This window comes from Syngnathus typhle, linkage group LG9 (assembly GCF_033458585.1).
Source record: "Syngnathus typhle isolate RoL2023-S1 ecotype Sweden linkage group LG9, RoL_Styp_1.0, whole genome shotgun sequence".
NCBI classification, from domain to species: Eukaryota; Metazoa; Chordata; class Actinopteri; order Syngnathiformes; family Syngnathidae; genus Syngnathus; species Syngnathus typhle.
In genome coordinates, this window is record NC_083746.1 from 11,901,871 (window position 1) to 12,046,049 (window position 144,179).

General features: G+C 43.3%; 4 protein-coding genes across 5 annotated transcripts; all 4 read right to left on the reverse strand.

Annotated features, from left to right (window-relative positions):
* Positions 1–15,709: 15,709 nt before the first annotated feature.
* LOC133159528 (inhibin beta B chain-like) lies at positions 15,710–26,557 on the reverse strand. Its single transcript, XM_061286590.1, has 2 exons — positions 25,455–26,557; positions 15,710–18,066 (listed from the first exon to the last, which is right to left on the reverse strand). Exons 1-2 carry the CDS (start codon positions 25,828–25,830, stop codon positions 17,252–17,254), a joined length of 1,191 nt encoding a protein of 396 aa, XP_061142574.1. The 5' UTR covers positions 25,831–26,557; the 3' UTR covers positions 15,710–17,251.
* A 4,553-nt stretch (positions 26,558–31,110) lies between these two features.
* On the reverse strand, positions 31,111–74,212 carry si:dkey-3d4.3 (leucine-zipper-like transcriptional regulator 1). Of its 2 annotated transcripts, XM_061286589.1 has the most exons (9): positions 74,053–74,212; positions 66,384–66,575; positions 65,802–65,884; positions 65,605–65,683; positions 61,166–61,212; positions 58,795–58,915; positions 49,762–49,951; positions 46,291–46,559; positions 31,111–32,755 (listed from the first exon to the last, which is right to left on the reverse strand). In XM_061286589.1, exons 2-9 carry the CDS (start codon positions 66,541–66,543, stop codon positions 32,637–32,639), a joined length of 1,068 nt encoding a protein of 355 aa, XP_061142573.1. In that variant the 5' UTR covers positions 66,544–66,575; positions 74,053–74,212; the 3' UTR covers positions 31,111–32,636. The 2 variants fall into 2 exon arrangements, with proteins under 2 accessions (XP_061142573.1, XP_061142572.1); XM_061286588.1 differs by lacking the exon at positions 31,111–32,755 and having other exon boundaries at positions 45,712–46,559.
* A 9,550-nt stretch (positions 74,213–83,762) lies between these two features.
* On the reverse strand, positions 83,763–95,287 carry slc10a2 (solute carrier family 10 member 2). Its single transcript, XM_061287660.1, has 6 exons — positions 89,134–95,287; positions 88,814–88,932; positions 88,041–88,129; positions 87,787–87,962; positions 87,443–87,600; positions 83,763–84,543 (listed from the first exon to the last, which is right to left on the reverse strand). Exons 1-6 carry the CDS (start codon positions 89,529–89,531, stop codon positions 84,350–84,352), a joined length of 1,134 nt encoding a protein of 377 aa, XP_061143644.1. The 5' UTR covers positions 89,532–95,287; the 3' UTR covers positions 83,763–84,349.
* Positions 95,288–95,429: 142 nt separating this feature from the next.
* Positions 95,430–113,069, reverse strand: gtpbp8 (GTP binding protein 8 (putative)). The gene is made up of 8 exons (XM_061287661.1): positions 112,924–113,069; positions 112,461–112,649; positions 112,224–112,377; positions 110,404–110,502; positions 109,716–109,846; positions 106,709–106,808; positions 99,419–99,537; positions 95,430–95,763 (listed from the first exon to the last, which is right to left on the reverse strand). Exons 2-8 carry the CDS (start codon positions 112,628–112,630, stop codon positions 95,673–95,675), a joined length of 864 nt encoding a protein of 287 aa, XP_061143645.1. The 5' UTR covers positions 112,631–112,649; positions 112,924–113,069; the 3' UTR covers positions 95,430–95,672.
* Between the last annotated feature and the right edge of the window lie 31,110 nt (positions 113,070–144,179).

A 144,179-nucleotide genomic window follows, 5' to 3' on the forward strand; every position in this document is an offset into this window, starting at 1 on the left:
GCACAGAAAGACCCCATTCCTTTTATGGTCATATTTCATGGTCAATGCATGAATACACTTTAATTAATGCAGGGTTAGTACAGAATATAGAATTGTAAAACAACAAATGTAATGGTAACTTTAAACCATTAAAATGTTAGATGTGTCTACAAATATATGAATAAAATGTATCCTTTCCAGAAAGCACACTTTAGAATAAGATGAGAGTGAAAATAATTTAAGCTATTAAGTTGAATATACTTAAAAGTCGTGGTGAATAAATCTATTGAAAGATGATAAACCCACTTATTGAGATAAAATAAAGTTCTCAACTCTTTTGACATTATGTCTTAACATTAACTAGTGTCAACTTGTTAAAATAGAACTCAAGCTCTTGGAACACCTGACTTTAAACCCACTGAATCTAATCACGGCTTGTTGCTCAAGGACCAGGCCAATGTATCCGTACCTCAGCTGATATGTATATAGTCAAGAAAAGGAACTGGCTGAGATAACTGAGGCATTTCTCGGTTGGACAGGCGTGAGGTAAGGCACCAGGAATCTCTCCCAATGCATTACCTCAGTCTGCAGGCCTACAAATGGTTGCGGTGACAGTCTAAAAAAGAGAACATGCTAACTCCCTGAAGGTGCTACCTATTTTAGGCACTTGGCTCTGGTTTGTCGTCATTATGATTATCTGCTGCGGTTGGAGAAAACACTGTGAGTCATGATTCAACTTTATGAGGTTGGATAACTTGGCATATAATTAAAGGCTGTGTCTGCTCTTGTTGAAACAAAGAGCTTGTCAATTGGCAGTCTTACAAGGCTAAAAAGGATTTGTTTGGGGAGGTGTGTTGCCAGCTAACAGCCATTCTATTCAACATCAGCAGTAACTTGTGTATCCTTGGCAAGGCTACATGGAATGTCCAAAATTCATCTGAAAAGTCAACAACAGTATTTACAAGATATTAAAGTCCATTTCGTAATTGCCACATTTGGGGTCCATTCTTTGAGCTCCGAGCAATGGTTCAGCAGCAGTACAGATCCTGTCCCCCCATATGTAAAAAGTGTTGGTGGAAGAAAGACTTGAGTGGGTGGAGTAGCTTCGAATCGTATCTCAGCTTGTGCTTCATTTGAGCCATTAGGGACAATTAAAAACCATGGGTGGCACATTCACTTGTCCTAAGCCAAGGGTGGCAAGGATTAATTTTGATCTTTGCGATAAACACAAAACCTCGTCACTCCAAAAAGCCTGTTGAATCCACTGATGTCAATCTTATAATGCTTTTTGTGCCCAACGCTGTATCTCAGTTACATGTTACTAAAATGAAAAGGATTGTGGTTATATCACTCCATTCCTTAAATGCCCTGTGCATGCAGATCTACATGAAATTGGCCTATGTGGCAGCCAACACATGTTAGTATTTCACCCTACCTGTTCATCACCCTGACATACAAGGTATTTGCTTTGTTTGTTTTGCTTTTGCTTTTTTAAAAATATTTCTTGGCAGATACACCTAAATCTTCATTTTATGCGGACTTTGCAGTCAATAATTAGGGAATGGCGTTAACCCCAAAAGTGCGTCGTGGAAAGTCTTGTTTTTTTTTTTAGAATGGCATGTTTTAGGCAGCCGAAGGGGTCCTTTATTACATTAATTTAGGTCTGCCATGTTGTTGGGGGACCGAGGGGGTCTGTTTGCTCCACACACATCGAATTCAACAGGCTGGAGGTTGACCTTCTGACCACGTGGTGCAGGGACAACAACCTCCTGCTAAACGTCGACAAGACCAAGGAGGTTGTTGTTGACTTCCGGAAGGGTCACACCCAACACCTGCCACTGACCATCGACGGTGCTGTGGTGGAGAGAGTGAGCAGCGCCAGGTTCCTGGGGGTGCACATCAGTGAGGATCTCTCCTGGTCCACCAACACCGCATCACTGGCGAAGAAGGCCCAGCGCTGCCTGTACTTCCTGCGGAAAGTCAGGCGAGCAAGCGCTCCTCCGGCCGTCATGACTGCATTTTACCGTGGCACCATTGAGAGCGTCCTCTCCAGCTGTATTGCTGTTTGGGGTGGCGGCTGCACTGACTACAACTTGAAGGCCCTGCAGCGCATAGTGAACACGGCTGGTAAGATTATTGGTGCTTCGATCCCCTCCTTGAAAGACATTTACATCTCAAATCTCACCCGCAAGGCGACCACGATTGTGAGTGATGTGAGTCACCCCGCTCACTCTTTGTTTGAGCTTCTGCCCTCTGGGAAGAGGTATAGGAGCCTGCGCTCCCGTACCACCAGACTCAACAACAGCTTCATACTCCAGGCTGTTAGGATCCTGAACTCGCTTCCCCTTTCTGCGTAGCGTCCTGTACTTTAGCGCTACGCTTACCGTCTGCTGTATGCACACTGGCTCCGTTTTGCTCCTCTTATTTATTGTGTTATCTGTTTATTTATTATTTATTCATCATTCTTATTATTTATTGTTTGTGCCTTCTTGTTTTTATATTGTGTCGTTTACTTGTATGTCTATCGTGTAATATGTCTCGTCACCGTGGGATAGAGAAAACGTAATTTCGATCTCTTTGTGTGTCTCGGCATGTGAAGAAGTTGACAATAAAGCAGACTTTGACTTTGACTTTGACTTAAATTCTTGTCAAAAATGGGTATAGGGGTGTTAGTTGCCTGGGATAGAGAAAACGTAATTTCGGTTTCTTTGTGTGTCGTGAAGAGATTGACAATAAAGCTGATTTTGACTTTGACTTTGATTCTGTTTACGTTTTACAAAAAGAGAAGCAATACGCAAATGACAATATCAGGCAGACTGGGTAACTCATTTTGATGGTATGTGAATTGGATGGAAGAAAGAATAAAGCAGCCACTTATGCTACGACTGTGTCTGGCCATGCTCTCTGACTTGTGAGTGACTTTGTGGATGAGGTGCTTCTGCAAACTTTCTGAATCAAAAACAATCGTAGCTATTTGTAACACTGTCATAAAGCAATCATAAAGATCAAACAAACTTATTATCTAACGCCTTTAAATTGGTCATGAAATTCATCGAATCATGGCGCTAAGGCAGTGGTGTCCAAACTACGGCCCGCGGGCCAACTGCGGCCCGCGGGCCAGTTTTTATTGGCCCGCAGCAAATTTTGAAAACATAATTGAATATGGCCCACACAAGAAGCTTGAGCTCAACTCTGTTGCACGTCTCAGTTTCAACACTAGATGGAGCCCGCCACACAAATGAAATCAAGCGAAGAAAAACTTTTACCGCGAGTCCCCAGAAATGGCTGCACCGAAGAAACGCAAGTGAGATTAGAATACTTCAAACACGTTGGGAAAATGAGTATTTCTTCAAAGAAATCAACAGAAAGTGTGTCTGTTTGATTTGTAATGAAGATGTTGCTGTGATGAAAGAGTATAATGTCTGCACATTTACTCCCGGGAGCCGTGTCAGAAAGCTCGGTGCACACTCACAAGTGCGCGTGCGTACTCAGTAGTACGCAGTAATTTCATCTATCAGTGCCGAATTTCGAGTGTCGGCTGTGATGTCAATATTCTCGTAATTCGCGTGTTGAGTTTTCAGATACAGTTTTACGCTAATGCCACCCACAAACCTTCCCCTGGAATCCTTCCATTAAAATGAGTGGCCCGAAGAAAAGAAAGGTGCACACTGAGTGCCAAATCTTAAAAAAGAGTGGACAATTTGGCTCGACCTACGTGTGTGAGAAGACGTTCAGCCACATGAACGTCAACAAAGCCCGTCACAGATCTAGGTTAACGGACCGACACCTCGGCGGCTCTATCCTAAGAATTACCACAACAAATTTTACTCCAGACTATGAGGCACTAGCAAAAAACGGAAACCAACAATACTATATACTTTATTTAGATGTATTCTTTCACTGATTCTTCAAGATGATGAATTTGGTCAGAATGTTTGCCGTTGGATGTGATTTTGCCTCATTAGATAAACATATTTCATAAATCTGACCTGTAGGCGCTGAAGTGATGGAAAATGATATTCATCATAACAGTGTCGTATTTAATAAGAATCACTGATAGTAGTTTTTTGGTGATTTTATTATTTTAATGCTGTTAATGAATGCATTTGTTTTCAAAAAGTTTTTTTTGAGTATCCATGCTTTACTAATAATAATTATAATAATTCATTAAATTTGTATAGCGCTTTTCAAAAACCCAAAGACGCTTAGACTACCTACTAAAAGTACAAACCTTTTATGCAATGGCCTTTACATGTCATTTCTATTACTTCACACAAACACTACATCCATCTGCTCCTGGATCGGCCCCCCGGTCTAAATTTAGAGCCAAATTCTGCAGTTTTTTGGTAAAATATTTTTTTAATGCTGTTAATAAATGCATTTGTTTTCAAAAAGCTTTTTTTTAATATCCATGCTTTAGTACAGGGGTCACCAACCCGGCACATCAGTCGCCTGCAGCGACCACATCAGTCGGTCATAGGCCAGTTCTAAAAATAGTTTACAGTACACTGGTGAAGAGCATGCAATGCCAGGCTTCCCACTAACAATAATGTTCAGTGTCTTCACATAGAATATCATTAATAAAAATATAAAATTAAAGGTACACTGTGTAACTTTGTTATTTCAGAAATGTATTATCAAAGTGGTCGCCCTTTGCATTATTCGGTGCCTTTGAAGTAGCTCCCAACTTCAAAAAGGTTGGTGACCCCTGCTTTAGTATCTACTAAAAGTACCGTTTTTTTTCGTGTATAATGCGCCCCCATGTATAATACGCACCCTAAAAATGGCATGTTGATGCTGGAAAAAAGCCTGTACCCATGTATAATACGCACCCAATTTAAAAAAAAAAAAAAAAGAATTTTTTTTTGTTTGTTTTTTAAGTCCCAATGATCGTCACACGCGCAGGGAGGCAATGGGTCCCATTTTTATAGTCTTTGGTATGGTCTTAACTAGGCTGGATGTAATTTTTTTTGTTGGCGTTGATTTCTCCGACTGCCCGTAAAGGCACCACCGCGGTCAGTGCGGACATGTGAAAAAGGCGTGCGGACGTGGAAAAGGCGGCTCTGTATGGGAGAGACGTTGAAGAGGAATAAAAACACCCTTGGAAACCAAAACTTGCCCCTCGTCGTGACTCGGAGCCGCAACAAATGTTTCGGATTTGTGTAGGGTACATTGTGACAGCAAACGAGCAGGTGATCGAGCAAGCGTCTGATACGAGAGCATTGTGGTCGTATGGAGCGTGTTTGAAGTGAACAGCAGAGATGAAAGGAACAAGGCAAAGTGTTGTGAAATAAAATATTACCTGTAATACGCATTTTGTTATTTGCTGATTGAAACTGCTAATTAAACTGTGAATTGAAACTAATAGGAAGAAAACAACACTCGCTCTTTATATAGCTGACGTGTCTTGCGCATCCGTTCTGCGCATCGGACCCATAGTGCGCATGCGCAGTCATACTGCCTCGGTATGACGTCCGGTCCGCGATGGAGATTAAAAAACAAACAATATTTGACAATAACACACCATCAAGGATTGCACCATCGCATCAAACGATGTGTCGTCAATTATGAATTTTACTGACTAAGTGTGTTGGGCATAGGGGTGTAACGATTCATCGACACACATCGAGTAATCGATAAAATGCTCTACGATTTATTGGCATCGATGCTAAACGTAAACAGCGATTTATTTATTTATTTATTTACCGTGTTTGACCTCGGACATTAGACGCGGCTTTATTTTGAAATCCAGTTCATTGTTGCTTGCTTCCTCTTTCCGGGAGCAGTGCGCGCGGCGTTGTTGTGTTGTGAGCAGGCACGTGAAAGGGGAGTCGACAACTAGTACGCGGCTCCTGGGCTGGTGCTATGGCTAGTGTCCAAGAAGACGAGGAAATTTGCTCTCTTTCGGCTTCAAGTCATTCGTTTGGAAGCACTTTGGATTCCAAAGAAAAGATGGCTCAACGGACAAGACACGTGCAGTTTGTAAATCCTGCCATGCGGTGATCAAATATTCAGGGAGCACAAATCTCGCCGCACATTTAAAGAAAAAACACGACATCAAAGTTCAGTGTTAAAATAAGCACTTTGCATACTACAATACTCTTGTAATTTCCTAAATAAAGAGTTTGCAGTACCTTGTTGATTTTGCGTATGAATTGTTATAAATCAGGATATTGTTCTATATTTTTTATTAAAAATATATATATATCGATCGTAGAGCACTATATCGCGATATATCGCGAATGAATCGCAGCAGGCTTTAAGATATCGGCAAATATCGTATCGTAGTTCTTTGTATCGATATGATATCGTATCGTGACAAAACCCGCGATTTACACCCCTAGTTGGGCAGGATGGCTGAATGCGATGCGCGATTGACAACAAACAAGAAGAAAGGTGATTTCAAGTTTTATTTCGAGGGAGATTTGTCATGTCTCGTCCCCAATTTTGCTATGTTGCCATAGTATCTGTTCGCGTCGCCCCTCCCTTCCTGTGTCACCTCAATCAATGTAACGTGTTTTGTATTTAAGTCCTGTCTGCCCCTCGCTCACCGTCGGATCATTGCATGTGTTAGTGTCATAATGTCTGTTTGGTTTCTGTTCCTGTCTTTGGTAATGTCACCCTGTCTTTTTGTTCCACGTCTTTGTCGGTCAGTTCTGTTGCTGGTTTTGTTGTACCATGATTTTCTTAAAAATAAATAAATAAATAAAATTTAAAAATTGTACCCATGTATAATGCGCACCCCAGATTTTAGGACAATAAATTTGTTAAATTCCGTGCATTATACACGGAATAAAACGGTAAAAACCTTTTATGCAATGACCTTTACATGTCATTTATATTACTTCACACAAACACTACATCCATCTGCTCCTGGATCGGCCCCCCGGTCAAAATTTAGAACCCAATTCGGCCCGCAAGCCAAAAAATTTGGCCACCCCTGCGCTAAGGTTAACGCGCTAGTCATTTAGCTTCGTACGGTCCTTATATCATCCATTCAAAATTCTACTTGAAAATGTCGAGATTTAGGTGTAATTCCATGCACGTCTGGATGAGTGACACATTTTGGTAGACAGGCATCCCTGTGCCCGGTGTAAAAACTGTCACAAATTAATTCTTGTACCGAACCAAGTGTAGTTTACTGTGTTTGGCAATTTGGGAAAGCGGCTTCCGCCCATTTGGGCGTTGTGGCGATCAGAGATGCCACCCTGAACAATTTGGTGACAGAGAGTAGACTGCGCTCTGCATAAAAAGGGACGCATGGTAATTTTTAGTGCGGGGCACGTCCAGTTTACGTGTTTGTGATTTCGGCGTTCTGGCGTATTGTAGGATGCAACTAAAAATCTCATGGCCAAAAGTAGACAAATTTTGGACTTCTGAAAAGCAGGTTTTTTTGGCAGTGCAGATGGCCTAATGCAATTTTGGTGTATTTGATTGAGGCTCGGATTTGATGTGCTGCGAATGTGTGTAGTGGATGTTGTGATATTTCATCCATAGATGTGACACCAGCATGGACAGTCACTTTGAATCATTGTAAAAACCATTAACGTCTTAAAAATATATTCAACTTAAACTTCTTTATTTAACGAGCTGCCCCTGTGCCTCTCCGCCGACAGCGTGAGGAGGGCGCTTGCCGCTATCAACATCCGTAAGGCGGCGGGCCCTGACAACATCCCGGGTCGAGCGCTGAAGTACTGCGCTGGTGAGCTGACGGATGTCTTCACAGACATCTTTAACACTTCCCTGCAGCAGGCCATCGTCCCATCGTGTTTCAAAGCTGCCACCATCGTACCTGTGCCGAAGAAACCCGCTCCGTCCTGCTTCAATGACTACCGCCCCGTGGCACTTACGCCCATCATCATGAAGTGCTTTGAGCGGCTTGTCATGGAGCACATCCGATCCGTTCTCCCCCCCACCTTTGACCCCTTCCAGTTTGCGTACCGAGCCAAACGGTCATCTGAGGATGCCATCTGCTCTGCCCTCCACTCGGCCCTCACCCACCTGGAGAGAAGGGACTCGTATGTGAGATTGCTGTTTGTGGACTTCAGTTCTGCCTTCAACACCATTGTGCAGCATCAGCAAACTTGACATGCTGGGCCTCAGTACCTACCTCTGCAACTGGCTACTGGACTTCCTCTGTCAGAGGCCACAGGTGGTACGTGTTGGCGACAAAATCTCCGCCAGCATCACGCTGAGCACGGGGGCCCCCCAAGGCTGCGTGCTCAGTCCGCTGCTCTTCACCCTCCTGACGCACGACTGCACTGCAACCTACAGCGACAACCGCATAGTGAAGTTTGCTGACGACACGACTCTGGTGGGTCTCATCACCAAGGGAGACGAGACTCAATACAGGCTGGAGGTTGACCTTCTGACCACGTGGTGCAGGGACAACAACCTCCTGCTGAACGTCGACAAGACCAAGGAGATTGTTGTGGACTTCCGGAAGGGTCACACCCAACACCTGCCGCTGACCATAGACGGTGCTGTGGTGGAGAAAGTGAGCAGCGCCAAGTTCCTGGGGGTACACATCAGTGAGGATCTCTCATGGTCCACCAACACCGCATCACTGGCAAAGAAAGCCCAGCGCCGCCTGTACTTCTTGCGGACACGCGAGCGAGCGCTCCTCCGGCCGTCATGACTACATTTTACCGCGGCACCATTGAGAGCGTACTCTCCAGCTGTATTGCTGTTTGGGGTGGCGGCTGCACTGACTATAATTTGAAGGCCCTGCAGCGCATAGTGAACACGGCTGGTAAGATTATTGGTGCTTCGCTCCCCTCCTTGAGGGACATTTACACCTCCCATCTCACCCGCAAGGCGACCACGATTGTGAGTGATGTGAGTCACCCCGCTCACTCTTTGTTTGAGCTTCTGCCCTCTGGGAAGAGGTACAGGAGCCTGCGCTCCCGCACCACCAGACTCTCAAACAGCTTCATACTCCAGGCTGTTAGGATCCTGAACTCGCTTCCCCGTTCTGCGTAGCGTCCTGTACTTTTGCGCTATGCTTACTGTCTGCTGTATGCACACTGGCTCCGTTTTGCTCCTCTTATTTGTTGTGTTATCTGTTTATTTATTATTTATTATCACTCTTATTATTTATTGTTTGTGCCTTCTTGTTTTTATATTGTGTCGTTTACTTATATGTCTATCGTGTAATATGTCTCGTCACCGTGGGATAGAGAAAACGTAATTTCGATCTCTTTGTGTGTCTCGGCATGTGAAGAAGTTGACAATAAAGCAGACTTTGACTTTGACTTAAATTCTTGTCAAAAATGGGTATAGGGGTGTTAGTTGCCTGAAAACACCATCCAGAACTCAATGACCTTAAAAGGGGAATACTATCAAAGTGACTCAGTAAAAAGAAAAAAATAACTCTGTGCCAATTATGGAATGTGCTACATCTATCATGTTTCAATTTACCCTTTCGTCAGCCTCATTTGTGGACCATAAAATTTTGTAAAACATTGTTTAGGTCCGATATTTCTCTCTTCATTTTTTTTAGAATTACTTTATAGTATATCGTGGTATATGTGATCACTCAAACCAAATATTTACCTTAACATCACTCCTGTTCAAATTCACCTCAGCAGTCTATCAAAACAAAAGTTCTGCTTTGATGCCACAGATCTTTTTTGTTTTTCCACTTTGACTAAGATGACTACCACTACCCCTCCTATTCTTGTCCCTGCATATTTCTGTGTTGTGTTTTTGGTATGCTCATGAAAAGACCCGCAAAGAAGGGACAATAGGGCACCTGCCGGAATAATAAACCCTCAGAGAGAATTGCAGCTGGGGCTGAGAGTCATAGAGGAACACTGATGATGGCCTTGCTTTAAAGTGGTAGCCCCCCTCCCCCCCTTTTTGGAATTTCCCGTGATACAAATTATTTTACACATTCACACATAGGGACACAAAGCATGCTCACATTTATTCAAACACCTCCCTCCACAAATTGGCATCCCTATAGAACAGGGGTGGGCAAACTTTTTGACTCGCGGGCCGAACTGGGTTCTAAATTTGCACCGGAGGGCCGAACCAGGAGCAGATGGACGTAGTGTTTGTGTGAAGTAATATAAGCGACCTGTAAAGGTCATTGCATAAAAGATTTAGAGCCTGCAGACATTTTCTTGGCCCTCGGTGTCGCTAAAAGAGACGGAACATAAGGAACAACTAGGTCGACGGGATATGAAGGCGCTAAGCCATGCAGTGATTTATAGGTTAATAGAAGAACCTTGAAGTCACATCTTAAATGGACCAGGAGCCAATGTAAGATGGCTAGTATTGGGGTAATGTGATCAAATTTTCTTGCCCGAGAGAGCAGCCTTGCAGCAGCATTTTGTACTAACTGTAGACTTTTGATACGGAACTTTTGATGGGACTCGATCTGTGACGGGTTGATGTGTATGTGGCTGAACGTCACGTCGCGTACGTCGAGCCAAATTGGCCACTCTTCTTTAAACACTCGGCACTGTGTCCACCTTGCTTTTCCTTGGGTGACTCATTTTAATAGAAGGATTCCAGGGGAAGGTTTGTGGGTGGCTTTAGCGTAAAACTGTATCTGAAAGCTCTGCGGGCGAATTACAAGAATGCTGTCGTCACAGCCCACGCTCTAAATTTGGGACTGATACAAATAGAGCGCGAGTGCGCCATGTCCGTACTACTGAGTACGTACACGCACTTGGGAGTGTGCACTGAGCTTTCTGACACGGCTTCCGGTAGTAAATGCGCAGGCGAGCGGTTCTCCATCTACTGGGGAAACACAGTCATTGCATGCAAAATGACCCAAAAAAAAGTTTAATATTACAATTTTTACAGGGTTGGCGGGCCGGATTAAACGGTCCCGTGGGCCGGATGTGGGCCGCGCACCGTAGTTTGCCCACCCCTGCTATAGAAGAAGGCAGTTTTTGATTTTCTCATTGCATTTGCCCATGAAAGTGCAGGACTCCTCTTGAATCTAGACAGAAACTATGTGGACAGAAACAAAGGCCACACTGTTTACATACTGTCTCTGCATTTAAGTGCTGTGAGCGCATGGAGCGTTAGTCACCAGAATTCCTTTCCCTTTTACAGATTGTTTAAAAATCTCTCATCAGTCCCAAATACCATTAGTGAACTAAATTTAGCTGGTCTTCAGGATATGCTGGAGAGAAAAACAGCATGTCTAAAGACATGCATAATTTGGAGAAGGGGTGCCGAGCATGGATTAAATGATGGGGTTGCTGATAGTTAGGCCACATGCTGTGGTTGACCCACACCAGTTTCAGGTATTGTGCATTTGATGAAAATAGTGTTATTATTCATCTGTGATTATTGATTCAATTTATGAAATATATAAATGCGCGTGGTGATGGCTTTGTCTCTGTGTGGGTGTTATTGCTTCTGTACCAAAGCGCAGGTCTGTGGTAAACAACAGCCACAAACAACATTATGTAGTCCCTGCTAAGCAATTACTGCTTTGCGGTGAGGCAAATTGGTTGAAAGATGCAACAAGTTGAGAGCTGAGAAAAAACATGCACCAATATGACCTCTGACCCAAGCTACTTAAAGCCACTTGTCTGGGAAATCACCAGTAAGACTCTTGCTACGACAAAAAGAAATAATCCAGGAACATAATCCATGAATTTTCCTTTTATTTTATATCTTGAAAAATATCATTGAGTCAAAAGAAGCCATGCGACATGCGACCTCATCTACCTTGGTAAAATTGATAAGATTGTTAGTACCGTATTTTTCGCACCAAAAGGCGCACTGGATTCATAAGGCGCACCCTCATTGAATTTTTTATTTTAGAAATTATTTCATATATAGGGCGCACCGGATTAAAAGGCGCATAAAATAGAAGCTATACTGCAACAAACTGAGGTTGACTAGGGTTGCGGTATGGATCCACTAGCCAATAACCAATGAGCCCTCTGTGAACAATCGCGTTTCTCAAACAATCTCCTATAAAATGATCAGAACTGACTAAAGTTTGATCTAACACTGGTACTGCTTACCTATGTTTCCCTTCCATATCAATCCGTAAATCTACTCGAAACATTAACGGAGCAGCCTATTTTGAAATGAAATAGCCTCGCGGGTACAACAGCCATTCGGTGACGCCCCCTGACGACAGTTGCTGTAATGTTGGGAAGCGATGCGACCTTGTGATTTACTAGTCGTACTAAAACGTACCGAAACATTTTGGCAGAGCACTGTGTACTACCAGTATGGATCAACAATTTCATCAATTGATCCATATATAAGGCGCTCTGTATTATAAGGCGCACTGTTTTTTTGAGTAAGATGTACGTTTTTAAGTGCGCCTAATAGTGCGGAAAATACGGTATATATTTTCAAGACAAGTGTCAACTGACAGAACCGTGAACAGAAGTGCATAGTGGATCAGATTCGTTTAATCTAAATTTAGGTTTTTAAAATGGTTCTGATTACCAAAATTATCCTTGGAATTCTGATTGGGAGATTTATCTAAAGTAGCGTCGATTCAAAAAATAGAATCTCCTATGAGACCTCGGCTATTTTATGAGCATCAGTCACAATCTTCTGTCGGTGATATGTCCACATACAAAGAAACCAGATGATAGAAACCTACTGTATTTTTTAAACAAAGCAAAGTTGCATACAGCCAGGTTCTTGCTTTTAGATGCGAGTTATTTTCCAATGGTGGGGTTGTAACTCAAATTTGTATGGATGTCAGAACACAGCATAGTGTATCACTAACTTTAGCAATAGTGAGTCATAATTGTAGTAAATAATTGCATGAAAAATTCTATAAATAGATGAATAATCAATTGAAAAACGCTAACTACGGCAGTAATTATAGCATGCCTTCTTGTGCCGCATTATGTTGTAATTTTATCATACTTTGTAGACTAGCAAACTTGGCACCCTTTACAAATTTGAAATCACATACATACATATTGGGAATAAGGATGCCCCTGAATAGCAACTCAGCGACTAAATTTGTGTGTCCAAACAATACTAAGCAGCGATGAAATGGTAACCCGCAATTGCCACAAGGATATGATAATTGTGATGTTGATATTTAAATTTGGACCCAGTAATCACAAAAACTAAAGTAACAACATAGGTCAGTGAAAAAGAAAATCAATGAGAGAGGAGGGTCTCTGTCCTTGATTACATCCATCCAGTGTAGGTACCCTGTATTATGCATTGCAATGCTCAATTCACTGCCTGGATGTGAAGCAATTCTCGGGCCAGCATTAGCCACCATAGACAAATGAGAGCTTTGTGCACTCTGGAAGGAGTCAAGAGGTCACTATGGTGGAAGGTGGGGTGAGGAGGTGAGGTTTAGGGGTTGACAGGGAGACATAGTTTTTGGGGGGTGGTGACAAGGTTTCAGTTGTTTTGCTAAATTGGGAAGGAACAACCCCGACATTATGACATGTGGACTCACAAAAATACACTTACACATCACGCACTGTGCCACTGTGACCCTGCCACCTCTTTCACTGCAGCATTCATGAGGGTGAAAGTTAAACAGAGCTACAAATCTGATGAAAACGTTTAGAGGCAGCGCTAATGGTTCACCCCCCGCACACACACACACACACACACACAACTTCCACAGCACCCTTGTTGGCCACGCGTGACCAGTCAAGTGTTGCTTTTGTTGTCAACCTGAATGTCTTTCAGCCCATAGTATTCATCCAACATGCACATGCTTCCCCAAATGTATATGAACTGACAATGATGTGCATGCGTAACATTGAAAACAAAACTTCTGGTACAAAGTATCTTGCTGAAAACACATTAGAGAGATGGTTTACCAGTTTCAGGAAATGAGGTTTAACTGAAATGTTAGTTTTTTTACAAGGCTGTTGGCTTTATTAACGTGAGAAAGAAGAGGAACAGAGAATAAAATGCAGGGATAAAATTCAAAAATAATTGATTTGATGAAGTTTTTTGCTCATTAATGTTCGCAAATATGCTTTCATGTTGCAAAGCCATTTTACTCCTCCAGTAATCCGTCTGTGAGAGAGCTTACAAAGACCACAGTCCACGTTTCTTCAAAGGTCAAAATGTCACTTTGGGTTGCAGGGAGAAGTAAACAGGAGAGGAATAAGCCTCCTGTCTTAGGGGGCCCTGCACCATAAATCCTTAGAATAAGAGTGCCTCGACATGATCTCTAAAAAGCTGAAACATGAGGTCATGCTTAAATTGTGAGTAATAGAAAGCCCGTTGTATTAGTTCACTGAACTCGTTTGTTATCAAAGTGCTAATATGTTGTTAAAAAATGTTTTCCACGCATTGGTCTTGTATGTTTAAGGAAATAAAATATGTAGGTCTATATTTACATTGCTTTTTATTGATTTTAGTATTATAACTATCGGGAAAGAAGATGATCATCTCATTTAGCGCATTTTTCCACGTCACTCGGTGAAACAGTAATGTGATGCAGAGGAATGCTGAACCCCAGGCAATGAATAGTCATAAATTCATTAGTGAGTACGTAACAGGCTGGATTGAAAGAATGAAAGCTATTGCAGTGATAAACCAGTTGACCCCGTCAACTTGGCAGCTGTCATGACCTCAACCTGTGGCGGTATTAGAGGAGGGAGGGCAGAAGGATAATATTTGTTCAAGCTGATACCTATGGGTTGGATAGGTTGTGTGCCTGTGTGCGTGTGTGCATGTGCTTGTGTGAGTGCCCACAATATTGGTGTTGTGTCATGTTTAGAAAACAGATTTTGTCTATGTGAATGACTTTGGGACACTATACAGGGTCTATTGTTTGAGTAATTTGGCATTAAAGGATGTGAAGTGATGAACCCAAAAAGTCATTTCTGTACAGGTTACGTGCGTGTTTGCATTTGGAGAATCACACGACTATAACAGGATTTTGGATGTGTGGTGTCGATTTATTGTCATGGACTGCAGCTTCTATCCCTGACGGTGCAGTTGTTGCCATGCAAGTTGACAGCTACAAACCAGCTGCAGAGTATTGCTTTAGAAAGTATAAATTCTTTCAGACCTTTATTGTTTTATGTTCTTTCGCTTCTTCTGGTGAGTCATGTTGCCTTCCAGGTACAGTTATTGAGTTACACTGATCCCTCCCTTATGCGCTATTTGCCCCGCAGCCAAACAAATCTCTCATCAGCAGATCCTGATAGATCTATTTTAAGCATTTATCATATGATTGGGATTCGCGTTCGTTTAGATGTAATCAAAACATTTTACATAATCTAGCTGTTGTTAGGTGTTGGCACAAACAGATGATGACACATGAAACCTGGCGTCGTTGCAATGGTGAACCTACCTTGTGAAACAAAAGCACGGCTTGCAGCAAATCCATTGCAGGAATTTGACCAGGCCACCTCAGTGAAATACATCATATTGGCATTGTGTGCACACTGTAGACAAATTGGAATCGGTCAGGTATGTGAATCTGCGTGCTGGCTGATAATATACTTGACACTGAAACCCTTAATCATAGGTGTAATTACTGCTCTGGCTAATGGGAGGTAATCAGTCCTGACAGATGGTGGCCAGTCATATGTTGCAAGCAGTATAGACTCAAGCTGAAGTGTGAAGCATGTGTTTTTCTTGTTGTTTTCCAAATCCTTCAGCCACACCTTTTCAGTTGGGGAGATAGGATAAGGCCAAAACACCTTTCCTCAGAAAGGTATTTGGGACTCTGACAGAGCAACAACAACCTTGAGACTAACCCATTTTCCTGAGGAACAAAAAACAAGACACGTAGAGTGAGTTTTACAGTTACAAAATAGTTTAAGAAAACATTTTATTTTACATAAACTGTACAGACATCATTTATTTGGCTAAATAATTCCTACACAGAAACTAAAATAATGTTTTATTAAATAGAAAACTGAAACAAAAAAAAACAGAACTAAAGATGAAAAATGTCGCCTATTGACTAAGAGAATCATTTATTGTACCCTGATACAAGTAGGCCTTTTGCAGATGATCAAAACAGTATCATACACTCAATGACCATGCCCTCTTGGTACAATGGCTAATATCATGGCCTCTTTGGTTCCATTTGTTATGTAAAATACCTCTGACACGAAATTCAGTTTCTTTACTTACTATAAAAATAACTTTTCAATGGCAGTTTTTGTTTTACTAATCCTGCAACTTTTCAGTGCAAACATCACAACAATCATTCGCCTTAGAAAGGATGCGAAAGATTACATTTCAAGTATTAAGAGTTGAGGACTGAAAAGGAAAAGGATGAGAAAGCAAACACAAAATACACAGAAATTTTCAGAGAAAGAGCATTCAGTCTAACAGGGCATGTTGTAGTATGGGTATAGTTTACTATACATTGCATAGCTCATGTGGCACTTATTTAGTGATATGACAGGACACTCAGTATCCCTTGGAAGGCAATTCTTTATACAAGTGCTAATCAGGCTGTGCATTTCAGTTTCTCCAAGTGCTGCACTGCACTGTGGTGACCCAACAAAACTAATGTCTCTGTGTCCGCGTGTCCACTTCCACAAAGCATTATTGGGGAGAAGGAATGAGTTCTGTCCCGGTGCGCAAGTGAAGTGCATTTCTCAGATCTGTCTAGTCCGGGTCATCACATGGTTACAGGACCTGCAGCGCTCTTGATAGGCAGGAAGCTGAGGTTCGAGGCCTGTAATTAAGGGTGAAAATAACGACAGCAGCTCTGTGGAGGTGCAATGCGGAGGGAATAATCCTGTGAGGCATTAAGCGCTGCTGGTCTAATTCCACCAGAGGACAGTCAGACTGTGTCTGTCGGCATTCTAGTGAAGTGCTTTTGTTCTGAATTGTGTGAGCTGATGAATTGTCAGTGCTTTAAAAAAAAAAAAAAAGTCTGACATGTGCGTAAAGTACTTAGGGGCCTGAGGAACGGGTTGAGAAGTCTGGGGACAAAGCCAATAATGTCACTGGCTGATCATGTCACTTTCCTTAAATAATTCTTATTTTCTTATAAGTGTTGCTAGGCCAATATATTTTATTTAAAATGGCAAAGTAGCGCAAAAGTACCATTTGGTGATCTTCATTCCCTTCTCCTCCCAATGCCGTCTAATTCAAACTCAGACAGCAAGGATATCACTCAGTCTGATAAATACATACACTCATATAGAACAGGTGCAACCAAGCCTCGCACATTTTGATACTAGATTACACTACAGTGTGTCTCACCTGCACGTACAGTAGCAATAGATTTCTTGTACTGTATATGTATACTGTACAACGTCACCTGTTTGTACAAAAGGCCTTGCTGACATTTCAGAGACAATTAAGGGCCAAAATGGACTCATGCACAGCCACACTCCTCCACAATCATGTTGGGCACATCTCTCTTAACAATGTTGTACTCATCATCAAAGTAGAGCATAGACATAGTACTCAGTTTGGTGGGGATGCAGCAGGAATTGACCGAACCTGGGTTAATTCCTCTCATCCGGTACTGGTTTACCACTGCTGTGTGGAAGGATGCAGCCGATCCTGGCATGTAAGCTGGGCAACTTCCTTCACAGTAGTTGCCATAATAGCCTGCAGGTGCAATGATCCAGTCGTTCCAGCCGATGAGACGGAAATCAATATAGAACTGCTGCCGGCAGCATAGACCCCCGCTCGTGCCGTCACATTCCAGCCCACGCTTGCGAATGCGGTGTTTCCCGTCCACTTGTCTTGCACGGACCACCAGGAATGGCCGGTGGGACGGGTCACCTGGGTCCACCAGCACCGGAGCTACTCCAGCCATCTCACATCCCTCGCAGTGGACCTCAAGGTTCTGTCGACGGCTACCTTTGCCAAACACTGCCCGCACTGCCTCTAAGAGTGGGAAAGTGTGCCAACCACTGCGTTTCAGGTCAACACGCTTCTCCACCAGGGCCCAGCGCCCTGTGACCCTTCCACCCACTCCTTCTGGCACTTCTTCTACACTGCTCACAGCTCCAGTTTCCTGGTAGCGGATCTTGACTGTCACCTTCCTTCGCAGGCCTTTCTCAGGACCAGTCGGCAACACCCGAAAGAAGAGCCACAAGTTTGCCTGTGACACATACAGGTTCTGGTTGCCTTCATTGGAGATGAGGAAGAAAAGACTGGACTTTGAGGACGTGTACTCATCTGCGGGGGACACAATAAAAACAAAAACATCATCAGTACAAACAAGGAAATTATGGCATATATCTTTGTATTTGTAGTTTGTTCAAACCTCAGAAATTTCAAATGCGAACAGATCTCAAATTATTCACAGATGCCATACTATATCAATGAGTCACTGAAGCCTCCTGCACATTGTTTGTATTTACCGTAATTTACGGACTATAAGGTGCTACTTTACACACGCTTTGAAACCTGCGGTTTATAGTCCAGTGTGGCTTATTTTTCATGATATTATAAAATTATTTGTTTTGGTAATACAGGTAATAGAAATGAGGACATTTCATTTAAAACACCTGTGGTTTATAGTCCAGCGCAGTTTACATTTGAACAAAACAGGGTTTTCCACTAATTTTAGCTGGTGTGTCTTATATTCAGATGCGTCTTATCATACGGAAATTACGGTAATTTGATTTTGCCATGAGCTCATTATGCAGTATACTATTTTTTTGCAGAGGCCATTCATCATCTTTACTCAGGTTTTGCATCTTCACTGGTAAATACAATAATTTACAATATGTAGAAATATAAATTACACTGTAGACACGCACACAGGGTGTGTGTAAAATGAAATATGAACTGCTGATTTTATCAAAAGAGAACCAATACGCAGATGGCAATATTAGGTGGATTGAGTATGTCATTTTGATGCTATGTGAATTGGATGGAAGAGAGAATAAAGCAGCCACTTATTCTACTACTGTGTCTGGCCATGCTCTATGACTTGTGACTGTGTGGATGAGGTGCTTCTGTAAACCTCCTCCTTTCCCAATCAAAAACGATCCTAGCTATCCGTAACACTAATAAAGGAGTGAAAAAGATCAAACAGCCTACTTCTAACCTCTTTAAATTGGTCAAGTTAATTCATCAAACCAGTAGCGCTAAGGTTTATGTGCTAGTACGGCTTCGTAGTTTCGTATGGTCCTTATATCATCCATTCAAAATACTACTTGAAAATGTATTTATGACAAAAAAACAACTGGGCTCCATGACTAAACCGCGTTAGACAGAAAGTCGCATAGGATCAAAGCGAGTAAAATAGTGATTTTAATATCAATACAAATAATCACAATAATTATTTTTCCGTGTCAAACTTTGTGCCCCAAGTATTCAAACTCAGCGGTCCCAAACCTTTTTAGCACTTCGGACTAGATTATTGTCAGACAATATTTTCACGGATCAGTGTTTGATGACGTCACAATTTTTGCGAAGAAAACTTCTAAAAACAATTCTACAAAAAAAATAATTAAATCAAAATCAAATGTCGAAAGCATCAATAAAGCAAATAATTAACGACTGCACATTGTTTTTAGAAGTTTCTTTCGCAAAAATCGTCCGTGTTTAAATTACAATCCAATTTCCGCAAAGCAGACCAACCACGATCTAAAAAGTCATCGTACCAGCTAACCATATAGCATGACGTCTTCAAAAGGTTTAGGTCCCCGAGCCGATCTGAACACCGAGTGGATGAGGTACCTACACCGGCTTTTAAGGTGTGGCGGATAAATACAACAAAATAAAATGATATGAACGGCATAAAAACAATGGTATTGTGGTGCCGAAGAAAAAGACCAGGAATCGGAAGAACAACAACAGAAGTGCGTTACCACAAAAACACCACGTTCCCAATAAACCCATAAACCCTTCTTTCCACGGGCAAATTCTGTATGTGAACACCACAGTAAACACGTAACAATAAACACGAATCCACTGTGGAACTTTACTAGCATCCTCCTCATTAAATCGCGCCAACAACGTAACATGAGTAATTTATGTTAGGTTATGTTCACGTCACTGAGAACGAATTAGCGTCGAGATCCGGGTTCTACTGTAGTTTGATAGATCTGATGATGTTTAAGCTTTTGTACGTTCATACACTTTTTACCAAGCATCCTGGCCAGTTGGGTGAATGAAGCCCCAATTTGTTAAGTGACGGGGCCAAAGAGCAAGAGATTGAAGAGATGTGCACTGAGGAAGACAACATGAAAGAATAAAGATGTAAGTAAAAAAGGTGTTAGGGTGGTGGACACAGCCAAGATCCCTGGGGGGTTCATCGAGTTCACTGTTCGCACCCTACTGAGCCCCACCCATTCCCTCCTCCTTCCATGTGCAAGTACCCTAAGAGTGACAGCACAAAGCCCCCTGTGAGGCACTGGGAGACAGCCGCGCAGCAGCCCACAAAATGCATGGGGGGGGGGGGGGGGGGGATAAAAGCCATTTACATGACACTGGCCACTTTCTAAAAGGGTACAAAGAAAAGATTCCAGAAGTCTAAAGGTGATGGTGGGTTTAGTAGACAGAGAAAAAAAAGTCCCAATGAGAGCTCAATTATGTCTTCCAATTTACCCAAAGGCATCTTGAAAGGTTTCTATTTCAGGAACGTTGGCACAAGTACTTAAGCAAAGCATTGCCCTAAAAGTGGCTAAATTACTTTGTTTGCAGACTGATTAGTGTTTGTCAGTGTCAACATGTGGCCACCAAAGATGGCCCTCTCTTTAAGGTGCCCCATGCCTCTTGCTCCTGTATACCACAGCTTTACATTTACACACAGACTTGTTCAGACCAGCTCAAGCTCAAGCACTATACATGCACACACATTTCCATCCATCCATGCACACAACCACCGCCATGCTAAGCAATACATTAAAATATCAGGCCTCCCTATCCTGCTGGCTATCAAGAGTGCAGTGAGTACATTCTTACATAAAGGACTCTGATTAACTACAGCTTTCATTTGTGATGGCAGTAAAAGCCCCTCTGAGCTACATTTAACCCCCCCCGTCACGGACACACATCACCATGCATGGTACTTGTCCCGACAACGCCAAGCTTTAGAAAGTCTTAAAACTGGGGGAGCTTTCAAAGAAACAAGAATACAGCGACAGTATGATTAACAGTCAGAGACACATTTGAGGTTTCTAAGAAATGATCTTGAATAAAAGTGCTTCATTTTAGCGCGACAAGTTTACATTAACAATTTATTTATTTATTTATTTATTTATTTATTTATTTATTTATTTATTTATTTATTTATTTATTTATTTATTTATTTATTTATTTATTTATTTATTTATTTATTTATTTATTTATTTATTTATTTATTTATGGTTGTGATATGTCCTGATTACAAGGTGCTTCATTCATAATTTTCTGTCTAAATTGTGCACTCGCGTACAGAATTGCTCTTCACCATAACTAAAAGTCAAAACCCTTATCTTGTACAAAGTTTGAACGATAAACGCAGAAAGTGACCAAAACGTCATCATAATCAAACAAATGTATTAACAAATTGCAGACACTGTTCTGACAAAATGTACACATCAAAATATATTATAAAAATCAACAATTAACTTTCATGAATGTATTTTGAATGTAAAGGCTTTACTTCAGTCCAGAAAATAATTATCTGAGTACTATATACTATATAGCTTTTTATTCTATTCTATCGATTATTTCAATGTTGAAAGCACACGGCAAGCTTACAAAGCAAATTACTTTTTGCCACTAATGGTCCCTTTGAGGATTTTTCTTTTCATCCACTATTTCAGACGGTTTTGAACTGGCCCTGACACGTCTTACCTGACCCAGCAGAGTGAGGTTGCTCGTGAATATCAGCAGTTAGGACACCTGGGTGGGCTTGTGTGGATAATGGTTTGCTTCAGCTTGTCCTTACCTGCGCCACAAGGCTCTGTGGCCCAGGTGAGGAAAGCATGGAAGCAGGCGAGCTGGCAGTGAAGCAACTCATTACTCACGGGCGCGAGACACGACGGCGTGTCACTAAACGATGAGGGTGTGCCCACGCCGCGGTACTTCTAAACATGAGCCAAGGAGTGTGCGCTTATTGCTACCATTGTTCAGGCATGATGAGGATGGTGGGCTTGGCTTGAAATGCCAAATCTTTGGCCTGACGTAAATGCTCCTTCTGCTCTGGTTTGACACTGTTATTGTTGGTGTAAACTAGAGATGCAGTCATTAATGTTTATGAATTATGTATTGGATCATAAGGTATACAGTGAAAGGTCAAGGCTGAAGCATATACTTGTGGAAAATATTTGGAGCAGGTCTGAGAGCGTGATGCGAGACACCTCCCACACGAAAGAGTGTCGTCCTAAAGTAAACCTGCCAACCTGATATCTCACTGTTGAGGTAGCGGATTACTTCCCATCATTAAGCATCCTCTCTCACCAACGTTCATTTTGAAAGACAGCAATTATCAGAAACCAAGGAGCTCCGAACGAAACCTCTCTATTGTAGTTGTTCCTCAGTTGCTTTGAGCAGAGTTGAACTTGGTCATTGTCACTTGTGCACATCAGAAAAGCAGTTTCTCATTTCTTTGAACAAGTTTCAAACTCTTTGGCACATCCATTATGGCACTATGGCACAAATGGATTATGTACAATGTTCCGCGGTTTGCTACATTATCAAATTCTCATGCCATGTTGATCAAAATGCATGACAATGGGTCTCTGTTGAATTATCTCACACTCCACAACATTTTAGCATTAGTATATTAAACAAGTATTTTCATGCGAAATGGTTAAGCAAGTTGTCAAAAAATGTCTATATATATTTCTATACATTTCGATTCATTACATTATTCTCCAGGTGGATCTTGACTCCTTCTAATGAAGGGAAACATTTGTTCAACCAAAGATCCATTTTCTGAAATAGCTCATAGCAAGTAAAAATATTTGTTGTGATGCGTATACACATTTGTGGTCCTTGGACTACAGTGTAATTCCTACAGTGTTGTACAAGAGATTTTCCAATGTACACATTTCTACTTTTTGGATGTTTGATTGTGCAATACAGTGCTGTCTTTTCCTTTCTGCAAAGTACAGTGCAAGTTCTTGGGGGGCGCGGTGCTATACCTGGGGGGGGGCGCGTGTGACCCTGGGGAACAGGCTTTTTTTTTTGGTAGTACTAGAATAAAGTGTAATTGCGCATCTACTACAGTAGGCGGCAGCGCTCTCATTGTTACTTCTGTCACGTTTGTGACAGTGCAACATTTTACGACTTACAAGACAACAGGTTTGCCTTGGTTAGCAGTGTTGAGTCAACAGAAAGCTCCGACTGCGTCCCGTCTATAGCCTCCGTTATTCAACATAACAACCACCAACATGAAAAAGTTTTTAACAGGGATGAAAAGAAAAGCGGAGAGAAACAAAGATAATGAAACAAAAGAAAGTCAGCCGAAAGCTAAGACGAGGAAATACGACGAAGCGTATTTAGCGCTTGGCTTCACTGTGAGTACAGTTGGAGAATATTATTTATTGATTTGATTTAGTTTTGCAATGGTGCAATTAGTTGGTCAAACATGTTTACAGTTTAAACAAGGATTTTTCTATATTTAATTTCAGGCATTGATGCACTTAAAATCTTTGTTGCAGACTTAAAACACGATTTGATAAAGTTATTCTTTGTAAGTTTGACCATATGTCTTTCTTTTTTTCTTTAATGTTAATAAGGATAACATTTTATGCAGAGATGGATAGTCACGGTGGGGAGTGGGGGGCGTGAATAGTTTTCTTCTTGCTGGGGGGGGGGGCATAACAGAAAATAATTGAGAAGCACTGCACTAAGGTGTGACGTAAAATTTAGAATAACTGTCAGCAAAACTTTAGCCGCAGTTTACATCAGAACATCCCTCCAAAGGACACTGTTAGATTGACAACATTATCCAAACACAATGACACAAGTACTTCTGATGGCACTCCCAGAATTATTGATGCAAATGCAGTATTCACTTATGACGCTGTACTAAGAATTTTGAAAAAAAAATGGCTTTGTCAGGAGAATCATTGTGTCTCTCTAAATTAACTGTGTTGAGAAATTCCTGTTTTGCAAATGCCTATTCTGATCCAAGATATGTACCAATGTGACTAAGAAAAATTGTAAGTCCCCGATCCACCACTAACTGGCCTCTTCTTCCTCACCCGCCTCACCTCATTTGAACTCGAGAAGTAGAAGAGAAGTGAAACCACCCTTACACAACAAAACAACACAATATCATCATCATCATCATCATCACCACTCCTTTCCTGGATCACTATACTTCACTTGTCAACATGCCTTATCTCAAACTGGAAAACAACAACAGTTGAGCCTCCTGGTGCAAGTTTGCCTGGCTTTCTTGAGACCTTGCCTCTGAGCCCCACCCCAGCTGGCAGTATGTGATCTGTGGGTCTTGAGCCAGCTGGCCAGGAGGCAAACGGGGACTGGGGAGCAGGGACCCAAGCCAGCTCTGTCGTACAATACCGCACAAAAGCTCAAAGGTGTGAGGAAGAATAGAGCTAAACAGAAAAAAAACGGAAATAGAAGAAGAAGCAAAGGAGCCCGGTGGACATCAAGAATGACAAAAACATGCTTTACAACACTGCATTATAGGCACACACACACAATATCGCCCCCGCCCTCACCCTCCAGCATCGCCAGCATTCACCCCTCCACGCACACTCACCCCATTCTCTTCCAACGACTCAAATGTCACATGCATTATTCTGCACAATTTCTTTTGTTTTCTCAGTTTTCCTCCCTTATCGTTGACATGTAGAGTTCAGCAGGAACACATAGTGCTCTAATAATAACTGCCTGGCTTTTGTTCCCTTGTCATGAGGGTGCTCTGATCATTCCCATTCCTTGACAGCAGCCCATTCGGACAAATTGTAACGGCTGCCCCAATAAGAAAAGGCAAGCATGGTGAGTGTGCCTGTCTTTATTCCATTGTAGTTTTAGTGTACCAGAGTGCATATCGGTCTGATTAAAATAACATTTTGCTTTCATTAAAGATTCTCTTGTTGCAAAGTGACAATTATTAGATTTTTGTCAAGTGCAGAAAATTGTGGAGCACCCACTCTGTGTGTGCACGTATAGAAATGAGTGTTCTATATAGACAACATGAAAAACATACTCCCTTGTATGTGTACAAGTTACTATATATGTATAAAGATGGATGGACGGCTGGATGGACGTGTTGGATCGGTAGACGGACGGACAGACAGCTGGACAGTACATAGATAATGTGTGATAAAATAATTCAAGTTTATACACCAACCTTATTACAGCTTGGGTTGCTAAATGATATCTATTTAAATCAGGCATAATAAGCTGCTGGATCTGCCTATTTTCCTCTCAGACACGTACATGATTTGTGATTGAATTAATTCCCAGAAGCAAATATGATAAACATTTACAAATACATTTTTCATTGAATAAGAAAATATATGTAATTTATTTAATCATGGTACCTGTTGCTTGTGTATTTAAAAACAGATTTAGTCGCCGCTAATTTCTGCCAGAAGGTAGATAGAGATCATGCAGGTGTCGTGATGAAATATTTATTAGAAGCCTACCAGTTTCTGCGAAGCTGATAATCTCCGAGGTCTCCGTTTGAACTTCGTTGTTGAAGGACGCCTGTCCGTCAAAACTTGGGATCTCCACACGACCGTCTTCTCGCACTTTGCCGGCATGCAGCCTCCTCAGCGCGGTGACCATCGCAGCTTTTGGAATGGGGTGGGTGATGTTGGGTCGCTCCCTCATCTGCAATCTGTTCAGTATGTGTCTCTTGACCGCCTCCAAGAAGTCTACGCTCACGCGTTCAGACTGATCCGGTGCCCTGAAGCCGCACGACGCGCACGACTCCACCGGCGAGCTCTGAGTCTCTGGCAGTGCGCTGCAGCGCACCGAGAAAGCGCACGCAATTAACACCACCACACTGGCTGAAGTCATTTTCACAAATGTACACGTCAAAGTCTAGTCCACGTAAGAGAAAGAAATATTCGACTAAATAGTCGCGGTATAGTTAATAATAATAATAAAAAAAAAGAAAGAACAGGGGGGAAAAAACAACTTCTGAGTGTGCAACCACTGAGTCCAAAAGTTAGTGAAAACGTTCCAAACCTCCAAGTGCTGCCTAAGTTATTTAACTTCACTCATTAGGCATGCAGCGTGTTGTCCAACAATGAGTCTTGAGTTTGCGTACAGGCAAAAATGAGACAAAACTTTCAGTGATCTAGCCAAAATGGAAGGAAAAACGTAGTCCGCTCTTTTTCATTCATATGTACAGCAACTCATCTTCTTCAGTAAGAGTCCTGAAATAAAATAAAGTTGGGTAGCTCCCGGGATTGTGCGCCCGTACCGTGTTCCGGTGCGTTGCTGTAGATGACCAGCCAGTTTTGTCCTGCGAGATGCTCCTGACTGAGACCCCTTTCCTCCTGTCCAATCACGACGACAAGGGCTCTGCAATTGCTGTTTTCCCCCCTTTTCCCTTTCTTTCTTTCGCTCTCTTTTTTTTTTTTTTTTTGAATTGAAGAGTCGGAACCACGTTGGGATTTCTATCAACTCGACTCAAGGGACTGGCAGACTATGTTTCAGAGCAACGACTAATCTGCTATAGTTGACAGGCTTTTATTATGGTCGTACGTACCATAGGTTGCCTATTCATAGAGACGCCCCCCAGACCCCCCCCCCCCTCTCTCTCTAAAGGGTTGCCTTATTAAAACCACTCCGTGACAGTGTGAGAGTTCAAAAGGCACCACGTCATGTCATCATTAATTTGTAACATTTTTAAAACTAAAACCATATTTCAATGAAAGCACTTATTAATCACATTAAATACGTTTCATATTGCACAACATATATATATTTATAGCTGTTTGAGGGCGTTTCACAAATTTACATATTGTACGCAAGTAAATGCTAAAACTATACATTTTATAACGTGACTCGCGCAACTTGTTCCTCTACATTACTTGACACACACCACCATCTGCTGCTCATACGCGGTCATGACTTTTTTCACGAAGCACCTCCAGGATTTAGAGATATATTGTTACTTTTGGCCAGTAAAATGCTCATTATGACCAAAGAAGTTCGCTATAATGATAATAATTATTATTTTTATAATAATTATTATTGTTATTATCATCATCATAATTATCATCACCATAATAATCTTAACAAAGATGTGCAATTCTTTTTGTGCTCTTACTTTTATTCCAATAGGACACCACATATTTTGTACGTATTTAACTCTAATGCGCTGGTCATAAACAAGAACCACTATTTTACAGCGGAACATTTGTGCTGGGATGGAACCTCCAAGCTATAGGTTGGAAGACAACCACTCGACACTGAGCCACGCCACCCCCAGTATGGTCAACGTGGTCCTCTGTTTGTTTGCAAATTTGAAAATGGAGAAGGTTTGCAGTAACTTGGCTGAAAGAGAATGTCACGAGGAATTTACAAGCCAATCCAATGAAGTGATATGCATGTCAGTAGGTTATACTGGAAGAGGATAAGTTTAACACAAATTGCACATTCTTTATAGCCCATGAGCCAGTTGAAATATGGGTATCAAGCGACTGAATATACACCACTGTTTTTTTACAGCGTCGCTTGACATCTAAAATGTCAGAAAATGTCAAGCAGACATAGTAGCGTCTTAATACCGCTTCCATTTTAAAATATAACAGTCAGTATACGTATATGTAAAATACAATACAATACATTCATCATCTGAACAGCTGACCAGTAGGCAGGGTACCACCTGAACTGAACACCATTCACGCTTACACTCACATGGGCAATTTGGAATGGACAAGCGGCCGACCATGCATGTTTTCGGAATGTGAGAGGAAACCAGAGTCCCTCGAGAAAACTCATAAAGGTATGGGGACAACATGCAAACTCCACAGAGGAAGGCTGAAATTGAACCGACAACCTTTGAACTGTGAGGCGTACGTGTTAACCAGTCAACCACTGTGCCTCCCATAATACTATCCAACTTTATTTATAAAGCGTATTTCACAACAGCTGCATCTTGTCATGGATCGGAATGGAGCAGGGCGACTAAGTGCAGCTTGGACCAGGGTTTATTGAAGGGAACAAACTAACAGACTCGGCAAACTGACATGGCTTAACAAAACAATAACTAGACTGACTGACCGGGACGTGAGACAACCAAACAACAGGATATGACGACAACAAGATATTACGACAACAATGATCCGCCAGGGAGTGACACGCAGACAGGACTTAAATACGAGACAGGTAACGAGAGGCAGGAGACTGTGACTAGTACATGGATTGTGAGTTGACACAGAAAGGGAGGGGCGAGTACACAGACTGACACAAACCATGACAACCTACATATAATAACACAACCGGGGACGAGTTGTAACAGTAACCCCACAAGGGTTGGCTCCCAACCTCTCCCGAAAAACCGAAACCCCCACGCGGCGAGCGGGGGGGGGGGGGGGGGGTGTTGAAGCGCACCAGTCCAACTGACCTCACTGGTCTATGGCAAAGTCTGAACAGCAATCGGCGGCAACTCTGGAACATAACCGCAATCGGCGGCAACCCGGGGACATGAACCGCAATCGGCGGCAACTCGGGGACATGAACCGCAATCGGCGGCAACCCGGGGACATGAACCGCAATCGGCAGCAACTCGGGGACATGAACCGCAATCGGTGGCAACTCCTGGACATGAACCGCAACCGGCGGCAACTCTGGGACATGAACCGGAATCGGCGGCAACTCAGGGACATGAACTGCAATCGGCAGCAACTCGGGGACATGAACCGCAAACGGCGGCAACTGGGGGACAGAACCGCAAACGGCGGCAACTCAGGGACGGAACCGCAAAAGGCGACAAAACGGAAAGCAGAGGCGCGCTCTGCGGCAAACGGAGAGTCTGAACCGCAACCGGTGGGATACGGAAAGTCAGAGCCGCAATTGCCGGCATTTGGAAGTCCGGACCGCGATCAGCGGCATTCGGAAAGCGGAGCTGCGGCAGCAGCAAGAGCCACCGCGCGCCGCAGCAGTGGGAGTGCGGCCAGGGACGATCGCGGGTCCGGCGCAGCTGGCTTGAAATCTGGCGACGCCCGCGAATCCTGCGACGCTGGGGTGGAGCCCGATGGCGGCCGCGAGTCTGATGGCGCCGGGAGGCTCTCCGATGGCGGACGCAGATTCAGTGTCGCTGGAGCGAAGTCCGACGGTGGCCGTGGAGCTGCTGACGCCAGAAGCACTCCAATGGCAGCCGAGGGTCCGGCGTCGCAGGATCGAAGTCCGATGGCGGCTGCGGAGCCCATGGCACTGGAACAAGCTCGGACGACGGACGTGGATTGGGCGTCGCGGACGGGAGCTGTTGGTGGAGGGGGGTCCAAGCACTGGTCGCTGTAGTGGTCGGATCATTCTGTCATGGATGGAGCAGGGCGACCAAATGCCGCTTGGACCAGGATTTATTGGAGGAACTCAAAAACAGACTCGGCAAACTGACATGATTTAACAAAATAACTAGAGGATTAAGCAACAGGGACGTGACACAAAGGACGTGAAGACATTAAACGACAACAGGAACCAAAAAGACATCAAGACAACAACAACACAATGATCCGACGGGGCGTGAGGGGCAGACAGGACTTATATACACGACAGGTAACAAGAGGCAGGTGAGAATAATCAAACTAATTATGAGCACACAGCAGGGGATGAGCAACACACAGACAGAAATCATGACAACAGACACGTAGTGGAACGGCTGGGGACAAGACGTGACACATCTGCCAAAAGGCTTTACATGTAACATGATGGTACAACCACGACGATAGTGAGAGAAGTAAATTAAAACACAAATTAGAGACACTAAAGTGGATAGAACATTAGCATGATAGGTCTATATGTAAAAATTATGTCAGCAGTAAAAGTGTTAAAACATAATACTAAATCAACTTGGCATTGCTGTATTCAAAACAAAGTGATATCAATAGTAATGCAAACTTAGTTTATTTGCTATTTCTTCCAGTTTATTTGTTATTGCTGTATTAAAATCATAGCTGTATTCAAATCACATTCAAACTTCCAGTTTATTTTTTATTGCTGTATTCAAATCAATCAATTCAAATGTTATCCTGGTCAAATTTCAGTTTTATTTTGTTTCTCTCTTGATGATTATGATAGTATTATAGGTATGGGTAGTGTCAGGATAGGAATGGATGATTATGATAGTATTATAGGTATGGGTAGTGTCAGAATAGGAATGGAGCAGGGCACCCAAATGTAGCTTGGACTAGGGTTTATTTAGGGAAAAGGGAATTGGAATGGAGCATGAAGGGAAACAGACAGGAACTGTCAAACTAATCTAACATCATCACAAAACACCAACATGACTGACTGACCGACAGGGAGGGCAAACAGAAAACGACCGAGGCAAAAACAGAAAGACAGGAACAACGAGAGAAGGAATAATCCGACCACTTCAGCGACCAGCGTCTGGACCAACCTCCTCCACCAGCTCCCGTCCGCAATGCCGGATCCACGGCCATCGCCGGAGCTCCTGCCAGTGGCGCCGGACTCGCGGCCGCCATCGGGATCCACTTTTGCGCCACCGCACCAGTGAACGTCGCCGGACCCGCGGCTGTCACGGGACCCGCGGCCGTCATCGGACTTCGTGCCAGCAACGCCGGACCCGCGGCCGTCGCCGGACTTTGAGCCACTGCTGCAACACGTGGTGGCTCCTGCTGCTGCGCACAGCGCAGACTCCGCGAATGCCACTGATTGCAGCCCCGCCTCCCGCATGTCGCCGATTGCAGCAATGACTCCACGAATGCCGCCGAGTGCGGTCCTGACTTCCCCGAATGCCGCCGAGTGCACGCCTGACTCCCTGAATGCCGCCGATTGCGGCGTGGACTCCCTGAATGCCGCCGATTGCAGCGTGGACTCTCCGAATGCTGCCGATTGCGGTTCTGTTTTCCCTTTGCCACTGTGCGGGGGTAAGACTTTGCTGCTGCCGGTTTGAGCTTTGCCACAGACCAGTGGGGTCATTTGGACTTGTGCGCCATTATAATGTGGTGAGCCATTAGATCAGGGGTCCCCAAACTTTTTCCTGTGAGGGCCACATAACCTTTCCCTTCTCTGATGGGTGGCCGGTGTCAGTTTGTAACAGAAAAAGTGTGACGATCGTAGGGGAGCTTAAAAAATGTATTGTTTTCCAGAAAGCCACACATAACCAAATAACGGTTATTTAATAACCCTTTCCAGGTTCTTTACAGAAAAAAAGTCAGGAAACAAATAATAACACTATTAATGAAATAAATAATAACTAAATAACCCTCTCTGAGTTCTTCACAGAAAAAACAGGAAATAAAAAATAACTAAATAACTCTCTCTGGGTTCTTCATAGAAAGAAAAGCCATGGAACATTAACTTTCTGTTGTGCCATGCACAATCTTAACAGATAAAAGTTCAGCTCAGTTGTCAGAGCAGAACCTCTCTGACACATATGAGCAGTCTCTTAAAGTTCTTGTGTTCCTTCCTTATAATCCTTTTGTAGGTTCCAGTAGGCTTGTAGACACCGCTGTCTTTTTTGTTAAAGTTTACTAGTGCGTCATAGTCTGGAGTAAAATTTGTTGTGGCAATTCTTAGGCGAGATCCAAGGTGTTGTTCCGTTTACCTCGATCTATGACGCGTTGATGTTGACATTCATGTGGCTGAACGTCACGTCGCGTACGTCGAGCTAAATTGGCCACTCACTTTTAAACGCTCGGCACTGTGTCCACCTTGCTTTTCCTTGGGCAACTCATTTTAATGGAAGGATTCCAGGGGAAATTTTGTGGGTGGCTTTAGCGCAAAACTGCATCTGAAGGCTCAGCGCGCGAATTACAAGAATGCTGTCGTCACAGCCCACGCTCTAAATTCGGGACTGATACAAATAGAGCGCGAGTGCGCCATGTCCGTACACGCACTTGTGAGTGTGCACCGAGCTTTCTGACACGGCTTCCGGTAGTAAATGCGCAGGCGAGTGCTTCCCCATCTACTGGGGAAACGCAGTCAATACAATTTGTTCAGGGTTGGCGGGCCGGATTAAACGGTCCCGTGGGCCGTATCCGGCCCGCGGGCCGTAGTTTGGTGACCGCTGACTGCCCTACTCCATTCCGATCCGTGACAGGTAGCACTGTCGTAATGTAGATTGTGTCTGGCAGTGAAACCCTTGATTGTAATCAGGACGGGACTAGATAAGCAGAATTGCTTCAATCCGCTTCCCTTTTCGACAAGTCACGTAAACGTGAAATGTGAAATGAAGCTGTAATAAGTGTGTTGTTTATGTACTTGGCAAAATAAACAAATCAAATAAAAACTACTAAAAGAGTTTGGTGATTTAAGGGCTTTTTGGGAATGAGATTTATGACAAACCGATCCACCCACTTTTGGAACTTGCTTCCTGTTTTCTTTTATTTTTCCATCTAGGCCTGTCTACGTCACTGGAGGCAGGTAGGCAAGCATTGTAATACTTATTGTTTCCTGGCTTGGTTTGTCACATTCTGTTGTCACCTAGTGTCTGAAATGATGATTCATTGCCATCAATATTCAGATGCACATTCCTAATCTTGTTCACTTCAACCGGTAAAAATTTGAAAGACAAGATTTACAGAAGGATTTCACCTTCTTACCAGCCAGTCAAGGGGCTCTATGTCAGACACACACATCGAGGAGGCTTACCATGGATCGTGTCGGCCGGCCCGCTGCAAGGAGGCTTACCACAAACCATGTGGGATGACCGGCTGCTCAGTGATGAGGCTTTCCGCGGACCGTGTCGGCTGGCCCGCCGTGCAGCGAGGAAGCTCTCTGATCGCCCCTGGCCACGTTCGCCGGTCTGTGTGTGTCGATTTCGGATAAATAACTGAGTGTGGTTGCTTAAAGCACTTAATTTTTGGAATAGGCGACGAAGGTAGTCATCCCCATATGTGGACTTCAGGGGAAATCTAAGTTGAATACATAACCCAGGGGTGTCCAAACTTTTTTCAATGAAGGCCACATACATAACCATATACGTAGGAGGGGGTGGGCCACTTACTAAAAATTAGGTAAATAGGCTTAAGTGTGTTAAAGTTAGAAAAATCAATTAAAAGTGGTCAAATACGTATGTTATATTGTTGAAATACAACACTGCATTTATCACAGCTTTGCATAAATTGATGATGATGATGATAGAACTTTATTCATCCCACAGCGGGGAAATTTACTTGTCACAGCAGCGTACAATAGTGCAAGAATACAAGTGCCAAATCTACAAAAGGATAAATAACAGACAAGGACAAAGACAAGTGTCACTAGTAGCGGTAGAGACAAAAACACAATTTTATCAGGCGCCACGCATGTTGGAGAGTCTGACAGCAGTGGGAATGAAGGACCTGCGGAATCTTTCCTTCCTACACCGTGGGTGTAATAGTCTGCTGCTAAAGGAGCTGCTCAGGGACCGTACAATGTCATGGAGGGGGTGAGAGGTGTTGTCCATGACGGATGTCAGCTTAATCAACATCCTCCTCTCACCCACAATCTCAATGGAGTCCAGGGGACAGCCCAGGACAGAGCTCGGTCTCCTGACCATCTTACTTAGTCTCCCCCTGTCCCGGTGTACTGCCCCCACCCCAGCAGACCACAGCGTAGAGCAGCAGTGGCCAACCCGCGGCTCGCGAGCCGCATGCGGCTCTTTGGCTGGTTTCATGCGGCTCTTTTACGTTCATATCAACATTTGTGTTTATTTTTCGTGCGTATTTGCTTGGTATTTTGGTCAAACGCGCATGCGCGTGAAGTGAAATCCCGCAAAGCAGGAGGGACAAACCCATTTGAGGAGTGTCAATTTCGCTCTCAAAATGGCAAGGAAAAAATGCACAGCTAAACGAATATATGACGATGAACACAGGGCAGAGCGATTGGTTTTGCTGGCTTTTTAATGAACGGCGACTGTGACTACGGGGGCCCATTAGGTCCAGAAAAGCTGATAAGACGCTAACCCAGGGGTGGTCAACCCGGCCAAAATGGCAAGGAAAAAATGCACAGCTAAACAAATATATGACGATGAACACAGGAGGTTTCTAACAGAGTTAAAGTTGTTTTTTGTTGAACGCTATGGCAAGCAATTCTGCCTGATATGTCGGACGTCATTAGCGCATTTAAAAGCTTCAAATGGTGAGCGCCACTTCAGCTCACTTCATGCCAATATCGATAAGGACTTTGCAAAAAGGACTGAATTTCGCAAGCACAAGTTTGGACACTTTGAAAAGTCAGGCAGAAAAATAGGTATAGTTTTTCAAAATAATTACGAAGCACTCAGAGACTGTCACACTTGCATTGTTTCAACTGGCTTGGAACATTGCACGGGCTAAAACTCTTGAATCTTGAATGAAGTGGAGTTTGTTAAAAGATGCCTCAGTGACGTTATTGAAATCTTGTCTCCTGAAAACGACAAACTAAAACGAATGGTCTGTCCCGCCACACATAGTAAGTGAAAAAACTTATTGTGTTTTTGTTTGTGGAATTTGTTGAACTGAGAGTTTGTCTGTGTGAGACAATGCACACAATGTTCATTGTTGAAAATGTGGTCTGTGGTTTTAGTACTGTAGGAGTCAATTTGTCATTATCATGTTGGTGCGTGACATAATAATAATAATAATAATAATAATACATTCAATTTATATAGCGCTTTTCAATAACTCAAAGACGCTTACATGGAATAAAAAAAAAAAAGACTGGAGGGGGGGCGGGGGAGAGAGACAGTAGGTTATAGTTAACAGGACATCGGTCAGCAGTGCAAAGGGGATGGATGGAGGAGCAGGAGGGGCGGGAGCGGAGGTTGTTGAGGTTGCCAGTACGGGAGGTGGGGGTGACAGGGGGTTGGTAGGCCAAAAAGAGAAGATGAGTGAGCCATCGGGGAAATCCCGGACAGATGTAGCGGCGAAGGATCCCAGCCTCGTGTGGAAGGAGCAGTGGACCAGGTGGTGATGCCAGTCGACCTCGACTGCACCCGCTCGAACGGCAGGCCCCAACGCACCACGGCGGCACACAGCAGAGCCACGGTTGGCGAGCCCGCAGGGAGTGGAGCCCGTCCCCCGCGGACGCCGGACGGAAAGCCAGAGAGCCGGGCCAGAGCTGCTGTCGAGTCCGCAGCAGGCGGCCACAGGCTCCGAGTCGGGAGGCAGGAGGGTCCGGTGGTGGTTTTGTCCAGTTGGCTGTTGGCTAGCTGGCTAACGTAGTTGGTAGAGGAGACAGATAGGTGAGAGCGGAGCTGCGGGGATGCGAGGTGGACGGAAGACACGAGAAAAATAAAAGAAGAGACGGGTGCACTGAAAACGGGAAAACGAAAAACAAGTAACGGACACGGTCCGGGACAGAAGCGGCAGTGAACAAATCTGACGCCAGCGTGCTCTAACCCGGAAGACAACAGACGGTGGGGGAGGGGACAATTGACATAATTACGACATAATAATGTCACACACTAAATTTGGTTGAGCAGAAGTGTGTGCGTGTGTGTGTGTGCGTGTGTGTGTGTGTGCATGTTTGTGTGTGTGTGGGGGGGGGTGTTCATGTGTGCTCATGTGTATGATGTGGCTCTTTGCGATGACACAGTAAAAAATGTGGCTCTTAGTCTTTCACTGGTTGGCCACCCCTGGCGTAGAGGATGGCAGAGGCCACCACAGAGTCATAGAAAGTCCCGAGGAGAGCCCTACACACACCGAAAGACCTCAGTCTCCTCAGCAGGTGGAGGCGACTCAGGTCCTTGTACAGGGCGTGGGTGTGATCAGTCCAGTCCAGTTTGTTGTTAAGGCGAACACCCAGGAATTTGTAGTTCTCCACAACCTCAATGTCCGATCCCTGGATGTTCACCGGAGTGAAGTGGGGTGCTATCCTTCCGAAGCTTACAAACATTTCCTTCGTCTTGCTGGTTTTCAGCTGAAGCTCGTTGAGCTCACACCAGCTGACAAAGTCCTTGATGACCGTCCTGTATTCTAGATCGTTCCCCTCCGAAACATATCCAATAATGGCCGTGTTATCGGAGAACTTCTGGATGTGGCAGTGTGCGGTGTCGTGGGTAAAGTCCGAAGTGTACAGGGTCAAAAGGAAAGGAGAGAGCACCGTACCCTGGGGGACACCTGTGCTGCAGCGCACCACGTCAGACTCACAGCAGTGTAACCTCACAAAGTGCGGCCTGTCGGTGAGGAAGTCTGTTGTCCATGCAGCCAGGCGCTGGTCCACACCCACCTTCTCCATCTTCACCCTGATTAGTGACGGCTGCATGGTGTTAAAAGCGCTGGAGAAATCGAAGAACATGATCCTCCCAGTGCTCCCGATGTCCTCCTGGTGAAGCAGTGATCTGTGCAGTAAATAAATCACTGCATCGTTCACTCCAAAACCAGGCCGGTAAGCAAACTGCAGGGGGTCCAGCTGCGCTCTCACCAGTGAACGCAGGTGACCCAGGATGATCCTCTCCATAGTCTTTATCAGATGGGAAGTCAAGGCAATGGACCTGAAGTGGTTAGGCTCCTTGGGGCGCGGCACCTTCGCTACGGGGACGACGCAGGAGGTCTTCCACAGGGCTGGAACTTTGTTCAGGCTCAGGTTGAACAGGTACATGACCACGCCACTCAGCTGGTCCGCACAGTCCCGTCTGGGCCTGGGGCCTTGCCTGCCTTGATCCTTCTGAGGTGACTCCTCACCTGAAGAACTGTAAAGGAGAGGGGGGTGTTGGAAGACTGGGGTGGTGGAGTGAAGACTGAAGAGTGTCTTCAGCGGGTCAGAGGGGGTTGGTGAGCGGGCAGGGGGGCTGGAGTGTCGAAGGTGGCAGGCTGAGATGCGGAGTGGGGGGGGGTCAGGCTGGGGAAGGAGAGGGGTGAAGGGGCGGGGGGGAGGCGGAATCAAATCTGTTGAAGAACAGATTGAGTTCATCCGCACAGTCCTTGTCCCCACCAGCTAGTTTCCGATCAACCCCTTTAACCATGGCCCGAGATGGATTGCAGACCCCTCCAGATGTTCCTTGAGTTGTTAAGCTCCATTTGCTTCTCTAGCCTCCTCCCGTAGTTCTCTTTCCCCTTCCTGATCTTCAGCCGGAGTTCCTTCTGGACTCTACGCAGCTCCACCACGTCCCCCAAACCAAAGGCTCTCTTCTTCTCATTAAGCAGAGCCTTTATCTCAGAGGACACCCAGGGTTTGTTGTAGGGAAAACACCGGACCAACTTGGAGGGCACAGTGGTCTCCACACAGAAATTAATGGAGTCCGTAATGCAGTGGGTCACGCTGTCAATGTCACTGCCATGGGGGCTACAGACTGATTCCCAGTCTGTATTTTCAAAGCAGTCTCTGAGCCTGGCAGTAGATTCCTCAGACCACAAAATCACAGACCTCCTCTCAGGTGGACGTTGTTTCACCACCGGGGTGTAGTCTGCGACCAGATGGACGAGGTTGTGATCCGAGCGCCCTAGTGGGGGGAGAGGGGATGAGGTGTATACATCCTTGACATTAGCATACAACAGGTCCAAAGTTCTATTGTTTCTGGTGTGGCAATTGACATATTGCGTAAAGGTGGGGAGGGAAGAGGCCAGGGAGGCATGATTGAAGTCCCCGGAGATGAGGAGGAGGAGATGACTCTGATTGATTTATTCATCCGTGACGAATGGTGTCAGGACTCTGTAGTGGTATGCAAGCACTGCTCGCCACTGGCGGAGTTTGTGATCATTAAGTGCCGTCCTTTTTACCTGCCAAGGGAATTAACTGCGATTCTGCTTGTCGCGGTATACATCCCGCCTTACAACATCGAAGGCGACAGGATCGCGGCTCTTAGTGAACTGTACCAGGCTGTCAGTGAACAACAGACGGCGCACCCTGACGGTTTCACCATTTTTGCTGGGGATTCTAATCATGCTAACCCAGACATGGGCAAACTATGGCCCGCGGGCCACATCCGGCCAACGGGGCCTTTTAATCCGGCCCGCCAAACCTGAATAAATTGTATTATTAATTTTTTTGGGGTCATTTTCCCTGCAATTACTATGTTTCCCCAGAAGATGGGAAAGCGCCCGCCCACGCATTTACTCCCGGGACTCGACCTACGTGTGTGAGAAGACGTTCAGCCACAGGAACGTCAACAAAGCCCGTCACAGATCTAGGTTAACGGACCGACACCTCGGCTCTATCCTAAGAATTACCACAACAAATTTTACTCCAGACTATGATGCACTAGCAAAAAAGGGAAACCAACAATACTATTGATTTCTTTATTTAGATGTATTCTTTCACTGATTCTTCAAGATGATGTATTTGGTCAGAATGTTTGCCGTTGGATGTGATTTCGCCTCATTAGACAAACATAATTCATAAATCTGCCCTGCAGGCGCTGAAGTGATGGAAAATGTTATTCATCATAACAGTGTAGTATTTAATAAGAATCACTGATAGTAGTTTTTTGGTGAAATATTTTTTTAATGCTGTTAATAAATGCATTTGTTTTCAAAAAGCTTTTTTTAATATTATTATTATTATTTAGTATCTACTAAAAGTAAAAACCTTTTATACAATGACCTTTACATGTCATTTATATTACTTTACACAAACACTACATCCATCTGCTCCTGGTTCGGCCCCCCGGTCAAAATTTAGAACCCAATTCGGCCCGCAAGTCAAAAGGTTTGCCCACCCCTGTGCTAACCTGAAGTCTGTTTTTCCGAGGCTTCACCGGCATGTTAATTTTCCAACACGTGGTGACAGCTTCCTGGACCTGGTCTTCTCTACACATAAAGGAGCTTTCAAAGCCGCCCCCCTCCCCCATCTTGGACTTTCTGACCATATCACTGTTATCCTTTTGCCCGCATACAGACAAATGGTGAAAGCATCCAGGCCGGTTCGCAAGTGGGTAAGGATGTGGCCTGAGGGGGGCCTCTGATGCGCTTCGAGACTGCTTTGGCACTACTGACTGGGAAATGTTTAAGCAGGCGGACACGTGCAACGATCGGACGGACATAGAGGAATATACTGACTGTTTCCTCTTACCTCACGAAGTGCATTGATGATGTGACCCACTCGAAATTCGTCACTCGGGCTAACTGGAAGCCATGGCTGACAGGGGCTGTCCTCCGGCTGCTGAGGGCCAGGGACAAAGCCTTCAGTGCAGGGGATGAGGCTGGCTTGAGGACAGCGAGGGGCGACCTGTCCCGGGGCATCAAAGAAACGTAAAGGGCGTTCGCTTGCTAGAGAACCGCCCACTTCAGGGACAGCAGGGACGCACGGAGCCTTTGGCAGGGCATTCAGACCATCACGGACTACAAGCCTGCGCCGCGGAGCTGTGAGGGCAGCATCCGTCTGCTCAACGATCTTAACCACTTCTTTGCTCGCTTCGACGCTCAGAACAGCACTTGCTGAAGACCCCTCCACACAAGCAGCCCCTGTGCCTCTCTGCCGATAGCGTGAGGAGGGCGCTTGCCGCTATCAACACCTGTAAGGCGGCGGGCCCGGACAACATCCCAGGTCGAGCGCTGAAGGACTGCGCTGGGGAGCTGACGGGTGTCTTCACGGACATCTTTAACATTTCTTTGTAGCAGGCCATCGTCCCTTCGTGTTTCAAGGCTGCCACCATCATACCTGTGCCGAAGAAACCTGCTCTGTGCTGCTTCAATGACTACCGCCCCGTGGCACTGACGCCCATCATCATGAAGTGCTTTGAGCGGTTTGTCATGGAGCACATCAGATCCATTCTCCCCCTCATCTTAGACCCCTTCCAGTTTGCGTACCGAGCCAAACGGTCCTCTGAGAATGCCATCTGCTCTGCCCTCCACTCGGCCCTCACTCACCTGGAGAGAAGGGACTCGTATGTGAGATTGCTGTTTGTGGACTTCAGTTCTGCCTTCAACACCATTGTGCCACAACGACTCATCTGCAAACTCGACAAGCTGGGCCTCAGTACCTACCTCTGCAACTGGCTACTGGACTTTCTCTGTCAGAGGCCTCAGGTGGTACGTGTTGGCAACAAAATCTCCGCCAGCATCACGCTGAGCACGGGGGCCCCCCAAGGCTGCGTGCTCAGTCCGCTGCTCTTCACCCTGCTGACTAGGGGTGTAAATCGCGGGTTTTGTAACGATACGATATCATATTGATACAAAGAACTACGATACGATATTTGCCGATATCTTAAAGCCTGCTGCGATTCATTCACGATATATCACGATATAGTGCTCTACAATCGATATATTTTTTTTTTAAATAAAAAATATAGAACAATATCCTGATTTATAACAATTCATACGCAAAATTAACAAGGTACTGCAAACTCTTTATTTAGGAAAGAGTATTGTAGTATACAAAGTGCTTATTTTAACACTGAACTTTGATGTCGTGTTTTATCTTTAAATGTGCGGCGAGATTTGTGCTCCCTGAATATTTGATCACCGCATGGCAGGATTTACAAACTGCACGTGTCTTGTCCGTTGACTAGCCATAGCACCAGCCCAGGAGCCGCGTACTAGTTGTCGACTCCCCTTTCACGTGCTTGCTCTGCTCACAACACAACAACGCCGTGCGCACTGCTCCCAGAAAGAGGAAGCAAGCAACAATGAACTGGATTTCAAAATAAAGTCGCCTCTAATGTCCGAGGTCAAACACGGCGATATAAATCGATGTTTACGTTTAGCATCGATGCCAATAAATCGTAGAGCATTATATCGATTACTCGATGTGTATCGATGAATCGTTACACCCCTACTGCTGACGCATGACTGCACTGCAACTTACAGCAACAACCGCATAGTGAAATTTGCTGACGACACGACTCTGGTGGGTCTCATCACCAAGGGTGACAAGACTCAATACAGGTCGGAGTTTGACCTTCTGACCACGTGGTGCAGGGACAACAACCTCCTGCTCAACGTCAACAAGACCAAGGAGATTGTTGTTGACTTCCGGAAGGGTCACATCCAACACCTGCCGCTGACCATCGACGGTGCTGTGGTGGAGAGAGTGAGCAGCACCAGGTTCCTGGGGGTGCACATCAGTGAGGATCTCTCCTGGTCCACCACTGGCGAAGAAAGCCCAGCGCCGCTGTACTTCCTGTGGAAAGTCAGGCGAGCAAGTGCTCCTCCGGCAGTCATGACTACATTCTACCGTGGCACCATTGAGAGCGTCCTCTCCAGTTGTATCGCTGTTTGGGGTGGTAGCTGCACTGAATACAACATGAAGGCCCTGCAGCGCATAGTGAACACGGCTGGTAAGATTATTGGTGCTTCACTCCCCTCCTTGAAGGACTTTTACACCTCCCATCTCACCCGCAAGGCGACCACGATTGTGAGTGATGTGAGTCACCCCGCTCACTCTTTGTTTGATCTTCTGCCCTCTGGGAAGAGGTACAGGAGCCTGCGCTCCCGCACCACCAGACTCACCAACAGCTTCATACTCCAGGCTGTTAGGATCCTGAACTCTCTCCCCCCTTTTGCGTAGCGTCCTGTACTTTTGCGCTATATTCTGACTGTCTGCTGTATGCACACTTGCTCCATTTTTGCTCCTCTTATTTATTATGTTATTTGTTATTTATTCATCACTCTTATTTATTCTTTGTTTGTGCCTTCTTTCTATTTTTTTGTGTTTTTTACTTTTATGTATATTGTGTACTATGTCTTGTCACCATGGGATAGTGGGAACGTAATTTTGATTTCTTTGTGTGTCTTGGCATGTAAAGAAATTGACAATAAAGCAGACTTTGACTTTGATAAAAAGCTTTGGTAGCTCATTCTCAGAATAGCAGCCTCAGATTTCTTCTTAGACATAAGATTTACAGTTCAGAGAAAAAAACAAAGGGGAAAATGGTACGGGGATACGTATTTCAAGCTTGTTAAATATTTAAGTTATTAGGCTTAGCATCATATCTATTAATGTTCGTTTGAAATGGTTATCAACAGGGCTGTGGACTCGGTCGGATTTTTGCACCGAGTCTGAGTCCGGCCTCTTGACCATGAGTCCGAGTCCGAGTCCGGCTGTCCATTTTTTCTGTTAATTCATGTGACTGCTTAGTTTTTTTTCAAGGCTAATCTAGATCAAAATCTAAATAATTACAACAGTTTTGTGATGGCTTTGTCTTTATAAACGAATACAATAAACAGATACTTTCAAGTTCTAATCATTAATTACACCATTATAGCTCAGACATTTATCTAAACACAAATAATTAGTGACGACCCCTTATTTGGAAAGCGAAAAACCCATGTCGTACGGCGTCAGCACTATGTTGTTTTCAATAAAAACATGAAGAACTCACGTTTGTGTCAGTCAATTTTAATTTTTATAAAGGATTATTCTCATTTGATGTCTTTAAATTCATCCGCGTTCTGCCATTGAAGCGGGGTGCATTCAAAGACCCCCCAAATTGCCCCCCAAGATGCGATTTATACTCCGGAGCGATTGATATATGTTTTTTTTCACATTTTTGGGCCTTTTATGGCTGATGCGACTTGTACTCCGGAGCGACTTATAGTCCGAAAATTACGGTAATCAAATTCCCCATGAATAGGATGTGATCATATACTGTAACATGCTTCCAGCAAGATTATTTTTTTATTTGCAGTCATTTAGAAACTCCTTGCTGTATTTGGGAGGACGGTAAATGACAGCACCGATCACAGGAACAGCCACACCTACTTAAAAGAAAGTGCCACCGTTTACTTTTTAAAAATAGTAGCCTTTCCTCTACCACAAAACGAAGTTCTTCGAGTGTCCAAGTAAGAACATGCAGGCAGTAAAATTTCAAGCATCGCACTTCGCTCACGGGTGGCAGTCCAAGTCTCCATCAGGCAGAGGAAATCCATTGGAAAGATAAACGATCTGTTTGTCAATCACCAGGCGATTAACATCGCCATCCTTGTGAGAGCAGCAGGTTTGCGTGACTCTTCTGTTGGGCAAGCTCTGTGAAGGTCCCTCAAAAACTGATCCACGCCGCATCGGGGGACGCACGCACAACAGCACAGCCTCCATAGGAGAGACGATTGGTAGAAGGCAAGAGTCGAGAGGGTCCAGAATGCAACACGATGAATAAACCAAAACATTAAAAAAACAACTAGTAATAAATACTAACAAACTGGCTCTAAAAAAATAATTAGAACAAACAATAAATACTAACTGTAATGGAAACAACTGTACTATAACCCTGTTTCAAACTTTTCCGATTTGGTTCAAATAAAATGGACTCCTTTGGTTTTGCTGGTGATTCAGTTTTTTTGAATGATCGATTCAAGCCTATATTATTGGGTATGTATTCAAGACTCAACATGAAAGTGCATTACACAAATGATGTCCAATAGGGGTGTAACGATTCATCGATACACATCGATTAATCGATATAATGCTCTACGATTTATTGGCATTGATGGTAAACGTAAACATCGATTTATATCGCTGTGTTTGACCTCGGACATTAGACGCAACTTTATTTTGAAATCCAGTTCATTGTTGTTTGCTTCCTCTTTCCGGGAGCAGTGCGCGGCGTGTTGTGTTGTGAGCAGAGCAGGCACGTGAAAGGGGAGTCGACAACTAGTACGCGGCTCCTGGGGTGGTGCTATGGCTAGTGTCCAAAAAGATGAGGAAATTTGCTCCCCTTTAGGCTTCAAATCATTCGTTTGAAAGCACTTTGGATTCCAAAGAAAAGATGGCTCAACGGACAAGACACGTGCAGTTTGTAAATCCTGCCATGCGGTGATCAAATATTCAGGGACCACAAATCTCGCCGCACATTTAAAGAAAAAACACGACATCAAAGTTCAGTGTGAAAATAAGCACTTTGTATACTACAATACTCTTGTAATTTCCTAAATAAAGAGTTTGCAGTACCTTGTTGATTTTGCGTATGAATTGTTATAAATCAGGATATTGTTCTATACTTTTTATTTCAAAAAAAATATATCTATCGTAGAGCACTATATCGTGATGTATCGTGAATGAATCACAGCAGGCTTTAAGATATCGGCAAATATCGTATCGTGATTCTTTGTACGATATGATATCGTATCGTGACAAAACCCGCGATTTACACCCCTAATGTCCAACCAAGTTTAAATCTCAATCATATGGTTTTTATGAGGCCACTTTTGGCCTGATGTTAAATATATAAGGTATAAACATTAAAAGGAACCAGGATCTAAAATACATCATTTATCCATTTTAGGCTTTGGTCCAGACCAGAGGGACAAAGTACAAGCGTGTTCATATGTTACAAAACAAGACCTAAGACATGGACCTGACCAGCAGCAGGAAGCTTTCAGAAGTGCTGTATCTGTGCCACATATGTCATCTGAGTCAATAGATTAACTACAAGTCTGACTGCAGCTCAAGATAGCGTTCCATGAATGAGTGCTTGTTTAAGAAAATGAAGCATGTTCTAGGTTTGTTTTGATCAAATTTTAAGGCCTTGTAAGATACTCAAATCGGATTTTGTTTTTGTGCATATGTAATGTGAGGATGTACTTTGTTTTTTGTAGGTCTGTATGTGTGGAGCAATACAGAGTACCGTATTTTCTGCACTATTAGGCGCACCGGATGATAAGGCTCACCTTCAATGAACGGCCCATTTTAAAACTTTGTCCATATATAAGGCGCACCGGATTATAAGGCGCATAAAATAGAAGCTATACTGCAACAAACTGAGGTTGACTAGGGTTGCGGTATGCATCCACTAGCCAATAACCAACGAGCCCTCTGTAAACCATCACGTTTCTCAAACGATCTCCTATAAAATGATCGGAACTGACTAAAGTTCCATCTAACGCATTGGTACTACTTACCTATGTTTCCCTTCCATATTGATCCGTAGATTTACTCGAAACATTAACAGAGCAGCCTATTTTGACATGAAATAGCCTGGTGCGTATAGCAGCTATCGTTTTAGCATTAGCCATCCGCAGATTCCCATGAGCCTCAGCTCGCAATCTCCCATGAGCCTCAGCAAAGTGTAAACAATCGCGTTTCTCAAACGATCTCCTATAAAATGATCGGAACTGACTAAAGTTCGATCTAACGCATTGGTACTACTTACCTATGTTTCCCTTCCATATCGATCCGTAGATTTACTCGAAACATTAACAGAGCAGCCTATTTTGACATGAAATAGCCTGGTGCGTATAGCAGCTATCGTTATAGCATTAGCCATCCGCAAATTCCCATGAGCCTCAGCTCGCAATCTCCCATGAGCCTCAGCAAAGTGTAAACAATCGCGTTTCTCAAACGATCTCCTATAAAATGATAGGAACTGACTAAAGTTTGATTTAACACATTGGTACTGCTTACCTATGTTTCCCTTTCATATCAATCCGTAAATTTACTCAAACATTAACGTAGCAGCCTATTTTGAAACGAAATAGCCTCGCGGGTACAACAGCTATTCGGTGACGCCCCCTGACTACAGTTGCCGTTATGTTGGGAAGCGATGCGACCTTGTAATTTACTAGTCGTACTGAAACGTACTGAAACATTTTGGCAGAGCACTGTGTACAGCCAGTATGGATCAACAAATTCATCAATTGATCCATATAAAAGGCGCTCTGCATTATAAGGCGCACTGTGTTTTTTTGAGTAAAATGTGCGTTTTTAAGTGTGCCTAATAGTGCGGAAAATACGGTATATATTTTCAAGGCAAGTGTAAATTGCAACTGACAGAACCATGAACAGAAGTGCATTTTAATGGGCGGCATATTAATCGCCCACCCCCCTGTTGTGTTTTTTTTAGTAAAATGTAAGTTTTTAGGTGCGCCTAATAGTGCGGAAAATACGGTAACTCATGGGAACACGCTGTCAATAAAAGCATTAGTATAAACAAAAAAATCCCTTTATTAGCTTCCAAGTGGAAGGTTATGCTAATGGAGCTGTTAAAATTACTATAAAATCTAAACTCTTTTCCTGGATACAGTCTTTAAACAAAGAAAAATGCAAATATAATATATGTATATTTTTAACAATAAAATCTGTCAACATTACACTACAGGTAACAAGATAACAGTTTTTCACACCCATTTTGTGCGCTCTTCAAAATCCATCAAGAGTCAGACAGAGTCATTTGCCAAACTGATAGAGGATTAAGTCCGGAACACGGTCTGCCGCCAAACACCAGTAGCAGGTCAGGCAAATGCTGTGATATGTCGTCATCCTCTTCTTCGAGGAACTCCTCCTCCGTGCAGCTCCAGTGCTTACTAAATGCTTTATTTTCAAATGTAAGAGAATTTTCTCCCTGATGCACATTTTTTTCCAATAAGACACTTTTGTCCAGTTCTGTTGCATTACTAATAGTTTTGAGGTGGCGTTTCTCTAAAGTGAACGTTTGAAGCTCTATAGCACCCTCTGACCCTAGAAAAGTGAGCGGGGCAGGAAAACATTTGTTTTGGAAAGGCTTACATTTTTCATATTGCAGCTTCGGGTGGGTCTCTGAGCAGATGCTGGTGGTGTCGGCTGTGTACTTGGGACCCATACCAATACAACAGTGGTGCATCTTATCCGGAGAGCTTGATCCTGGCATTGTGTTTATTTGCCACCATGTATGAGTGGAGAAGTTGTACCTCCATAAACAGTTCTTTGGATAGTTCAGGCTTTCTCCACCTCCAAAAAGAAGCATGCTGTCCTTGTAGGCTACCACTGAGTGACCAATTAATTTTGAGGGTCCGGACCTGGGGAACATATCAATAGGTGCGTTTAGGGCATTTGAATTTTTTCTTGGGGTGTACGTAGTTATATTTATGCCATCACCATGTAATCATTTGTTTAAGACGTACGCGAGAATTTAAACACCACTACTCCACTTGTCAATTATTCTATTAGCCTAAAAAAAATAGTACATATCTGGTAAATGGTCAATTATTCTATTAGCCTAAGAAACATAGTACATACCGTATTTATTCTAATTATCGCCCATATTCTAATAATGGTGTGTGTTAGCAATGACATAAATAAAAAACATTGATACCTCTAATTATCGCCCATGCTTCTCAAAATTCCCCCCAAAAATTCCTCCGCAACCGCATGCCAACGTCATTGCGAAAGTTTAAATATGACTGATTTGACGTGCCTTTTAAATTGGTTTTCTCCATAAACTGATACAATTACACTCGTCACTCCGCTACAATATCCTCACACAATTACGTTATCGGGGCGTGCGCTCGAACAAGACAATCGCGATAACATGACGTGCGCAACATGTGATGTGCGACGGTAAGGTGTTGCATCGAAGGAGCGTCAATTGACGCACCCCGCTGTTAGAGGTAGATCAAAACAGCCGCTGTTCAAGTGTTAAGAACACCAGTGAGATGCAGCTATTGCATACTACATAAGGAAAATATACATACTATCGCCCATTTCAGTGCCCCTTGGTGATCAGACAATAAGTGTTCTCTATTAATCGCCCACCCCCTTGTTGGACATAAACCCTGGGCGATAATTAGAATAAATACGGTATCTGGGAAATGGCATTTGAGTGGTGCCGAATGGTGTCCTTACACTAAATAGAGCTTTAACTTTGTTTAACCCTAAAGTCTTCTCACTAACTTACCAGAGTTCAGCCAGGCCTGTTAAAATTGTTCACATCAAACAAGGGCAATTTTGTCCTTTACGGTAACAAAATCATCACAGGACAAAGGTACGGTGGCTGAACTAACAAACACTTTGGTCACAGTTATCTCTCCACTGACTGTGGAAACAAATTGAATGCAGAAATATTCAGTGACATCAACATTGCAACAAAGATGTCCTGTGGTCGCACGAAAACCTAGGCTTTAGTTGAAAACGTGTTGGCACCATTTAAACAAGGATGTTTGTCAGCAAAGCTTGAGAAAGCCCAGTATTTCAGCATCTGTTCGGATGCATCAAATTCTGGCCACACGAAGGTGTTTCCTTACACCGCTCAGTATTTGGTGAATTACCGTCAATTTCGGACTATAAGCTGCAACTTTCTTCTCAAATTTTGAACCCTGCCGCTTATAGTACGGTGCGGCTTGTATAGGATTTTTTCCGGGATTTTTGTGATGACTTGATCACTTTTATACACTCGGAAGAAGGCTGTGGACCGTTGTTGTGTGGCACCGCTTTGCTGGCCGGAGAGATATGTGACACGGTCACTGGGGTGAAAAGTGGTGTGTTGATCGCATGTCCATCCGCCAGGCAAATAGTGCCGTATAATTCACACAAAGAAGAGAGAACGAGATCAAGACGGACGTTACTGAAAGGAAGCATTTATACACAAACCGTCATTATGGGGGACAAAAGAAATGCATTATACCGCTTTTAAGTTAAAGGCAGTCGATTTGGCCCATTGTTGGTGACATCGTGTTGTGTCACCCTTTTCTTTCTTTATTTCCCAGTCGCGTCTACTCTGGAGCTATACGTGTAGCTCGCTAGTTTAATGTAACTTAGCGCTTTGTGCATTAAAATGACCATGAACAGACCCTCATCTGGAAAATGCTAGAAGAAATGCATAAAAGCAACGACAAAAAAGACTGAGAAAGTGTGTGGTGAAGAACATCTAACGCTATTCCAATCGGACACTGACGAGGAAAACTTCGATGGTTTCAGTGCACAGGAGGAAGATGAAGACGGCTCTTTTTTTTTTACTTTTACTGGTACATTTTTTTAACCAGACCTGTTAGTGCTGTGCTACCGTGTTGCTCCTGTGTTACCGCCGCGTCTCAGTGACTTTTACCGGTATGTTTTTAATCCAGCCCTATTAGTGCTGTGTTACTTCCGTGTTGCTGCGGTATTACTGCCGTGGCAGTGTTTGGAAATGTTAAGGTATGTTATTAAAACTTTAAAAAGGCTTTCTGTGTACCGTCTTTCTTTGTAGATAACTCGCGTGCACACTTCCGTGTTGCTGCGGTACTACTGCTGCGTCACAGGCAGCTTTTAGAAAGACATGTTAAAGTACGTTATTAAAACTTTAAAAAGTCTTTCTGTGTACTGTCTTTCTTTGTAAATAAATCAAGATTCAAGATTCAAGGGTTTTTTTCGCCATGTTTGAGCGTGCCAAACAAGGAATTTGACTTCGGTAAATCACAGGCTCTGTTCAACATTTAGGTGACTAACAACACTCAGGACATGTGAAGAATGGCAAATATTCTCAAACATCCCCTGATCTTAAACTCGGGCGCAAGTGCGGCTTATAGTCCGGTGCGACTTATATAAGAAAAAAAACAAAATATCCCCGAATTTTAGCTGGTGTAGCTTATAGTCCGGTGCGGTTTATAGTCCAAAAATTACGGTAAATTGAATCCAAATAGACTTATCTGTCTACTACTGTATGTACTGTATGTGCCCAGTTATTTTAGTTATATGTCCTTCTATGTATTTGTTTAGCCAAGAGCAGCAAGCAGCAGAGGCACAGGCAAGCACAAGCAAAGCACCCACCACACGCTAAGCAATCAGGTAAGCTGTTTGACATTACACTTCACATTGCTACATTTGGTTATTCTTACAGACAGTGAAAAATGACATTACTTGATTTTATTCCACATAAGCAAACAGAACCCATTATTTATTCCCCCTTTCCCCCCAACACTGCCTCCAGGTGTCCACAACAACAAAAAATGTTGAAAATAAACTAAAAATAAAGAAGGCCTGCTATTAAATAAAGCGATTAACTAAATAAATAACTAGTAAGTGTCATTTTTACTAATAAGAGCTATACAACTGCAGCGTAGAAGGGTGATTTTTATCTTGGGTTAGATTTGCTTACAAACAAAAAGGTCGATTTGATGGTCAAAATTTACAGGATTTTTGTACACAAGTGGCAACCCTAATTGGCATTGGGTCTTGGACTTGAATGATATCACAGCTTTAATCAAGTCTGTATAGGGTCGAAACCAGAGGATAAACGTAACTTACTTAGTTTTGAGTGAACTCCAAGTGTAGGTGGCAGGATTCCATTTCCAGAAATCTCTCTGCTCTCTCAAGCCTTTCAAACCACCAAACAGGTACATGCAGCTCTGGTAGACCATTGCAGAGTGACTGTGTCTTGGACCTGGGCTAACAGATCCCTGGTCCAAATTGGTGAGCAGCGACCAATCCATGGTTTCTGTAAGGCAAATAGACACAAATATTAACTCAAAGAATACAGTGATCCCTCGTTTATTGCTGATAATTGGGTCCAAGATAGGGCGATAGGTGAAAATCCGAGATGTGGAATCAATATTTTTACAATATCCGCACAAGGCTTTTATAATTTTGTTTTTAAACACTTTATTGTATTTTTAAACACTTTATTGTATTTTTAAACAATTTGTTGTATGTTAAACACTTTTAAACACTTTTAAACACTTTAAACTTAGACTGACTTTTAGAAACAGGATAAATAACAGACAAGGACAAAGACAAGTGCCACTAGTAGCGGTAGAGACGAAACACAATTTTATCAAGCGCCACGCATGCTGTAGAGTCTGACAGCAGCGCGAATGAAGGACCTGACTTTTAGAAACATTTAGACATGCCCACGCGCTGGTCCGCGGTGTCGTGCATATCCAATGCAGAACTGCACACGCTAATCAGTGCTGATCGCCACCTATGCCCTTGTTATCTGCAGTGGATTGTCTGCCTCGATACACGTATGCCTGCCACCTGGTTCTGCTATGTCATCTGATTCCCGTTTGGCTGATCCACGTTGTAGCGCGATGCATGTTTCCTGAATCACTGTTTAGCGAAAGCCTGTCTTATGATCTGCTCTGGACTCTATTTGGCTCAACCTTCTTTCTGCCTGTTCCCGACCACGAGCTTGCTATGCCGGTCTGCTTCGCTGAGGCGCACTTGCTGACGGGCTCGTCTGCTTGCCTCGTCGTCCTGCCTGCCGGCATTCCAGCCCTCCTTGTCTCCTTTAAACTAAATAGCCTGTTATTATTATGACTACTATTATTATTATTACCGTAATTTTCAGACTATAAGTTGCTCCGGAGTATAAGTCACACCAGCCATAAAATGCCCAAAAATGTGAAAAAAAACCATATATAAGTTGCTCCGGAGTATAAGTCGCATTTTGGGGAGGAATTTATTCGACAAAATCCAACACCAAGAACAGACATGAACGAGAAACAACAGGCTAAACGATACGGTATGCTAACGTGACAAACACAAACGAGGAGCTGAGAACGGGCCTGACGTAACATTCAGTTATTTAAAAAAAACTATTACATGAATAACACATTTATAAAACCATCTCTGTCACTCCAATTCATTAGATCCATCGATCGTCCTTTGTCAACAATACCGTGTGCCGCGGCGCAGTTCAAATTATTCCACAGGCCCATACAACGATATATAAATTATATTATATATATATTTTATATAGGCGGCTCGGTGGCGCACTTGGGTAGCACGTCCGCCTCACAGTTAGGAGGGTGCGGGTTCGATTCCACCTCCGGCCCTCCCTGTGTGGAGTTTGCATGTTCTCCCCGGGCCCGCGTGGGTTTTCTCCGGGCACTCCGGTTTCCTCCCACATCCCAAAAACATGCTTGGTAGGCTGATTGAACATTCCAAATTGTCCCTAGGTGTGAGTGTGAGTGCAAATGGTTGTTTGTCTCTGTGTGCCCTGCGATTGGCTGGCAACCGGTTCAGGGTGTCCCCCGCCTACTGCCCGATGACGGCTGGGATAGGCTCCAGCACGCCCGCGACCCCAGTGGGGACTAAGCGGTACAGAAAATGGATGGATGGATGGATGGATATATTTTATATATATATATATATATATTATATATACTATCACATAGGCGGCTCGGTGGAGCACTGGGTAGCGCGTCCGCCTCGCAGTTAGGAGGGTTCGATTCCACCTCCGGCCATCCCTGTGCGGAGTTTGCATGTTCGCAAAAACCCATGACCCTCAGCTCGCAATCTCCCATGAGCCTCAGCAAAGTGTAAACAATCGCGTCTCTCAAACGAGCTCCTATAAAATGATCAGAATTGACTAAAGTTTGATCTAACGCATTGGTACTACTTACCTATGTTTCCCTTCCATATCGATCCGTAGATTTACTCGAAACATTAACAGAGCAGCCTATTTTGACATGAAATAGCCTCGCGCGTATAGCAGCTATCGTTATAGCATTAGCCATTCGCAAAAACCCATGACCCTCAGCTCGCAATCTCCCATGAGCCTCAGCAAAGTGTAAACAATCGCGTCTCTCAAACGAGCTCCTATAAAATGATCAGAACTGACTAAAGTTCGATCTAACGCATTGGTACTACTTACCTATGTTTCCCTTCTATATCGATCCGTAGATTTACTCGAAACATGAACAGAGCGGCCTATTTTGACATGAAATAGCCTCGCGCGTATAGCAGCTATCGTTATAGCATTAGCCATCCGCAAAAACCCATGACCCTCAGCTCGCAATCTCCCATGAGCCTCAGCAAAGTGTAAACAATCGCGTCTCTCAAACGAGCTCCTATAAAATGATCAGAACTGACTAAAGTTCGATCTAACGCATTGGTACTACTTACCTATGTTTCCCTTCCATATCGATCCGTAGATTTACTCGAAACATGAACAGAGCAGCCTATTTTGACATGAAATAGCCTCGCGCGTATAGCAGCTATTGTTATAGCATTAGCCATCCGCAAAAACCCATGACCCTCAGCTCACAATCTCCCATGAGCCTCAGCAAAGTGTAAACAATCGCGTCTCTCAAACGAGCTCCTATAAAATGATCAGAACTGACTAAAGTTCGATCTAACGCATTGGTTCTACTTACCTATGTTTCCCTTCCATATCGATCCGTAGATTTACTCGAAACATTAACGGAGCAGCCTATTTTGAAATGAAATAGCCTCGCGGGTACAACAGCTATTTGGTGACGCCCCCTGACTACAGTTACCGTAATGCTGGGAAGCGATGCGACCTTGTAATTTACTAGTCGTACTAAAACGTACTAAAACATTTTGGCAGAGCACTGTGTACAACCAGTATGGATCAACAAATTCATCACTTGATCCATATATAAGGCGCACGGACTATAAGGCGCACTGTTGACTTTTGATAAAAATTTAGGTTTTTAGGTGCGCCTTTTAGGGCGGAAAATACGGTACTTTATTTGATTTTTTTTCTCTCTATTTTTCATGTTTTGAATATGTCCAAGATAAAGATATCAAAGCATGTGAAGTGATCAACTATGCTAAAAATAACATGTGGTCAACTATACTTGTAAGTAAGTGATGTGTTAATGATCAAGTAAAAATTTGTGAAAAAAAACATACAGTGCCTTGTGAAAGTAATCGGCCCCCTTGAACCTTTCAACATTTCGCGACATTTCAGGTTTCAAGCATAAAGATATAAAAGTTTAATTTTTTGTCAAGAATCAACAAGTGGGACACAATCGTGAAGTGGAACAAAATTTATTGGATAATTTAAACTTTTTTAACAAATAAAAAACTGAAAAGTGAGGCGTGCAATATTATTCGGCCCCCTTGCGCTAATACTTTGTAGCGCCACCTTTTGTTGCAATTACAGCTGCAAGTCGCTTGGGGTATGTCTCTATCAGTTTTGCACATCGAGAGACTGGAATTCTTGCTCATTCTTCCTTGCAAAACAGCTCGAGCTCAGTGAGGTTGGATGGAGAGCGTTTGTGAACAGCAGTCTTCAGCTCTTTCCACAGATTCTCGATTGGATTCAGGTCTGGACTTTGACTTGGCCATTCTAACACCTGGATATGTCTCTTTGTGAACCATTCCATTGTAGATTTAGCTTTTGTTTTGGATCATTGTCCTGTTGGAAGATAAATCTCCGTCCCAGTCTCAGGTCTTTTGCAGACTCCAACAGGTTTTCTTCCAGAATGGTCCTGTATTTGGCTCCATCCATCTTTCCACCAATTTTAGCCATCTTCCCTGAAGAAAAGCAGGCCCAAACCATGATGCTGCCACCACCATGTTTGACAGTGGGGACGGTGTGTTCAGGGTGATGAGCTGTGTTGCTTTTACGCCAAACATATCGTTTTGCATTGTGGCTAAAAGCTTCGATTTTGGTTTCATCTGACCAGAGCACCTTCTTCCACATGTTTGGTGTGTCTCCCCGATGGCTTGTGGCAAACTTTAAACGAGACTTTTTATGGATATCTTGGCTTTCTTCTTGCTACTCTTCCATAAAGGCCAGATTTGTGCAGTGCACGACTGATTGTTGTCCTATGGACAGACTCTCCCACCTCAGCTGTAGTTATCTGCAGTTCATCCAGAGTGATCATGGGCCTCTTGGCTGCATCTCTGATCAGTCTTTTCCTTGTTTGAGATGAAAGTTTGGAGGGACGGCCGGGTCTTGGTAGATTTGCAGTGGTCTGATACTCCTTCTATTTCAACATAATTGCTTCCACAGTGCTCCTTGAGATGTTTAAAGCTTGGGAGATCTTCTTGTATCCAAATCCGGCTTGAAACTTCTCCACAACAGTATCTTGGACCTGCCTGGTGTGTTCCTTTGTCTTCATGGTTCTCTCTGTACTTTAAACAGAACCCTGAGACTATCAAAGAGCAGGTGCATTTATACGGAGACTTGATTACTCATAGGGGTAGAGATGCACCGATCCGATATCTGGATCGGATATCGGCCCCGATATCAACAAAATAGATGGATCGGGTATCGGAAAATACAGCCGATCTGTGAGCCGATACTTTCCTTAATCTATTGGGACGCGGGCTACGTCATACGTCAGCAGCACGTGTGCCGCATGCCACGAGAGTTTTCTAAACAAACGCAAACATGGAGCGAACGTTCGCTTCTCTTCCCCGGGTTGCTAAGCGGACGTCAAACCCTGCGCGTTCGCTTCTCTTCGGGTTGCTAATGGGACGTCAAAGGCTGCGCGTTCGCTTCTCTCCCGAATGGGGGGGGGGGGGCGGAGGCTAATCGGATGTCAAACGCTGCGTGTTCGCTTCTCTTCCGGGGTGGTGTTAATGGGACGTCAAACGCTTTGTGTGGCGGGCTCCATCTAGTGTGGAAACTGAGAAGCTGAGCTCAAGCTTCTTGTGCGGGCCATATTCAATTATGTTTTCAGAATTTGCTGCGGGCCAATAAAAACTGGACCGTTAGTTTGGACACTCCTAATTTAGAGCAAAGAACTGTGTAGTCTGCCTGATGCCATTGCCTTTGGTCTTTTCTGTTCCACATGTAGAGTTATGTAGCTTGTTAAGTCAACCATAATATCGGATCGGTATCGGGTATCGACCGATACGCAAAGCCACGGCATCGGTATCGGTATCGGAACAGAAAAAGTCGGATCGGTGCATCTCTACATAGGGGCATTCTATTTATCATCATCAGTCATTTAGGACAACATTGGATCATTCAAAGATCCTCACTGAACTTCTGGAGTGAGTTTGCTGCACTGAAAGTAAAGGGGCCGAATAATATTGCACGCCCCACTTTTCAGTTTTTTTTTGTTAAAAAAGTTTAAATTATCCAATAAATTTCGTTCCACTTCACGATTGTGTCCTACTTGTTGTTGATTCTTGACAAAAAATTAAAATCTTATATCTTTATGTTTGAAGCCTGAAATGTGGCGAATACCTTCGCAAGGCACTGTATATAAGTCGCTCCTGAGTATAAGTCGTCCCCCCCACCCAAACTATGAAAAAAAAACGCGACTTATAGTCCGCAAATTACGGTATTATTATTATTATTACTATTACTATTACTATTACCGTATTTTGCGCCCTATTAGGCGCACCGGGGTATAAGGCGCACCTTCAATGAACGGCCCATTTTAAAACTTTGTCCGTATATAAGATATAAAATAGAAGTTTTACTGCAACAAACTGAGGTTGACTAGGGTTGCGGTATGCACCCACTAGCCCAGGGGTGGGAAAACTTTTTGACTCGCGGGCCGAACTGGGTTTTAAATTTGGACCGGAGGGCCGAACCAGGAGCAGATGGACGTAGTGTTTGTGTGAAGTAATATAAGCGACCTGTAAAGGTCATTGCATAAAAGATTTTGGCCTTTAGTAGGTAGTAAAGCATGGATATTCCAAACAAGTTTTTTGAAAACAAATGCATTTATTAACAGCATTAAAAAAAAAAATCACTAAAAAACTGCTATCAGTGATTCTTATAAAATACGACACTGTTATTATGAATAACAGTCTCCATCACTTCAGTGCCTGCAGGTCAGATTAATGAAAGATGTTTATCTTATGAGATCACATCAAACGGCAAACATTCTGACCAAATATATCATCTTGAAGAATCGGTGAAAGCATACATCCAAATAAAGTAATCAAAACTGCAACACGGTGAGGGGTATCTGAAAATCAGAGCAGAGTTTTAACTCACAAACACCTGGTAACAGAGGTGAGGAAACGGGAAACACTTCCATAAAGTAAGCCTTAAGAACTTTACAGGTAAAGATTAGTCGCGAGCAGGTGGTGCATCAGTGTCCTTGAGCATTCTGCATTGTTTGAAAATGAGAATGGTCGCTAGTTTCAATCCCTGCTATGTGTACAAATCATATTCAAAATGCATTTTTTTACAACAAACTTGAGAACCTCCCCTTCATTTTCAGTGGGAACATTGTTGTTGGTCTCCTTTTTTGCTAGTGCCTCATAGTCTGGAGTAAAATTTGTTGTGGCAATTCTTCGGAGAGATCCGAGGTGTTGGTCCGTTTACCTCGATCTGTGACGGGTTGATGTTGATGTGGCTGAACGTCACGTCACGTACGTCGAGCCAAATTGGCCACTCTTTTTTAAACACTCGGCACTGTGTCCACCTTGCTTTTCCTTGGGCGACTCATTTTAATAGAAGGATTCCAGGGTACCTGTCCAGGACCAGGAATCGGGCAAGGAACATCTCTACAGACCCTTCTCACCCAGGTTGCAGTCTGTTTGAACTACTCCCCTCCGGACGGCGTTATAGAGCACGGTACGCCAAAACCAGCAGACACAGAGACAGCTTCTTCCCCCAGGCTGTTGCTCTGATGAACTCACACCACTCATAGAGTCTCAGAGACATTACTGTGCAATAACATCCTGCTCCTCACACCTTTTTGAATTTGTCTACACTGTTTTTGCCATTATTCACATGTCCTGAATGTTGTTAGTCACCTAAATGTTGAACAGAGGGTGTGTTACTACCGAAGTCAAATTCCTTGTTTGGCACGCTCAAACATGGCGAATAAAAAACTCTTGAATCTTGAATCTTGAAGGTTTGTGGGTGGCTTTAGCGTAAAACTGTATCTGAAAGCTCAGCGCGCGGATTACAAGAATGCTGTCGTCACAGCCCACGCTCTAAATTCGGGACTGATACAAATAGAGCGCCAGTGCCCCATGTCCGTACTACTGAGTACGTACACACACTTGTGAGTGTGCACCGAGCTTTCTGACACGGCTTCCAGTAGTAAATGCGCAGGCGAGCGCTTCCCCATCTACTGGGGAAACGCAGTCATTGCAGGCAATATGACCCAAATATTTTTTTAATAATACAGTTTATTCAGGGTTGGCGGGACGGATTAAACGGTCCCGCGGGCCGGATGTGGCCCGCGGGCCGTAGTTTGCCCACCCTGCACTTGCCAATAACCAACAAGCCCTCTGTAAACAATCGCGTTTCTCAAACGATCTCCTATAAAATGATCAGAACTGACTAAAGTTCGATCTAACGCATTGGTACTACTTACCTATGTTTCCCTTCCATATCGATCTGTAGATTTACTCGAAACATTAACAAAGCAGTTTATTTTGACATGAAATAGCCTCGCGCGTATAGCAGCTATCGTTATAGCCTTAGCCATCCGCAATTTCCTATGAGCCTCAGCTCGCAATCTCCCATGAGCCTCAGCAAAGTGTAAACAATCGCGTTTCTCAAACGATCTCCTATAAAATGATCAGAACTGACTAAAGTTCGATCTAACGCATTGGTACTACTTACCTATGTTTCCCTTCTATATCGATCCGTAGATTTACTCGAAACATGAACAGAGCAGCCTATTTTGACATGAAATAGCCTCGCGCATATAGCAGCTATCGTTATAGCATTAGCCATCCGCATTTTCCTATGAGCCTCAGCTCGCAATCTCCCATGACCCTCAGCAAAGTGTAAACAATTGCGTTTCTCAAACGATCTCCTATAAATTGATCAGAACTGACTAAAGTTCGACCTAACGCATTGGTACTACTTACCTATGTTTCCCTTCCATATCAATCTATAGATTTACTCGAAACATTAACAGAGCAGCCTATTTTGACATGAAATAGCCTCACGCGTATAGCAGCTATCGTTATAGCATTAGCCATCCGCAATTTCCTATGAGCCTCAGCTCGCAATCTCCCATGAGCCTCAGCAAAGTGTAAACAATCGCGTTTCTTAAACGATCTCCTATAAAATGATCAGAACTAACTACAGTTCGATCTAACGCATTGGTACTACTTACCTATGTTTCCCTTCCATATCGATTTGTTGATTTACTCGAACCATTAACGGAGCAGCCTATTTTGAAATGAAATAGCCTCGCGGGTACAACAGCTATTCGGTGACGCCCCCTGACTACAGTTACCGTAATGTTGGGAAGCGATGCGACCTTGTAATTTACTAGTCGTACTAAAACGTACTAAAACATTTTGGCAGAGCACTGTGTACAAGCAGTATGGATCAACAAATTCATCACTTGATCCATATATAAGGCGCACCGGACTATAAGGCGCACTGTCGACTTTTGATAAGATTTAGGTTTTTAGGTGCGCCTTATAGGCCGGAAAATACGGTATTAGTATTATTATTACTATTATTATTATTATGATATGTACTCGATGGTTGTTTGTCTCTGTGTGCCCTCCGATTGGCTGGTAACCGGTTCAGGCTGTCCCCCACCAACTGCCCGATGACTGCTGGGAGAGGCTCCAGCACGCCCGTGATCCCCATGGGGACAAGCGGTGTAGAAAATGGATGGATGGATTATATGTACTCACCACAATCCAAACTCCAAAATTCTCGAGATGATCCCTTTATATCTATGAAGCCGCCATATACCAGCATGGATGAACCTATCACCACCGCACTGTGGCCTTTTCTGTTGGTTGGCATTGGTGTCTACGTATAGCCATGAAAATGTAACACATAGACACAAGTTGGTTTAGTTATGTAGTGACATTTTACCTCAAGGCACTTGAAATGGAATAGGTCTAGACCAGTGGTTCTTAACCGGGGGTGCTCGCACCCCCTAGGGGTGCGAGAATGCTTCCTAGGTAGGGGGTGCGAGGATACCCTGGGGGAAATTTACAATTTTTCGGGGATGATGGTCGGGTAACCGAAAAAAGTGAAAAATTCTGGAAATCAAGAAGTCATTGTGTTAATAGGCATTAGGGATAATGCTAATTAAGCCTTACTTTATAGCTGTAAAGTAAACCAATTATTATTATAATAATTATTTAGGGTTAGGGTTAGGGGTGCGAGAACTGGTTGGTGATTGAATGGGGTGCGAACAAGGAAAAAGGTTCAGAACCACTGATCTAGACCATGCTCACTCACTTATTCACTGACAAACATTGATCAATCGCTCAGATTTTGAACATAATAATTCATTCATTCATTCATTCATTCTCCGTATCAATTATCCTCACTAGGGTACTGGCTGTGTTGGGCAAGAGGTGGGGTGCACTCTGAACTGATTGCCTGCAAATCGCAAGGCACATCTAGACAAAAACCATTCACACTCAAATTAACATTCATGGACAATTTAGAGCAGTGGTCCCCAACCAGTACCGGTCCGCGGGTCACTTGGTACCGGGCCGCCAAGCCGCACAGAAAAAAAAAAAAAATTATCGACAATCAATTAATTCAGGTCAAGACACTCGTCCCGGTCACGTGACATGTTTCCCCAGTCGAGCCCGCAAAGCTAATATGTGGCGACAGGCTAACTAACCAGGCAATGAAGCATTCAAAACTGCTTCAACACATGGAGACCAAGCATCCTGCAATAAAAGACAAACCTTAATCACTTCCGGTGTCATTGTCTCCGATTACGTCTAGATCGGACCGGCTCATTTCTGAGAAACAAACTCAGTGCTCCCACTAATTCAACGTAATGGTGAGTTTTATTTTTGTCATTTGTACTTGTTTTTATGTCAGTAGTATCATTTTATTTCATCGTATTTATATATTTATTATAAATATATTCTTCATTTATTTATATAAATGTATTATTTATTTATATAAATGCCGGTCCGCGAAAATATTTCTGACATGTAACCGGTCCGTGGCGCAAAAAAGGTTGGGGACCACTGATTTAGAGCATTCAATCCACCTGTTATGCATGTTTTGGGATTGTGGGAGAAAACCGAAACATGGAGAACACGCAGGAGAACATGCACAGTCCACAAAAAAAAGAGTCCAACCCACAACCTCTAAAGTGTGACGCGGATGTGCTAACGAGTTGGCCACCAATAAACATGCAAATGTTAATGAGTATTTTTCCTTCTTTTGTGGTTTTCATCACTTAATGTCTTATATTGTAAAATTTAAGTACCGTAATTTTCGGACTATAAGTCGCACCGGAGTATAAGTCGCACCAGCCATAAAATGCCCAAAAAAGTGAAAAAAAAAACATATATATGTATATAAGTCGCTCCTGAGTATAAGTCGCCCCCCCACCCAAACTATGAAAAAAAACGCGACTTATAGTCCGAAAATTACGGTACATATAATTTATAGAGGTCTAGCGTGAGAATGTGATGACTTTGTCACTCGATTCAGAGAACGATAGTGGTGAGTGGTTGGGCAAGGTAGTTGAGACTGGAAAGACAGAAGTAGTAAGTGAAAGGGGATGACAAAAGAAACACTTTGTTCTTTTTGCAATAATTGTATAGCATATGTTTTTGTGTTTGGTCCATGGTCTTTTTTAATTTGAACCCAACTTTCACTTTTTTTTTTTAATTTGTTAAATCATAATTTATTTTTCCAAGATATTTGATGCATTCAAAAAAAATGTCAAACCAATTCATCGATTAATAAAAAAAAGCCAACTTCATATGTCACCATTAATTGATTTTCATATTTTCATGTGGGTGTTAGTTTTTGCAATTTGCTCATTAATTGAAGCAACAAAATAATGACAAGCCAAATGGGAGCGGAAAGAGGTCTTTTTAGGAAGCCGAGCCTAAAGAAACGGCTCTCATAAAATAACTAAAATTCCCATCATTTTCTAAAACCACAACACAAGCAGGTTCGTAGCTTTTTCATTTTTTTTCCCCAACTTTAACATGACATTACATCAACAGGAAGCATAACCTTTTTGTAAAAGAGCCAAATTAATTTGAAAAAAGAACAAAAACATAACCTTACCTTAGGAACATTTGCTTTTCTTGGACAGTGCACCCATTTGAGCTTTGCTTAAATAGACAAAAAGAACAATGTTGTAAAATGTGATTCCAAAGGAAAATATAAACCAACAAGTTGTGCTGTTTTGTCACATAACTTCAGTAGTAGTAGTAGTAGTAGTAGTAGTAGTAGTAGTAGTAGTAGTAGTATCAGTAGTACTACTAGGTAGTATCAGTAGTACTACTAGTAGTAGTAGTAGTAGTAGAAGTATTAGTGGTAGAAGTAGTAGTCATATCATCATTAAGAAAATTACTTAAAGGTTACTGTTGGCTGTAAATGCCCTCCCGAAAAACACATTCAATTTGATTGTCTGCTATGCAAAGGCAACTCAAAAGCTGATGTGTGTTCAATTCTAACAGTCCATCTAAATTTCTGATTAACGTGTTGAAAAGGTTTGACGGTATGTACGTCAGGGCTCGAAGCTTATTTTTTGCCCAAGTTGCCCTCGGGCAAGTTGGAGAAAATTTTACTTGCCCGAAACAAAATTTTACTTGCCCGAATTTTTTTGGAGTGGATTTTTACTTGCCCGACACATTTTTGCAATAAAAAAGACAACACTATAAGTTTTGCCTTCATATGCCTTCGTATCCGCCAACCGGAAACAAGCTCTGCTGGTGCGCAGGCGCAGAAGAGCCAGGGACGGGTAAGGGAGCACGCATTTAATTACGAAGCGCTTTGCCGTTATGAATGTATTGCAGACTTGCACGAGAAACTAACCGCTCCCTAGAAAACAAAATGTCGGACCAGAAGCGGCAGAAGTTGCGAGAAATTATGCACAAAATCGTGTTTTTACAGCTTGAAAACATGGTATTATGGCAGGGCAAGTTCGGGCAAGTGAGGAAAAATTTCTACTTGCCCCTCTGCCATCGCTACTTGCCCCGGGCAATCGGGCAATCGTTAGTTTCGAGCCCTGGTACGTATATGTAGTTTTTACTGTATTGAAATGTGTCTTACGTAAATAATTGAAAGGACAAAAAATGGACATTCCTTATTCAAGAAGAGCTTTCAGCAAAGCAAGATAAAACTCCAGATGAGGCCTTTTTCTGCCATAACAAAACAATTGAGTGATGCACAGACATTTATCCAAAAGGTTCCTCCTTTTAAAACCGAATAAAACTTTAAATGACTGCATTGCCTGCCAATTAAGGATATATTTTTTTAATTAAAACACATTTTCCGATAATAGATAAGATAATAGACAAAATAAATAACATTTAGCTGAGATATTTATTTGATTTTGGAATGAGACGCTTTTTGAATGCATGCATAAAATGTAAGTACAATTTGGGGGCTGGAGAGGACTACCGTATTTTCCGCACTATTAGGCGCACCGGATTATAAGGCGCACCCTCAATGAACGGCCTATTTTAAAACTTTGTCCATATATAAGGCGCACCGGATTATAAGGCGCATAAAATAGAAGCTATACTGCAACAAACTGAGGTCGACTAGGGTTGCGGTATGCATCCACTAGCCCAGACATGGGCAAACTACGGCCCGCGGGCCACATCCGGCCCATGGGGCCGTTTAATCCGGCCCGCCACACCTGAATAAATTGTATTATTAATTTTTTTGAGGTCATTTTCCCTGCAATTACTATGTTTCCCCAGTAGATGGGGAAGCGCCCGCCCGCGCATTTACTCCCGGGAGCCGTGCCAGAAAGCTCGGTGCACACTCACAAGTGCGTGTCCGTACTCAGTAGTACGTAGTAATTTCATCTATCAGTGCCGAATTTTGAGTGTCGGCTGTGACGTCAATATTTTCGTAATTTGCGCGCTGAGTTTTCAGATACAGTTTTACGCTAATGCCACCCACAAACCTTCCCCTGGAATCCGTCCATTAAAATGAGTGTCCCGAAGAAAAGAAAGGTGCACACTGAGTGCCAAATGTTAAAAAAGACCTACGTGTGTGAGAAGACGTTCAGCCACATGAACGTCAACAAAGCCCGTCACAGATCTAGGTTAACGGACCAACACCTCGGCTCTATCCTAAGAATTACCACAACAAATTTTACTCCAGACTATGATGCACTAGCAAAAAAGGGAAACCAACAATACTATTGATTTCTTTATTTAGATGTATTCTTTCACTGATTCTTCAAGATGATGTATTTGGTCAGAATGTTTGCCGTTGGATGTGATTTCGCCTCATTAGACAAACATAATTCATAAATCTGGCCTGCAGGCGCTGAAGTGATGGAAAATGTTATTCATCATAACAGTGTCGTATTTAATAAGAATCACTGATAGTAGTTTTTTGGTGAAATATTTTTTTAATGCTGTTAATAAAAGCATTTGTTTTCAAAAGCTTTTTTTAATATCCATGCTTTAGTATCTACTAAAAGTAAAAACCTTTTATACAATGATCTTTACATGTCATTTATATTACTTTACACAAACACTACATCCATCTGCTCCTGGTTCGGCCCCCCGGTCAAAATTTAGAACCCAATTCGGCCCGCAAGTCAAAATGTTTGCCCACCCCTGCACTAGCCAATAACAAACAATCGTGTTTCTCAAACGATCTCCTATAAAATGATCGGAACTGACTAAAGTTCGATCTAACGCATTGGTACTACTTACCTTTGTTTCCCTTCCATATTGATCCGTAGATTTACTCGAAACATTAACAGAGCAGCCTATTTTCACATGAAATAGCATGGTGCGTATAACAGCTATCGTTATAGCATTAGCCATCCGCAATTTCCCATGAGCCTCAGCTCGCAATCTCCCATGAGCCTCAACAAAGTGTAAACAATCGCGTTTCTCAAACGATCTCCTAAAACATGATCAGAACTGACTAAAGTTCGATCTAACGCATTGTTACTACTTACCTATGTTTCCCTTCCATATCGATCCGTAGATTTACTCGAAACATTAAGAGAGCAGCCTATTTTGACATGAAATAGCATGGTGCGTATAGCAGCTATCGTTATAGCTTAGCTATCCGCAATTTCCCATGAGCCTCAGCTCGCAATCTCCCATGAGCCTCAGCAAAGTGTAAACAATCGCGTTTCTCAAGCGATCTCCTATAAAATGATCGTAACTGATTAAAGTTTGACCTAACACATTGATACTGCTTACCTATGTTTCCCTTCCATATCAATCCGTAAATTTACTCGAAACATTAACGGAGCAGCCTATTTTGAAATGAAATAGCCTCGCGGGTACAACAGCTATTCGGTGACGCCCCCTGACTACAGTTGCCATAATGTTGGGAAACGATGCGACCTTGTAATTTACTAGTCGTACTAAAACGTACTGAAACATTTTGGCAGAGCACTGTGTACAACCAGTATGGATCAACAAATTCATCAATTGATCCATATATAAGGCGCTCTGCATTATAAGGCGCACTGTTTTTTTTTAGTAAAATGTAAGTTTTTAGGTGCGCCTAATAGTGCGGAAAATACGGTAATTGCATTTCCATTCAATCAAATGGGAAAGGCTACTTCATTTTACACATGTTTCGAGATACAAGCGGGTCACAGAGCATATTATGATCATAACTTGATCACCACTGTAGTAATGGAGTGAGTAGCCAGTCGCATATTCCAATTTGCAGATTTTTTTCAAGATTGTTTCACAACCTTATTTAGAAGGCAATTTCTGTTGTTGCTGTCGTCTCCCCCCAATAGAGAATGCTTTTAGGCAGCGCTCCCCGTGTTTTTTGGTACAAAAAAATAAATAAATGAAATAAAAATATATAGTTGATGTCAATTATACTGTATAAGGCAGGGGTGTAAAAAAAAATTCCGCGGGCCGCATTGTAGTCACAGCTTCTTTTGGAGGGCCATTATGGCTGTCAACCTAAATAAATATATGAGCACCTCATATTGTATACAGTAAAAGCTACAAAACAAAATGACAAATAACTCGTTTCCAAATCAAACTGGTCAAATGTTTTAAAAAATATATATTATTAAAAGTGAAGACAATTTGCAATTCTACTAATGACACACGAATTTGATGCACAATTTGTCTTTGCGCGCCACATAAAATGATGTGGCGGGCCGTATCTGGCCCCCGGGCCTTAAGTTTGAATCCTTATACTATAAGGGGTCCATTATAGCAGCAGTAGTATTTATTGCGTTTGCGCTAATGTGCAGCACTTTGTCACAGCTGTTGTTTTTAAAGTAAAGTTTAGTTGATGAATGTAGGAATTTTGCATGTCCTAATTACGTATATACAAAGAAATAGAACAGTGGAAATTTTGGGAGTGGATGGGCAGTGTATCAGCATAAAGTCCTGAAGCTACCATATGCTCCGTTGAATAGGTCAAAAGGAACTTTGGGTGTACTCTGAAGAGACTATGCACCAGTTGTGAATTTAAGTAGCAAGAGAAAGAAGCACATTGGCATGCAAGCATGTTGCAACATGTTTTGTCTTCATCAAAAACCTTACCTATGTCAAACACCCAGAGAGGACATCTCAGCGGAGTGTATGCTGAATCCAATGTGCCTCCAAACACATATATAGAGCCCTGAAAGTTCAGATTAATAAATATATTCCAGTCATTATGGGAAATCTGACATTTTCAAGCATGTATGTATATTTTAAAAAAATACAACATTTAAAAACTAATAGAAAATAATTTTCACCTTATGAACAACCATAGAATGTTCCTCCACTTCTTCTGGTGCGGTCTCACCCATGCAGCTCAACTCTGTCCATTCATTACCGACTAAAATAAAAGCATTGAAAAAACGCATTTCAGAAGAATGGTAACAAAGACATTTGTGAAAGCAGCAGACTTGGGACGAATCCAATTGTTTAGCATGTATTACAATATACAATATACCAAGCATATGGAAAAGCTTGCACCGGGGCCCTGCCTTGCCTGTGTGCTGGCCCGTGCCGAACACAGAGATAATCAAAAGTAGGCTAAAGAGGTCTTTTAAATGTCTTATTTAAAATTATTGAAGGAAACTTTCATTTCAACTTTGCGATATAGCGTTTCAAATTAACATAGTACCCACTAAAGTTATATTCATTTTGGGCTTTTAATGTCTCATTTGAACCGCTCTTTGAGTGAAGTAAGTTTTTATTCCTGGGTTATCCTTTATGTAAGCACATCAGACATGTTGAAAAAACAAAAACTAGGAACTGTTTCAAATTGGGGAAAATGCCTAAAATGGCTTCTTCAAATCAAATACTTAAGTCATCGTTTGTCTATGGCTTACCTACACTGTACCTCCAAAAGTCCCTCAGAGTGCTGTTGTCTCTTCCTCCCAGAATATAGACATTCCCCTCATAGCTGCAGCAGGCATGCTTGTAGCGGTCACAAGGAGCACTGATGCTCTGTGGAAGTTGGCTCCACAGGCAGGGATTATTTTGACTCATTTTAGTCCATGCCAACCTTACTGCACCATTTTCTAAATGGGGAAAAGCAAACCAGAAAAGAGGAAAATGGACGTAAGCAACACATACTTTCACAACCCTCATGAAAACGGATTTCAAAGGTTAATTTTAGTGGCAGACATTTATTTGCACAGCAGTCTCTGAGACAGAACGATTCCATAACTTTTGAGTTTAATACATTCTGTGTGCGCTAGTAATGTGATTTATTAATATTGCAAATTATAAATAAGAAGCAGGATTCTGGGCTGATGTTGCGTTCAGTGAATTTCACTAGGTGATGAATAAAGTGTTTATTACCACCTCTCGTTCTCTATCTGGATTATAAAAAGTCAAGATACCCCATCACAAGTTTTTGCGATATAAAAAATCAGAGCAATAAATAATTTCAAAATATTTTCCATCATTAATGTGTCCTATACCTCTATACCTCAATTGTTATTGTATTTTAAATCATTTTGAGAGTAGAAGTGACATAATGTGGTTGCATAACTGGGACGTGGCTGTGTTAACAAGAATCAATCATATTTAAACTCATGTTAAATGGGCGTCAGGACACATTTGCCACCATTTAAACTGCCTCTGATTAACCTCAAATAATGGTTGTCTTCAGATAGTTCTTCACAAGGTTGACTAGAATAATTTGCATTGGAAGAATGGCCCAAAAGCCCTCAGGACACCTGTGCCATCCTTTGCAGTTGTGCCTCTAAAAGGGTACACTATTGATTAATACTGGCCAGGGGGGTAATCATTTTGGATTTCTCCTTCTTTTTCACTTTTTTGTTTAAACTCATTACATTAATAAACATCCATCTTCTTCCGGTTATCCTGATCAAAGATTCACTTTTGTCTTTGTAGTGTATTTGTTTTATAAACAACAAACTTGTTGTTAATGGCATTTGGCAAGTACTGTGAATAAATCAAAAGTAATTTCTTAATAGGGGGGCTAATCATTTCAGTAAACATCCATCCATCCATCTATCTTCTTCCACTTATCCTGCTAATCATTTCAATACACATCCATCTTCTTTTGCTTATCCTGATCAGAAATTCACTTTTGCTTTGTAGTGTATTTGTTTCACAAACAACAAACGTGTTGTTAATGGCATTTGGCAAGTTCTGTGAATAAATCAAGTGTAATTTCTTAATGGTTTGAGAACCATTCATTTCTTAATGGTTCTTAACGGGAAGGCCCCGGGCCCAGACGGCATCTGTCCGAGACTGCTCAGGGACTGTGCGGACCAGCTGAGTGGCGTGGTCATGTACCTGTTCAATCTGAGCCTGAACAAAGTTCCAGCCCTGTAGAAGATCTCCTGCGTCGCCCCTGTACCGAAGGTGCCACGCCCCAAGTACCCTAACCACTTCAGCCCTATAGCCTTGACTTCCCACCTGATGAAGACTATGGAGAGGATCCTCCTGGGTCACTTGCGTTCACTGGTGGAAGTTCAGCTGGACCCCCTGCAGTTTGCTTACCGGCCTGTTGTTGGGGTGGACGATGCAGTGATTTATTTACTGCACAGAACACTGCTTCACCTGGAGGACATTGGAGCACTGTTCTTCGATTTCTCCAGCGCTTTTAACACCATCCAGCCGTGACTGCTTAGGGTGAAGATGGAGAAGGCGGGTGTGGACCAGTGCCTGGCTGCATGGACAACAAACTTCCTCACCGACAGGCCACAGTATGTGAGGTTACATCGCTGTGAGTCTGACGTGGTGCGCTGCAGCACAGGTGTCCCCCAGGAAACGGTGCTCTCTCCTTTCCTTTTCGCCCTGTACACTTCAGACTTTTCCCACGACACCGCACACTGCCACATCCAGACGTTCTCCGACGACACGGCCATTGTTGGATATGTTTCGGAGGGGAACGATCTGGAATACAGGACGGTCATCAAGCACTTTGTCAGCTGGTGTGAGCTCAATCAGCTTCAGCTGAACACCGGCAAGACGAAGGAGATGATTGTGAACTTCGGGAGGATAGCACCCCACTTCACTCCGGTGAACATCCAGGGATCGTAGATTGAGGGAGTGGAGAACTACAAATTTCTGGGTGTCTGCCATCCTCTACGCTGTGGTCTGCTGGGGTGGGGGCAGTACAGGCCGAGACAGGGGGAGACTGAATAAGATGGTCAGGAGAGCGAGCTCTGTCCTGGGCTGTCCCCTGGACTCCATTGAGGTTGTGGGTGTGAGGAGGATGTTGATTAAGTTGAAATCCATCATGGACAACACCTCTCACCCCCTCCATGACATTGTGCAGTCCCTGAGCAGCTCCTTTAGCAGCATACTATTACACCCACGGTGTAGGCAGGAACTGTTCCGCAGGTCCTTCATTCCCTCTGCTGTCAGACTTTACAACACGTGTGGCACCTGATAAAAAATTGTGTTTTGTCTCTACTAGCGGCACTAGTCTTTGTCTGTTATTTATCCTTTTTGAGATTTTGGCACATGTTTTCTTGCACTTGTATGCGCTGCTGTGGCAAGTAAATTCCCCTGCTGTGCGTTAAATAAAGTTCTATTATCATCATCATTACATGGCAGAAAGTATAATGAAATAATGAAACCATGATTATTTAACATGATTCAAGAATAAGCAAACTACAACACATAACTCCATTCCATTTACCAGTCAGCTCCACAAAGAGTTTTGTATGTTGAGTCAGTGTCTCTTGGTCGTTATGGAGAGCTTATAAGCGTTCCAACTGGGACTACAGATGCACCGATCCGATATCTGGATCGGATATCGGCCCCGATATCAACAAAATAGATGGATCGGGTATCGGAAAATGCAGCCGATCTGTGAGCCGATTCTTTCCTTAATCTATTGGGACGCGGGCTACGTCATACGTCAGCAGCACGTGTGCCGCATGCCACGAGAGTCTTCTAAACAAACGCAAACATGGAGCTGTGTCAGCTGTGTGGAGGTACTTTAAACTGAACACGCCAACTAGCTCGACGGCATTTTGTAATGTCTGCAAAGCTAATGTTGCCAGGGGTGGTGGTAGTACTGCCAGTTATAATACTACCAATTTAATTAAGCATCTCCAGAAACACCACGCAACAGAGCACCAGGAGTTCCTGCAGTTGAGCAGATCAAAGGGAGCGGGAGGTGGACCTACACAGCAGTTAACAGTAGCAGATGCACTGCAAAGACGGGAGAAATTCCCAGGCGATAGCGCAAAAGCTATGAGAATTACTGAGAAAGTGCTGGAATTCACGGTTTTGGATGGACAACCGATGAGTGTTGTTGAAAACGAGGGCTTCCGACGTTTACTTGAGCACCTGGAGCCACGGTACAATTTGCCATCGCGCAAGTATTTTTCTGAGACCGCACTGTCAGAAATGTATGAGAAAGTGTGCGAACACTTGTCACAAGAATTAAGAGATGTTGATGCCTTGAGCTTCACAACTAATATCTGGAGCTCGGAGGTGTGCCCCATGTCTATGTTGAGTTTAACTGTGCACTGGTTAGACAGGAATCACACCCCTCGCAGTGCCGTGCTGCAAGCTAAAACTTCCCCGGAGCACACAACGGCGACACAATTTCGACTACCATTAAGGCAATGCTTCATAAGTGGAATATTCCGCTCAACAAAGTGCATGTCATTCTCAGGGACAGTGCCAGCAATATGAAAAAGGCCATGGAAAAGATGGGAGTGTGCAGCTTGGGCTGTTTTGCTCACACACTACAGCTCGTTGTTAACGAGGGGCTACTGTCTCAGCGAAGTGTGAGCCATGCGATTGCAAACTGCCGACAGATTATGAAACATTTCAAACATTCTCCACTTGCTTATTCACGGCTATTTGACGTCCAACTCCAGATGCAAATGCAACCTAAACGCTTACAACAAGACGTCAGAACAAGATGGAACAGCACCTACTTCACGATACAGAGTCTGCCGGAACAGAAGCGCGTACTAGGTGCCTATGTTGTGGATTATGATCTGCCCACAACACTGTCTGCTAACCAGTGGGCCTTGCTGGAGAAAACTAGCACTGTTTTGGAACCATTTGAAGAGCTGACCAGGAAAATAAGCTCATCCACCGCCTCCACTGCTGATGTCTGTCCAGCCATCACTGTCCTCAAGCGCATCCTGACCAAGACGAGGCAGATGCTGGCATTAAAACAATGAAAAAGACCCTGCTCTAAGCTGTCAAACAACATTTTGACTCAGTAGAAAATGAGCCTCTGTACACCCTGGCCACTTCGTTGGGCCCAAGATATAAGGACAGGTAAGATATTTTAAGCTAACATACTCAACAGGCCGTGAGCTATTACCTGTGATATAATCACAACATATCACGGTCTGAAGTGAGCTATTGCTTTTATATAACAGATACCAAGTATGGCAATATGAAAGTTATAGACACCTAAGCTGTTCTATGTCTGTTTAAGATACTTTACAAGTGAGACCTCTACGAAGCATGCAAAAGATGCACTGTTGAAGGAGCTTGAAGACAGGGGCTTGACCAGCACAGCAGGAGCAGCGGAGGCTTCACAGCGACCAGAGAAGGCCCCTCGGATGGAGACTGCAGCAGAAGCAGTAGCAGCTCCAAGCAAGAGCAGTTTCATGGAAGCATTTGAGCAAATTCTGGAGGAGAGTGAGGATGCAGGTGCAGCAAGCAGCTCAAGCCCTGCAGTTCAACTGAATGAATATTTATCTGAGAAAACCATCACTGCATCAGACAGCCCATACAATTACTGGGAAGCCAACAAACATTGGCTACCTGATCTTGCTGCTACTGACAAAAAGTATCTCTGTGCCCCCTGCACCAGTGTGGAAAGTGAGCGATTGTTCAGCACAGTTTCCAACACTGTGAATGACAAGCGAAACAGACTGACTGGAGACAGAGCAGAAATGCTTGTCTTTTTGACAAAGAATTTGTCATTGCTGCTTAAGTGAGCATTAATGAGGGGGTGAGACTGCACAAGTTTCAGAGCACCAGGCCATGAATGGTGCGATTGCACTATGTAGAGACATGTTTACATTCCTTGATTATTGTATTTGACCAAGTCACTTGTTTATTTTCTTGTCCTGATGCTATATTTTATTTTTAATTCCACTCTGCACTTTCAGTATTTAGAAATAATTTTGAATGGGGTTTTTTTGTGTTCGACTAAGCAGAGCTTGTTTTCAGGGAGCACTTCTCATTGCTGCTTAAATGAGCATTTAGAGCAAAGAACTGTGTAGTCATGCCTGATGCCATTACCTTTAGTATTTTCTGTTCCACATGTAGAGCTATGTAGCTTGTTAAGTCAACCATAATATCGGATCGGTATCGGGTATCGACCGATACGCAAAGCCACGGCATCGGTATCGAAACTGAAAAAGTTGGATCGGTGCATCTCTAACTGGGACTGCTAATATAGGGGCTATCATTAGGAGTGAAGCGCACCACTCGAGATTTCAAATGCACAAAATAAATTGGCAGTCTAAAAAATAGCCATGACTTAACCGCTTTTGGAGTAACACTGATCTCATAAGAGTACAAAATAAAAATAGCAACAGTAACTAAATAGTAACTTGTGGTGGTCTTAAATAACATGTTCAATGTGTTCAATAACACTGCACTTTTACAATTTGAGTAATATAATAATATGATTTTAAAGTCATTATTTTTAATTATGATGACGTTCCAGACTGCATGACTATGTTTGTATGACCAAGTACTCGGGTATTCTCAAAAAATATCTCGTCACCTTCCCAACATTGAACTTCACTATTTTGTTTAATTTATCTGTGCCACTTGTGCAAACAGCCCGAAAGTCACGAGAGAAGGTCACACATTGTCCAAACACCTGCTGTTTGCTACAAACTGTCTTTGTTATTAAATAACTGTAGAGCAGTGGTCCCCAACCACCGGGTCGCGGACCGGTACCGGTCCGTGGGTCACTTGGTACCGGGCCGCCAAGCCGCACAGAAAAAAATAATTAGCGACAATCAATTAATTCAGGTCAAGACACTCGTCCCGGTCACGTGACATGTTTCCCCAGTCGAGCCCGCAAAGCTAATATGTGGCGACAGGCTAACTAACAAGGCAATGAAGCATTCAAAGCTGCTTCAACACATGGAGACCAAGCATCCTGCAATTAACCGGCTCGTTTCTGAGAAACAAACTCAGTGCTCCCACTAATTCAACGTAATGGTGAGTTTTATTTTTGCCATTTTTACTTGTTTTTATGTCAGTCGTATCATTTTATTTCATCGTATTTATATATTATAAATGTATTATTTATATATATATATATATATATATATATATATATATATATATATATATATATATATATATATATATATATATATATAATAAAAATTCCCCTCTCACCCTCCGCGTGTGGTCTCCCACTCCAAGCTCGGGTCCTCTACCAGAGGCCTGGGAGCTTGAGGGTTCTGCGCAGTATTTTGGCTGTTCCTAGCACTGCACTCTTCTGGACTGAGATGTCTGATGTTGTTCCTGGAATCTGCTGTAGCCACTCCTCCAGTTTGGGGGTCACTGCCCCAAGTGCCCCAATGACCACGGGCACCACCGAGGCCTTCACTTTCCAGGCCTTCTCAAGCTCTTCTTTGAGGCCCTGGTATTTCATTATATATATATATATATATATATATATATATATATATATATATATATATATATATATATATATATATATATATATATATATATATATATATATATATATATATATATATATATATATATTAACTACTGTGCAGGTCCAGCTGTATATATATATATATATATATATATAATTTATTTATATAAATGCCGGTCCGCGAAAATATTTCTGACATGTAACCGGTCCGTGGCGCAAAAAAGGTTGGGGACCACTGCTGTAGCGTATATATAAGGTGAACAACAATCGTGAAATTGCAATAGATCGCGGGTCTGCTGGAGCCTATCCCAGTAGTCATCGGGCAGTAGAAAGGGGACACCCTGAACCGGTTTCCAGCCAATCGCAGCGCACACTGAGACAAACAACCATCGGCATTCGCACTCACACTTACGGGCAAATTGGAGTGCTCAATCAGCCAGTGTGTTCAATTACACAACAGCTGAAAAGAAAACGACTTGGGGAAGCAGTTTAATTCTATATTTTCGTCCACTTTAACTGGTGTAATCAAACGCCAAATTCCGTGTCGTGCGATAGGAAAACTTTAAATTATGTAATACATCGCCACGGTTGAATTTCCATTGAGAGGCATCGTTGTCGGAGTTGTCTGCCGTATAGCAGCACCTTAAGCACTGCCGGGAATGTAAGAAAAGCATGGGCAAACAGTGATATATATTTTTTTTTTTCTTTGCACATTTTCAGTCGACTGCAAACAATAATAACGGTAAAGTTGAAGACAAGATGTGGGACGAGTCGACGTCTCCTCTTCGGTTATAAGGTTTCTGATGTGACTGAAACTTAACGCTATATGCGTAGGTTGTTCTTGAACGATTCCATATCCGAAAAACAGTCAGTAATAGTGTATAAAATGTATTGCTTACGAAATCGTTGCCGCTACTCCTCCATCAAAGGCTGTCTCGCAAAAATGACTGAAGATGTATTCAAGCTACCTCGTAAATTCAACGTTTAGTGAGGAGGTTGGATTTACGCTAGTTTTCTCAGGAATAAAATTGGTGTAATTTCTTTGGGGGGGGGGGGGGTAAGTAAAAATGTATAACTATTTAACTAAATCCACGCTTCCCTTGTCTACTGAAGAAGAATCAAGTCTAGCCACAGATGCTTTCCCCAAAATGAACGCATTATCGTTGAACGCATCTGTATTCCGGAGGCTGGACAAAGCGAAGGGAAGGAAGGGTGTTGGTTCAGTACATTTAACAAGCCATCCATAGTTTAGTTTCAGTTCAATATACCATTCGGCATCAGATGACACTAAATTACAAAAATCAGATTATGTCACGTTTAACTTTTAAATCCAAATCGCGAAACCAATGCACGACAAGAATGTTAGTGGTATAGTAAATATTGACTGTGACCGCAAAATACCACTGTTGAATTCAAATACCAACAGAAGAATGTGCCTAAAAGTAGTTTTGTCATTAATGCGGCAATGAACATTAACCAGCCACTGCATAGGATCCGTGTCTCCTATGTGAAGAGAGAGCAACCATCCTCAGGCGCCTCGGGTGAATAACAGCAACATATGTTAAATGGATATTACGTTTGGGAACAAATAGTATAAAAAAATGGAAAAATCACTGGTTTTTGTTTAAAAATAAAAAATATATATCAATACCGCTAGATTTGGTTGTTTCTTGTTCTTGTTTCGCTCAGTACAGTGTATGAGTGGTGCACACGCTCACACGCACGCCCTGAGCAGCACAACCTGTCACTGCAGCAGCCTCCATGATTCTCGTCTCCCGTTGTTATTTGAACAAGAAATACAGCTATTTTGACTATGAAAATGATCCAAATGTATAGGAAACACACCAAAATTGAATTAAAAGCATAGACCACAGGACAGATATTATATTATGTTTTATTACATTGTTTTATTACATTATATTCATTTTTTAACAACTTATGGTGACAGCTGAGGAAACCATGTTGAGCCCTCTACTGCCCCTGGTGGCAAAGTGAGGAACTGCCTCACCTGCCTCCTATGAGTGCACGTGCCAGCAATTAACCAATAAAATGTGGTTTTTGTTAGGTCTAAATACTATCAGACATTAAACCACACACTGGAAGGAAGAGGAGAAAAGAACCAGAACAGGTTTACTCGCGAGGAGAACGATAGAGAGAGGAAACTCGGTTACAATCTCCATCAATTCTGAGTTCTCCCTCCACGTGCTCCTCTATTTAATGTTTTGGTTTCCCTGGTTACAGAGGCGTTGCTACACTAAAGGGAGGGGAGATTGTGTCTGTAGCAACGCTGATTAGCTAAGGAATGCAGTGTGGTGTGAATTCGCACTTCATTGTCGGCCCGTGACCCCCGCAGAGTTTGTCCATCTGTTCTCCTCCAGTTGTTGGCCGAGTCGTCCGCGAGCGAGATCAGATAACTCCTGTGGAACAATGCAACTAAACCTTGGCTAGACTTTATCTACTTAGTAAATTAACACGCAATAAGAATGAGTGACTTGTCCTAAACACTTTAACAAACATTGAGTAAATATGGGATAACTTGTAACCATCTATGAACCAAACCTACAGTTAACTAAAAGGAATGAAGTTTCTTTCAACCAAATAAGAACATTTCGCCTATGCAAATAAGCTCTGCTCATTGTTAGTGAAGGCTTCTTACAGAAACAAAAACACACAGATAACATAAGGACAGGAAGGTTACATATGGCTGACAGAGATCAAAAGACTTCCCTGTCACTAAAGAGAAAGAACCTAGATGAAAGGAAAGCCATAAACTCATAAATGACAAGGCTTTACTTAAATTATTCCAACATTTCCCTCCTGTTTATCACATATTTGCTCAATATTTACATCACCAAAAACAACCACTTCTCTCGATTTTCAGTTGTCGGATCGCAAGTATGGCAGAAATAAGTTTACACCAAAAAAAAAAAAAAAAGGATAAATGTCGCGATATTATCATTCGGAAACACACAGATCTGGGAAAAAGTCTGTAAATTCAAGTGCAATAATTGCATCATCATCATCGTTATCAACATGCTGTCGTTCAGACATTAGGCATACCCGGGCCATCTCGTCGTCCATGGGCGAGATTGCTGTAGTGATAAGATGATTAAACAGAGCACGGAGACATGGAATACAACAACATCCACACAAGGTGAGTATAGCAGTAATTGAGGACACAAGGGCTTTATACTTCCCAAAAGCAGTCATCCACTTGTTGTGCTCTTTCATCCTCGTGTTGAGGGATTGCAAGTTTGCAATCATCTTCGTCAGGCTCCCATCAGGGGCGGTGTCATTCTGGATGAAGGTGCAGCATTGTTCCCTGAACATTGCGCAGACCCTTCCTTTCCCAGACAACAACATAACAAGAGCATTGCGGTTCTGGATTAACCTTAGGGAAGGCGTGGCTAGCTGTTCGCGCACTGCCTCAAGTCCCGCTTGTGTCCGTTTGCCCAATTTCTGCATGTTGCAATGGATGTAATTTATCCTGTCAACGTTCTTGTTCATCGTCCACCAGCAGCAAATGGAGGACTCCCATCCCGCTTCAATTTGGTCAATTAATTCTTATTAATCAGGAACTCCTCTGGGGACTCTAATTGCATCAATTTTAGTCAGATAATCGTCGCCTCTCAAATTTAAAGACATTATATTTTTGTTTTTTCCAGCTTTTTCCCAGATCTTGGCATGTCGATACATATACAATTTTGGTTGACTACATTCTCTAAAAGCAATGGTTTCTTTTCTTTTTTTTCCATTCAACGGATATTATATTGAACACTTTGTCAAACATTTTCACAATCAGTAAACAAACTATCCACATTCATTTTCGAGATATTGATTCCATTCTTTAACATCTACAGCAGTTGTTGACAAACTATTATTTCTTTACATAACCCTTCTGCCACTGTTAAGGCATTCAATGTTTATTCTGAAGCCAATTCAATCCATTTTTAGAATGCATCTATTATGACCAGGCATTATAACCCTGTGGATTGTGTTAAGCACATGTTAAACAAGCTCTACAAAAAATTTTTTTTATAAACGTTTTGAATATGAATCAAATTCATATGATGTATAAACCTGACTGAACTGCCCCATTATCCCTCCTCTTGAGCCATGCGACACACAACCATGGCTCAATATTGCTGCCCACTTGTATAGGTTTTTTGGAGGATAGGTCAGTCTTCTGGTCATTTATAGATACCATTCTCTACTCTTGCTCCTCTTTTCGTCCATAATTGAATTTCGTCGATGGATTTTGTCGCTGCACATCTTTAAAAAAAATTCAGTAACTCAATCTGCTTCTTCTGTGTATAGAATTTTAATGGTCTTTTGCACTACAGCTATGCAGTTCCGTCTGCAAGCTTATCAGTCTCGTGTGTGCCCTGCACACGTGCATATAGCTATTTTCGTGGCAATTGGACTGCTACTAGCTTAGTTGTAGTTTCTTTTCAATCATTTTCTCATCGTTTATCACAAGAATCTTAGCAATTTGAATAAAAATCAAAATGTATGTTTTATGTAACTCAATAGTACGATTTAGGGAATCCATATGTAGTAAAGTGTTGTATTACTACATATGATTTCATCTCCATTCAATTTGACACACCTTCCAAAATGCTTCTCAGTGTCCCAGTGTACACATGTTTTGCGTCTTTCCTTCCTCAAGGTGTCAAACCAATCCACTAATTGGAAAAGATAAAAATCAACAAAATAACTGTCAGTAAATTAGTATAATAGTTAATTGTTGTTGTTTCTTAACTTCAACTCGATCGCTCTCTTATTCTCAAACGTAAAAACTTAAAAGTCTTGACCAATTGACTATACCCTTTAAATTTAGCTTCGAAATGTCATTATTTTATATTTTTTCTTCATCCAATTCCAGAAAGCAAGTTCTTTCCATCTCTCAAATTTTGTTTCATCAAGGTTAGGCATTAATTCCTAGCCTTAATGCTAGTTTCTAATTAAGTTTCATTAATATAGTTTCTGCCCATAAACTAATTGCTTGCTTTTTTTTTACTTCCTATTTTTACAAAGTTGTTTTTGTTTTGCGGTGCAAGTCAGATAGACTACAGTGTAGGAAATTCTTTTTTGCACCTATATTAGCCAATTTCCCCCTTTTAACACATAACACCTACAGCACACAGACAACACAAAAACAGCAGAGACACAACTCACAAACAATACCAACAAACAACGCTGCGCAAACGTCATCCTCCTCTGACGTTTTGGTTATACTCTTTTTTTTTATCAGTGCCTTTCATCCTTAATGCAAACATTGTCATGTCTTCCTTAAGCATCACCCTGCTCCAAATATTCAAACATTCTCTGAGAAACGCACACTTTCTCTGCTTCGCCCGCAGCCATAGCACCCCTCGTGCGAGGGGGGGGGGGGGGCGCAGCATCAATGTTGATTGGTCACAGGCTGGCCATTTCCTGCAACAATCATGATGCCGGCCCACCACCCACACGAGCATAGCACAGGCCCATGCGGACAGCCCCGCCCCGCGGCTACGCGCAAGCGCAGGCACGCTTATCAGTCTCACCTTCTCAAAGGGCAGGCCAACTTTACTGTTGCCCCCTTCATCATGTTCACCTTCAACATCTTTCAGTCTTCTACACAACATTTGCTGTCTTTTATCCTCGTCCTATCAACCCACCATTCTAGTCACTTTCTGCCAAACACGTCTTATTTTCTCTACTTCCACACACTGCTCATCTTAGTTTTTCCAACCACCTTAAACACACCATCATCCACTTCTCAATTTTCCTATTATTGCTCAACAGCCTCCAGAACATTCTCCATGACTGATTTCTTCCATAGAACACACCTCTCACTCGCACTCATACGCACACCCATTCATGAGGATCCTCTGCGCGCACACGCACACACACACCAGCACAAAAGCATGACGCACAACATATAAGAACACATAGAAGCACTAAGAACACCTTTTTGCTCGTATTACTTGTCAGATTTATTCTCTATTTTACTTTTAAAAGCTATTTGTAATTCCTTTCCATTTATTTTGCAAATTTTAATTTAAGTGTTACTTTGTATTACTTTATCCTTTTAACACAAATATCTCCTGTATATTTAAGCTAATTTCTCTTTAATTTTGGCAGCCAGGTTCCCACTTCATTACATGGAAATCTGATTTGATTTGATTTTGGCCTCGTCATAACTGTCTTTGTTCATTTGTGCAGTCACGTGTCATGTGACCGTTTTCTCCGCAATTCCAGCATTTTATTGGAGGTTGCACAACTCCTCTTCCTCGGCCTCTAAAGCCTCCTTTAGACATTGCTCGCCCTCTCTGGCCTTTCTGTCCTCTGCCTGCATTTTGGTAAAAAGTGTCACTATCCTGGTCTACCAGAAAAGTGTGTTTTGAAGCTTTCATTTGTTTTCGTTTTTGTTTGTCTATTACTACTTTTTCCGCATGGAGGGCATGATTTATGTATTCCTCCAAAGTTCCGGTGTTCATTCCTATATGATTATTGATCACCCTAATTTGTATTGCAGGCTTGGACCCTACATGGATGGCATTTTTTAATTGCTGCTGATAAGCACCTTGAGGCGCATTATCTTCCACCAGTCCACTGTGTGTTTTAAACACTTTTGTCATGCGCACTCGATACTCATCAAAGGTTTCATTATCATTTTGCTTTGTTCTGCCTATTTCTGTATAATTTGCTTTGATTTCCTTTGACCAATCCATTTCTAGCGGGCTTTTCTGCCTAGTGGCTCTGTCCGTCATCCCATAAGGAGGAGGTGATTCCTCAATTTTGTGTGTGTCATGCATTTGCGGATACAACTTCGCAATGATCTTTAGTTTTGAATTTGTAGCATGTGTTTTCTCTTCTTGCTCTTGTACTGCTTCTAGTTCTCCCTCAAATTTATATTTTTTAACCCATTTATCAAAATTTCTAAGTTGGTCAAGATCCTGCCTTTCAATTATTTTCCAATCGTTACATTTTAGAGTATCTCGGATATTAGTTTTACTCTTCCCGTTCCCCATTTTAATCAATTTGGTCCCAACTGTAAAGCCATAGGGGTTTCTAAAGTCGGGTGTTTCCAGTGGGATAACGAAAAGATCCTGTGGTGATTCTCACTTCTACCAGCGTTCTGGTGGCTGGTGGAGAATCCTTGTCTATTGCGTCCACAGAACCACGTTATGTGTTCCCCACTGCTTTAATATGGAATACTATATCTAGTGATACGTATTCCCATTCACACTCTCAATCATACAGTATTGTGTGACTTTCGGTTTCCCGCGGACTACGCTAACCCTTTAAACGGACCTCTCCGCCGGACACCTCTGTCCTTTTATTTAAACGGACCTCTCCGTTTTGTTACCGTTAGAACGGACCTCTCCGCCGGACACCTCTGTCCTCTTATTTAAACGGACCTCTCCGCCGGACACCTCTGTCCTTTTATTTAAACGGACCTCTCCGCCGGACACCTCTGTCCTTTTATTTAAACGGACCTCTCCGTTTTGGTACCTTTAGAACGGACCTCTCCGTTCTGTCCTAGGACTTTTATAGGGCACGACGAGCCCTCGGCCGCTCATTCTTTTTTTAAAAAAAACAAAACAAAACTCACCCTCTGGTTCTCTCCACCTCTGCACCTCGGACTGCCTTCAACCTTCAGATCCCAGCTGACGAGCAGACAACCAGCCCTTGAAAAGGATTCTAGGACCTCACCTAGGGAGGTCCTGCCGCGCGCGGTCTATCTGGATCTCCGCTGCCGCCCGCTGGAATCCTCAGGTGTCTTGGCATCCGGCTCGAAGGACCAAATAAATGTTAGGTCTAAATACTATCAGACATTAAACCACACACTGGAAGGAAGAGGAGAAAAGAACCAGAACAGGTTTACTCGCGAGGAGAACGATAGAGAGAGGAAACTCGGTTACAATCTCCATCAATTCTGAGTTCTCCCTCCACGTGCTCCTCTATTTAATGTTTTGGTTTCCCTGGTTACAGAGGCGTTGCTACACTAAAGGGAGGGGAGATTGTGTCTGTAGCAACGCTGATTAGCTAAGGAATGCAGTGTGGTGTGAATTCGCACTTCATTGTCTCCCCGTGACCCCCGCAGAGTTTGTCCATCTGTTCTCCTCCAGTTGTTGGCCGAGTCGTCCGCGAGCGAGATCAGATAACTCCTGTGGAACAATGCAACTAAACCTTGGCTAGACTTTATCTACTTAGTAAATTAACACGCAATAAGAATGAGTGACTTGTCCTAAACACTTTAACAAACATTGAGTAAATATGGGATAACTTGTAACCATCTATGAACCAAACCTACAGTTAACTAAAAGGAATGAAGTTTCTTTCAACCAAATAAGAACATTTCGCCTATGCAAATAAGCTCTGCTCATTGTTAGTGAAGGCTTCTTACAGAAACAAAAACACACAGATAACATAAGGACAGGAAGGTTACATATGGCTGACAGAGATCAAAAGACTTCCCTGTCACTAAAGAGAAAGAACCTAGATGAAAGGAAAGCCATAAACTCATAAATGACAAGGCTTTACTTAAATTATTCCAACAGTTTTCAATCGTGGTTCAACAAAATACGTTTAAAAAACTACCTCATGATACTGTCCTGGTAAAAATAATGGCACCCATAATTTAATATTTTGTTACACAACCTTCTGAGGCATGAGCCTCTCAGTATACTATACCTATAGGTATTTATGTCCACATGAGCAAGTTGAGCGGCCATTTGTCTCAAGTTTGAAGGACGCTTAGTCCAGATGGCACACTTCAGCTCCCTATGCAGATGTTCAATAGGCTTTAGATCAGGGATCATTAAAGGCTACTTCAGCATAGTCCAATTTTTTGCTCTTAGCCATTTTTGGGTCGGTCTTTCTAGCTTGGTGTTTTGGGTCATTATCCTTTTCTAAGATCCATGACCTGCACCTGAGACCAAGAATTCCAACACTGGACAGCTCATTTCTCTGAAGCAACTTGAGAGTCTTGAGATTTCATTGAATTCTGAACCAGAGGTGTGCAGAGACCTCTGGAGGGGCAAGTAATTATTGAAAAGACAGCACATGGACCTTTATTTTAATTTTATTTTTTATCTTCTTTTTTTTTGGGGGGGGGGGGTCATTCATTTTCTTTTAGGCTGGTAATAAGGTACTAAAGTAATATGGAAAACCTGGCTTTACCGGCTTTTGATGGAAATAGACTAGTAATAGATACTTATCTAAGGTCCCTAGCAAACGCATGTGCCATTTGCTTACCTAGATGTCAAAGTTCTTAATTTAACACACAGATTATTTAGTGCACCCTTTATTATTTATTTTATGGGCACACAGTAGCATTTTGTATCGATGTTATATAACGATATTTTGGTCACAAACTAAAAAAAAATCCCATGTAATTTCTGTAGCTCTTACTGAGGGAAGGAGGTTGTTGGCCAAGATCTCTCAATACATGGCCCCATCCATCTGTCCCTGAATACGGTGCAGTCGTCCTGTTCCCTTTGCAGAAAAGCATCCCCAAAGAATGATATTTCCACTGCCATGCTTCACAGTTGGGATGGTGTTTTTAGGGTTATACTCATCATTCTTCTTCCTCCAAACACGACGAGTGGAGTTTAAACCAAAAAGTTCTATTTTTGTCTCATCAGACCACATGACCTTCTTCCAATTCGTCCTCTGGATCATCCAGATTCCAGATGGTCATTTGAAAACTTCAGACGGGCCTTGACATGCATTGGCTTGAGCAAGGGCACCTTGCATGCACGGCAGGATTTTAATCCTTGACGGCGTAGTGTGTTACTGATGGTTTTCTTTGAGACTGTGGTCCCAGCTCTATTCAGGTCATTGACCAGGTCCTGCCGTGTAGTTCTGGCCTCATTCCTCACCTTCCTCATGATCATTGATGCCCAACAAGGTGAGATCGTGCATGGCGCCCCAGACCAAGGGAGACCGAGGATCGCGGCTGGGTCTTCAAGCATGACAATGACCCAAAACACACAGCCAGGGCAACCAAGGAGTGGCTCCGTAGGAAACATCTCAGGGTCTTGGAGTGGCCGAGCCAGTCTCCAGACCTGAATCCATTAGAGAATCTTTGGAGGGAGCTTAAAGTCCGTGTGGCCCAGCGACAGCTCTGAAACCCGAAGGCTCTGGAGGAGATCTGTATGGAGGAGTGGGCCAAAATCCCTGCTGGTGTGTGCAAACCTGGTCAAGAATTACAGGTAACGTCTGATCTCTGTAATTGCAAACAAAGGTTTTTGCACTAAACATTAAGTTCTGTTTTTCTGATGTATCAAATACTTATTCCCTGCAATGAAATGGAAATGATTTAAAAATCATACAATGTGATTTTCTGGATTTTTGTTTAAGATTCCATCACTCACAGTTGTCCTATGATGGAAATTACAGACTTCTGCGTGCTTTGCAAGTGGGAAAACCTGAAAATTCAGCAGTGTATCAAATACTTGTTCTTCCCACTGTATGTTCAGTGGACTAATACATTTAAAAATTAATAAAATCAATATTTACTCAAACTTAGCAACATTTTCCATCAAATGAATGCAAGGAAGCCTGACCATCAATTAACCATCAATTTATTAACAAACATGAAGTATATATTATGTCAAGTACATGAACAAGCAAAGCATATTTGAAGAACTTTTTCTAAAACACTATAAATAAATGATGATTATTCTGTTAAAAAAGTTGGGATGTACTTTTATTTACCTAGTGTGCAAATGAGTTTTTATCTTGTTACTTGATTGGCTCAGTCTGGACAAGTTTAGCAAAATATAATATCTTGTTACTTGATTGGCTCAGTCTGGACAAGTTTAGCAAAATATAATAGCCTGCACACAATTATTTGGGGGGGGGGGGGGGCATTTATCACATTTTGGATAGGAGCCTGAAGTGATGTGTGCTTTTTGACTGCAGAGATACAGGTCTTCATAACAAGCACACAATGACCATTCAACTACCTCACTTCTTCTGGGCATGAAAAATGTCCCTTCACAAAAACACTAATATGCATATATATTAAATATATTTAGGTAGCCCTCTTTTCCGGGGCTATTTCAAAAAAATTAAATCCGTTAAAACCATTGGACACCACCCTAGCCTGCAGAGTGTGGTGTCTGTTCACAGTTTGGAGCTTTTAGCAGTGTTGCCCTGCTTGCGGAGGTCATTTTGTACAAAGCCAGCAAAGGCGTAATATCAGAGCTGGGTGTTCTTGTCAAAGTGCTCAGCCTTGCCTTTATTAATATGATCTTCATTCAACTCTAAGGCGCTATTTTCCACTTGAAAGCGCTTCTCTTTAGCTCCTTCTGCATATACGTCTTCCAATGACGGAGATTCACTATCTGTTTCAGCTGATCCCAGACCACGTGACTTTATATAGGCTTGGTATCCTGTGGAGCGAAATGCAAAAATTGTGAATGATTCATGACCTCATCTGCTTTCAATCACCAGACATTTATCTACCGGGTCGTTTTAAACTTGAAGACTAAAGTTGTAAAAGGTCCAATGAATAGTTGTACCACTGTTAACAAAAGGGAGGATTATCTTGTGAACCTCCCAAGACCACTGTCCTTGAACACAGTTTCTCAGTAAAATGTGTTTAATCCCTTTATCCCTTCCGGTCATGAGTTGAAATTGCTTTCGCAGTGTTACATGTGTGAAAATACTGCTCAAGCCAGGAGCAGACAACCTTTCTAAGATATGTTTTATACAGCTTTTGATGGCACATTTTATTGTATGAACCTTGATCATTGTCCTTGGGCTCACTTCCGCTAAGTGGCCTTGAAAATGTGCTGCATTGTTTTAAATACATATTTTATGTTAGAGCTGAGCAGTGATGACTTTGCATTAGGGGCATGCTGTTTCTCCATTTTCCATCTATGTATTTTCATACAAAGTTTGTATCTGTGCAATTGTGCGTATTGTCAAACTGTTGTCCAAATCTTTATAGTAGTGTTGTTTCTGTTTCCTGCTAAGTGTCTGTCCACATCCAGAACCGTGACTCTGTCTGTTCTTAATCAACAATTTTAACTGAATATCGTGAATTGGTCTATGGGGTAGTAATTACTGACCCTCAACAAAATTCACAATATTATTTACTGACCCTATTGACTCTGCCTGAAGGGAAAAAAAAATCCAGGCAAACGTATGATGGATGAGCAAAAAAATAAAAAAATCTTAGGAACTGTGTTCCGCTCCATCTTCTTGCATCATTTGAAGGCTGTCAAGTTTCCATCCATCCATCCATCCATTAATCAATCAATTATCTGTACCGCTTGTCCCCTCAGCCGTCATCGGGCAGTAGGCGGGGGACACCTTGAACTGGTTGCCAGCCAATCGCATGGCACATAGAGACAAACGACGATCCACGGTCGCACTCACCTACGGGCAATTTAGAGTGCTCAATCGGCCTAGCAAGCATGTTTTTTGGGATATGGGAGGAATTCGGAGGACCCGGAAAAAACCCACGCAGGTACAGGGAGAACATGCAAACTCCACACAGGGAGGGCCGGACGTGGAATCGAACCCGCACCCTCCGAAGTGTAAGGCAGACGTGCTAAACAGTGCTCCACCGTACTCCACCGTACTGCCCTCATTCATTCATTCGTTCGTTCATTCATTCATTCATTCATTCATCTTCTGAACCGCTAATCCTCACAAAGGTCACGGGCGTGCTGGAACCTAGTATCTCAGCAGTCTTTTCGGCAGTAGGCGGGGGACACACTGAACTGGTGGCCAGCCATTTGCAGGACACAGAGACAAACAACCAGTCACACTCAAACTCACACCTACAAACCTAGGCCTACCATGAATGTTTTTTGTAATGTAGGAGGAAAACGGAGCGCCCGATAGAAACCCACGCAGACACGGACGGGTAGAACATACAAACTCCGCACTGCAAGGGTGGAGTCGGGATTTTGAATGATAATGAAATGACACATACCATTGTAGAAAGTATTCTAGTATTCCTAGTACCGTAATTTTCGGACTATAAATCGCGTTTTTTTTTCATAGTTTGGGTGGGGGGGGCAACTTATACTCAGGAGCGACTCATATGTGTTTTTTTTCACAAATTTTTACTTGATCATTAACACATCACTTACTTACAAGTATAGTTGACCACTTCACATGTTATTTTTAGTATAGTTGATCACTTCACATGCTTTGATATCTTTATCTTGAACATATTCAAAACATGAAAAATAGAGAGAAAAAATCCAGAAAAGTAATTAACACTTTAAAGTGCCATATCCTCTGGACATGTCCTCTGTCACCAGGATGACATAAAGGACGAGAACTTTGATCGATGGATTTACTGATTTGGAGTGACACAAATGGGTTGATAATATTGTTGTTTATGTGATAGTTATTTAAAATATAGTTTATATATTGTTGTATGGGCCTGTGGAATAATTTGAACTGCGGCGCGGCACACGGCGTTGTTGACAAAGGACGATCAATAAAAGACGAGAAATTTGATCGATGGATTTAATGATTTGCAGTGACACAAATGGTTTGATAATATTGTTGTTTATGTGATAGTTATTTAAAATACTATATAGTTTATATATCGTTGTATGGGCCTGTGGAATAATTTGAACTGCGGCGCGGCACACGGCATTGTTGACAAAGGACGATCAATGGATTTAATGAATTGGAGTGACACACATGGTTTTATAAACGTGTTATTTATGTAATAGTTTTTTTTAAATAACTGAATGTTACATCAGGCCCGTTATCAGCTCCTAGTTTGTGTTTGTCACGTTAGCATACTGTATCGTTTAGCCTGTTGTTGCTCGTTCATGTCTCTTCTTGGTGTTGGATTTTGTCGAATAAATTGCCCCCCAAAATGCGACTTATACTCCGGAGCGACTTATATATGTTTTTTTTCACTCTTTTGGGCATTTTATGGCTGGTGCGACTTATACTCCGGAGCGATTTATAGTCCGAAAATTACGGTATGTAATATAATTAGTTGTTGCTAAACCAGTGTTTTCATATGGTTTCATTTGGCAATGTGACTTAAAAATATTAAAATCATTTATGGTCTAAAATTGAATGATTAAAATAATGAGCCTGATGGAGGCACTCCTTAAAGGTTATTCTGAATTAAAAAAGGGGTTCACTCAGACAGATGATTAACAGACTCCTTCAGAGGCAGGGCTTGCCTCACACACTGCACTAAAAACAGGAGTCAAAAGAAGGTGATGCTTGTTATGTGTTCACCCACATTTGGATAACAAATGTCACATAAGAAAATAGCACTGTATCACAAACTTAGTAGCTCACCTCCCACAAACATGACGGCCACCACAAGCTGAAAGATGCTGTAGATAAGGGGGAATGCAAACATGACCTCCAGCTCAGCTGGGCTGAAGGACAACTGAACAATGGTGCTACACAACTGGGAGTTCTGGAAACCAGTCTCCAAAGCAATTGTTCGACACCTTGAGTAATAAAAATAATCAGTATAAAAGAATTACAACATGTACAAGCTGCGCAAAATTAAAGATTCTGTGATGACCACCGATTAATCTATTTAGTAAATAAATAATGATAACATATGTTTTAAACAGGTTAGTGCCACGTTGGCATCATTTTGAAACTGTTCCTATCATCAACTGGCATCTTACCTGTACCATGGTTGACCCACAAAGCGAGCCAGAAGGAAACCCAGCCCAAAACCAATGAAGGGGTAAATAGTTCCAATTATCCAAAGGGAAGGTGCGATGGTCCAAGAAGACTGGTAAAGAATTCCACCAACTACAGCAATGATAACAATGAAACCAAAACCTGTAATGGACCCAACCTGGACAGAATACACACATTATACCACAAATGTCACATAGATTTATTCGGACAAGAAGACAATTGATCAAATTCCTACCTTGAGGATCTTTTTAGCCAATTCGGGCCATCTGCGTTTAAAATACATCCCCACGGAGATCGGGACAAGGAGGGCCACAAGAGTGATACCTGAGGAAACCCAATTTATGTCTTTTCAATCCTCTCAATATCTCTTGGACCAAAATATTTAACAAGGTTGACCCAGCATAAACAAATGAGTGAAATATGTATAATTCCAATGCCTTATCCCAGGTTATAGATTTTTGATTTTTCTTCAGTTAGTTTTTATTTTATTTTGACTTGTTTAACTTCAGTTAGTTAGAACTAGTTTCTGGAGAAAGTTTGTTCTTTTTTTTAGGGATTTTTATGTTTTTGAAAATGCTTCATTTTAGATAACTTTTTGTTAGTTTTAGTACTAGTTTTAGTTTTTTTATATTTGGAGTTTGTATCAAGTGCTTGATAACAAAAAGGTCATAAAGGAATGCGTATGGTAATGTAACGTAAACTGCAATTCTCAAACTACTATTTGACCTTCCTTCTTTTGTACACATGTATCGCAATACTAAAATACGTACATTCAAAATAAACATTGAAAGCTCACCTATGATACTGTTTTTACTTATTACTATATTATTATTATTTTATAATTTTAAGAGAAGCGGGTCACTATAAATATAGTTTTATAAACGTAAGATGTATTTTTTTTCCCCAAAGCATTTTCCTAGTCTTCTCATGCACCCCCTCAAAATAAACAACCCTGAAGTCTTTTGATATGTTTATGAGTAATCCACATGATTTGAGTTGTATGTTTACCAATACTGTCATATGGGATTTGGATGGTGTCTGAAGAAGTCCAGATGGAGGTGTAAATAAGCAGACAGAGGGGCATCATTCCCAGAGCCAGGATGGAGGAACAGGCTGTCATACTGATACTGAAGAGAAGGAAATTAACAGCTAGCTTCAAGGTTCTCTGGTGACATTTTGTTTTAGAAACACAAAATAATGACTGTGATTTGGCACAATAATCAATGCAATGAGAATGTTTGCATTTTACCATGCAGCAATGTACTTAAAGGTGATATGTTTATTACATTAATTCAGCTACCATACTGTACCTCGCTTTATATTCTTACCTTAGATCCATATCTCCATCCAGCCAGTAGCAGATAATATTGGAACCGGAGCCTCCAGGGCAGCAACCCATGATAATGATGACAATGGCCTGAACAGGCAACACGTTGAAGGCAATTGACAAAGCAAATGCGGTAAAAGGCATAATGCCAAATTGGCAAAGGAAACCAATAACGATGCCCCAGGGTCTCTTCAGGTGCCCCCAGAGTTTTTGTGCATCCACAGTGCAGCCCATAGAAAACATGACCATAGCCAGCATGATGGTGAGCACAGTGCTCAATACTAGACTCAGTGTTGCATTAAAGTCAGTGGTTGGAACAAGGCAGTTAGCACCAGAGCAGATTGTGGCTTCAGAGAGGCAGACAGCAAGTTCTGCAGTTGTTTCCTTGAACATAGACATATTGAAATTTTGATGCAAGACAAGCGTTATCCGTGGCCAGTCAACTTGGAAAAAACACTGGATGCGTATCCTCAACAGCCCAGAATGCGTCGATTTTACTGGACTGAATCCTTTCCTATTCTGTTGGTTATCCAATAAAGGGACGGTTACCAACCGCCCAGGGCACTGCTCTTTATGTCCCGCTGTCAACTGCCAAATAGTAGTGGGAAGGAGAATTGTGTGGAAATAAATTAACCATTGTTACGTTTTATGGGGTCAGTGTACAGCACGTGCATATAAAAGAATCATTTTTGAAATGTGATTGCACCATCCTTCTTTTAAATGATCTTTGGCCTCTTAAAACTTTATAGATCTTTAAACTATGAATCACCGTGTCCTCTGAATTTAAAAGAGATGATGCTATGCTTGTCTTCAATAGAGTACACCTCATACTCACATACAAAGACCACTCATGAATTGTTTTATGGTGTTGTTAACTTACGTAAATTTAAAGTAGAATTTAAAATGCTCTGACATATAGAGTACATATAACAAAACTGGCAATCATAGGATCAAGCCTTTCAGTACAGAGGGTTCACGCAGTGCATGGCTGTGAATATGAAAACATGTTGGGCATGACGTAGACTACTGAGGTCTCACAGGTAAAGATGGATTTATTGTACTATAAATCCTTTCCAATTGTATTTGAAATTTTGTTTGCAAGTAAAGTAAATGGATGGCATATTTAGCTTTAATGCCACTGTGACTCAAAAATCTGAAAATGATACCAAGTCTAAAATACAATGGTTGGAATGGTACCAACAGACCCAAATTTCCACTCGATGGAGGCGCTGCTTAACAGTTTTTCCTGAATTAAATTCTGTGACATGTTCACTCAGACAGAGTCATTTGAAGGCGGGGCATGACTCACACGATGCACTTCGAAAGTGAAGCTCACCTCCCACAAACTGGGCGATCACCACTAGCTGAAACATGCTGTAGAAAAGGGGAAATGCAAACATGAGCTCCAGCTCAGCTGGTCTGAAGGACAACTGAACAATGGTGCGACACAACCATCAAATGGGACGTCAAACGCTGCGTGTTCGCTTCGCTTGGGGCGGGGGATGGGATGTCGCTCTTTGCGGTACACAGTAAAAAAATGTGGCGCTTAGTCTCTGACTGGTTGGCCACCCCTGGTCTACTGGATGTGTACCCTGCAATTGACTGGCAACCAGTTCAGGGTGCATTCAAAGTCAGCTGCAAAAAGATGCAGAATGCCCGCGACTCTTGTGAGGATGAAATGTTCAGATAATGGATGGCTGGACTATACCTGCATAAAGTATATCTTGATACCGGTACTGTATCAACAAGCAACATTTTAGATATAAATACTTAGCATTGTAAGCTTTTTAAACTACCAACAAGTTATGTGAAGCAGAGGTGCAACTAGTCCAGGAGATCCCTGCATTTTGAATTGCTGTATTGAGTCAGCTTTATATTTTATTTATTTTTACTGCTTTTGTATTGCATTTTTGAATAATGCACCTGGCCTAATTAGTATGCTGATGTTTCACGTATTTTTGTTTGAATTTCATTCACGAAGCACAGTTCACCAATAAAAACGTGGATTTCAAATCTCCCATTCTACATGTATTCAACTGATTAGTCATACAATACAATTTTGTCTTTGAATTAAAATGTCTTTGTTCTGACAGAACCCCATTCTGTCCTGTTTGAACTCTGAACAGCTGTAATAATGTTGCTCACAGCAAAGGAGGGATGAAAGCGTAAGGCTTTACCCTAGCTATTATATACTGTACTTCAGCCCCGATTCACTCATTGAGTAACTCAAAGTATGGGTATTCAGAGATTACTTTGTGTAGTATGACAAAGTGGGTAATGAAATAATTGATGTTGGTATCTGGCGACCAGTTCTGGGTGTAGTCTGCCTTTCGCCCGAAGTCAGCTGGGATAGACTCCAGTGCCCCCCGTGACCCTGGACAGGGTAAGCGGTGTTGAAAATTGATGGTGGTATCTTAACACGTCTTATATAATCCTTATCTACTCCATCCGTTATCTTTCTCTACTTGTTCGTCATTAGGGATGTGTTCAATTTTAAGTATCTGTAATCTGCAGCTCTTAAATGCTTGTGAAGATATGTGTCATGTCATGGCCAATTTCTAAGATGATCTGATTTTTAGATAACATTTTAATCATGTAAGAACACGATTACGCTTCACAAACTTTAAGGAATTAAGCCCACCTTCTAGATTGCCTTTTGTGAAGTCATAGCAATACCAGTGCAAAAGATTTTCATCATGTGACCTTGACCCTTTTAACAGTACTTTCTATAAAAAGTTATGATCGCAGTTAACTGCTGTTCGTGATTTTTATTTCCCTAACTTGTAACACTCTAGGTTGGATCAAGTTCTTGATTTTTACAAAATAACACATTTACATTTCGTTACATAATACCGTATTGGCCCGAATAGAAGACGACCCCGATTATAAGACGACAAGACTGAAGTTTGAAAAAAGACTTTTTGAACACCAAATTTAATTTCTATACAGAAAATAATTACAGTACATCTGAAACAAATGATTATAACAATATATTCGAGAGAAAAAGCATGTTATTTTGCCTCATTCAAATCATGCAAAAACTGTCTATCACATCTTAATATCTGAACATTTAAATACTATGTAAACTAAAGTGCAATCACATTTGCAAATGAATGGCTTCTGGTTTTTGAAATGTAAATAAACCAATCTACAAAATTGCAATAACTGCATTAACCATCTAACTGTAGTCTTGAAACAAATCTGAATAAGGGAAAACATTGCAATAAAATAATGGAAACTGCTACCGCTATTGTTGGGGAGCCTGAGGACTGTATAGGGCAGGGGTCCCCAAACCTTTTCCTGTGAGGACCACATAACTTTTCCATTCTCTGATGGGGGGCCGGTGTCAGTTTGTAACAGAAAAAGTGTGACGATCGTAGGGGAGCTTAAAAAATGTATTGTTTTCCAGAAAGCCACACATAACCAAATAACGGTTATTTAATAACCCTTTCCAGATTCTTTACAGAAAAAAGTCAGGAAACAAATAATAACACTATTAATGAAATAAATAATAACTAAATAACCCTCTCTGAGTTCTTCACAGAAAAAACAGGAAATAAATTATAACTAAATAACTCTCTCTGGGTTCTTCTTAGAAAAAAAAGCCATGGAACATTAACTTTCTGTTGTGCCATGCACAATCTTAACAGATAAAAGTTCAGCTCAGTTGTCAGAGCAGAATATCTCTGACACATATGAGCAGTCTCTTAAAGTTCTTGTGTTCCTTCCTTATAATCCTTTTGTAGGTTCCAGTAGGCTTGTAGACACCGCTGTCTTTTTTGTTAAAGTTTGCTAGTGCGTCATAGTCTGGAGTAAAATTTGTTGTGGCGATTCTTAGGCGAGATCCGAGGTGTTGGTCTTTTACCTCGATCTGTGACGGGTTGATGTTGACGTTCATGTGGCTGAACGTCACGTCGCGTACGTCGAGCCAAATTGGCCACTCTCTTTTAAATGCTCGGCACTGTGTCCACCTTGCTTTTCCTTGGGCGACTCATTTTAATGGAAGGATTCCAGGGGAAGGTTTGTGGGTGGCTTTAGCGCAAAACTGCATCTGAAAGCTCAGCGCGCGAATTACAAGAATGCTGTCGTCACAGCCCACGCTCTAAATTCGGGACTGATACAAATAGAGCGCGGGTGCGCCATGTCCGTACTACTGAGTACGTACACGCACTTGTGAGTGTGCATGGAGCTTTCTGACACGGCTTCCGGTAGTAAATGCGCAGGCGAGCGCTTCCCCATCTACTGGGGAAACGCAGTCATTGCAGGCAAAATGACCAAAAAAAAAAAAAGTTTAATATTACAATTTTTTCAGGGTTGGCGGGCCGGATTAAACGGTCCTGTGGGCCGTATCCGGCCCGCGGGCCGTAGTTTGGTGACCACTGGTATAGGGGGTTGGCTCGGATGGTTATACTCTGACCCCGGATGTCGGTCAGAACACAGGAGGGAAGACGTGGTTCAGTTTTGATTGCTTTACTGAATTATTGGCAAAAAATAATAACCATAAATGAAATACTCTCGGCAACACACCAAACATAAGTCATCGAGACAACAAAATACATTTACTGGCGACCGTTAGTTGCCGTGCCGCTGCGTAACAGCTACTCGTACTATGCGAGGCAAACTTAAAGGAGCGCGCAGGAGCTGTCAATCAAACGGCACGCATACGAAGCAAACCGCGATCGGACAAACGGCACAACAGTGGACAGTAGTAACAATGAAATGTATATACCGTATTTTGCGCCCTATTAGGCGCACCGGGGTATAAGGCGCACCTTCAATGAACGGCCCATTTTAAAACTTTGTCCATATATAAGGCGCACCGGACTATAAGGTGCATAAAATAGAAGCTTTACTGCAACAAACTGAGGTTGACTAGGGTTGCGGTATGCACCCACTAGCCAATAACCAACGAGCCCTCTGTAAACAATCGCGTTTCTCAAACGATCTCCTATAAAATGATTGGAACTGACTAAAGTTCGATCTAACGCATTGGTACTACTTACCTATGTTTCCCTTCCATATCGATCCGTAGATTTTCTCGAAACATTAACAGAGCAGCCTATTTTGACATGAAATAGCCTCGCGCGTATAGCAGCTATCGTTATAGCATTAGCCATCCGCAATTTCCTATGAGCCTCAGCTCGCAATCTCCCATGAGCCTCAGCAAAGTGTAAACAATCGCGTTTCTCAAACGATCTCCTATAAAATGATCAGAACTGACTAAAGTTCGATCTAACGCATTGGTACTACTTTCCTATGTTTCGTTTCCATATCGATCCGTAGATTTACTCGAAACATGAACAGAGCAGCCTATTTTGACATGAAATAGCCTCGCGCGTATAGCAGCTATCGTTATAGCATTAGCCATCCGCAATTTCCTATGAGCCTCAGCTCGCAATCTCCCATGAGCCTCAGCAAAGTGTAAACAATCACGTTTCTCAAACGATCTCCTATAAAATGATCAGAACTGACTAAAGTTCGATCTAACGCATTGGTACTACTTACCTATGTTTCCCTTCCATATTGATCCGTAGATTTACTCGAAACATTAACAGAGCAGCCTATTTTGATATGAAATAGCCTCGCGCGTATAGCAGCTATCGTTATAGCATTAGCCATCCGCAATCTCCCATGAGCCTCAGCAAAGTGTAAACAATCGCGTTTCTCAAACGATCACCTATAAAATGATCAGAACTGACTAAAGTTTGATCTAACACATTGGTACTACTTACCCATGTTTCCTTTCCATATCGATCCGTAGATTTATTCAAAACATTAACGGAGCAGCCTATTTTGAAATGAAATAGCCTCGCGGGTACAACAGCTATTTGGTGACGCCCCCTGACTACAGTTACCGTAATGTTGGGAAGCGATGCGACCTTGTAATTTACTAGTCGTACTAAAACGTAGTAAAACATTTTGGCAGAGCACTGTGTACAACCAGTATGGATCAACAAATTCATCACTTGATCCATATATAAGGCGCACCGGACTATAAGGCGCACCGTCGACTTTTGATAAAAATTTTGGTTTTTAGGTGCGCCTTATAGGGCAGGAAATACGGTACTCACTTTGTGTCAAAGACGCACACGATCACAACAACATACTCAGTCGATACCAACAACCTTCAACTTACCGCTGCGCACAAGTGAAAATGGGTATAATGTCTCGACCCCGAATATAAGACGACCCCCACTTTTTCAGTATTATGTCAATGCAAAAAACATAGTCTTATATTCGGGCCAAAACGGTAATAGTACTATATACGTATACATACGTACAATAACCTACTTGTGCTTTTCAAGTGTGTTTTTTTATTCAATGCATAATCTATGAAACAGAAAATAATAACAACATGCAATATTTATTTTGCTCAGAATATTTAGTAGCTCATTCCAGAAGGATACTTTGGGTCTGCAATGTTTTTGTTAAAGAATTTCATCATTAAAAACACACGCATGTCTTCAAACCTGAAAAGACATTGCACAAGAGAGAGAGCAATAAAAAAAATAAATCAACTGAGACAAAGCTTGTGAAGAATCAGTTTTGAGATGTGTCTGTTAACTGGATATTTCCTGTTATATGAGCAATGAAGCATCTCAGGATGTAGATCCCAGAAAATTTGAGGGAACTGCAGGAGGAAAAAGAAAACATGAAAGGTCAGCTAATAAAAACTACTAAAATTAATGAATATTTTTACATGTATTATTAAAAATAATGACATACATTAACTTATCGGTTAATCATCAACTTTTAAATAATGGGGTGAATAAAGATTAATACACATTTATATGCATCTTACACTTCACAAAGACTGATATGAGCATTCAAAACTTATGTAGACTTTTATTTTTCATTTTTGTTAAGTTTTGTATCAAATTTTCTTTTTTGAACAGGGTTCTTGGCAAAAGGGTATTGTGTGAAGCATATGAAGGGGGTGTGTGGTTTGTGGGGTGTGTGTGATTCTGCAACAGACAGAACGTCAACGCTCAACTTCTGACGTCACACAACACGAGTAGACCACACACATTACATAACTAACTGCGCGTAACGGTTCCGCTATACTAAATAACCATGAATGAAATACTCTCTACAACATGCTAAACCTAAGTCATCGAGACACCAAAATACATTTGCTGGCGACCGTTAGTTGCCGTGCCGCTGCGTAACGGCTACTCGTACGATGCGAGGCAAACTTAAAGGAGCGCGCCGGAGCTGTCAAACGACCACGAAGCAAACCGCGATTGGACAAACGGCACAACAGTGGACAGTCGTAACAATGAAATGTATATAAAAGAGAGTCTCGGTTTTCAAACACAACCCGTTCTAGAAGGCTGTTCGAGAAGTGAATTGTTCAAATTCCGAATCATATTTTCCCATTACAAATACTGTAAAAATAATTATTTTGTTCCAAGCCCAAAAAACCCCAAAACCCGCCTTTTTTAAGCATATTTTCAATTGCACATTATTGTCCAATCGCGCAACTGCAGCGCACCACCGAAGCCGCAACCGTAGCGCGTCGCCGACCGCGCAACTGCACCGCGCTGGTTGCATTATTGTGACAGAGCCGTCGCTGAAATTAAGAAAATATTTTTAAAGTCCTGCTGTACTTTCCAAAATTTAAGTGGACATCAGTGCGCAAGGAGCTTAATTTTGTCCGATCGCGAAATTGCAGCGCACCGCCAACCGCGGAACCGTTGCGCGCCGCCGACCGCGCAACTGCACCGCGCTGGTCGCATTATTGTGACAGAGCAGCCGCTAAAATTTAGAAAATATTTTTAAAGTCCTAATGTACTTTCCAAAATTTAAGTGGTTCCCAGTGCGCAGGGAGCTTAATTTGGTCCGATCGCGCAACCGCAGCGCTTGCTTTAGGAGCGTTTTTGTGTTTTAGGATGGCTTTACTGCTCCCACTTGGTTCCTTTGGAGGCATGATTAGAGTTTATGCAATCCTCAGAGTAACGAGAACGTAATAACGAACGGAGTCAGTTGGCATGCGGGTTCTCTGGGCTCATCTCGCGAGGTTCGACAACTGAATTTCGTCTGACATCTGAAGCAAAAAAATCTTGAATTTTTTGTTCGAATACCGATTTGTTCGAGAACCGGGACGTTCGAAAACCGAGGCTCCACTGCACTCACTTAGTGACAAAGACGCACACGATCACAGCAACGTACTCAGTCGATACCTGCAACCTTTAACTTACCCCTGCGCACAAGCTCCAACAATCGCGAGAAGCTGAAGTAACTCACACGAGACGTAAGACGCGGTGACGTAACTTCGTTTTAAAGGTATCTGGCGCCATCTAGTGCTGTGAATGGTTATATTGTCTAGACCCCGAATCTAAGACGACCCCCACTTTTTCAGTCTCAATTCAATGCAAAGAACATCGGCTTATATTCGGGCTAATACGGCATGTGCATTTATGGAGTACTTTGTGTAATATGACACATGACTCCATCTTTGAGCCAGCCTTGCTCTCAGCTTGTTCTGCAAAGGCATCTGAAATGTGCCTCGTAAGCATATCTCTTTGCCATTTTAGAGGATCTTAAAGCTGTTTGCTTTGCACGAACCAATAGTATTTAACAGGGCTGTGGACTCGGACTTGGACTCGGGGACTCGGACTCGGTCATTTTTGCCGGACTCGAAAATAAAAAAAATACGTTCAATTTTATTTTCATCATGCTGCTGAGAATGCGCGTAGGAATACTGTGCACAGCCCTGCTTGCTTGTTATGAAGAAAAATTTAGTTGCTGCGTGCGCACCCGCGCCTGCCTGCCTGTGTGCGTGCACGTACAAGACCCACAATGCAGCCAAGATGGAAGAACCCGGGAGCAGCGAGAGAACAATGTTTTGCCTCTAGATTTGGGGGGGAAACGGAGCGCAAGTTACGATCAATGCGGCCACGTTGAGTTGCACTTAGGCTAATGTTGACATTATGTACCAATGTCAAGGACGATTATGTCACCCAGCTTATATCATTGATGTGTTTCGATAGTTGTGGGGTCGCCACTAATTATTCGTGTTTAGATAAATGTCTGAGCTATAATTGTGTAATTAATTATTAAAACTTGAAAATATCTGTTTATTGTATTTGTTTATATGTTTAATAAAAACAAAGCCATTACAAAACTTTTGATCTACCGTATTTTCCGGACTATAAGGCACACTGGACTATAAGGCGCACCTTCAATGAATGGCCCATTTTAAAACGTTGTCCTTATATAAGGCGCACCGGACTATAAGGCGCACCATTAATGCATCATGTCAGATTTTTAATCCAAATCAAACCATTCTCCATTTTATCTTTTTTATTTCAACTTCAGACGCAACAAATTACTTTCTAATCACAAAATAATTATCCATAGTCTTTTTGATTCATGATTCATAGTCTTCAGTGGGCCACTTATGATTGATTTCATGACACAATGCTTCGGGCCAGTTTAAATTTAGGAATTTGGTCCATATATAAGACGCACCGGACTATAAGGCGCACTGTCGGCTTTTGAGAAAATTTTAGGTTTTTAAGTGCGCCTTATAGTCCGGAAAATACGGTAAATTAGCCTTGAATAAAGACTAAGCAGTCACATGAATTAACAGAAAAAATGGACAGCCGGACTCGGACTCGTGGTCAAGAGGCCGGACTCGGTGCAAAAATCCGACCGAGTCCACAGCCCTGGTATTTAATATATCAATTGCGGCGGAGGTGTTATCTATTATCGGTATCATTATCAGGCGGCACGGTGGCGCACTGGTTAGCACGTCCGCCTCACAGTTAGGACGGCTACGGCCCTCCCTGTGTGGAGTTTGCATGTTCTCCCCATGCCCGTGTGGGTTTTCTCCAGGCACCTCAGTTTCCCCCCACATCACAGAAACATGCTTGGTAGGTCGATTGAGCACTCCAAATTGCCCTTAGGTGTGAGTGCGGATGGTTGTTCATCTCTATGTGCCCTGCGATTGGCTGGCAACCGCCTACTGCCCGATGACTGCTGGGATAGCCTCCAGCACGCCCGCAACCCCCGTGAGAACAAGCGGTATAGAAAATGGATGGATAGATAGGTTTCATTATCTACATACACCTAAATCTTGATTTTACGCGGACTTTGGGGTGCAACATTTGGGAATCGCGTTAACGCCGAAAGCGCATTAAATAGAAAGTCTTGTTTTTTAGAAAGGCATGTTTTTAGGCAGCTGAAGGGATACTTTGTTACGTTAAGTTAGGTCAGGCATGTTATTGGGCATTAGGATTCGTTGGCCTCAACAACAACAAAATACAAAAGGTGACACTCACCTGACCAAAAAGGGCTGGGGGAAGCAGCTCGAGGTCTGTGTTGTAATCACATTTTGAAAATTCATAAGGTTTTTCAGTAGTGAGCTACGACCACATTTGTCAATCTTAGTCACCACCATCTGCAAAAACAATGTTTCTAAGGTTATTAAAACTATGTGAATCATGTCTCATTGTTATCTGCAGGATAGTTAGGAGTAAATTGAACCAACAACAACCCCCTCCCCCCCCACACACACACAAAAAAAAAACTTGTAGTATGATGTTTTCACTTGCTAAGATTACCTGAAAGCTCTTTTGTCAAAGCCTTAAAAATACTAACACATTTTGTGAACAAGTGTGGGTGCTTTACTAAATCGTTACACTTGTCAGAGGTCTGCAGTATTTACATATCTTAGCGGTCACATTTATACGATTCTGTAACGACATGAGAAGTGTGTCTGACTTCATAAGACCAAGTCGGGTTGTTGTGATGCATCTAGTGTTGGTGGAGTGCCCAGTGCATGTCACTTCTCACTGTCAACCCTCACCGCTGGCTAGCAGTATGCGAACGGGAGAGCCAAGTGCGTAAGTCTCTCCCTGCCAGTACATAGCCTCTCTAACAGCAAGCCCTATGTAGTGCCTCCACGCGGCGACACATGGTAACTGGGTTCAACACGGACCCAGGCTAAAGTACAAGGGACTCGGAGGAGGTTTGGCCCCTGGTGCCTACGAACCAGCCCCCAACTATGGGTTAAATAGTACCACTGCCCAGTGGACTCCTCGGGAGAGGAATGGGCTAAGGGAGTCAACCCCTACAGAAAATCAATTTCCCCTTGAGTTGGTGTCAGGAAGGGCATCCGACGGTAAAAGGTTTTGCTCCAAAATATTCTTAGTATGGCTAGACAAACACAGGAGAGGCGGGGTACAGCTTTAAGTACTCCGTGGGCATCTTCATCAGCCTACGACAAAAATAATGATGGAGAAGGAGGCCAAACCGCAGGTAGACTATATGACGGCCCTATGACTGGGATGGAGAGGTGGGATGCGACGAAGTGGAGTGGGCAGTGAATGTTGCCCGATCACGCAAACAGAAGTAAGGAAAGCCATGAAGGCCATGAAGGATGGAAAGGCAGCTGGAACATCTGGAGTGGTGGCAGAGATGCTAAAGGCAGCGGGAGATGTCGGTGTGCAGTGGATGACTGACCCGTGTAACAGTGTCATCGCTGAGGGGCACATTCCGGAGGACTGGACAAAAAGGGTCCTGGTGCCTCTATTCAAAGGGAAGGGGGACCCACTCGCATGCGGGTCATACAGGGCAAAAAAACTGCTGGAGCATGGAATGAAGCTGTTAGAGGGGTGTTGGAAAGGAGGGTGAGGTCACGGGTAGAGGTGGACGAGATGCAGTATGGCTTAGAGATGCACCGATCCGATATCTGGATCGGATATCGGCCCCGATATCAACAAAATAGATGGATCGGGTATCGGAAAATACAGCCGATCTGTGAGCCGATACTTTCCTTAATCTATTGGGACGCGGGCTACGTCATACGCCAGCAGCACGTGTGCCGCATGCCACGAGAGTTTTCTAAACAAACGCAAACATGGAGCGAACGTTCGCTTCTCTTCCCCGGGTTGCTAAGCGGACGTCAAACCCTGCGCGTTCGCTTCTCTTCGGGTTGCTAATGGGACGTCAAAGGCTGCGCGTTCGCTTCTCTCCCGAATGGGGGTGGGGGTGGGGGGGGGGAGTTTAATCGGATGTCAAACGCTGCGTGTTCGTTTCTCTTCCGGGGGGGTGTTAATGGGACGTCAAACGCTTTGTGTGGCGGGCTCCATCTAGTGTGGAAACTGAGAAGCTGAGCTCAAGCTTCTTGTGCGGGCCATATTCAATTATGTTTTCAGAATTTGCTGCGGGCCAATAAAAACTGGACCGTTAGTTTGGACACCCCTAATTTAGAGCAAAGAACTGTGTAGTCTGCCTGATGCCATTGCCTTTGGTCTTTTCTGTTCCACATGTAGAGTTATGTAGCTTGTTAAGTCAACCATAATATCGGATCGGTATCGGGTATCGACCGATACGCAAAGCCACGGCATCGGTATCGGTATCGGAACTGAAAAAGTCGGATCGGTGCATCTCTAGTATGGCTTCATGCCTGCTAAAGGTACAACGGACGCAAATTTTGTCATCAGACAGATGCAAGAGAAACACCAGGAGAAGAGGAAGAGGTTGTACTTCGCTTTTGTTGACCTGGAAAAAGCTTTCGACAGGGTGCCAAGGGAGGTGGTGAGGTGGACCCGAAGGAAGTCGGGCGTGGAAGAGGGACTGGTTAATGCTGTGATGGCTCTCTACTGCAGAGCATGCACAGCTGTGAGAACAGGAGTTGGCGACAGTAATGAGTTTGGAGTAGGGGTGTAAATCGCGGGTTTTGTCACGATACGATATCATATTGATACAAAGAACTACGATACGATATTTGCCGATATCTTAAAGCCTGCTGTGATTCATTCACGAAATATCACGATATAGTGCTCTACGATCGATTTTTTTTTTTTTAAATAAAAAATATAGAACAATATCCTGATTTATAACAATTCATACGCAAAATCAACAAGGTACTGCAAACTCTTTATTTAGGAAATTACAAGAGTATTGTAGTATACAAAGTGCTTACTTTAACACTGAATTTTGATGTCGTGTTTTTTCTTTAAATGTGCGGCGAGATTTGTGCTCTCTGAATATTTGATCACCGCATGGCAGGATTTACAAACTGCACGTGTCTTGTCCGTTGAGCCATCTTTTCTTTGGAATCCAAAGTGCTTCCAAACGAATGACTTGAAGCCTAAAGGGGAGCAAATTTCCTCGTCTTTTTGGACACTAGCCATAGCACCAGCCCAGGAGCCGCGTACTAGTTGTCGACTCCCCTTTCACGTGCCTGCTCTGCTCACAACACAACGCCGCGCACTGCTCCCTGCTCCCGGAAAAAGGAAGCAAGCAACAATGAACTGGATTTCAAAATAAAGTCGCGTCTAATGTCCGAAGTCAAACACGGCGATATAAATCGATGTTTACGTTTAGCATCGATGCCAATAAATCGTAGAGCATTATATCGATTAATCGATGTGTATCGATGAATCATTACACCCCTAGTTTGGAGTAAGGGTAGGGGTGCACCAGCCCATTACTGTTTGCTATCGTGATGGATGTGGTATCGAAGGAAGTGAGGGGTGGACTACCATGGGAGCTGCTCTACGCGGATGACCTGGTATTGGTGGCTCACAGTTGAGAAGACCTAGCTAGGAACCTAGCGGCCTGGAAGACATGCCTGGAAGTGAAAGGAATGAAGGTGAATGCGGCAAAATCAAAGGTCATGGTCGGTGGTGCTGGCCTGGGAGTGATACCGTAGTCAGGAGCATGGCCATGTGGAGTTTGCGGGAAGGGAGTGCAAGCTAACTCTATCCGGTGCAAGGGTTGTCAGAGATGGGTAAACTGGAGATGCAGCGGAGTAAAAGGCAACCTACTAGCTGCAAGTGAGACCTTCCAATGCAAGCGGTGCAGGGGAGAAGTCGCCCAAGCTGACCCAGCTGAGCAAGAGGGGCTCGTAGTAGATGGGGAGATGTACGAGGTGGTGGACAGCTTCTGCTACCTTGGAGACATGCTTAACGCTGATGGGGGGGTGGACCTAGCAATGACCACAAGGGTGAGAAGCGGGTGAAAGAAATTCAGGGAACTCACGCCCTTCTTAACATCTAAGGCCCCGTCCCTGAAGATGAGAGGCCAAGTGTACTCAGCCTGTGTCAGAAGAGGTATGATGTACGGAAGTGAGGCATGGGCCCTGAAAACAGAACATTAAACAGAGCAGAAATGAGGATGATCAGATGGATGTGTGGTGTGTCAATGAGGGAGGAAAAGACCAGTGCAGAGCTGAGAAAGAAGATGGGAGTGGAGGCCATAGTGGATGTGGTGAGGAGAGGCAGACTGGGATGATACGGACATGTAGTGAGGAAGGAGAAAGTTATGTCGTGTAACGTAGAGGGAACAAGACCCAGTGGCCGACCTAAAAAGACCTGGCAGACGACCGTGGCAGCCGACATGAAGGCACTCGGCATCAACCACGAGATGGCCATGGACCGTTCCCGGTGGAAGAAAGCCATATCAAGAATCCAGTCCAACCCGGCGGCGCCTGGAAAGCGGACTTTAAACCGATGATGATGTAACGACATAAGAAGAAACTGACAAAATCGTTGAAAGAACTGAGCAGTTGAGGGGCATAAAGGGTTATAAGGGAGAATTTCACGTGCATATGTCTGCGAGTGTAAGAGAAAGAAAGCTAGCTAAAATGCAGGTGGATCTATAGAAAATTCTCATTTCAAGAAACTGTGTATTCATGACTCATTACATGCCAAGTAAATCATCTAAAGCATTTTTTACGTGCATGGTAATTTAGTATCTGAAAATATTCTCATAGTTCATCAAATCGGTTCAAAGGATGAAAAATATGATCATCTATCCTAAGGCATTCCTTTGTTAACGCTACCGCATTAATTTGGCATTGGCCTCAAATGTACATTGCAAAAGGGGCTAGCTAAAGGTCACTGAAATGTCATCTGGCAACAGCAATGAGAATGATGGCTTTCTTCATATTTTTAATCAACAGAGATTGTGGTTTCTCCCCAACCCTTGTGAGGTTAAGCAGTTCGGGTTGTTCCATGCCAAACCACACTGTGGGTTTAACCAAGCAGTTTAATTTTAATGAAACTTAAATTTTAATATCAATACAAAAAGGGGTGTGGCCACCTTCATCTGAACTCTTCTATCTCAGGAAATTTTGATTCAAAATCTGCTATCATTTGGAAGGTTGGTGCATATTTTTGTAACTTTGCCTTTTGATGTACAGTGCCTTGCGAAAGTATTCGGCCCCCTTGAACCTTTCAACATTTCGCGACATTTCAGGCTTCAAACATAAAGATATAGAATTTAACTTTTTTGTCAAGAATCAACAACAAGTGGGACACAATCGTGAAGTGGAACGAAATTGATTGGATAATTTAAACCTTTTTAACAAATAAAAAACTGAAAAGGGGGGCGTGCAATATTATTTGGCCCCCTTGCGCTAATACTTTGTAGCGCCACCTTTTGCTGCAATTACAGCTGCAAGTCACTTGGGGTATGTCTCTATGAGTTTTGCACATCGAGAGACTGGAATTCTCATTCTTCCTTGCAAAACAGCTCGAGCTCAGTGAGGTTGGAGAGCGTTTTTGAACAGCAGCATTCAGCTCTTTCCACAGATTCTCGATTGGATTCAGGTCTGGACTTTGACTTGGCCATTCTAACACCTGGATACGTCTATTTGTGAACCATTCCATTGTAGATTTAGCTTTATGTTTTGGATCATTGTCCTGTTGGAAGATAAATCTCCGTCCCAGTCTCAGGTCTTTTGCAGACTCCAACAGGTTTTCTGGACTTTGACTTGGCGATTCTAACACCTGAATACGTCTATTTGTGAACCATTCCATTGTAGATTTAGCTTTATGTTTTGGATCATTGTCCTGTTGGAAGATAAATCTCCGTCCCAGTCTCAGGTCTTTTGCAGACTCCAACAGGTTTTCTTCCAGAATGGTCCTGTATTTGGCTCCATCCATCTTTCCATCAATTTTAGCCATCTTCCCTGTCCCTGCTGAAGAAAAGCAGGTCCAAACCATGATGCTGCCACCACCATGTTTGACAGTGGGGATGGTGTGTTCAGGGTGATGTTCTGTGTTGCTTTTACGTCAAACATATCGTTTTGCATTGTGGCCAAAAAGTTCGATTTTGGTTTCATCTGACCAGAGCACCTTCTTCCACATGTTTGGTGTCTCCCAGGTGGCTTGTGGCAAACTTTAAACGAGACTTTTTATGGATATCTTTGAGAAATGGCTTTCTTCTCGCCACTCTTCCATAAAGGCCAGATTTGTGCAGTGCACGACTGATTGTTGTCCTATGGACAGACTCTCCCACCTCAGCTGTAGTTATCTGCAGTTTATCCAGAGTGATCATGGGCCTCTTGGCTGCATCTCTGATCAGTCTTCTCCTTGTTTGAGATGAAAGTTTGGAGGGACGGCCGGGTCTTGGTAGATTTGCAGTGGTCTGATACTCCTTCCATTTCAATATAATTGCTTGCACAGTGCTCCTTGAGATGTTTAAAGCTTGGGAAATCTTTTTGTATCCAAATCCGGCTTTAAACTTCTCCACAACAGTATCTCGTACCTGCCTGGTGTGTTCCTTTGTCTTCATGGTTCTCTCTGCGCTTTAAACAGAACCCTGAGACTATCAAAGAGCAGGTGCATTTATACGGAGACTTGATTACACAGGTCCATTCTATTTATCATCATAAGTCATTCAGGACAACATTGGATCATTCAAAGATCCTCACTGAACTTCTGGAGTGAGTTTGCTGCACTGAAAGTAAAGGGCCGAATAATATTGCACGCCCCACTTTTCAGTTTTTTATTTGTTAAAAAAGTTTAAATTATCCAATCAATTTCGTTCCACTTCACCATTGTGTCCCACTTGTTGATTCTTGACAGAAAATTACAATGTTATATCTTTATGTTTGAAGCCTGAAATGTGCCGAGATGTTGAAAGGTTCAAGGGGGCCGATACTTTCGCAAGGCACTGTATCATTAGAGATTGAAATGAACTTTGTGGATCATATGGTTTTAAGAAAGTTTTTCAAAAAATGTAATCTCTCGTGTTCTCGAAAACATACAAGTTTCAGAGATGTAACTTCAGAATAAGGCTTACCGTTTTTTTTCATGTATAATGCGCAAAATTTAACTAATTTATTGTCCTAAAATCTGGGGTGCGCATTATACATGGGTACAAAAAAAAAACTTTTTTTTTCTTTTTATCCGGATATGATACGGAGGTCGCCATTACAGATGCGCTTTCTTCTCTGCTGTTCACTTCAAACACGCTCCATACGAACACAATGCTCTCGTTATCAGACGCTTGCTCGATCACCTGCTCGTTTGCTGTCACAATGTACCCTGCACAAATCCGAAACATTTCTTTGCTATCGAGTTTGCTAGCGCATGCGCAGTGATACTGACCGGCAGAATAACATCCGGTTGTTCCCAAAGATTTTTTCTGAAATAATTTTACGTTTACGGACTTAAGTAGGAGTCAAAATTTGGGTGCGTATTATACATGGGTACAGGCTTTTTTCCAGCATCGACATGCCATTTTTAGGGTGCGTATTATACATGGGGGCGCATTATACATGGAAAAAAACGGTACTTGTATTTCTCACTTAAAAAAAAGAATATTCATTTTACCACATATGGACTTCTCGTCTCTTCACACATCTCAAGGGCAATGTGGTCAGTCTTTTGCAGGCCAACACTGCCATCCACCAACAAGAATGTCCTCACAAGACTGCAAGGAATCAAGTATACAAAGCCAATGGCTAGAAGGTCACGTGATTTGGAGGAACCCTAAAATTACACCAGATAATCTGGAAAAAGGTGCTTCCACTGTCTGACATTACTGGATAAATATCAATGTTTTGGGAAATTGTGACTTTCAGTTCAGAAGAACGCAAAATTATCAGTTCATCCTCACGTTCTGCAAGAGCCTGATAATTGGATTAGGTGTGTTTAACGAGGGCAACTTGGAAAAGATGTAGGAATGCGGCCCCCGAGGACTAGAGTTTGAGACCCCTGGTTTAGAGGCTGTTATTTCTGCAAAAGGAGGATCTAAATATTGATGTCATTTTTCTGTTGGAGTGCCCAAATTTATCCACCTGCCTACTTTTGTTTAAGTAATGATTGCACACTTTCTGTAAATCCTAGAAACTTCATTTCTCTTCTCAAATATCAGTGTGTTTGTTTGCTATATGATATATTTAACTGAAATTGCTGATCGAACAACCAATGATTTATAAAGTAAAATCTTGAAAATGATTAGGGGTGCCCAAACTTTTGCATAAGACTGTAAATGTAAACTGACTCCGATGCAGGGTGGAGCATTCACGGTGACAAACGGGGAACGGAACCCTTAGCTGCCCAACAAGGATCGCTTCGGCTGCTTAAAAGCATTTCTTTCTAAAAAAAAAAAACAAGACTTTTCATGTATCGTAATTTTCGGACGACAAGTCGCGGTTTTTTTCATAGTTTGGGTGGGGGGGCGACTTATACTCAGGAGCAACTTATATATGTTTTTTTTCACAAATTTTTACTTACTCATTAACACATCACTCACTTACAAGTATAGTTGACCACTTCACATGTTATTTTTAGTATAGTTGATCACTTCACAGGCTTTGATATCTTTACTCTGGTGGTTCTCATCACCAAGGGAGACGAGACTCAATACAGGCTGGAGGTTGACCTTCTGACCACGTGGTGCAGGGACAACAACCTCCTGCTGAACGTCGACAAGACCAAGGAGATTGTTGTGGACTTCCGGAAGGGTCACGCCCAACACCTGCCGCTGACCATCGACGGTGCTGTGGTGGAGAGAGTGAGCAGCGCCAAGTTCCTGGGGGTGCACATCAGTGAGGATCTCTCCTGGTCCACCAACACCGCATCACTGGCAAAGAAAGCCCAGCGCCGCCTGTACTTCCTGCGGAAACTCAGGCGAGCGAGCGCTCCTCCGGCCGTCATGACTACATTTTACCGCGGCACCATTGAGAGCGTCCTTTCCAGCTGTATTGCTGTTTGGGGTGGCGGCTGCACTGACTACAACTTGAAGGCCCTGCAGCGCATAGTGAACACGGCTGGTAAGATTATTGGTGCTTTGCTCGCCTCCTTGAAGGACATTTACACCTCCCATCTCACCCGCAAGGCGACCACGATTGTGAGTGATGTGAGTCACCCCGCTCACTCTTTGTTTGAGCTTCTGCCTTCTGGGAAGAGGTACAGGAGCCTGCGCTCCCGCACCACCAGACTCTCCAACAGCTTCATACTCCAGGCTGTTAGGATCCTGAACTCGCCCCCCCTTTCTGCGTAGCCTCCTGTACTTTGCGCTATGCTTACTGTCTGCTGTACGCACACTGGCTCAGTTTTGCTCCTCGTATTTATTGGGTTATTTGTTTATTATTTATTCATCACCCATTTTATTTATTTATTATTCATTAGTTCTTGTTTGTGCCTTCTTGTTTTTATTTTGTGTCGTCTACTTGTATGTTTATTGTGTACTGTGTCTCGTCACCGTGGGATGGAGGAAACGGAATTTCGGTTTCTTTGTGTGTCTGACATATGAAGGGATTGACAATAAAGCTGACTTAGAACTTTGAACTTGAACTTTATCGTGAACATATTCAAAACATGAAAAATTGAGAGAAAAAATCAAATAAAATAATTAACACTTTAAAGCGCCATATCCTCTGGACATGTCCTCTGTCACCAGGATGACATAAAGGACGAGAAATTTGATCGATGGATTTAATGATTTGGAGTGACACACATGGTTTGATAATATTGTTGTTTATGTGATAGTTATTTAAAATAGTTTATATATCGTTGTATGCGCCTGTGGAATAATATGAACTGCGGCGCGGCACACGGCATTGTTGACAAAGGACGATCGATAAAAGACGAGAAATGCAATTGGTCTATGGATTTAATGATTTGGAGTGACACAAATGGTTTGCTAATATTGTTGTTTATGTGATAGTTATTTAAGATATAGTTTATATATCGTTGTATGGGCCTGTGGAATAATTTGAACTGCGGCGCGGCACACGACATTGTTGACAAAGGACGATCGATGGATTTAATGAATTGGAGTGACACAGATGGTTTTATAAACGTGTTATTTACGTAATAGTTTTTTTAAAATAACTGAATGTTACGTCAGGCCCGTTCTCAGCTCCTTGTTTGTGTTTGTCACGTTATAGCATACCGTATCGTTTAGCCTGTTGTTGCTCGTTCATGTCTGTTTTTGGTGTTGGATTTTGTCGAATAAATTGCCCCCCAAAAAGCGACTTATACTCCGGAGCGACTTATATATGTTTTTTTTTTCACATTTTTGGGCATTTTATAGCTGGTGCGACTTATACTCCGGAGCAATTTATAGTCCGAAAATTACGGTATATCGGTTTTCGGGGTTAACGCGATTCCCAAACTCTGGACCCCAAAGTCTTAATAAAATCAAGCTTTAGCCGTATATGGCTTTGAGGTGCATGTCTTTAGACTATTATGTGCAGAAATGCACGTTGTGTCGTCATCTTGACAATGTTGAGGAATTGTATTTGTGTACGAGTGTTTTCCCCCCAAACTACTACTTCACATAATTATTTGTATCACATAGCTTGCCCAAGTAGCAAAGTTAATTTCTCACTTCTTTCTTGAGTAGAGATATGGTTCGACCATATCCACGAAATCGCTAGGTGCTCGATGTCCATAACCTGGCATGTCCACGATGGTGAAAGCCCTGCCCACCCTAAAGAAATTCATCTTTTTTGTGTGACCCTATAAAGGAATAGAAAACAAACATTAACTCTGACTTACATCATTTAACACGGCACTGACTTGAGTACATCTTCATTAGAAGAGAGATACGATACAATACATCTTTTGCTATATAGCCCGTACACAACGGCTATTGCCAAAATAGCTTTACAAAAAAAAAATGTAAAAAACTCATATCATTTACCTGCCTCAATAATTACAATGATTTAGCTTTGTGATACTGTTAAGAACAGCAATTCATTTCCAATGCAAAAACAAATTGTAACATATCTAAATGCCAGATTTTGTGATATATAATAATGAGACCAAGCTGAATTACTTCAAAACATGTTCTATCTGCATACACAAGCAGCTGCAGACATGCAAACAGAGATGAATCATATATAATTTAAGTTGGAGAGCATGAAATATAGCAAATTAAAAAAATTAAATTGGCTTTTTCAAAATATGAAAGTATAGTTATTTCAATAAATGCAATTTGCTTCTCTTCTCCCATGTGTGTATAAGGTATGTTTACAGAAAGATCATGCACATACATGTCAGGTATGACTACTCACAGGGGTTTTGGAGATTCTGACTTCCACATTGGGACTCAGGGAAAAAAGAGATTTGATAAGAGATGACTTTCCCACATTGCTTCGGCCAATGAAACACACCTGGGGATACACACCAACACCATGAAACATGAAGGAGGCTCTGTAAGGTTCTGGGACTGTTAACTACATCTGACACTGTATCTTGAATCTGTGCAGAAGACAATGTGTGCAATAATAATAATGATTATTATTATTATGTGTGCAATGACATCTCAAGACTATCTAGGAAACCTGAAGAGAAATGTGCTGCCCAGTGTCAGTAAGATACTGAAGGCCACAGTCGCAGGGCATTAATCTAACAAATGGATAATGACCCAAACACACATCCTAAAAACCCCTAAGGCTAAGAGCATAACATTACAATATTCTGGAGTATCCCTATTCGCCCTGATCTAAATCCTTTTGAACATCAGCGGAAGGAGGTGAAACATTCAATCTGGACAAAGCACCGATTAAACCTGAGACAACTGCCAATCTCGCATCAACAAGCTACATGGGCAAATGGGAACAGAGTGTATTTTGTGTATTTGGATTACACATTTTATCTTGTTACTTATGATCGTATTAGTATTGTTTCACATTTCACATTTGATGTTTTGTCTATAGTTTGTATACATCACATTGTAAAGTTTGTGGTACATTTCCCACCCTTCTGAAAACTTGCTAGATCTTATTTGCTGTCCAACAATTTAGTGACACAAGGGCAATATCAAAACTTCACCCTCCTGACGCATGACTGCACTGCAACCTACAGCGACAACCGTATAGTGAAGTTTGCTGACGACACGACTCTGGTGGGTCTCATCACCAAGGGAGACGAGACTCAATACAGGCTGGAGGTTGACCTTCTGACCACGTGGTGCAGGGACAACAACCTCCTGCTGAACGTCGACAAGACCAAGGAGATTGTTGTGGACTTCCGGAAGGGTCACACCCAACACCTGCCGCTGACCATCGACGGTGCTGTGATGGAGAGAGTGAGCAGCGCCAAGTTCCTGGGGGTGCACATCAGTGAGGATCTCTCCTGGTCCACCAACACTGCATCACTGACAAAGAAAGCCCAGCGCCGCCTGTACTTCCTGCGGAAACTCAGGCGAGCGAGCGCCCCTCCGGCCGTCATGACTACATTTTACCGCGGCACCATTGAGAGCGTCCTCTCCAGCTGTATTGCTGTTTGGGGTGGCGGCTGCACTGACTACAACTTGAAGGCCCTGCAGCGCAAAGTGAACACGGCTGGTAAGATTATTGGTGCTTCGCTCCCCTCCTTGAAGGACATTTACACCTCCCATCTCACCCGCAAGGCGACCACGATTGTGAGTGATGTGAGTCACCCCGCTCACTCTTTGTTCGAGCTTCTGCCCTCTGGGAAGAGGTACAGAAGCCTGCGCTCCCGCACCACCAGACTCTCAAACAGCTTCATACTCCAGGCTGTCAGGATCCTGAACTCGCTTCCCCGTTCTGCGTAGCGTTCTGTACTTTTACTGTCTGTATGCACACTGGCTTTTATTCGTTGTGTTATCTATTTATTTATTATTTATTGTTACTCTTATTATTCATTGCTTGTGCCTTCTTGTTTTTTATATTGCGTCGTTTACTTGTATGTCTATCGTGTAATATGTCTTGTCACCGTGGGATAGGGAAAACGTAATTTCGATCTCTTTGTGTGTCTCGGCATGTGAAGATGTTGACAATAAAGCAGACTTTGACTTTGAAAATGGATAGGACAAGATGGAGAGCAAACTGTAAAAGGCTTTGTAGTGTGACGAAGGCATTCTACTGACCTCTGGTTGTTTCAGTGCAGGTGAGTGGTCCATCCTCTCTGCTGACATATAATAATCAATTCTATGCGAAGGTGATGGGCAGAAGAGCCTCTCAGCTTTTAGAACATCATCAACACAGGGATGAAAGAGTTGGAACTGTGTTCTATCCACGGAGCTGAACGTAAATTCAAAACATATATTGATGTCTGTACAATAGACAAGTTAAACGATAGAGTGTGACATTAAAAAAAAAGATACCTCTCCAGGTACTCCTCTATATCTGTAAAAGGGTAAAGCAAGCGTTTGACTTTGTTTGGGAAAAGAACTCTAGCCTCTTGTAGTGAGGCCAACTTGTGAACTGTCTGTCGAGGCAAAGTACACAATCGAGCCCAAGGTCGAAGCCACTGTCGAGGTTGCAGAGAGAGCATCTTCCCTTGTGTTAAAGGTCTGTTTTGAAGTAAACAGGGAGGAGACACAAACGGAACGAAGTTAGTATGGCGGAATCTAAGCTTTAAATTGATTTGAGTAAAGTATTGGAATTGATAAACCCAATAAAAAGGTCTGATTTGAAAACGTTGTGTATATTTGTAAATATTAAATCGTGTCTTGATTAAAATATATTTAATTTAATATAGTGTTGCTCAAGTTATGCTTTACTGAAAATATAACAACTGCGAAACAGTAAGAGTAATAGGAAACACGACATAATCTTATTGCTCACCCTTATGTCTGCATTGTTTCCAATATGTTACAAAAATAATAAACAGTAAGACTAAAATAAGCCTTATCAATCAAAACTACCGTAAAGACTCTCATCTATATTGCGTGCGTCTCAAAATAAGTCCGTCTGAAACATCAAGCAGTTCAGGAGACGTTCCTGCGCTTTCGCGCAAAAAATAGAAAATTCGACATTTTGGGCTTGTTTGTTGGTACCAATACAGAATGTGCGTGTGGTGCGCATATGCTTGTTTTCCTATGTTCCCGTTAACGCTTCATTCTTTTCCTTTGATTGTAACGAATAAATAGCATTTTATGATTCAGATCAGGAATAAAGTGCAATTTAAATGCTGAAGGGAGCCATAATGTTTCATCTGTGCTACCAGGAGGCCACATTGACGGTGGTGGAGCCTCATTAATTGACAATACAAATTTCAATGCATGTATAAAATATCCACTATTTTAAATTTCAAATCTAACAACAAAACGTTTGAAGCAAACAACAAAATAACCACTGACTGTATTTTTTCTCTCTACTGCAAATTACTCTTTTGTATTAAAATTGCCATTCAAGAAGGCCACAAAACAGCTGAACAGCAAACCAACATTAATTGGAAGAACTCGTTTTGTACAATTCTTCCCCGCAGAAATCAACTCTCTCAAATTATTCTGTTTGTCCCGCATAACATTCTTAATCCTCAAAAAAAAAAAAAACATTAGGCCGAATCATGTTGTAGCATGGACCCCTTCACGGCGGGGTTTCTACCTGTCTCTGACAAAAATCCTGTAAATTTTCACCATCGAATTGACCTTTTTATTCGTAACTATAGGCCAATATCAAATCTACCATTACTGGGAAAAATCATTGAAAAGGTTGTTTTCCAGCAAATCCATGCTTTTATGATGCAAAACAATCTTTTCAACACATTTCAGTCTGGATTTCTGCCACACCACAGCACTGAGACTGTACTTATAAAAGTCTTAAATGACATTCATCTAAATAATGCTGCAGGCAAATCCTCTGTTCTGGTATTACTGGATCTCAGTGCTGCTTTTGATACAGTTGATCATAACATACTACTCAGCAGATTGGAAAAGTGGGTGGGACTTAGCGGCACTGCGCTACAATGGTTCAAATCTTACTTACAAGATAGAGACTTTTTTGTGTCAATGGGAAACCGTGAGTCTGAGAGAACTAAGATCACATGTGGGGTTCTCCAAGGGTCCATTCTGGGACCGCATCACATGACCACAGTCCCCTACTCGCACTGGGTAACTGTATTCATCAAATCAACAAGTGGATGTGCCAGAATGTCCTCCAGCTAAATGCAGAAAAGACAGAGGTGATAATTTTTGGACCTAAAATCAACGCTCACCAACGCAATCAAGCCAGAAATCTTGGTGTAATTATTGACTCAGACCTGAACTTCAACAGCCATCTTAAGTTTATCACTAAATCTGCCTATTACCACCTGAAAAACATAACTAGAATTAAGGAGTTTCTGTCTCAACAAGATATGAAAAAACGTATTCATGCATTCATTTTTAGTAGGGTAGATTATTGTAATGGCATCTTTACAGGCCTTAACAAAAAATCCATCAGCCAGCTGCAGCTGATCCAGAATGCTGCTGCCAGAGTCCTCACAAACACCAGGAAACTGGACCATATTACACCGGTCATTAGATCGCTACATTGGCTTCCTGTGAGTCAAAGGATCGATTTTAAAATCCTACTGCTGGTCAACAAAACGCTGAATGGTCTCGGACCAAAATACATGCTTGATCTACTTGTTCCTTATGTAGCATCCAGAACTCTCAGGTCATCTGGAACTGGCTTGCTGTGTGTCCCAAGAACAAGAACCAAGCAAGGAGAAGCAGCATTCAGTTATTATGCTCCTCACCTGTGGAACAAACTTCCCATAGATCTGACGTCTGCTCAAACTATCAGCTCTTTAAATCAGGGCTAAAACATTACTGTTTTCCGCAGCGTTTTCTTAAATTAAATCCTCTCTTTCAATTTTTTTACTCTTGATTTTGTATGTATTATATTCTGTATTTCTTCCCTTTTTTATGGTCTATGTTCTTTGTTTTTTAATCCTTTTTATGTAAAGCACATTGAGTTGCCTTGTGTGTGAAATGCGCTATATAAATAAATCTGCCTTGCCTTGCCTTTTTGTTTGTAAGCAATGTTGCCCTTCGCACATCTAACCCAGGATTAAAAAATAATCTCCCTTCTATGCTGCAATTGTATAGCTCTAATTAGCAAAAATGACAGTAGTTATGTGTTTAGTTAATTGCTTTACTTAATAGCAGGCCTTTATGATTTTGGTTTATTCTCAATTTTTTGGTGTGGACACTTGGGGGCAGTGTTCGGGCAAAAAATAATCAGGCAGCAGCTGCTATAAAATGGAGTGCCTGGTCTTAGCCTCTACCCATTTTCACAAAAAACTCTTTTGGTCACTAGATTCTTTCCTTTCTCTCGTTCCTTCTCCTACACACTCTCTGTTTCCACCTCACCATTGCGAATGAATATCCGGGGCGATCAGGAAAATCCGGGACAGGTGGCAACACTAGATTGATCGATACACAGCTGCTTGACACAAACTGCTCACCCAAGTTTTCTGATTTTGCCACAAGGTGGCAGTGCAGTACACGGAAAGGAACACATTGATTGCTTGCCTTCATGCGTCCTCTGCTCCTCACCCCTCTTTTGACCAAGCATAAATTACTGTATGGATGCCACTTATTTTTAGTAATCATATCCAGGTAGTTTTACCACAAACTCTAAAACCACTTGTTCACTTTTTCTATATGCATGTATCAAGTATCAGACCACATAAAACAAAACATCCCTGTGTTTTGAAGAGCCAATTATGAGAGATATGAGACATTGAAAAATATATTGCAGGCTGAAGAAGACAAGAAAAGATAAGACAGGGAAGAATAGGGCACAGCCATGGCTGTTTTCTGACTCCATCGTCCCATGACTGAGAGCTGGAGGATCAAATGCCAGAACAATCAATCATCCAGCAAGCAGCTCAATGGGACAAACCATGATGACATTCACTTCCCTAGCGTCTATATCAATAGAATAAAAAAATGAAAGAAATCAATTGTCCCAAAACACCCTGCACACCCACGCCATCAAGCTGGCCTTTTGCCACCTTCATCATTTGTTATTTATAGCCGTAGGTGCATGGGATTTGGGGCCCTGTGAAAAACTCACATAAAGCCCAAACACGTCAATGAGGCAAATTAGACATTTTTATCCAATATCATCATCACTTATCCCATCCCAAAATGACCCAAACTCCACCCCTCTTTATAAAGCTTCGCTCTGCCGTCCTGCTTTCTGGCTGTCCCACTCCAAGCTGTTATTTGCCTTTTCTTCTGTTGGGATACTCTTAATGTGTGTGATTGATGCGCAAACATAGTTCAAGGAAAAATTACAGCTGCGATGCTAGCCAGCCTTCCACAAATAGCCAGACATGCAAATAGTGATTCTCTTATCTGACACAGAATTACAATAAAGTCTGACCTCTGTGACATTTTTTTAGATGCATGAAACTATTCATTTACATGTTAACAAGCAAGGCGCAGCCTGTCCCCTCCCCCCACATTCACCATTCAAACCTCCCACTGCGACATTTTGAGCACACAGCAGGGATGTGTGCCTCCAGACGGCCTGCTCCTCCCCACCCTTGTCCGTGTTATTTTTTGTCCAGGATGATCCAGCACTGACAAGTTCATCAAGTCAAGAAGTCCATGCATCAATACATTTGATTCAAACACTTACTGGATGTGAGATGCACAATATATTTGCATTCTTTCCCCACATGACGGCTTAATAGCGTCCGGGCATATTAAACATCCCCATACCATAGAACTGAGAACTTGTCCCCTCAAAGCAAACCCTAACTAATCAAAAAGCTTTCCAAACCATGTTTCATGTCTCATCACTCTCGCTCCCACTAAAGACAGAACAATCAGTGGGATGTCCGCACTCCTTGTAGAAGAAGACAAGTCTTGCTCCAAATGAGGCTGTTCACCCAGCGCATCAATAATTTACTGTCACCAGCAAACATGAGCTGTAACTGGGGGTGGCTGCAAACTGCCATAAAGTGTCAACCTTGAACCAGGGATCACCGTTACCCAAAAGTTTATTTCTGATCTTTCTTAGCCGTGTCATTCCTTGTTATTCTGGGTGTCTCCTTAAGCATCTTCCATGAATACAACATAAACATTTTGGCAGTTGGTGTTTGGAGGATATTATAGCACAAGCGCTAAGCGCTCAGGGATATCGATTTTGCTTTAGCGGCCAAGAGCCATGGCTCTACTGGCATCAATACATTCAGGAGAGGGAGCTGAATGACAGGGAAAGAGTGACCTTGAGCCATTAAGCATTCTTGGCAGATAAAGTTTTGTCCTGAAATACAGCAGGCAGAGTATACACATGGGATGACACTGGCAGGAGTGACATTGCGGTTTTGACTAAAAGTTGCGGAAGGGTTGAATGTCTCAGACAATGGCAAACAGAGGAAGAGTGGCTAGAGACACCATCATGGGAGGACAAACCCCTACATGGGATGTACCATCGGCAGATAAGCGAAGTGGCTGACATCAAGAAATCCTACCAATGCCTGGAAAAAGCTGGACTGAAGGACAGCACAGAGGCACTCATCATGGCTGCACAGGAACAGGCTCTGAACACCAGAGCAATAGAGGCCAAGATCTACCACACCAGACAAGACCCAAGGTGTAGGCTGTGCAAAGAGGCCCCTGAGACAGTCCAGCACATAACAGCAGGGTGTAAGATGCTAGCAGGGAAAGCATACATGGAACGTCATAACCAAGTGGCTGGCATAGTGTACAGGAACATCTGTGCAGAGTATGGACTGGAAGCCCCAAGTTCAAAGTGGGAAGCACCCCCTAAGGTGACAGAGAATGGGCGAGCCAAGATCCTGTGGGACTTCCAGATCCAGACTGACAAGAAGGTGATGGCGAACCAACCAGACATTGTGGTGGTGGATAAACAACAGAAGAAGGCCGTGATAGTGGATGTAGCAATACCAAGCGATGGCAACATCAGGAAAAAAGAACTTGAGAAGCTAGAGAAATACCAGGGCCTCAAAGAAGAGCTTGAGAAGGCCTGGAAAGTGAAGGCCTCGGTGGTGCCCGTGGTTATTGGGGCACTTGGGGCAGTGACCCCCAAACTGGAGGAGTGGCTACAGCAGATTCCAGGAACAACATCAGACATCTCAGTCCAGAAGAGTGCAGTGCTAGGAACAGCCAAAATACTGCGCAGAACCCTCAAGCTCCCAGGCCTCTGGTAGAGGACCCGAGCTTGGAGTGGGAGACCACCCGCGGAGGGTGAGAGGGGAATTTTTTTTATATATATATATATATCACATATATCGATCGATCGGGTCAGACACGCTCCATACAAACACAATGCTCTCGTACCAGACGCTTGCTCGATCACCTGCTCGTTTGCTGTCACAATGTACCCTACACAAATCCGAAACATTTCTTCGCTATCGAGTTTGCTAGCGCATGCGCAGTGATACTGACCGGCAGAATAACATCCGGTTGTTCCCAAAGATGATCTTTTTTCTGAAATAATTTTACGTTTACGGACTTAAGTAGGAGTCAAAATTTGGGTGCGTATTATACATGGGTACAGGCTTTTTTCCAGCATTGACATGCCATTTTAAGGGTGCGTATTATACATGGGGGCGCATTATACATGGAAAAAAACGGTAGTCTCTCCAGCGCGTCCTGGGTCATCCCCGGGGTCTCCTACCGGTGGGACATGCCCAGAACACCTCCTCAGGGAGGCGTCCAGGAGGCATCCTGATGAGATGCCCAAGCCACTTCATCTGGCTCCTCTCAACGTGGAGGAGTAGCGACTCTACTCCGAGTCTCTCCCGGATGACCGAGCTTCTCACCTTATCTCTAAGGGAGAGCCCAAACATCCTGCGGAGAAAACTCATTTCGGTCGCTTGTAAAGATCTCGTTCTTTCGGTCACGAGCTATGGGTCGTGACCATAGGTGAGGGTAGGAGCGTAAATCGACCGGTAAATTGAGAGCTTTGGCTTTTGGCTCAGCTCTCTCTTTACCAAAACAGACCGGTACAGGGTCCACATTACTGCCGACGCTGCACCGATCGGCCTGTCGATCTCGCGCTCCATCCTCCCCTTACTCGTGAACAAGAACCCAAGATACTTGAACTCCTCCACTTGGGGCAGGATCTCATCCCCAATCCGAAGAGGGCATTCCACCCTTTTCCGACCGAGGACCATGGACTCGAATTTGGAGGCTGACCCTAATCCCGACCGCTTCACACTCGGCTGCGAACCGCTCCAGTGAGAGCTGGAGATCACGGCCTGAAGAAGCCAACAGCACCACATCGTCTGCAAAAAGCAGAGACGCGATGCTGAGGTCCCCTCAATGCCTCGGCTGCGCCTAGAAATTCTGTCCATAAAAATTATGAACAGAATTGGTGACAAAGGGCAGCCTTGGCAGAGTCCAACCCTCACTGGGAACGAATCCGACTTACTGTCGGAAATGCGGACCAAACTCTGGCATCGGTGATACAGGCACCGAACCGCCCTTATCAGTTGGCTTGGCACCCCGTACTCCCGAAGCACCCTCCAGAGAACCTCCCAAGGGATATGGTCGAACGCCTTCTCCAAGTCCATAAAACACATGTGGACTGGTTGGGCGAACTCCCATGCACCCTCGAGGATCCTGCCGAGGGTGTAGAGCTGGTCCACTGTTCCATGGCCAGGACGAAAGCCACACTCCTCCTCCTGAATCCGAGGTTCGACTTCCCGGCGGACCCTCCGCTCCAGCACCCTTGAATAGACCTTACCAGGGAGGCTGAGGAGTGTGATTCCCCTGTAATTGGAACACAGCCTCCGGTCCCCCTTCTTAAAGAGGGGAACCACCACCCCAGTCTGCCAATCCAGAGGCACTGTCCCCGATGTCCACGGAATGTTGTAGAGGTGTGTCAGCCATGACAGCCCCACAACGTTTTTTTTTTTTTCCAAAGTTCAAAGTCACTTTATTGTCAATCCCTTCATATGTCGAGACACACAAAGAAACCGAAATTCCGTTTCCTCCATCCCACGGTGACGAGACACAGTACACGATAAACATACAAGTAGACGACACAAAATAAAAACAAGAAGGCACAAACAATAACTAATAAATAAAAAATAAATAAAATGAGTGATGAATAAATAATAAACAAACAACCCAATAAATAAGAGGAGCGAAACTGAGCCAGTGTGCGTACAGCAGACAGTAAGCATAGCGCAAAGTACAGGACGCTACGCAGAAAGGGGGGGCGAGTTCAGGATCCTAACAGCCTGGAGTATGAAGCTGTTGGAGAGTCTGGTGGTGCGGGAGCGCAGGCTCCTGTACCTCTTCCCAGAGAGCAGAAGCTCAAACAAAGAGTGAGCGGGGTGACTCACATCACTCACAATCGTGGTCGCCTTGCGGGTGAGATGGGAGGTGTAAATGTCCTTCAAGGAGGGGAGCAAAACACCAATAATCTTACCAGCCGTGTTCACTATGCGCTGCAGGGCCTTCAAGTTATAGTCAGTGCAGCCGCCACCCCAAACAGCAATACAGCTGGAGAGGACGCTCTCAATGGTGCCACGGTAAAATGTAGACATGACGGCCGGAGGAGCACTCACTCGCCTGAGTTTCCGCAGGACGTACAGGCGGCGCTGGGTGATCTTTGCCAGTGATGCGGTGTTGGTGGACCAGGAGAGATCCTCACTGATGTGCACCCCCAGGAACTTGGCGCTGCTCATTCTCTCCACCACAGCACCGTCGATGGTCAGCGGCAGGTGTTGGGTGTGACCCTTCCGGAAGTCCACAACAATCTCCTTGGTCTTGTCGACGTTCAGCAGGAGGTTGTTGTCCCTGCACCACGTGGTCAGAAGGTCAACCTCCAGCCTGTATTGAGTCTCGTCTCTCTTGGTGATGAGACCCACCAGAGTCGTGTCGTCAGCAAACTTCACTATGCGGTTGTCGCTGTAGGTTGCAGTGCAGTCGTGCGTCAGGAGGGTGAAGAGCAGCGGACTGAGCACGCAGCCTTGGGGGGCCCCCGTGCTCAGCGTGATGCTGGCGGAGATTTTGTCGCCAACACGTACCACCTGTGGCCTCTGATAGAGGAAGTCCAGTAGCCAGTTGCAGAGGCAGGTACTGAGGCCCAGCGTGTCAAGTTTGCTGATGAGGCGTTGTGGCACAATGGTGTTGAAGGCAGAACTGAAGTCCACAAACAGCAATCTCACATACGAGTCCTTTCTCTCCAGGTGGGTGAGGGCTGAGTGGAGGGCAGAGCAGATGGCGTCCTCAGAGGACCGTTTGGCTCGGTACGCAAACTGGAAGGGGTCAATGGTGGGGGGGGAGAACGGATCGGAAGTGCTCCAAGACAAGCCGCTCAAAGCACTTCATGATGATGGGCGTAAATGCCACGGGGCGGTAGTCATTGAAGCAGGACGGAGGGGGTTTCTTCGGCACAGGTACGTGGCCTGCTGCAGGGAAGTGTTAAAGATGTCTGTGAAGACATCTGTCAGCTCACCAGCGCAGTCGTTTAGCGCACGACCCGGGATGTTGTCAGGGCCCGCCGCCTTACGGATGTTGATAGCGGCAAGCGCCCTCCTCACGCTGTCGGCGGAGAGGCACAGGGGCAGATCGTGTGAAGGGGGAGTGGCCTTCAGCGGGCAAGTGCTGTTCTGAGCGTCGAAGCAAGCAAAGAAGCGGTTAAGGTCATTGAGCAGACGGACGTCCCCTTCACAGCTCTGCGGTGCGGGCTTGTAGTCCGTGATGGTCTGAATGCCCTGCCAAAGGCTCCGTGCGTCCCTGCTGTCCTTGAAGTGGGCGGTAATTTTGCAAGAGAACGCCCTCTTTGCTTCTTTGATGCCCCGGGACAGGTCGGCCCTCGCAGTCCTCAAGCCAGCCTCATCCCCCGCTCTAAAGGCTTTGTCCCTGGCCCTCAGCAACCTGAAGACAGCCCCCGTCAGCCATGGCTTCCGGTTAGCCCGAGTGACGATGGATTTTGAGTGAGTCACATCATCAATGCACTTCCTGATGTAGAAGGAAACAGAGTCAGTATACTCCTCAATGTCTGTCCGATCGTCGCAAGTGGAAGCCCTCCTAAACATGTCCCAGTCAGTAGAGCCAAAGCAGTCACGAAGCGCATCAGAGGCACCCTCAGGCCCCACCCGTACCCGCTTTCGAACCGGTCTGGATGCTCTCACCATTTGTCTGTATGCGGGCAAAAGCATAACAGTGATATGGTCAGAAAGGCCAAGATGGGGGAGGGGGGCGGCTTTGAAAGCTCCTTTATGCGAAGAGTAGACCAGGTCCAGGAAGCTGTCGCCACGCGTAGGAAAATTAACATGCTGGTGAAGCCTCGGAAAAACAGACTTCAGATTAGCATGATTAAAATCCCCAGCGAAGATGGTGAAACCGTCAGGGTGCGCTGTCTGTTGTTCACTGACAGCCTGGTACAGTTCACTAAGAGCCGCGATCCTGTCGCCTTCGATGTTGGAAGGCGGGATGTAGACCGCGACCAGCAGAATCGCGGTAAATTCCCTTGGCAGGTAAAAAGGTCGGCACTTAATGATCACAAACTCCGCCAGTGGCGAGCAGTGCTAGCATACCACTACAGAGTCCCGGCACCATTCGTCACGGATGTAGACGCATATTCCACCTCCACGAGATTTTCCCCCTTGTACAATGGCCCGGTCCGCCCAATAGCACGCTAGCCGCTCCAGATGAACGGCAGAGTCCGGAATGTTGACGGTCAACCAAGTCTCAGTGAACACGAGCACACAGCAGTCCCGCACTGTCCGGTTTGTAGATCGCAGCAAGCAAATGTAATCCATTTTGTTGCCCAGCGATCGAACATTCGCCAGAAGAATGGAAGGCACGGTCGGGCGAGCAGGGTTGGCCGCCAGCCTGGCCCGGACGCCCCCAACCGGGGGAGGAATAGCAGACGAGCCCGGCGACGCTTCAGGACGTAGCAGTCCGAGCTCTTTTAATGTCCCCGCATCAAAGTCCAGAACTCGACAAAACTCGCTGTCGCCGATGTCAAGCAGAACCTGCCTGCCGTACTTGTAGCACGACTCAGTACGACGAGACAAACAAAAAAAACTGCCGGACAAACACTCATTAGACGGACAAAACACCGTTTGGGCGGAACAGAGAGAGGTCGCTGCGTATGCACGCGTCGCGATCTTGAAAAAGATGCCAGAGCCTTTAAGAACTCCGAGCGGATCTCGCCTTGCCACCAAGGAGTTTTTTAACTACCTCAGTGACTTCGACCCCAGAGATTGGAGAGTCCGCCTCAGAGTCTCCAGGCCCTAATTCCTCAATGGAAGGCGTGTAGGTGGAATTGAGGAGGTCTTCGAAGTATTCTCCCCACCGACTCACGACGTCCCGAGTCGAGGTCAGCGGCACGCCATCCCCACTGTAAACAGTGTTGACGTTGCACTGCTTCCCTCTCCTGAGACGCCGGATGGTGGACCAGAATTTCCTCGAAGCCATCCGGAAGTCATTCTCCATGGCCTCGCCAAACTCCTCCCACGCCCGGGTTTTTGCCTCAGCAACCGCCGAAGCCACATTCCGCTTGGCCATCCGGTATCAGTCCCGCAGGCCAAAACGGCCCGATAGGACTCCTTCTTCAGCTTGATGGCATCCCTTACCGCCGGTGTCCACCAGCGGGCTTCGGGGATTGCTGCCACGACAGGCACCAACGACCTTACGGCCACAGCTCCGGTCGGCCGCCTCAGCAATGGAGGCGCGAAACATGGTCCACTCGGACTCAATGTCCCCTGCCTCCCCCGGGACGTGGGAAAAGCTCTGCCGGAGGTGGGAGTTGAAGCTCTTCCTGACAGGGGATTCTGCCAGACGTTCCCAGCAGACCCTCACAGAGCGTTTGGGTCTGCCAGGTCGGACCGGCATCTTCCCCCACCATCGGAGCCAACCCACCACCAGGTTGTGATCAGTTGACAGCTCCGCCCCTCTCTTCGCCCGAGTGTCCAAAACATGCGGCCGCAAATCCGATGACATGACTACAAAGTCGATCATCGAACTGCGGCCTAGGGTGTCCTGGTGCCAAGTGCGCATATGGACACGCTTATGTCTGAACATGGTATTCATTATAGAAAATCCGTGTCGAGCACAGAAGTCCAATAATAGAACACCGCTCGGGTTCATATCGCGGGGGCCGTTCCTCCCAATCACGCCCTTCCAGGTCTCACTGTCATTGCCCACGTGAGCATTGAAGTCACCCAGTAGAACAATGGAGTCCCCAGAAGGAGCGCTCTGCAGCACTTCCTCCAGGGACCCCAAGAACTTCTTGGCAAGAAGGGTGGGTACTCTGAGCTGCTGTTTGGTGCATAGACACAAACAACAGTCAGGACGCGTCCCCCCACCCGAAGGCGGAGGGAGGCTACCCTCTCGTTCACCGGGGTGAACCCCAATGTACAGGCGCCCAGCTGGGGGGGCAATAAGTATACCCACACCTGCTCGATGCCTCTCACCGTGGGCAACTCCAGTACCGGAACCCAAACTGTGTGTGGAAGCAAGTCCGACTATATCTAGTCGGAACTTTTCTGCCTCGCGCACCAATTAAGGCTCAGCCAGAGAGGTGACATTCCATGTCCCAAGAGCCAGCTTCTGCAGCCGGGGATCGGACCGCCAAGGTCCCTGCCTTTGGTGCGCGCCCAGATCACAATGCACCCGCAATTTGTATATTTTTAAAATAAAAAAAATCTGCATGGAGGTTTCTTGAATACTCCATCATATTGAGCAGGTGGCAGAGTTCTCAAAATTACTGCCTTTCCGTTTTTTTTTGCTTTTCTCCCGTTCATGCCTGACCAGTGACGTGCGGTGAGGGTTGGGGTTGGTGAGGCACTGACTCAGAATCAGATTTACAAACGCTCTGTATGACGCTAAGGCACTGACACAAGTCAGATTTACATGCATACATGGTTGTTATCCCATTCTTGATTAAATTTAATAACATTTTAAACACACCACTGTATATTTAAACACACCACTGCAGAATTCTTACCTTTACTTGTAAATGAAGTCCATTCTCCTGTCCTTCTGGACGAAGATCTCGATGACAGGGAAAGCAATAAAGTCGATTTTTGGCAGCACAACCACAAAGCCAGTCGTTTTTAGAGTACCAATCCTTTTGAAACGAACGTGTTGTAGTCCGTCCTGGGAGGCCCGTAGTTTGAATTAATCCTCGCAAATCTGGCGTTGGTCTTCCCTTACTTATGGTTTCTTGTAGGGGTGTAACGATTCATCGATACACATCGATTAATCGATATAATGCTCTACGATTTATTGGCATCGATGCTAAACGTAAACATCGATTTATATCGCCGTGTTTGACCTCGGACATTAGACGCGACTTTATTTTGAAATCCAGTTCATTGTTGCTTGCTTCCTCTTTCTGGGAGCAGTGCGCGCCGCGGCGTTGTTGTGTTGTGAGCAGAGCAGGCACGTGAAAGGGGAGTCGACAACTAGTACGCGGCTCCTGGGCTGGTGCTATGGCTAGTGTCCAAAAAAACAAGAAAATTTGCTCCCCTTTAGGCTTCAGGTCATTCGTTTGGAAGCTCTTTGGATTCCAAAGAAAAGATGGCTCAACAGACAAGACACGTGCAGTTTGTAAATCCTGCCATGCGGTGATCAAATATTCAGGGAGCACAAATCTCGCCGCACATTTAAAGAAACAACACGACATCAAAGTTCAGTGTTAAAATAAGCACTTTGTATACTACAATACTCTTGTAATTTCCTAAATAAAGAGTTTGCAGTACCTTGTTGATTTTGCGTATGAATTGTTATAAATCAGGATATTGTTCTATATTTTTTATTTAAAAAAATATATATATCGATCGTAGAGCACTATATCGCGATATATCGTGAATGAATCGCAGCAGGCTTTAAGATATCGGCAAATATCGTATCGTAGTTCTTTGTATCGATATGATATCGTATCGTGACAAAACCCGCGATTTACACCCCTAGTTTCTTGATTTGACTGAAAGTCAAGTTTTGAAAAAATTCTTATTTTTGAGATTATATCCTCCATTGTCAGGGAAAATAAAGCCAAATAGCAATGTGTTAGCACCGAATGTTGTTGGTTGTTTATCTTTTTTTTTTTTCTTCTTAATTTACTCTCGCATTTACTCGTGTCGTGAACTATTAGCCGCAGGCTCACTATCGCCCCATCTTCGAGGCAAAGGTACTGACTGCCTCAAGGCCCGTATTTTCCCGCTGACTGCAAGCACCCGCCGTTTGCACACGCTCAGTACAGTGTGTGAGTGGTGCACACTCACACGCTCGCCCTGAGAGGCACTACCTGTCACTGCCTCAGCCTCCATGATTCTCGTCTCCCGTTGTTATTTGAAATACAGCTATTTTGACTCTGAAAATTATCCAAATGTATAGGAAACACACCAAAATTGCATTAAAAGCATAGATCACAGGACAGATATTATATTATATGTTTTATGATATTATTCATTTTTTAACAACTTATGGTGACAGCTGAGGAAACCATGTTGAGCCCTTTACTGCCCCTGGTGGCAAGGTGAGGCACTGCCTCACCTGCCTCCTATGAGTGCACGTGCCTGTGCCTGACATAACTTTGAGATCAGATGGAAAACTGAATATCCACCTCCCAGTGCCCTTGAATGGAGACTCTCAGCAAAATGTGTGAACTCAGAATGCTCTCTAAATATGTTTATTGGACACGGCTGCTTTTTGGATTTTACCACTGATTCCTCGAGATCCTACTATGATGCCAACAGTGCTAACCCTAGTTAGACGACCAAGTGTGAAGTAATTTCAGAAAATGCCAGATGTTATCAAGTTATGTCACAAACGTTCTCCCATAAATACAGCATGAAAAATTATTTATATTTCATATATTTGTCAAAATAGTCATTTTGTTTAAGTGAAATCCTGGCGAGCAACAGACCCAGAAGTGTGACATCATTTAAAGAAAAAGCAACAACTTTTTTGTAAGAACCTTTTGCCTGGTTGTCAAGTGCCCTACCACAACAGAATTTTGAATGTAATAATGAGAACATCAGACTGAGGCACCAAGCATAGACGAGAAAGTCAACCTTCACTTTATAGCTTTTGTGAACGTTTTTAATACGCTACACGTATTTAAACAATTCATTTTTAATCATTTTAATAATTTTAATAATTTTTGCAAATCCTTTATCATCAGCAGAACGGTTGAGAAAACAGAGGTCTTCGAAAGGTTTGAAAGAAAAAAACACTCAACACCGGCGTAAAATTAGTTAGCTTTGCAAGAATGAAAAGGGTCCCTTCATGTGCCCTATTCGTATTTTTTGGCCACTCAAACAACTGTTGGCCTAAATATGAGCAATGCATCGCCACACAGCGCCGAGGCATTTTGACGAATAACGTGATAACAATGGCTAAGAGCAGTGAATTGGACATCCCACAGTGCAGTGATTTCCAAAGATTACTAGGGATGGGCGGATCGATACCAAAATATCGATATATCGATCCAGGCTGCTCATTTTTGAGTATCGATCTCCCTAGCTAAAATATCGATACTTACAATTATTTAATTATATTTTTCCTCATTTTATTTCTGCTCCAATTTGACGACTTGCACTCATGCTAGCACTACTTTTCCTTCCGCCTGCTGCACCGGCGTGTCCTGCTCTGCTCTGCTCCCGCCCCCTTTTCTCACAAGCCAAGCCCTCCTCCTCCGCCCCCCCCCCCCCGTTCCAATCCAAACTAACACAAACAAGCATGGCCACGGCGGCGGCCCAGTCCGAACGCAAGAGAAGTCTGGTTTGGGGATATTATATTTTACTTAATAACAACGAGGCAAAATGTGAAATATGTCACAAAACAATTAAATATTGTGGCAACACCACAAACTTGACAAAACATTTAAGCAAAATTCACCCCACGGTTCATGAAGAGCTGCAGTTGAAACGTGCCGCAGACACTAAGGCAGCGACGGAAAACCCTGCAGCCACACCGAGGCTAAGGTACCAAAGTACCTTAGAAGCAGCGTTTCAGAAAGGCAAGACATATCCAGGTATCAGGTGCTAACGAAAAATCGTAAGCATTTGTGGTTGATGTGCTATTTGAAGCAATAATTACTACGCTTTAGTCAGTCATTTATAAATAAAGTTTTCCCCTTTTCAATTTGTGGTCGAACGCCATACGTTTTATTTCTAACTCCACTTCCTATAAACAACACTAAAGTATTACAATATTAAATGTAAGTATCCAGTGGCTTTACAAATTGATAGTTTAGCTGCTCATGGCGATTAAGCCCTGCATCTCTGTTGGTACCATGTCTCTTTTTAGATTATACTAAAAGACAAAACTTTTTCCCAACAACAGAGAGAGAGAGAGAGAGAGAGAGAGAAAAGTAAAGAATAGCTCCTTTTTAGTAAAGTTATACTATTAATATGCATCTTCCACTAATGCACTAATGTCTAAAAAGGTTAATAATTCATGTACATGACGTAATACTTTTTCCTACAAAATTCAATAGATGACTCCAAGAGCAAGAATGCCACTGCATTTAAATTGTTTTTTGGCGGGAAATTACACTTCCGGTATCGATATCGGATCGAATATCGGGTATTTTGGGTAGGAAATACTTGGTATCGGATCGATTCCAAAATCATTGGTATCGCCCATCCCTAAAGATTACCACAGATGGACGAACAAAGGCGTTTTCATTGATAAGCACGTTGCTATCGGTCTGATTAAGAACCCGGCTCGCCGTGTTTAAACTGTTTTAGCCGTTAAAATAGAAACACAAGCTATAATCATTTGAAACCTTTTAAAAGAGGCATCAGAATCTCACATGTAAAGGCAAACCAGATATTTTTGTCTTGCCTAGTAATTCACGCGGTATGTATGGCCTTTGGCGTGTTAGCTCTCTCTCTCTCTCTCTCTCTCTCTCTCTCTCTCTCTCTCTCTCTCTCTCTCTCTCTCTCTCTCTCTCTCGCTCTCTCTCTCTCTCGCTCTCGCTCTCGCTCTGAAATCTCAATATGCCGGCCACTGTCTTGTTACAACTATGATTGATTGAGCAGGTCTGGCAAGCTGAGACCCCCAGCTCAGGTCATTTGTTAAATATTTATAGTTCATAATCCATCTGGTCTCACCTATTCACATCCCAAGTAGTAATTCTTCATTTCCCTTTTGTATGTACGTTTTTTTCTCCCTAGCTCTGATGGACTTTATAATGTACGCTGCGGTGCCTCTTGTTGGTCCTAATTGTGGGAATATGCACACGTTTATGATACTATGGTACATTTATTTGAGCTTTGTACCAGCAGGTGGCAGTAGAAGACCATGCATAGAGCTGTTGCTAAGTCATTGAGTCATTTGCCATCTGTTGCCCAGCAAGCATCCCCCGGAGATGCCAACAAATGGGAAGAAGACCTAATGCTTGTTCATCACCCTGATCCCATTTCACCTGTTCTCTTTCAATAAATTATCTTCACAAGTCTCAGCCCCTTTTCTGTTGGTGGCTTTCGAAATTACATTTTTAATCCAGGACGTAGAGCTCATTCCACCTTGAGGGTAGGAGAAAAGAAGATAATATTTTTGACCGTGAGCTCAGCAATAACGTGAATGGCAATTTTCTAGTTTGAATGAATGAATGAATGAATGAATGAATGAATGAATGAATGAATGAATGAATGAATGAATGAATGAATGAATAAATAAATAAATAAATAAAATCTTTTAATAGGTATAATAAAGGTTTTGCAAAATCAATGATGCCTGCATTGTTGTTCTTCTTGTTACTTGGCAAAATGCCTGTAGCTATGTAGGATTAGTTACTTCTTTTAAAAATAGAAAGGAAAGAGGAAAATAAAGTTCAAAGTTGTCAGTAATGTTAAACAACAAGTGCCCCCCCCCCCCCCCCACACACACGATTTTGGACACCGAGAGCATGCAATATTTTGCATTTCTATTACATTGAATGCAGCAATCAGTAAAGCAGAAGTCATTGACTGATTTTTCGCACTGATAGTAATTCACAAACAAGATACATCTTTGCAGTCACTCAAGTGTGTGGAGGGGAAAAAGGAACATTAGGGGTGATTGGGAAAGAATGCAAAGCCAAACAATGGTACAGACAATATACGGATCCTCAAGTGATTTTGATAATATCCCCAGATAGACAATGGTCAAAGCTCTTTTCTTTGCCATGAAAGAACCCATTCTCAATTTGGTTTTGTAATCTCAATGGATGACTGACCTCTCTATGTGAGTGTTTCTTAGACTGAAATCAACAGGGAAAAAAGCTTTCGAGTGAAACAAGAGATGTATTTAATGAGAAAGTAAAGGCTCTGCTGGAAAAGCGCTGCTCTTTCTTGCCAAGCCAGTGAGCGCATTCTTTGGTGAGTGTGTTTTCAGATCAAGAGGACAACAGTCAGAAGGCAAAAAGGCAAAGTTTTTGACAATCTTCAGAGCGTATACATACAGAATAAATCTTGTTACTTATAATACTGGTACCATTAGGTGATATCTTGAACGCTGCACGTAAAACCATCACATTTAAAGTATTCTGAGGTTAACGGTGGCTGCTATGCTATTCATGCAAGAACTACTGCTATGTGCAGCTCCAAAGTGAGACAAATGGTTCTGGGTAGAGACTAATATTTATGGAGCAGAACACTTATAGATAGTTGTTGTAGGATTACCAACATTTACCTAGTATATATATTTTCTATAGGGCCTGTCTTTATTGGAGCTGGTAGTATTTACGGTATGCCATCTGACTCAGTGCGAGGCAGGGTACACATTTTAGTGGTTTTCAGTCAATCGGAGTTAATCCTAATTGTGTTAAAGAAACAATCCTAATCCATCTGAATGTAATTATATTGGAGAAATTGTTGCTTTCTCAAAATAAAACTCCACAAAGCATCACTAAATTTAAATGCCTTTGATACAGGTTAAATCAAACAATGCTTATATAATGTACTGTGTTACCCATAAATTTTGATCATCACCAATAATTTCAGTCCTTTGATCATCCGCTTAAGCAGCACAGGTGTTTCTTAAAATCTGTCAAGATAAATATCATTTAGCAGACCACCTGTGTTATGCAAAGGAACTGGAAGAGTCCTTACCAGATGGCCTGTGCCACCACTTCTATCAGCCAATCTTCTCTTATCTCATCAAGAGCAGTGAATTAGACAAAATAAATTGTGAACATGTTGAGAAGGCTACAATAATTCAAAAGTTCTATTCAACTGACGTTCAAAAAGAGCAAAGTTACTGTAAGTCAATTTTCAGAGACAGGATCCACGATGGGGGGTCGAGGTGGTCTCTAAGTGCCTGCTCCACTTTATATCATCACCAAGTGAAGATCTCCTTGCAGTTTCTTTTTAATGCTTTTTGCACACACCAATCTGCTGCATCTAATGTACATGCCTGCACACCTCTTTCTATGCTGAATTTAAAGGGAATGAGAGGAGCAGCTGAATGGCAAACAAGCGTTCCTTCCCAACATGGTTCAACTGTGTGCGTGCGCGTGTACGTGTGCGCACGTGTGCGCACGTGTGTGCGTGTCTGAGGTCGGGGGGTGTCACATGATGTCGACTACATCTTCCGCAAGGGAAGCTCTTGCAATCTACTGGTATAGATGCACTTTGCGCACAAGCCCCAGCGAGTCAATACCTGCTTCCACAATGTACCCTTCCACTGTCCTTATTTTAATGGAAATGAGGGGAGACACTTCGATTGGCTGGGATTGTGAAAAGTGTGCGATATAAATATGGGTTAAAAATGATTTGCATGAAAAAAAAATCATTGAATTAGCTGGGACATGAACTAACCTTGTTAGCGCACGGGCTAAGATGAAGTGTAAATACGAATACACTATCACGACCAATTCCAGTTAGAGAAAGCGCTGTGATTAGGGGTGTAAATCGCGGGTTTTGTCACGATACGATATAATATCGATATAAAGAACTACGATACGATATTTGCCGATATCTTAAAGCCTGCTGCGATTCATTCACGATATATCGCGATATAGTGCTCTACGATCGATATTTTTTTTTTTTTAGTAAAAAATATATAACAATATCCTGATTTATATCAATTCATACGCAAAATCAACAAGGTACTGCAAACTCTTGATTTAGGAAATTACAAGAGTATTGTAGTATACAAATTGCTTACTTTAACACTGAACTTTGATGTCGTGTTTTTTCTTTAAATGTGCGGCGAGATTTGTGCTCCCTGAATATTTGATCACCGCGTGGCAGGATTTACAAACTGCACGTGTCTTGTCCGTTGAGCCATCTTTTCTTTGGAATCCATAGTGCTTCCAAACGAATGACTTGAAGCCTAAAGGGGAGCAAATTTCCTCGTCTTTTTGGACACTAGCCATAGCACCAGCCCAGGAGCCGCGGACTAGTTGTCCCCTCCCCTTTCACGCGCGTGCTCTGCTCACAACACAACAACGCCGGAAAGAGGAAGCAAGCAACAATGAACTGGATTTCAAAATAAAGTCGCGTCTAATGTCCGAGGTCAAACACGGCGATATAAATCGATGTTTACCTTTAGCATCGATACCAATAAATCGTAGAGCATTATATCGATTAATCGATGTGTATCGATGTATCGTTACACCCCTAGCTGTGATGCATCTTGATAAAGATTTTACCCCATTCATTTTGGTCAGGTATGAGAAAAAACTGAAATGTTAACATGGTCACTGTTGGTATGTAGTATATCAATATAGCATCCCGGATCACTTTTACCAGAGAAGAACTATTAAACATCGAACAGTCTTCTCCTGGTACTTTCTCTCCAGTTTTCTCTGACCCTGACTGTTTGTCGGAGATTTTAGCCGGAGCGGCGGCACTATACAAGCTAACATGCCGAAGACGGCGACGTGGCAAGCGCGCCGGAGCACTGGTGAAGCTGAGGCAGAGACGGTTCTGTTCTGCCCTACCATCAATTCATATGGCGAAAGTCCGCTCCCTGGCGGACAAGATGGACGAACTGCTGTCCCACAGAACCCGGACGTTAGCCGTTCCGCCGCCCTGTGCTTCACTGAATTGTGGCTCTCCGAACTCGTACCCGACCATGCCGTGCAGCTACCTGGATTTAGGCTAATCCGCGACGATCGCAGCATGGAGCTTTCGGGAAAAGCAAAGGGAGGTGAGGTGGGCAATGTTTCTATATTATTGAAAGTTGGTGTACTGATGTCACGGTGTTGAAAGAGTCTTGCAGCCCTCTCCTAGAAACACTTTTCATAAACTGCCGGCCGTTTCATTCACCACGGGAGTTCTCCTCGATCGTCATGGCGGCTGTTTACATTCCACCACACGCACGTGCGATCAAAGCCACGCAGCTGCTGGCTGATCAGGTAACAGACATAGAGAAAATACTACCAAACTCACTAATCATTGTTCTGGGTGATTTTAACAGGGCAAACCTTGCACACGAACTCCCCAAATACAGACAGCACATAATGTGTCCCACCAGAGGGGCACAGACACTGGACCACAGCTACACCGTAATAAAGGATGCATACCGCTCTGTGCCTCGTGCAGCTTTAGGACTCTCGGACCACTGTCTAGTTCATCTGATCCCAGCCTACAAGCAGAGATTAAAAACCTCTAAACCTGTGGTGAGGACTGTGAGGAAGTGGAAGATGCTGTCACATCATACATCTGTTTTTGTGAGGATTTGTGCGTGCAGACTAAGACCTTCTGCACGTACAACAACAACAAACCTTGGTTTACACCAAACTTCAGGATGCTGTGCAAAGCCAAGGAGGAGGCCTACAGGAGTGGTGACCGGGACCTGTTCAAGCAGACCAGGAACACACTGAACAGAGAGATCAGGAAAACCAATAGGTGTTCCGGGGAGAGCCTGGAGAGACACCTCTCTGACAATCCTGATCCCTCAACAGTGTGGAAAGGTCTGCAGAGCATCACGGGCTTCAAGAAACCAACGCTAACTCTGTGGAGAACCCAAGGCTTGCAAACCAGCTAAACAGGTTTTACTGCAGGTTTGAATGGTCCACCCACACAGCAGGACCTCCTGCAGCACAATCAATATACACACCTCCTCCCACAACCCCTCTGTCCACACCTCCTTTATCGTTATCACCTACTCTCTCTCTTACAGAAGCCGCGCCCACTCTTCAGATCTGCGAGGAGGAAGTGTGTCAGATGTTCCGGATACAAAAGATCAGGAAGGCACCAGGCCCAGACGGCGTGTCCCCTTCCTGCCTGAAAGTCTGTGCTGAACAACTGGCACCCACCTTTGCACGGATCTTCAACCGTTCCCTGGAGCTGTGTGAGGTGCTCTCGTGCTTCAAGAGCTCCATCATCGTACTGGTGGCCAAGAAGCCCACCATCACAGCTTTGAATGACTATAGACCTGTCGCCCTGACATCTGTGGGCATGAAATCTTTCGAGAGGTTAGTGTTGAACCACCTGAAGGACATCACGGGCCCCCTGCTCGATCCCCTGCAGTTTGCTTTCCAGGCAAACAGGTCGGTGGACGATGAGGTCAACACAGGACTGCACTACATCCTGCATCACCTGGACACCCCAGGAACGTACGCCAGGATCCTGTTTATGGACTTCAGCTCGGCATTCAACATCATCGCTCCTGACATCCTCCACCAGAAGCTCATCCGGCTCACGGTGCCTGCCTCCACCTGTCAGTGGATCACCAGCTTCCTGACCAACAGGAGACAACGTGTGAGGCTGGGGACCATCACATCCGACACCCGGACCACCAATACTGGCGCCCCAAAGGGTGCGTCCTCTCCCCTCTGCTCTTCTCAATCTACACTAACAATTGCTCCTCAGGCAACTCTTCTGGGAAGTTCCTGAAGTATGCGGACGACATCACTCTCATTGGACTGATCCGGGACGCAGACGAGACTGTGTACAGACAAGAGGTGGAGCGGCTGGTCCACTGGTGCAGCCAAAACCACCTGGAGCTGAACCCGCTCAAGACCATGGAGATGACAGTGGTCTTCAGGCGAGACCCTTCCCCACTTTTACCCCTCACTATCCACCGTAATACTATTCTCTCCACAGACACCTTCAAGTTCCTGGGATCCACAATATCTCGGGACCTGAAATGGACCAGCGACATAGACTCTGTCCGGAAGAAGGCCTAGCAGAGCCTGTACTTTCTGAGATGACTCAAGAAGTTCAACCTGCCACAAGAGCTGCTGAATACCTATACTGCCATCATCCAGTCTATCCTCTGCACCTCCATCACTGTCTGGTTTGGATCGGCCTCCAAACAAGACAAGCACAGACTGCAACGGACAATCAGGACTGCAGAAAAGATAATAGAAACCAACCTCCTATCTATCCAGGAGTTGTACCTGTCCAGGACCAGGAAACGTGCAAGTAACATCTCTATAGACCCTTCGCACCCAGGTTGCAGTCGAACTACTCCCCTCCGGACGGCGTGACAGATCACTGTACGCCAAAACCAGCAGACACAGAGACAGCTTTTTACCCAGGCTGCCGCTCTGATGAACTTGCACCACTCTTAGAGTCTCAGAGACATTGCTGTGCAATAAAATCCTGCTCTCGACACGTTATCTTTGAATTGTCTATATTATGTGTACTATGTGTCCACTCTGCATCCATTGCAGCCTGGTTCTCCTGGAAGAGGGATCCTCCCATCTGTGGTCTTGTCTCAACGTTTCTCATTTCCCCTAGTAGGAGTTTTGAGTTATTCCTTGGCCTTCTGGGAGTTTAAGATCAGGGTTTGAGAATATTTGTCAATTTTCGCACATGTCCTGAGTGTTGTTAGTCACCTAAATGTTGAACAGAGGCTGAGATGTACCGGGGTCAAATTCCTTGTTTGGCATGCTCAAACATGGCCAATAAAAATTCTCGAATCTTGAATCAAGATAGCACTAAGGCACATATTGATCATGCTATCATGTTAATTTTTGCAACACAAACATGTCTATTGAAACCTTGCTTGAACCAACAGTCTCCTGATTTCAAGGACAATGGAAAATTGTCCAGCTGAAATTTAGAACGCCTGTTCAGAGTTCTGAAGGTGCCGCTGTTGTTTGCTGATCAACAGACAGAGATTGGCACTCTAATTCAGCCACTTGGTGTGCTGAGACTGGCTCCAGGTCAGATTAGAAAATCTAATAACGGTGGCATGAAGTTGGCCGGCTGCATGCTCAACAGTCACTGTTTGTTTGAGTTGTCAACACACATCTCGCGAAAATTTTGTGCACTTCATTTATATTTGTATTGCACCAAATCACAACATACGTTATCTCAGTGCACCCTGCACATGAAGCAGGTCGAGGACCACAATCCTCACTTATTAAAAGACTAACTGAGCCGCAACTGCCTCTGCTGGGTTGGGTTAGAGGAGGGGTCGGCAACCCAAAATGTTCAAAGAGCCATATTGACCCCCCCCCCCCAAAAAACATACATACCTGTCTGGAGCCGCAAAAATCTAAAAGCTTTTTATAAGGCAACATAGACTGTCAATACATGAGCTGTATGCCTACTATTAAAATAATTAAGTAGGCTACAAATACAAAGCGACGACCCTGGATAGCCAGCGGACTTTGTTGTGCAGCAGGAGATCGGCATATTCGCTGTCAACTTCATCTAGCAATTCACGGAACTGGCGGTGGTTTAATGCTTTTGCGATTATTTTGTTCACAATTTGGATGACAAGGTTCATTACATCCATACACTCCGGTGGGAATGTTTACGCACACAGCGCCTCTTGGTGCAATATGCAATGGAATGCAAGCAAATTTCGATCCAATGCTTTCTGTCGTAAAGTCACAAACCTTTGCGACTCTTTCATACTCGGTGCGCCGTCTGTAGCGACTGAAATCAGGTGGCCAGTGTGTATCTCTGTCATTTAAACACTGCAGCACACCCTCGCAGATGTGTTTTTGGCCTTTTAGTGGTATCAATTTCCTCTTGCGGCCCATTAGAGTTCACGTACCTGCATAGCAGAGCTGTCTGTTCGCTATTGGTCACGTCACACGACTTATCACAGGCAATTGAGAAAGCTGGAGCTGAATTGATGTCCTTGATTTGCTGATCAGTGATATTGTATGCCATTCAAATTACCATTTCCTTCACTGTTTTTGCGGAGAGAGGCATGTCTTTAATTTTCTGAATGATCTCGGTTTTGTTTTTGAAGTCCGAAAATAGGCACTCTGATATTTTAACGAATGAATCCTTCATGTATTCGCCATCGGTAAATGGTTTTCCGCGCTTTATTATCTCCCGGGCTGCAACAAAACTTGTAGCAGTAGTAGAGTTTGGCGATGCAATCCACTTCTTGAAACTGTTTTTTCGTTCCTCAAATTGCACGTTTCCTCTCAGTTCCAACTGGGTGATCGGCAGCAAATTTAGCATGCTTTAGCTGAAAATGTCGCTCCAAATTGCTCTTCTTGTTATATTTGACTTCTCATTGCAAATCAAACTTTCAGGCAATCCTTCAGCATTGGCGATAGTGCAAATAGTTGAGTCCATTCTTTCTTAAACCCTCTGTTCTCATCAGCAATCTTTCTCTTTTTGCCTTTTGAGTCCATGGCCCGTCACTCACACACCTGTTTGTTTCCAACTCGCCTGTGCTGTGTCGCTTGCTATGACGCAATTTTGTGCCATTCTGAAATTCGGTATTTTTAATATATTTACAACTACATACATTTTCTACAGCATAAGAATGTTTGTGTCATGATTAACATCTAAAAACCATATTTAAAAAAACAAAACAAAACAAAAAAAACCCCATCTTTTTCCATTTTCTCTGGCTCTGGAGCTGCGGGTTGCCGACCCCTGGGTTAGAGAATTGCTGTCAAACTTGGCCCAGTTCTGTCCAAATACATAATTGTGTGTTGTCCGCAAAGGCAAATCATGTGCATGGATATATTTCTTGATAAAATATTAAAATTGAAAATTGTCTTCACTTTTAATAATAGTGAGGTATTGTAAACATCCATTTTTACTAATTCCCCTTTTCTAATAAATTGAAAACTGACGTTTTTTGATTGGGTTCTGATTTCAAAAGTAGTTTTCCATCAATTTGTTGTTTATTATGACAATGTGACATATTCATGCATTTACTCTGTATGGCACAGGTGTCAAACACAAGGCCCGGGGGGCAGATACGGCCCGCCACATCATTGTATGTGGCCCGCGAAGACAAATTGTGCATCAAATTTGTGTCATTACTAGAATTGCAAATCGTCTTCACTTTTAATATCTTCTTTTTTAATATAAATATTTGACCAGTTTTTACTCGTCTGATTTGAAAACGAGTTATTTGTCAGTTTGTTTTGTAGCTTTTACTGTATAAAATATGAGGTGCTCATTCATTTATTTGGGTTGACAGTCATAACGGCACTTCGAAAGAAGCTATGACTACAATGCGGCCTGCGAAAAAAATATTTTGACACCCCTGCTGTATGGGTCCCACTAGAAAAATGGAATTGAGAGTAGACAAGGAGAAAGACAGAGACACCCGAGAGAAAGAAGAGAGAGAGAGAGAGAGAGAGAGAGAGAGAGAGAGAGAGAGAGAGAGAGAGAGAGAGAGAGAGAGAGAGAGAGAGAGCGAGAGAGAGAGCTAACACACCAAAGGCCATACATACCAAGTGAATTACTAGGCAAGACAAAAATATCTGGTTTGCCTTTACATGTGAGATTCTGATGCCTCTTTTTAAAAGGTTTCAAATGATTATAGCTTGTGTTTCTATTTTAACGGCTAAAACAGTTTAAACACGGCGAGCCGGGTTCTTAATCAGACCGATAGCAACGTGCTTATCAATGAAAACGCCTTTGTTCGTCAATCTGTGGTAATCTTTGGAAATCACTGCACTGTGGGATGTTATGTTATTAAAATTATTAAAATGATTAAAAATGAATTGTTTAAATACGTGTAGCGTATTAAAAACGTTCACAAAAGCTATAAAGTGAAGGTTGACTTTCTCGTCTATGCTTGGTGCCTCAGTCTGACCCTCAGTCTGACTGCTATGTAAGAGGGAAACCAACTCCTGTGGCACACAGCCATGTTCTCATTATTACATTCAAAATTCTGTTGTGGTAGGGCACTTGACAACCAGGCAAAAGGTTCTTACAAAAAGGTTGTTGCTTTTTCTTTAAATTATGTCACACTTCTGGGTCTGTTGCTCGCCAGGATTTCACTTAAACAAAATGACTATTTTGACAAATATATGAAATATAAATAATTTTTCATGCTGTATTTATAGGAGAACGTTTGTGACATAACTTGATAACATCTGGCATTTTCTGAAATTACTTCACACTTGGTCGTCAAACTAGGGTTAGCACTGTTGGCATCATAGTAGGATCTCGAGGAATCAGTGGTAAAATCCAAAAAGCAGCCGTGTCCAATAAACATATTTAGAGAGCATTCTGAGTTCACACATTTTGCCGAGAGTCTCCATTCAAGGGCACTGGGAGGTGGATATTCAGTTTTCCATCTGATCTCAAAGTTATGTCAGGCACAGGCACGTGCACTCATAGGAGGCAGGTTGAGGCAGTGCCTCACCTTGCCACCAGGGGCAGTAAAGGGCTCAACATGGTTTCCTCAGCTGTCACCATAAGTTGTTAAAAAATGAATATCATAAAACATATAATATAATATCTGTCCTGTGATCTATGCTTTTAGTGCAATTTTGGTGTGTTTCCTATACATTTGGATAATATTCAGAGTCAAAATAGCTGTATTTCAAATAACAACGAGAGACGAGAATCATGGAGGCTGAGGCAGTGACAGGTAGTGCCTCTCAGGGCGAGCGTGTGAGTGTGCACCACTCACACACTGTACTGAGCGTGTGCAAACGGCGGGTGCTTGCAGTCAGCGGGAAAATACGGGCCTTGAGGCAGCCATTACCTTTGCCTCGAAGATGGGGCGATAGTGAGCCTGCGGCTAATAGTTCACGACACGGTTGGGTTGATCATCAATTTATCCAATCAATCCATCAGCGTCCGCACTCACGGCATGAATACGCAAAATAAATATGGCTATAAGTCATCCCTGACCATATGCTTTATAGAGGAGGACTGATTTAAGTTTTCTCTTAAACAATTAGAGCATGTCAGTCTTTTGAACGAAATCAAGGGACTTTATTCCATAGAACACGTGCCAAATTACTGACATTTCTACTAAAATCTGGGGACCATAAATTAATCTTTGTTTTGGGGAAAAATGTAATGTTAATGTAAAGACCCAATGATTGTCACACACACATTTGGGTTTGGTGAAATTTGTCTCTGCATTTAACCCATCCCCGAAGGGAGCAGTGAGCACCAGCGGTGCCGCGCCTGGGAATCATTTGGTGATCTAACCCCCCAACTCCAACCCTTAATGCTGAGTGCCAAGCCGGGAGGCAATGGGTCCCATATTTGTAGTTTTTGGTATAACCTGGCTGGGGTTTGAACCCACAACCTTCCAGTCTCAGGGCGGACACTCTATCACTAGGACACTGAGCTGATAGTGACAGCACAGAGTATAGTGATGCTTGATCATATAGTGCTTTTTAGTTTATCTGATTTTAAATTCACTTCTAAAGTTTAGGAAAAGCCAGCATAGTAAGGTTAAGACTGGGAAAATAAAATGTCAAGCAAGTTGAAGAATGCTGTCCATGTCACTTTTGGGATGTGAGTGTCAAATGCTAGCTCATGGTCAGAGGTGAACTCTACTGCTTGGGGCAAGTGCAAAACAATCTAAAGCAGCTATATCACTAGAAACTTTGTCTCTGAGGTCATGGGAGCCTCATCTGGCTCCTCTCAAGGTGGAGGAGTAGCGACTCTACTCCGAGTCTCTCCCGGATGACCGAACTTGAGCATAGGTCAAGTTGACCCGGATGACCATAGGTGAGGGTAGGAGCGTAAATCGACTGGTAAATTGAGAGCTTTGCCTTTTGGCTCAGATCACTCTTTACCACGACGGACCGGTACAGAGTCCGCATTACCGATCGGCCTGTCGATCTCGCGCTCTATCCTCCCCTCACTCGTGAACAAGACCCCAAGATACTTAAACTCCTCCACTTGGAGCAGGATTTCATCCCCGATCCGGAGAGGGCATTCCACCCTTTTCCGATCGAGGACCATGGACTCGGAATTGGAGGTGCTGACCCTCATTCCGACCGCTTCACACTCGGCTGCGAACCGCTCCAGTGAGAGGTGGAGATCACGGCCTGAAGAAGCCAACAGCACCACGTCGTCTGCAAAAGCAGAGACGCGATGTTGAGGTCCCCAAACCGGACACCCTCAACGCCTCGGCTGCGCCTAGAAATTCTGTCCATAAAAATTATGAACAGAATCGGTGACAAAGGGCAGCCTTGGCGGAGTCGAACCCTCACTGGGAATGAATCCGACTTAGTGCCGGAAATGCGGACCAAACTTATTGCCTCAGCAACCGCCGAAGCCGCGTTCCGCTTGGCCATCCGGTACCTGTCAGCTGCCTCCGGAGTCCCGCAGGCCAAAACGGCCCGATAGGACTCCTTCTTCAGCTTGACGGCATCTCTCAACGCCGCTGTCCACCAGCCGGTTCGGGGATTGCCGCCACGACAGGCACCAATGACCTTACGGCCACAGCTCCGGTCGGCCGCCTCAACAATGGAGGCGCGGAACAAGGTCCACTCGGACTCAATGTCCCCCGCCTCCCCCGAGACGTGGGAAAAGCTCTGCCGGAGGTGGGAGTTGAAGCTCTTCCTGACAGGGGATTCCGCCAGACGTTCCCAGCAGATCCTCACAGAGCGTTTGGGTCTGCCAGGTCGGACCGGCATCTTCCCCCACCATCGGAGCCAACCCACCACCAGGTGGTGATCAGTTGACAGCTCCGCCCCTCTCTTCGCCCGAGTGTCCAAAACATGCGGCCGCAAATCCGATGACACGACTACAAAGTCGATCATCGAACTGCGGCCTAGGGTGTCCTGGTGCCAAGTGCACACATGGACACCCTTATGTTTGAACATGGTGTTCATTATAGAAAATCCGTGTCGAGCACAGAAGTCCAATAATAGAACACCGCTCCGGTTCAGATCGGGGGGGCCGTTCCTGACAATCACGCCCTTCCAGATCTCACTGTTATTGCCCACGTGAGTATTGAAGTCACCCAGCAGAACGATGGAGTCCCCAGAAGGAGCGCTCTCCAGCACTTCCTCCAGGGACTCCAAGAAGGGTGGGTACTCTGAGCTGCCGTTTGGTGCATAGACACAAACAACAGTCAGGACCCGTCCCTCCACCTGAAGGCGGAGGTAGGCTACCCTCTCGTTCACCGGGGTGAACCCCATTGTGCAGGCGCCCAGCCGAGGGGGCAATAATTATACCCACACCTGCTCGACGCCTCTCACCGTGGGCAACTCCAGAGTGGAAGAGAGGGCTTGTACCGGAACCCAAACTGTGCGTGGAGGCAAGTCCGACTATATTTAGTCTGAACTTTTCTGCCTCGCACACCAATTCGGGCTCCTTTCCAGCCAGAGAGGTGACATTCCATGTCCCAAGAGCCAGCTTCTGCAGCCGGGGATCAGACCGCCAAGGTCCCTGCCTTTGGCCGCCGCCCAGCTCGCACTGCACCCGACCCTCTTGGCCCCTCCCACAGGTGGTGAGCCCATGGGACGGGGGACCCACGTTTCTTTTTCGGGCTGTGCCCGGCCGGGTCCCATGGGCGAAGGCCCGGCCACCAGACGCTCACCTTTGAGCCCCGCCTCCAGGCCTGGCTCCAGAGGGGGGCCCCGGTGACCCACGTCTGGGCGAGGGAAAACGAGATCCATTTATTTTGTTCGTCATAAGGGGCTCGTGTGAGCCGTGCTTTGTCTGGCCCCTCACCTAGGACCCGTTTGCCATGGATGACCCTACCAGGGGCATGAAGCCCCAGACAACATAGCTCCTAGCAAACCCCTCCACCACGATAAGGTGACGACTCAAGGAGGGGATAAAGCGACCTTGTTCCCTAAATTACCATTCCTACACTGTTCTGCGCAGGTATTGTAACTAAAAGAACAAACACGTGATATTGTCACATTTCCCTCACACGCGGACGGATGCTGCGCCTCCAGCGCTTGTCCTCAGTCACGTCCGCAGTGACATACAATGCTCACAGGTACGCCTTGCGCTATCAGTGCTCTCGGCCGACACCTGTCCCTTGTTACCCGTATGTCAACGCCGTTCTCCCATCACTCCTGGTCGATTAGTCTAGCTTGCCATGAATTGTATTTTCCATTAATTTCTTATAAAAACCCGCAAAGTAGTGAAGCCGCAATAGGTGAAGCACGAAGTGGCGAGGGAGAACTGTACTATTACTATCATAATCAGTAATCAATCTTTTGATTTCTTTCAGATTGGTTAACTGATTAATTTCCTCAGATTTCATAAATACTGTAAGTGGAGTTGTGTCATCACCATAGCAGTATGCTGGTACAACTACAGACTACTTTGGGACACCATATTTATGATTAAGAGGCATCGTGTCTTTGCTGCGGATCAATTTAGAGCAGTTACTTTAATAAATATGGTATGCTCTAACTTACAATTTTTTGGTCAAGTCTGTCAAAGGCATAACTGCAATTTAAAATTTGAACATTTTATACTAATATTTGGTACAGTAGTGTAAAACTATTTTTTGTCAGACTCTATGGCATTCAAACAACAGAGGTTAAAAAAGGTATCTCAGTACTGGTGACAAATTGGAACAGCATTAAGTTGGAGTTGGCGAGTTTCTGTTGCTACTATGAAGAGCCTTACTCTAAGGTCACAGCAATTTTATTACAGTATCAGACTATCACAGCAATGTTTGAAGGCAAAGAGAAAACTAGTCAAACTTTTTTTTTTTAACATTTGCAATCATTTTGTACTGGAATGGGTGTTTCATTTTAACGGGCAAATGCCTTTAATGGACGACCCTTTATCCCTATTACGTTTTCACTGTATTGACCAAGAGTTTACATTGTGACACTCATATTTTCATCTAAGCCAGGGGGAGAGGGGGTGTGGCGTGTGAAAGGTGACTGGCTGGTGATTATCTGCACCTGTGTTTGGAAACCTGGACACATTTTTACTCCGGGCTTCTCAGTAATATCTTGGCTTCTTGCTGAGAAAATACCAAAAAATCCAATGGAGAACTTGATCGATTTCCCTTTGCTTCAACTGAAATCAAATGTCCAAACTAATTTGTACATGACGT

Coding starts and splice junctions, on each gene's coding strand:
- si:dkey-3d4.3 (XM_061286588.1), bottom strand. CDS start 66,543: ATGAGTCAAAATAATCCCTGCCTGTGGAGCCAACTTCCACAGAGCATC. Junction 65,885..66,383: donor CTTTTGGAGGTACAGTGTAG/GTAAGCCATAGA, acceptor CTTTTATTTTAG/TCGGTAATGAATGGACAGAG. Junction 46,560..49,761: donor TGGAGTTCACTCAAAACTAA/GTAAGTTACGTT, acceptor TATGTTCCCCAG/GTCCGGACCCTCAAAATTAA.
- slc10a2 (XM_061287660.1), bottom strand. CDS start 89,531: ATGTCTATGTTCAAGGAAACAACTGCAGAACTTGCTGTCTGCCTCTCT. Junction 88,933..89,133: donor GATGGAGATATGGATCTAAG/GTAAGAATATAA, acceptor CCTTCTCTTCAG/TATCAGTATGACAGCCTGTT. Junction 87,963..88,040: donor TGGCTAAAAAGATCCTCAAG/GTAGGAATTTGA, acceptor TATTCTGTCCAG/GTTGGGTCCATTACAGGTTT.
- gtpbp8 (XM_061287661.1), bottom strand. CDS start 112,630: ATGCTCTCTCTGCAACCTCGACAGTGGCTTCGACCTTGGGCTCGATTG. Junction 99,538..106,708: donor AGACGAGAAGTCCATATGTG/GTAAAATGAATA, acceptor TTGTTTTTGCAG/ATGGTGGTGACTAAGATTGA. Junction 95,764..99,418: donor CCCCAGCCCTTTTTGGTCAG/GTGAGTGTCACC, acceptor TTCCTCCTGCAG/TTCCCTCAAATTTTCTGGGA.
- LOC133159528 (XM_061286590.1), bottom strand. CDS start 25,830: ATGACTTCAGCCAGTGTGGTGGTGTTAATTGCGTGCGCTTTCTCGGTG. Junction 18,067..25,454: donor TATCAGCTTCGCAGAAACTG/GTAGGCTTCTAA, acceptor TGTCCCCCGCAG/ATGAGTACACGTCCTCAAAG.